The following is a 144,179-nucleotide window of genomic DNA, read 5'->3' on the forward strand; positions in this document are numbered from 1 at the left end:
TTGCTCTTGTACATTTTATAACTTTTTACTCTTGCTAAGTCTAATAAATAAAAATATAGACGGAAAGATACTGAAATAATCATCTTGGACTCCGAAACAGCACTTGTTTTGTCAGACTGGATAGCCAACTAAAAGGAGCAATTAATTTTCATACAACCACCCTTTCCTACCTATTTCCAGTGTAAGCAGCATTTTTCCCCCATCAGAAATATCTCCTTAATTCCTTTCATTAAAAGGTGTGTGGTGTACAATGGAAATAGTGCTATATTTATAAGATTTAGTGCAAGTATAAAGAAAAGAAAAATAGACTAATGTTGACTTCTTAATATTAAACCTCCTGCCATAATGACTAATTTACTGACTAAAATAGACTAAAAGTCTATGCACCTGTTCCTGATGGCTTAGGAGTATGGATTTGCACATGTGGTGTTCTTGGATGAATTCTGTCATCCTTGAATCCCTGATACAGATTCCTCATCAGAGAGAGACTTTAAGAATTGATTGCTCCGTCAACTATCTTCTCTTTCTTATCCCTTTCACTTCAATTTGATTCCTAGTAATGAACTAATACTTAATTCTCCTTCTGGAATCACTTGAGATAACTAAGCTGAGAGCAAGAAATTTACTAACCAACTAAAAGCTTCAAAAACAGACTCCAACGAGAAACTGCTGAGCTTGAATTAATATGCAAACTAGATACCATTAACTTGGGTTTGAATAGAGACTGGGAGTGGCTGGGTCATGACACATATTGAATCTATTTCCCTATGTTAAGTATCCTCACACCTTCTTGTCAGCTGTCTAAATGGGCCATCTTGATTATCACTACAAAAGTTATTTTCTCCTGATGATAATAGCGCATCTTAACTAATTAGCCTCTCACAGTTTGTATGGCAACTTCCAACTTATCTGTACGTATATATATATATCTTCTTACTATATCTTTCTTTCTATGCATCCGATGAAGTGGGCTGTAGCCCGCGAAAGCTTATGCTCTAACATATTTGTTAGTCTCTAAGGTGCCACAAGTACTCCTGTTCTTTTTGCGGATACAGACTAACACGGCTGCTACTCTGAAACCTGTAAAGATGTACTGCATATTTTATGTGATTTCAGGTCTTTCCTTCCTTTTTACCCATTCAGTAGTGTCTTAGGGTAAACAAAGGGATAACAATCCAGGGAAAGAGTTGGGTGAGAAAGTTCTTCTGTTAGTTTATCTTTCTGGCTTTTATCTGACAGTTTGAGTTTTGGCAACTAGGGAAATGGCAGAAAGAAGTTTAAGCCTTTGCATAAATAAGGAAGGGAAATATTAGTGGTAAAGCAGTCCCATTAAATAAGCCCTCAGTCCTGCAAGGTGCCAAGTACTCTCAACTTCTACTGACTTCAGTGGGAGTCAGCACTTTGTAGGGACTGAGCCCCAAATTAGAAGGGAAACCCAATGCAATTATTCTACAATGGATGAGCTACTGAACTGCAAATACCTTTCTGTCATTGCAGAATGAGATGTCATACCAGCACTGAAGAGTTTCAAGTAACACATTGAATTTATTTTTAGAATAGTTTTCATTACATTTTTGATGGGTTTCCTTCAGGTGCTCCTTTAAATCTATGGATATCTTCTTCCAACAGCCTGTGGTTAGGTCCTCTAACCAGTTTCCAGTCTGAGGCAGAGTTCACAGTCAAGTAGGAGTCCATAAGGCTGCATATTGATCACTTTACTAAAGTCCAAATATACATTACTTCTATTGTTTTTCTTCAGCCTACTGAATGAGTACCTTGATAAAAATACCAATTGATTTTGTTTGGCATGGCTTATTGCTCGTATGATTGCTATTTGCTACCTATGGTTTTGTTATCTAGCTACTGAAAGATCATGGTACAGTTACTCAGCAGTGTAAATGGGTGGCACTCCAAAGAAGTCAATGGAGTGATGCCTGTTTACACTAGTTCAACATCTGGCCCAATTTTTTCTAGAGAATGGCTTATACTTACTAGATAGTAATTGCCAGGATAATTGTTTTTGCTGCTTTGAAGACTGACGCTTTATTTGCTTTTCTCCAGTTCTGCAGTTCTCCAGGTAACTATCAGCAATCCAATAAATTTATTAGCTAATTCCCTGGACCTGTTGGTTTGTATATACTTTCCCCAAAATTTTCTTATAGTTTATTTTAAAAGGCAGTTGTACTGACAGGATCTCAGGATCCTAATGGTCTATACCACTTTGTTCTTTGTTTTGCCTGTATTTCACATACAATAACAGCTTAGGCATTTTTGCATCATCCTTGATTTTTGTCTCCCTCCTCATTGACGAGGCCTCTTTCTCGCTAATAGTTCTTTTCCCAAGAAACTTTACTATGTATTGGTGATGATCTATTTGGAAGACTACTGACTTTTGTTCGGTTTCAGAGTAGACTAAAAGTCCCAGAAATGAAATATCTCTATCTGATGCCATGCAACCTTTTATATCAATGCACAACTTTATCAAAAGAGAAAATGAAGCACTGTAGCTAATACAACATGGTATAACTAATACAACTTTTTTTTAAAAAAAAATAGCAGGTGGTACCACCCGTACCCATCCCTTTCTAATTCAAACAGTCCGCCCCATCGTTGTTGGAAGGGTGGTTAAGTTGACACTGGCTCATCCTGCAGAAAAGTGGAAGTAGTGGCTCTATCCCAAATGCTGAGTCTGAAATTGGAGAAAGGATTATTATTAGTGCCAGAGAATACATTGTTTTCTGAGAAACAATTGTCTGAATCCCCAAATAAATCTGGATTTGATATTGGCAAGCTATCAACTACAAGCCTAAACACTAGCGTACCAGATATGTGCAGCTGCATATGTCTCACTCCAGATCCATTGCATTTTCCTTTCCTAACTCCATCTACAGTACAAATACAGCCAGGGCTGGGGATCTGGTTACAACCCCGTTGACCCCTCATGGTAAAAGCACAGTTCAAGCTGCTTAATATACTATTATTTGTATTGATGTAGCACATAGGCACCCTAGTCAGGAACCAGGACCCCATTGTGCCAACCACTGTAAAAACACATTTTAAAAAGATGATCCCTGCCCCAAAGAGCTTGTACATTTACACTGATGCAACCACCACAGTGGCACTGAAGGCACATCAAGGTACTGAAACTTGCAGCGTATGGAGAACGCTAACTGTGAATCATGCTCAAGCCTTTTGTATCTCCAATAACTCAACTCAGTTCACTTGTAACTGTCCAAATCTTTTGCATTGGATTGGAAAATAATAAAGGTCCTGTCTACCCTGCAGGATGGAACTGTACTTTGACCATATCAGGGGACAACTATATTGTAACTCAGTCCCCAAAAGAGTTTAGTTTGTACTTACCAGAGATTCATAGTGTGCATTGAGAAGAGAATCAGGAGAGAAAGATGTGTGGTGATGGTGATGGCAAAGAGCATAAATAAAGCAAAATATTATTGGACAATGATGCCATTAAGAACAGTTAATAAAGCACGATTGTAACATATACCACGACTCGTACTTCCTGCATGCTAACCTTTGTTCTATAAGCATATAAAGGAGGCATTGTATGTCTTACTAATGCAAATATAGAGTATGGTCCAACTGTGAAACACAATTGTTTAACGTCATTTTCATCCACACTCAACATAGCTACAAATCCAAGTCCTTTAAAGGAATAACTGTGGGGAATTAGGGTTATTCTTGTGAACAAGTATTTCAGGATCAAATGCCACATTGTTGTAATTACTATTCTAGCTATATGTTCTGCACTCTACAAGTCACACAAATAGACAGAATCCCTGCCCCAAAGAGCATAGTCCTGAAATAGTCCTATAACCAAATTAGTAGGATATTCCATAGCAAGATGCTGGTAGCATGACTGTGGCAGTTTTAAGATCCCTCTCAACACTTGGGATGCTGATGCTGATGTGGAAAATAAACCGTGCTGGCTACAACTATTTTCAAAAAATGACCAGCAAATGCAAGTGTGCAGAATCCTACTAGATCACCACCTAAACATGCTATAGCAAAGATGGTTCCATTCCCAGTGTGGAATGGGCAATCTGATAGCTTTATTCATGTTTAAGGGTACCTTGCATCATGAATAGTCCCACTGAAGTCAATGTGGAATAAAAAGATACTTCTCAATGTAAGCAAGACTATCACAATCTATCCCTAAAGAAATATAAGGGTAGAGAGCCTGCTTTAATAAAAAAAAAAATAAGGCCAGGTCTTTTTCCTTCTTTTTCCCTCCCAGGACCAATTAATAAACATATTTTTTAATCCAAGTGATCTTTTCTCTCCTACCCTTGATGGTATAATGGTGGTGCTGAAAGCTAATGAGAACATTTTGCACAAGGCTATCATTTTGGGGTAATTTCTTCAGGTATTCACTGAGCACTTGACCTACACTTTAACCTGCCAGGTTGTTTAACCTAATACCTCCAGCTCTTTAAGTCACATTCATGATTATTCTGGGATGTGGGATATTACAGCTGCAGTACAACTGTAATTACGGAGTAATTATATATAATCTACAAAGAGCAGAGAGGGAGAAGACACAAGACTTGACTCTTCTACAGAAAGCACCCTGCATTATATGGACATTATTGGGACCTAACACTACTTGCCTAGGTTTGAAATGGTTAAAATTGTCCTTCATAAAGTAATGTACTCTTCAGCTATTAAGAGTCATTTTGTTATTATATGTATTCCAGTCTCAAAGGAAGAAAAGGCTGATAGTCATGGTTGTGTAAGGCCTGATATAAGATCCTGTTTCTAAATTCCTTTTAGAGGCCTAGAAAACCTTCAAGAAAATGAACACTGTACTCTGCTGTATCTTAATGGATCAAAGGGGCATGCAATTTGTGTAAAACATCTATGTATGTGGCAAAGTACCAGTGCATACCGTGTAAAAGTCCTTCTAATAGGGAAGTGAGAGGACCTAAATCCTATGGCAACTGACAGCAGAAACTTTATATTCTGTTTCTAGAACATATATTCAGATTGTCTGGTGTGAAACAGAATTCATGTTTCACATGTGGAGTAACTAATCTCAGTTCAGTGGTGACAGGTGCAAACCTTCTGGCTCTGCACTGCACGGTCATTATGAAATGGCACTACAGCCAGGTTTGTACTGATGAGAGGATCTTTTTTGCATTTCTCACTAAGCAATTGATATTGTGAATCTCAGCCTCATGAGAATTCCGTATAGGTTATCACCTAACATATTTATGGACTGAAGTTTTTCAAAACCAACATCCAGGTTCATTCAGTGTTTAATTGGTGCTTAGTCCTGGTGAGAAGCTTTATAAATATTTGTAAAGTTTGGTGTGTCATAAATATAAAGGGAAGGGTAAACCCCTTTGAAATCCCTCCTGGCCAGGGGAAAGCTCCTCTCACCTGTAAAGGGTTAAGAAGCTAAAGGTAACCTCGCTGGCACCTGACCAAAATGACCAATGAGGAGACAAGATACTTTCAAAAGCTGGGAGGAAGGAGAGAAACAAAGGGTCTGTGTCTGTCTGTAGTCGTCTTGGCCAGGGACAGAACAGGAATGGAGTCTTAGAACTTTTAGTAAGTAATCTAGCTAGGTATGTGTTAGATTATGATTTCTTTAAATGGCTGAGAAAAGAATTGTGCTGAATAGAATAACTATTTCTGTCTGTGTATCTTTTTTGTAACTTAAGGTTTTGCCTAGAGGGGTTCTCTATGTTTTTGAATCTAATTACCCTGTAAGATATCTACCATCCTGATTTTACAGGGGGGATTTCTTTATTTCTATTTACTTCTATTTTTTATTAAAAGTCTTCTTGTAAAACACTGAATGCTTTTTCATTGTTCTCAGATCCAAGGGTTTGGGTCTGTGGTCACCTATGCAAATTGGTGAGGCTTTTATTCCAACATTCCCCAGGAAAGGGGGGGTGCAAGTGTTGGGAGGATTGTTCATTGTTCTTAAGATCCAAGGGTCTGGGTCTGTAGTCACCTAGGCAAATTGGTGAGGCTTTTTACCAAACCTTGTCCAGGAAGTGGGGTGCAAGGTTTTGGGAAGTATTTTGGGGGGAAGGACGCGTCCAAACAGCTCTTCCCCAGTAACCAGTATTAGTTTGGTGGTGGTAGCGGCCAGTCCAAGGTGTAATATTTTGTACCTTGGGGAAGTTTTGACCTAAGCTGGTAAAGATAAGCTTAGGAGGTTTTTCATGCAGGTCCCCACATCTGTACCCTAGAGTTCAGAGTGGGGGAGGAACCGTGACATGGTGTCTAGAATCTTGCAGGAAAAACTCACTAAAGGTAGGGCTGAAAACAAGGAAGAAGTATTTCCTTTTCACCTGCACTGCATGTACATAGTTTCCTATTGGCCTAAAGTAGATAGGCAGGTTATGTTATATTTTCATTTCAGTGTTAGCCTTCTCTTGTTGCTAATGTGAGTTACGTAACTTAGTTGCAATGCATTGTTCAATAAATATATACCAACTCATGATGGCAAATGAAAGACATAAATCTGTAGGCATTATTTTGGGATTTTAGTTACTAGAAGTTAATTGATGGATATTAAACAACATCACAGCTATAGGAAGAGGTAAGACCCAGAGGTAAGAGGTAAGACTGATTTAGGCCCCAGGCCTGCCAACACAAAAATGAGACCCTTAGCACCTATCCAGAAGACATAGTCAAATGATCATAATGGGCCCAAATCTAGTCCAACCATAAAGCCCAAGTAACTAAAGTGTGTGCTGGGAATATCCTAGGGGACTAAGGAAGTGCAAATTGCAGCTCCCTTGCTCCAGCTGAAGTGAATCTAGCCCAATCGCTTACATCATTATTGTACATCGTAGATCAGGAAATATATTGGAAATGAGGAAAACGCATAATCCAAAGGAAAAATACAGTTTGCACATTCATATTTTAAGGCCATACATTATGATCCCAGAAGAGGACATTATTATTAGAACTGGTCAAAATTATTTTGAAAAAACAAACAAACAAAAAAACAGTGCAATCAAGAAATGTTGTTTCAAAGAAAGCAAAGGTTTTCAAAAAAAGTTTTGATTTCTTTGAAATTCACCATTTTTCAATAAAATTTCAGATGAAAAATTGGTATAATTTTGTTAATCTTTACTCCAACAATTTTGATTTTTAATTTTGCAAAAAACAATTATTTTGCCACTCAAACTTGTGATTGTGGCTGAGTTTTGCCATCTTTTTGTGTAGAATTCTATGATTAGATGAGCATATCCATGAATAAGGAGAAACCATGTGAGTGGCTTCATTGTCAGAGTTAACTGTTGCTCTGTTTTGTGATGGAGTTTGAGTCTAGTCTGGAATAATTTATGTGAATGACCACCTGCTAATGAGGTTCCTTGTAGAGCTCCTGGGTGTTCCTCCCACATCCCAATCTTGGGGGAGGGGGAGCAGATTGTGAGCTGGCATTTATCTCACTGATCTTTGAAATTTGCAGCTTCTTGTCCTTCCTTTTAGGATTATGTCTTTCTGTCTGTGGCCTAGTGACAACCCATCCTTCCCTTCTCCTGCTCACTGAAACACTGAAAAATTAACTAAACTAACCCTAAACTTCTGCTTCTGAGTCAGAAATTGGAATAATTTCCAAAAAAAATTTGAGATCTTTTCACTGTGAATCGAAAATATAGATTTTTTTTTCCTTTTGACAGTTTTTGATTGAAAACTGACAGAGTTTTATGTGCTTGACAGGGCATTTCCAAATTTTGATATTTTGTTCTGTTTTTAACTGAAAATGATTTCGGAAATTTCTCATGAAATTGATGATTTGGTTGTTTTGAGCCGCTCTACTTTTTATATTCAATTCCTTTTTTTTTTTAAACTAAAATGCTCCATTATATCTAAGGCACCTTTGGAAATTTGAAATCAATTTACTTTCTCCACCACTTTCATATTACACTGTGCCTGCTTTTGTTCAGCAAGAGTGAACATTGAGAATTCACCCCCTTTATGACCCAGCACATGAACCAGGTGGGTAGCGTATGCATCCAAAAGGAGTTAATGATGGGCATGGTGAGGGCAGACAGAATTATTTCAGCTGGCACTCCCCAGAAGAACTTCCATTTGGCTCAGCTTGCATTTCACTATACCCTGCACAATGCAGATGGTGGTTTAAAAACCACAGTTTGTTCCTTTGTCTTTTTGTGTTTGGCAACAACTCCTTATTTCCTTATCATTTGGATTCAGTGTTCATCTAAGTAATAAGCTAATACTCCTGGCATGAGTCAAATGTAGTAGAAGCAGGATATATGCAAGCTTCCTAACACACCTGTGCAATACACAGCATCTCAGTCCCTTCTTCAGCTGTTTCTTGCTTGACTAGTACAAAACAGCAGAGACACTCATAAATCCAATTCAGGGCTTCCTGAAGAGAGAATTCACTGCTCAGCCCTTTGCTTACCTACTAGGTACTTCTTTGACCCTCCTTTCCATCAGTATCTGAGCATGTCACATACAATAACTTTGTCATCACAACTGTGCTATGAAGTAGGAGGGGCTCAAGGGCCAGGCAGGATGGTCCCACTGGCTGGAGGTGGCCCGCGAGCCGTAGTTTGCCCACCTCTGCTCTATACAGTGCCTGTGTAACCCACACATCTTTGGAGTGTGGTGATCTTTCCCATCTAGTGGCACCGAGACCACTTAGAGAGAGTTAAAATGAGTCTGCTCTACAGCCTTAGCTGAGAGCCAATTGGCTTTTAGCTTATGTGGTAGAGACTTATGCACTAAGCTCCAGAGGTCCCAGGTTCAATCCCGCCCGCTGACGAGCGGGGTCTGTTGGTGTTACACCTGCCACCTTGTGTCACAATTCAAGACAGGCCATTATCTGAGTAATTACTGGAAGCTGAGCATGAGTGGATCTCAGACTCTCTTGTTACGTATGTACCTACTAGAGAATAAATCCTCTCCCCAAAGTTCATCTTGAATAAAATTGCTGGGCCCCGCCATATTGCCTAATAGTTTTAAGGAGTTCAGTGCTGTGAGCAAAGGCATGTCTGCAAGAAATAGAGTACAGGGAAAAGGCTGGAAATGGAGGGGAGGTTTAGGTTATGCAGCTGCAGAACCTGAAGGAAAGCACAGTACTTCTCACAAAAATGTCAATATCCTTACATTAATAGGAAGAAAGCAGAGTTAGACAAAAAGTTTTGCAGTTCTTTTTTTTTTTTGGGGGGGGGGGTGAAATGGAGATGAAGTGGTGCATGAGTGAAAGAAAGGAAGCTGCACAGACAATTACAGTGACTCATCTAATGCCTGTGGCAGTGGACAGCCATTGTAACGGTCAGTTGACTGCCTTATAGGCTGAGTTGGGAGTTGCTCTGATGTCAATGTGGGCCTCTACTGGGTGTAAACTCTAGAACGAGAGAAAAATAGAACCATAGAAAATTACTTTTTGACCATTTCTAAAAGTGCTCTTTAGACATCAGCAATTCTGCATTTTCTTTTTCTTCTGCTATTAACATCCACCTCCACCACTGTGTATTGACTACATCCACTCTTACAAATGCAATCTTGCCACATAAGCAAAATAAAACAAAGTAAAATTCTGTTTTCTGTGTTCATTTTTGTGAATTTTGATGAACCTGTTACATTTTGAAAGACCAGCAAAAATGCATCAATAGCCAATTTCACTTGCACTTCAAAATTTACTACAGAATAGCAGTAGCTTTAATATTTTGTGTCCCCCAAATGGTAGCAAGTGCAACCTTAGATACTTTATTGTATCACTATTGATTATTATGATTGTGAGCATTCTTCCAAATGGACGTGAAACTAAAAAATGATCATTGCATAGATCCACTCATTTCTATTTTCCAAGAAAAAAAGAAAAAGCATTTCTACCATGAATCACCAGCTGAGCAGTGTTCTAATTGATCTAAAATGTTCTATTATTGCATTTTGATAGCATAAGAAGCACTTTGACCTTAAAGGGAAGGTGTTTCCATTTCATTCTCAATTAATTTAAAGCAGATTCCTGATTCTTAAACTGTTTTTGACCTAATTATTAGAGCTGAGTGAGAATTAGAGTTGAGCAAGGAATGGTTTTCCTCTCATAGAAGAATTTTTGATACTTTAAAAAAAAAATTCCATTCCAAATAGGGAGGCAAAGTCAATCTCAAACTTTTTTGAACTAATAATCTGAACAAAAATTGGATGAGGCTAATAGAAACATTTCATTTGGTTTGGGTTTTTAAGTATAAATTAATTAAAACACAAAACTTTTTGTTTAGAAAAATATCAAAATGGGAGCTGACAACTTCAATCCTGATTCCAAAAATCTGGGGGAAAAGCAATTCATTGAAACTGAACTTATTCCACAAACAGTTTTGGTTTCAACAAATTAGTATTTTCCAATTAAATGAAAAACTGTTTTGTCCGAAAATTCCTGATGATCTGATTGACACCTACTCTTGGTCAATGAAAAACATTCAGAAAACTCCCTTCTGAGTTGCAGCAGAGAACAAAATAGTTTATAACAAACTCTAATGATTGATTCCACTGGTTGAGTGTAAAAACATTTTATACACTAAGAACGTCTAACTATGTGATTTGAGAGTTCATTTTCCATTGGGAAGCTTAAAAGGCCTATGAAATATTTTGAGAACAGGCTGAATTTCCTTTGAGAGTTTACATTAATAAGTGCCTTCAAATATGCATTACATTACAAGGACTTTTAAACCCCATGGTTAATTTAATAATAATAATGCAGAATTGGAGTAAAATGTGCAAAATCAGAACTAAAAAAAAATAAATCCGAATGTGGAATAGAAAGAAACAATAACAGGAGAAAATGGATGTAGATTACAACTATTTAATTCCAAAAGAACTTCTGCCTTAAGAAGACTAATCTTCTTACATACATGTCTAAATAATTAAACAGAAGGTGCTTTCCAGGGCTTTAATGATGCATTTCACTTTGGTTCACAAGGCAATTGAAACTGCCATAGTGTACAATAGAAAAAGGAATTGTGGTCCATAAAAAAAATCCTTGAAACACTGCTTAATGTTCATGTCATCAGTTAAATTAAATGTGACAGGATCAGTAAGTCTGGAGACTTTCAGAACTAGTGAGATTGCCTTGAAGTATTTTGTCTCCTAAGAATCTGTTTGGCTCCATTTGCCAAGGAAGGTGACTCCATGTTAATCCTGCTGGCTCTTTAACAAGAAGTTTCAAACTAGGTATTGTCCAGCCAAGGAAAGGAATGCCTCTCTTTAGGCTGTTGGGCTGCTTTGTCAAACGGTCTAATTACAATGAAGGGAGCACCACAATCTTAAAGAGGCAGGGAGAGTTGAAAGAGTAAATGACCTGTTTGGGGATCTTATGTAAGGTTAAAAAGTATGCCCTTTGAAAGTGTTTCAAGTTGAGAGTTGCCTTACACACACAGAGAGACAATTGTGGTGAGGGGGAGGGAAGGGGAACATATTTTGGTCACAATGGAGATTTTCATTTGAGATAATAAATTGGTTCTCACTAGTTTGTTATATGACTTAGCATTAATATTAGTTATTTGTTTTATAACACCCAAATAGTACTAGACACTTCTATTTTGATGTATATAAACTATTATAAGTGCCTATCACAAGCTCAGGGCTCATTTACATTTATTATTGCTATTATTTGAATTACAGTAGCGCCTATCGGGATCAACCAAGATCATGGCCCAATTGTGGCCATCATAGCACAAATGCACCATAAGAGCTAGGCTTGGCCCTTAAAAGCTCAGCGTATGTCTAGGTCCCTGATTCTGCAATTTACTGAGCATGAGCCCATCACTGTGAAAATGTGGAGCCCCACCACCTTCAACAGAGATCTACATGAGTGCAGGAAATTGCAAGATCAGGGCCTAAATAGTAAAGAGACATACACTAACTACCCAAGCAGAAAATTACAAATTGAAGCACAGAGAAGTTAAGTCACACAGGCTCTGTGGCAGAGCTGGGAACTGACCCTAGATCTTTGGAGTTGCAATCACAAGATCATCCTGCCTCCCATAACTTAACTCACAACAGTACCTATAATGTACATGGACATCGTATAATAGTAATTTAATGAATAATTATGATAATATACTGTACAACCTCATTTTAAAACTAGAATTTATCACCCATCTACCATCATAATAAAATCCATCCACGTGTCGACATGCCCAAAAGTTTGAAAAAAGTGAACGTTTGTCAGGTTCATCTCTACTGCAACTCTACTGATACTGCACTGAATCAATGGAATTACACAACTGATTAATTTAGTCTACTACATGATTTTCACAGCATAGATGTCAAAAAAAACAAAAATCAAATAGCCACATAAAAAAATTCCCCATGCCATTCATTCTGTTCATCCTGTAAAATAAAAAAAAACAATAACTTTTGTTTCATGGATTTTTCATTTTTCCATGAAAGTCAAATGAATGACACAGTATTAAAGACGATACTTCAGAGAAATGCCCTATGATTCTGCAATAATTTATTCATTTAACCATTTATTTTGTTTTGTTGCTAATTAGCCTCTCACAGTTTATATGGCAACATCCAACTTATCTGTATGTGTATATATATATATATATATATATATATATATATATCTTCTTACTATATGTTCCATTCTATGCGTCCTATGAAGTGGGCTGTAGCCCTCGAAAGCTTATGCTCTAATAAATTTGTTAGTTTCTAAGGTGCCACAAGAACTCCTGTTCTTTTTACAGTCTAAGCTCCTTATTTCTCCCCATTCATTGTATAGGGAGCCTAGGTGCCTAACTCAGGCTTTGTGAATTGTAGTGTGCGCCTTTGATTTTCTAAGCATCTAAAACTTAGGTGTTGCAACACTCAACATCACAACACCTAACTTAATGACAGGTTTCAGAGTAACAGCCGTGTTAGTCTGTATTCGCAAAAAGAAAAGGAGTACTTGTGGCACCTTAGAGACTAACCAATTTATTTGAGCATAAGCTTTCGTGAGCTACAGCTGCATCTGATGAAGTGAGCTGTAGCTCACGAAAGCTTATGCTCAAATAAATTGGTTAGTCTCTAAGGTGCCACAAGTCCTCCTTTTCTTTTTGCGAACACCTAACTTGTGAATCCGGGCCCAGGTGACCACAATGGACTGTTTTTCTGCCAAGTAACAAGAGGAAGGGACTTTCTCCTTAGTCCAGTTACTTGTTGAATAAAGTTGCAGCCATTATTTAAACCAGGTAGAAAAGTGGTGGTGGAGGGTGGTGGTGGGGGGGGGTGTTCCTTGGTCACCAATTCTCATTAACAGCATTGAGGTATTCATACCATCAAAGTAGTTTTCATTATGTTTTAATCTTTCATACAAAACTTGTCCCTTCTCATCAGTTATGTGTTCCCTCTGCTAAAAAGAACTCGTAGAAGATATCAATATAAGCATTTCTTGACAGTGTGTTAAAAAGGAGATGTTTGCAAGTTAGACTAAACTGTTTGTGGAATAAGGTAGAAGCTTATATCACAAACACCTAAACAAGAGAGCAATCTGAGACACTTTTGGTGAATTCCAGAACTCCCATTGGTCTTAATTAGAACAACTGAAAGAAACTGTTAATTTCAATCAGCTGGTGAAAAGAACTGCTGTTGCAGTCAGTCACGATGCCCTTGGAGTTCAGCTTTCAAGTTTAAAAGCAATAGATTCCTTTACACTGAAGTATCTTTTTTCTCTAAATTATTAGCATTAATATAGTATATATCAATTATCTATTATTTAGGGTATCTTGAGTTCCTCCTCAAATCACATTTATATGGTATGGATAGCCCAGCTCATGTATTAAAGTTTTTAAGTGTTTATTTCCAGATAGAAATGTATTAATATTATGTAACAGCATAAACAAATACACAATTGAATTTAATAATACAAATATTTACAGGAAATATATGTACACAATTTTTTAGGAAATCAGATGACTGACAATTAACTGGTATTAGACATCAAATTCTTTAAGTACCATGGGGTCTGAAGAAATAATTGGAGACACTTTGATGCCTAAAATTAAAGTAACCACAATCCTTTAGGAAACATCCTATCTTTTTTTTCATATGATCTCTTAATATTCCAGGAAATTCTGGTGTTCGAAAAGATATGTGCCAGTTTTTTTCATTTTATCAATTAAAACATTTGGCTTTGCTTATAACTAATAATTTTTTGTTCAAGACGTATTGCTGTATGGAGAAGAATTTGCTAGGTGTTTACCAGGAACAAGCATGCATGTTCAGTGTAATGGACAATCTTCAGAATAAATAGAGAGAGGTCCAATCAGCATATAATCTTTTTATACTGTTCTTTTGCTGAGTGTTAATGATTCTTGTTCAAATGTTTCATGAGCAATTCATTCAGAACACTAATCTATTAGTAAAAATTCTCCACTCCAAGAAATATGTGTGTTGCTTTTGAAGGGAAAGCAAGCTGGGGTGACACCAGCACATACTTTTAAAAAAATGGATTTTTTTTTCTTTTGAATGATTACTTTGAGACCCCATAAAAATATTGTCACAAAAAAGTCCTGGTTTTATTTTGAAATTATGGTCACCTTCCCTTGGATTTCTATAATATTTAACTAAGGAATCTTACATTCTTTCATAAAGTTGATTTATTCTCTATTAGTATAGGTTTCAGAGTAACAGCCGTGTTAGTCTGTATTCGCAAAAAGAAAAGGAGTACTTGTGGCACCTTAGAGACTAACCAATTTATTTGAGCATAAGCTTTCGTGAGCTGGAGCTCATGAAAGCTTACACTCAAATAAATTTCAGCATAAGCTTTTGTGAGCTACAATTCACTTCACGAAAGCTTATGCTCAAATAAATTGGTTAGTCTCTAAGGTGCCACAAGTACTCCTTTTCTTTTTGCGAATACAGACTAACACGGCTGCTACTCTGAAACCTCAAATAAATTTGTTAGTCTCTAAGGTGCGACAAGTACTCCTTTTCTATTAGTATAGTGGCCAGTGAGATTACTATCATTTACTTTATTTGTTAGTATGATGGTAATGCCTAGGAGTCCTGGTCATGGACCAGTACCCTATTTTGTTAGGCACTGTACAAACACAAAACAAATAAGCAGATTAGTATTAAAAAACAGAGTGGTATGAAAATATCTTCTTTACATCACTCATTAGGCCCACGTCAGATTTCATCATGATAAATCTGGCACCTTGAGCGAGATGAGATAGATTACAATATGTAATTAGAACCTTTTTATAACATGGAATATATGTGGAATATAGCAAAACATATGAAATATATATGTATATCATTATACAGTAATGCATAAAATGTATCAGATGCCAGATATATAGGGGCAAATTCTGGCTATCACTCTAGATAAAAGGATTGCTATGCATGTTACCTTCCTTCCCCCAGTAGTTCTTATCTGCATATTTGGCCCCTGTACATGCAGAATGCTGCAGAGCACTTTCAGCTAATTGCTACAGATCATCTACCCAAAAACCCATGCTCTGGAGAGAAGGAAGGCCACCTTTTGACTGTAAATAATGTACACACTGGATCATTCTCTCCTACAGTAAATCCTGTGGGTAGGGCTCTTTAAGAATCTCTTCAAGGAGAACTTCCCCACATTGTCCTATTAAAGAGGGGGAGGGTTGGCACCCCCTCTGTATAAAGCCTCTAAACCTGCTGGATCCTGGGGCAACCTATGTAGTGCAGGATCATCCATACAGAGGTGTCTTGATATCAACTCGGCCTCCACTAACCTCTTCCTAGTTGTATAGATTCATTGGGACCAGACTGTCAGAGATACCCTATAGGCTTGATGACCTGTCAGAAAGCTCAATGAAAAAGATTACATAGCTGCAGGCTGTATTATGCTCTGATAACCAGAGAGGTAAGTGTATATACTCTGGTCCTGCCCACCCTCTCCTCTGTCTGGCTCTCCTAATAGAAACATCCTTTCCCAGCACAAATCTAGAACCCTTGAAAGAAAGCACCATGGGATCTAGAAAATGGGAGGCTGACACTGAGGCACTGAGTTCTCTTTTTCATGGTAGGAATGTGACTGTGTGTGTGGATTTGGGGGGGGGGGCATTATCAGTCTTCTGTTTCTATCATATGAGGGGAGCCTGGATTGTCTTAAGTATTTATAAAAGGTTAATGAATGTCACAAATTACTCATAATTGATGTGATTTTTTTCCCAAATTGTTCTCAACTTTACTCCTGGGGGGAATTCTGTGCCACTGCGCAATGCAGAATTTTGCAGAAATTAATGTTGTGCGTGCAGAATTTCCTTCCCCCCTCAGAAATGGGCTGCAATGCTGCTGGACCCAGCAGAGCCAAGCTCACACATAGAAGACACTGCCGGGGGAGGAGAGGGAACTAAAGGGTTCCTGACAATTGCAGTTTCCAGCACACCCTGAGGGAAGGAGAACTCTGTACAAGCCTGGGACTGAGCATCAGGCTATTTCTCATTCTCAATCCCTGGGCTCGGGGGGCAGGGGGTATCTGGGCAAGGAGAGACCCTGCAGCTGGGCTCTGGGAGGAGGGGGTGTTGGTATCTGGGCAAGGGGGAACCCACGGCTGGGCTTGGGGTTTGTGGTTTTGGGTGTATTGGCTCGGGGGGATGCAGCTGGGATCTTGTGGGGAGGGGTTGTGGATATCTGAACTCCCAGCTGGGCTCTGGGTAGTGAAGGGGACAGAGAAACAGGAACTGGATTGTCATGGGGTTTCTTTAACTCTCTACTCCTGGGGTGGGGGTGGGGGATTTTGTGTGTCTGTATTGTTACAGACATAATTGCTGACAGGTATTTTGAAATAAATTACCAAAATAATTGAAACTGGTGTGATTATGTAGTGTTATTTTGATAAATAAAATTTGCAGAATTTTAAAATATTGTGCAGAGCATTTTTAATTTTTTGACACAGAATGCCCCTAACTTGGCCTCCAGTGTTAGGTCCCTAACTAAAAAGAAACAGACCCTGAATAGCTTAGAATGCTGAGACATGCCCCTTATAGAGTTTCCTCGGAAGAAATTGTCAGAGGAGTATTTGCTCCTCCTCACCATGGAAGAAGCAGAAATTTGGCCTCAAGACAGGAAATCCATAAGTGAACCTTGTTCTTTCACACTAGTCCCAGGCCCTTCACCCTTGAATACCTCATAAAGAGAGTTTCCCCAGCCCAGAGGAGGATATGTAGAATGGTCAATGTAGCCCTAAGCTCTTCTGAAGTGTGACTGGTAGAGTCCACAGCCCTTCCCTGGCTACATCATTCCATATGCACATATATCTAAGCCTTCTCTCCATGGGTCTAACATCTTGTATCTCAACAGCTAGTAAAAGAGTGACCAGAACAGCAGTTGGAGCATGATTTTTACCTAGTCCGCTAGAAGGAATAAAATGGAAAAGAAGCAAGAAGGGAAATAAAGAAATGAAGCTGCCTGAAATGTCTCATTTGGAAGCATAAGTGCTTGAAATGTTTTTACAAGGACATCCTTGTTCCCAAAGCAAAAAAAATCCTAAATGCTGCTAAGTAGGAATCACTCCCCCTTCATCCCACATCTTTCCCCTCAGTAAATGAAGACAGGATGAACATCTAAAATTACTAATTGGTTTACTGATCAGTTGTACTTTGTTCGATTGATTTGCAATTAATTCTGGTTTGTGGTGCATAGAAGAGGAAGGTTGGCGCCAACCTTCGAGGCAGCTGATACTCAATACCCACCAAGAGAGCTGCGGGTCGGAATATCAATAATCTGTTTTGAGGCAGCTCCTAAAGGTACTGAGACTGTCTTCTGCATTGGTCAGAGCCCCAAGGAATAGAAAGAAATCCATGCTTTTATTAAAACATATATTTCACTGAGGTCAGACATTTTTCAAATAAGATTTGGAAATTGTAACTCTACACTTAATGCATATCTAATACCATCCTGATTACAATGAATGTGAAAGCCTCAGTCATCATTATTAATAGTGCTATTTGTTCATACAGTGCCATTAAGTTCTCAGGAACCCTTACAAACAAACCTTATTTTTTAAAAGTGACTAGTTCCTTAACTGGGAAACTGACAAACTAAGGCCCTGATCCTGCAAAGACTTGTGTTTAACTTTAGCAGAATAATCCCACTGAGTTCAGGAGGGGGAAATGACAATGAGAACAGTAAAATATTTTGTGATATGCTCAATAGTTGAATTGGCTCATGGGGGCTTGGCAATCTACAGGTCGCTGCATCGCATGTGCCAATATTTAAGCTCCCTTTTAAATAAACATGCCTCTAGCCCTAGTGATTGTGAAGTAAACCTTCCAAAGATTACCTAAGTCTGCAGATGGCCTGAAACAGTAATTGTAAGGAAGATGGGAATCCCCCGCTATCCGTTTCAAGGGGTTGCTTACTCTGAAACTGAACCATGACAATTTAAACATCTGCATCAGGCATTATTTCTTGCACTGCTAATCAAAGCACACAGGACAATAGAGGACTGATCATATTATGACTATCTGTTGTAAGTGGCATCTCATTTTGGCATCAGAAGTGGCAGAGTATGAGTGACACCTTTTCGTAATATTGAGAATGGCTTGTAAGTTTGGGACACTTAGGGCCAAATTCAGACTTGGTAGAAGCAAGTGCAATCCAGTTTATTTAAAATGAGTTGTGCCATGTAGTATATACCAAGTCAAAAATTGGTAGGTGAAGTCTACTGCTGTGTTGTATCTGTGTTAAATCTACATGTAAATTCAGGCAGGATCTACATGAACAGCAAATATTATAATATGATCATAATATGCCAAGTGTGATATAGCAATAAAAATGACTTTGTCTAAAATGTGTTGGGATAGTTTATTTAGAGCTTCAGTACTGGGTGGAAGTTTTAAATATATATGGAATTAAAATGATCAGTTTTGCCTCTTTGTGAGTTCCACCAGCAAAAACTCCGCCTGCATTGTTATGAGCTGGATCCATTTCCTGTTTAAGGCAATGGAAAGATCGGAATGAGAGTTGGATCAGGCCCTATACAAGAAGGTACAGATGCAGAGGGAGAGAGAGCATGTCTAAGTGCAGAACTGGGAGTCCAGAACGCCTGTAGAAATAAGGAAAACAAATAGTAGAAGAAGCAGTGCACATTTACCATTATTTCTTTTTCTTATTCATTACATCACTTTAGGTATTAAATGTGGCATTAGGTGTTTATTTTAATATTATTACATTATTATTTCATTTTACTGTCATCTGATAGATGAAAGAGCTATTTAAAAATATTCCATAGGTGGCTGTAATGCTTCCTGGTAACATTTCTTAGATTTCTGAAAAATCACTCCAAACAAATAATTGCATTCCTCTGCTGTGACTTTGTAGCCTGTTTATTTGTTTCTATTATTAACGTGTAGTGGGTATTCTGTGACTTGCTGAATAATTTTTCTTCCTTGTAGAGAATTTTTCTTAAAACAGATTTTCTCCTCCTTGTGTATTTAGTTGAAACCTTTTGTCTTTAAAACATGTCCTCGTTATCTTCCTGATGATTTTCCACGGATCTTGGTTACTTGCTTATAAACCAGACAATTTAGTGTTAATTTTCTGAAATCAAATTTTCATCCTGCCTTGCAGCATTCAGATATAAGACTCAAGTGACATCTCTAATAACGACATCTCAAATTGAGTGCATTATAAATTAGGAAAGCATGTTTGACCCATTCTAATTGCAGTGCAGATACATTTTAATGTATGCAAAGCTTAATCTTAAATCTCAGGATTTCATTTCAATACATTTGGTAGCCAGACATATTAACACCAGACCATCATCTATTTCTACTCAGAAAAGTACATCTAATTTTTTATCCAGTAGTTGAAGACGCATTGCAGACATGTTTGTGTAACCTAAAAAGTAATGAAATAGGGGAAATAATGAATGGCCTTCATTGAGAACGTTTGAGCCTCTAATAAATAAAACACCTGATTAAGACTATAGAAGAGTTGTGATAAGGAAAACTGACCTCAGGCTCCATGCTATTTAAGATTTGAGCTTTTCACTGTAAATGTGATCTTGTTTCAGACTGTCAATGAATCTCAAACTGCATGCTAGTAGCTGCATTAGAGATACTGTAATAGTTGCAGCTCATTCCCGTGAGAAAGGCGAGCAAGGTTTAGTGACTCCAGTGTAAGAGAGCTATCTGTCACAGGTGTCAGTTTATCTGATTGAGACCCTTTAGCTGCTGGTATACCTGCTCTATTCTCTATACTAAGACCTTTTGCATCTACTAGCTGCCAGAGAGGGTGGGAGTGGGGACCCTTCCTCTGCTGAAATGGCATAAAAATGTCTGTGGCTCTTTGTCTCAACAGCTAAACAGGAAGTTTAATTGGCTGACATCTGAACTTTAAAAGAATCTGAATTCTTATGGGATATGTTTTTTTTTATTTTGTTTCATAATCCATCCAGCACTTCACATGTTTCATGTGTCATTAGCCCTGTATTCTGTCAGCCTGTCTAAGCAATCTATAGATCTGGTGTCTGATACAGAGAAAAGAGCTGTACATTTTTATTGTTCACAGTCAGAGTTTTGGTGATCATTTTGATTAGGAAAACAATAGTGAGCTACAAGGGAATAGGTATCAGATATTTCCAAAGGATCATACTTTGAAATTAACAAAACGGTTTTGTGGATTTTAGTCCACTTTTAGTCCACTTGTGGATCAAGTTTTGTGGATTTTAGTCCACTTTGTTTGTTTTTTTAAATGTATCAAGGATTTAATTATAAAATGGAAGCATGTGCTTTCCTTGAAAGAAACCCAAGATCGAGATCATACAATGCTTGGATTGCTGATTGAAGTGACCTTCAATAAAAGAAAATATAGGAGAGACTCCAGGACAGATTCTCACTTGAAATAAATGGGTGTGGTTCCTTTGCCTCATTGAAACCATGTTGATTTATAAGAGCTTCGGAGTCTTGCCATACACCAGCATCTCTTGCCAATCTTTGAGTTCAGAAAGTAACACAATTTTCTTCTGGTGGAATATTATGAACCTGCCTGGTTGTATGGGTGGCAAATGAGAGGCAATAAAACAGAACAAAAACCGTACTAAAGAATGAAACTGATGTGGGCTGTTCAAGGCATTATCTACATTCTTTGTGATTGTGTGTGTAAAATGTGTGGATTTACCACCTCTTTGTAATGTATTTACTCAGGGAAGTTCTGTACATATAAATCTGTTTTTCAATAAGAACCTGCATTTTTCACCCTATTCTCAAGCTGAGTTCACTGAGGTAAAGAGGGGTCAAATGACTCGCCCAGTGTTGTATGATGAGTCATTGAGTGAACCAAGAGAATCTCGGATCCTCCTTGCCCCTAGCCTTTTATATCACTAGGCCACAAGGGGTTTCATATGTTTCCCTTTCAACTGCCTTTAAATCTAAACCGCTAGATTGAATCTTCTTTCATTAAATCCATTCAAACCATGCAAATAAACATAACATTGGAATTGTTTTGTTCATATATTTAGACCAATTTCTTTTGTTTTCCTTTATATAACTCTTTTTAATTAGGGTGGTTTTTTTTGATGGAATCCATAAATCAGCATTCTGATCAGATGCTGTAATGAAGCCCTACTAAAGGCAGTCAGTATTGCCACTGGCAGGAAGTAGCTTTCTTTCTTCTGGGACCTGATTCATGTTGCTCCCGTTTTCTGCTGGTGTATCTTCAACGGGTTCAAATCAATAGCAATAAATCAGTTCACAGGATCAGCTCCTTAACTGCTGTAAATCAGCATTGCTCCAATGACTTCAAATAGAGCTATGCTGATTTACCCCAGCTGAGCATCTGACCTATAATGTTTAGACAAGCCTACTGTACATGCTGCTAGGCCTAGATCAGCCTAGATGAGTAGGTAGTCAGAGGCTCTGGTATGAGGGTTACACTTTTTCAAAGCAAAAAGCAGCTTTGCTTTTGCATGAAAATCACAAAAATATAAATTTCTGACAGATTTGGTCCCATTTATTTCTTTTCCACACACACAAGCAGCTCTTTCTTTTTAGCTGCTCTTGTGAGGTACATCTGCTGCAGATACAACACCCAGTTGCAGTGTGGGAGACTGGTAGGTTCAAAATAAATCCCTTAAAACACATTTATGCATTTTGTATTCAAAATGCAGAAGCAAGAAACCAAACGTAAGAGAAAAAAAATAGTGCCATGAGTCAAACTGTATTCCTTCTGCATGTTACAAATTAGGCAACAATTTGGCAGAGATTTAAGCATAGGCTTAATTTATGTGCTGTGTGTACTTCCATTGAAGTCAAAGATACTAAATGTAGTGTATAAAATATTAGCATATACTTAGTCTTTTCCAAGTTGGAATAGTAGATTTCAAGCTTCTTAGAGATTCTTATCTGTTCTGTGAAGTGTTTGATATAGTTTTGTGTGCTGAAAATAAATGTTGGGATTTATAAAAAAGCATAATCGAATGAGGGGCCCAACTTCCTTGGGTCCTTGAAATTCCCAACCTTAGTACATAAAAACAAAAATAATAATGTTTTATGCTACAGATTCAGCCCACTGTATTGGCCTCACACAATACAGGTGGAAGTTTGACAAGTCAGTGAACACAGAATTTTCCCAAAGTATCGCAGTTCTAGAAACATCTATACTAAATAATTTTGGGGGAGGTTTTCAAAGGCATAAAATGGAATTACGTACTCAAATGCCTTTGACTTTCAATGGAATTAGGGTGTCTTTTGTGCCGTTGAAATCTCTGTCCTTTTTCTAATTCACTGTGAATTGGGTTGCAATGTAAAGTATGTGAGGACATATACATTAAAACCCCCTTTATGGGTTTGTTGTGCGCTTCATTTAAGATATACCTATATTTCCCCCATCAATGTATTTCATCTTTTGTATCTAGTAAATATAAAACTGGGTTTAAAGGTACAAATAGTGGCAAATAAAGCAGGACACAAAGATTAGCTCCCAATAGCTATTAAGAGTTGCACTATCTTTAGTGACCGCTTACTGTGTAAATGATTGCAAATTTTGAGAAACAGTTTTCAGTTTACCTAGCTCAGCAAAAACCCTAGAGCCAGTGCTGACCCTACACAATGTTAATTTTTAGGCAAATTGTGATTCAATATTTATCTGATAGCAGAGCAAGCAGGACACGTTTGGTGCACGCTGACAAAAATGTACAAGAGTCAGAGATCATTTGACTGATGGAATTGTTTTTATTTGATAGCTGTAGCCTTGCTTAGCCAGGGTCCAATACTAATGTGGGCTACAGAGGCCTTAGCCTCTTAGTACCTCTCCAGAAACACAGTGTGTGAACACATTTTACTTAAAACTGGACCAAATTCTCCTAGCCAGGTAATTAAAATGAATAACAGATGAAGGAAAAGGCAAAGAAAAATTGGCATTAAAAAAAAGTGCTAACTCCCTTCTTCAACAAAACTTTCAAACATGCTTAACTTTAAGGGTGCACTTAAATCACATTAAGAATAGGAGTATTTGTGGCACCTTAGAGACTAACAAATTTATTTGAGCATAAACTTTCGTGGGCTAAAACCCACTTCATTGGACAGTCTCTATGTAAAAGAATAAATGGACACAAATCAGACGTCAAGAATTATAATGTTCAAAAACCAGTCAGAGAACACTTCAATCTCTCTGGTCACTCGATTACAGACCTAAAAGTCGCAATATTATAACAAAAAAAACTTTGAAAACAGACTCCAACAGGAGACTGCTGAATTGGAATTAATTTGCAAACTGGACACCATTACATTAGGCTTGAATAAAGACTGGGAGTGCATGTGTCATTACACAAAGTAAAACTATTTCCCCATGTTTATTTTTCCCCCTACTGTTCCTCACACGTTCTTGTCAACTGCTGGAAATGGCCCATCTTGATTATCACTACAAAAGGTTTTTTTTCTCTCCTGCTGGTAATAGCTCATCTTAACAGATCACTCTCGTGATAGTGTGCATGCATTGTTTCATGTTCTCCATGTATATAAAATCGTCCTACTGTATCTTACACTGCATGCGTCCGGTTTGGCCAATGCACATGGCACAGGAGCATTGACTTTCAGATAAAGTATAGGATGCTTAAGTGCTGTGCTGAATCAGGTCACAAGGCCCAATCCTGTAGTCTGATTGAGGAAGACAGAGACAACTCGGTAAAATTCTCTGCGTGGGCGCAGGAATCAACATTCATAGATACTTGGTCAAAAACATTCCCCCTTTTTTGTTTTTGGAAAATACCTTTTCAACCAAATTTTCATTTGAAAATATGTCTCATAAAATGAAAATATCTTTTTTTTTAATTGTTTTGGTAGAAAAACCTCACTTTCTTCCACTTTATTGGAGTCTTCTTTCTCCACCCCCATCCCTGCAGGGGGAAAAAGTTAAAAAGTGAACAAAAGGTAGGTGTGTTTGTGTTGGGGGTGGAGGGGTTCCCTCACTGAAATGAAGCAATACATATTCGTTTAACATTTTCATTTCCTCTGAAATTTTTCATGAAACGCACTTTCTTTCTTTTCTTTTTTTATCCACTGTATTCACACACCTAATTGGAAAACTGGGAGCAAAATGGACATAACATTAAATAAAAGGAACAATAGGAAAATAGACAAAGAAAAGATAGAGCAATCACTGTGTATCTAAATTCCATTGTGCTTTATTCAAAAAGGTCCATATATGTATCAAAAGTTGTTTCAGGATTCATTAAACATTTTAGCAATACATGTTTTAAAGTCTGAATTCTTCTAGAAGTCCAGTATAAAAACCGTAAACACCAAACAAAACAAATCTAGGAAATCTCTTAGTAACTATGGAGAGATAAGGCAGACCCTCCAAGGTATTCTTTTTATTTCTGACAAACACTGAATACTTAATTCCTAAAAAAAAGTCATCATTATTCAGTATTAAAATAGGATGTATTCTTATCATCATTTACATTTCAAACTGTATAGTAGGTGACCCATCCCATAATCCATATTTCTTGGAAATATGGAAATAGAATTTTAAGATTGTATGAAATTTTCATTTCACCATTTTTCATATCTGTATCTATACATTTTATAAATTGAAATGTATAATGACTGGAAAACAAATTGCCTGATTGAAGTCATCAATTGCGGCTGTCTTGTACAGATTTACTGTTCAGGGCTCTAGTGACCTGTCTAATGACCCTAAACCTTAGTGTCAGAAGTTCTCTCTAATCCTTAACTATCCGTGTCTAATAAATCCACAAGCCAGTAAAAGGGCTCTATTTTCTCTATTGATACCAGTATGGATTTATTTATTCTAAATTAATCACCAGAGACACTTCATTGAAAAATACCCCTGGAAAGTGATTCGTTAAAACCAAGGTGTCATCTTTAAACAAATCTCTGGAAATCCTGTCATCAGAAGTAATTTACTATATATCTTTTTTATTTTATTGGGGCTCTTTTTTCTTTTACATTATAGCAAACATTTCTGTTTACCATCTTTTACATTATAAGTAAATATTGTACCTGCTTTTGCATCCAATTAATGGGATAAGATCTTGGGGAGATATTCCAGAATTTGTAAAGTGTTTATATTTCCAGACATTAGGTAGGGGTTAAATGAGGTTAAAGAATGAAAGTATGTATCAGTAACTTAAGGTTCAAAAATATTAAGTGTATTCTAATTATTCCAAAACTAAACATTATTAATGTAGGTTATTCAGAATTAGTTATACTTAAATAAATCCACATGGAAATGCACGGTTAAGGCACCCAACCAGCTTTAACTCTTCTCTCTATTAATACCAGGAAATAACCATTCTATGATTATGGCATTTTAGTGTTGGTGGTCCCAGGTTTGAGGAACCTGATTTTTAAAGACGTATTAGATTGTTTTCATATATTTTCCTTTCATGGCAGCATTATAGGACAGAGTTAAGGTTGTTTGGATGACAATGTATGATTGCCTTTGAACTACAATTAAAATAAATTCTTTTTATTATTCCTAAAAATATTTTTTTCAACCAAAGTTTCCTTGTTGCTGGGCAGTTTAACAAATTAATATCCCACTTTCTGGATATCTGAGAAATCAAAAGGCCACTTCTGCACAAAAAGTAGAAATCACACTTGTGCACTTTCATCCTGGAAGTCACAGATAGAGGGTGAATGTGTCCTTTTGATGTCATTGGATCTATTGGACCAAACAGTGTTTGGAGTCAGGAACTCCTCAGTTCAAGTCCTGTTTTGCCACTAAATAGCTCTAATGAAATCCTTACCTCTCTCAAATTCACGCCTATGTAAAGGTCCAACACAAGGCCTAGCCACCTCTAGAAACACACTTAAACTCTCAGAATATGGCTATAGTGGGATGTAGCCCTTGTGAATTTCATTCTACTTACATTGTCACAACACAACACAGATCTGAAGCAAGCAATTGCTCCCCTGGGAAAACCAAAGTTCAGAGAGAGTGACTTGCCCATGAGTCAAATTGTATAGCCTTTGTGTCTCATTTTAGCCATGTGTAAAACAGGGCAATGATAGAACCCAAAGAGGTGTTATACAAACATTAATTATGAATCATACTATATAAATATAAAGTATTAGGTCAGCTAATGGTAGAGGGCAGAGTACAACACAGGGTATTCTATTCTCACTCTTTATGTGAGTAACTCACGTTGACTCCTGTGAGGAACAAAATAGGCCCTAAGAATTCCTAGCTTCTAGCTCCATGCTCTGTCCATTATGGAATGCTGTCTCCATAGCTAAGAGCATGTAAAGTCAGTAATATGCTATTCTGTAGTGATGGATAACTGAAAGACAGGAGTAATTATGATAAACAGTAGTATGCACAGTTTTGAAAGAAGCTTAAGCTGTATGAATTCAGGAAACTTTTTTTTAAGGAAATAGAGTATGAATGCAAGGTTTGAGTCTTGGTAACTTTTAATGTGTATTTTATAGACACAAAATATCATGTTAGAGAAAATGTGCATTAAAAGATTGGATTGCACATATACCCAACCCCAGAAAACAACCAGAAATTCTCTTTCTAATCCAGAAGTGAAAAGAGAAAAATATTACTGAACATTAAAAAAAGGGGTAAAAACTATTTAATTTGCCATTGATTTCCATCCTTTTTTAAGAGATATTTGGCATTTCCAATAACAGGGAGTATAGTTGAGAAGTAGTAACTTGGTTCAGTGGATAGGGCACAGGACTCGTACTTAGGAGACCTTGGGTGACATCCTGCCCTATTAAAATCAGTGTGAGTTTTGCCATTGACTTCAATAGACCAGAATTTCACCCTGGGTTCTACTCACATCTCTTCCTCTTAGGTGAGCCTCTCTTCCCTTCCCATATTTTCTCGGTCTTGTCTATTTAGATTGGTTTCAGAGTAACAGCCGTGTTAGTCTGTATTTGCAAAAAGAAAAGGAGTACTTGTGGCACCTTAGAGACTAACCAATTTATTTGAGCATAAGCTTTCGTGAGCAGCTCATGAAAGCTTATGCTCAAATAAATTGGTTAGTCTCTAAGGTGGCACAAGTACTCCTTTTCTATTTAGATTGTAAATTCTTCATACAGTCATACATTCCAAGGCCAAAAGGGACCACTGTGATCATACAGTCTGACCTCCTGTGCCACGCAGGCCTTAGAATTTCCCCAAAATAATTCCTAGAGCAGATCTTTTAGAAAAAAAATCCAATCTTGATTTTAAAAATGGTCAGTAATGGAGAATCCACGACAAACCTTGATAAATTTTTCCAATGGTTAGTTACCATCACCCTTAAAAAATAATACCGTATTTCCGCTCTGAATTTGATTAGCTTCAATGTCCAGACATTGGATTATTTATTATACCTGTCTCTGATAGATTGAAGAGCCCATTATTAAATATTTGTTCCCCATGTAGATACTTATAGACTGAAATCAAGTCACCCCTTAATCTTCTCTTTGTTAAGCTAAATAGATTGAGATCTTTGAGTTGATCACAATAAGTCAACTTTTCTAATCCTTTCATCATTCTCATGGATCGTCTCTGAATCCTCTGCAATTTATCAGCATCGTTCCTGAATCATGGGTACCAGAACTGGACACAGTATTTCATCAGCAGTCACACCAGTGCTTAATATAGAGATCAAAAAACCGCTTTGCTCCTACTCAAGATTTCCCCGTTTATGCATCCCAGATTGCATTTGCCCTTCTGGCTGCTGTGTCACACCAGGAGCTTATGTTCAGTTGATTATCTGCTTTGACACCCAAATCTTTTTCAGACTCACTGCTTCCCAGGATAGAGTGCCTCATTCCATAAGTGTGGCCTATATTCTTTGTTCCTAGATGTATACATTTACATTTAGGCATATTAATACTCGTATTCTTGCTTGTGCCCAGTTTAGCAAGCAGTCCAGATCACTCTGAGTCACTGACTTGTCCTTTTCATTGTTTACCACTCCCTCAATTTTGTGTCATCTGCAAACTTGGTCAGTGATTATTTTGTTTTCTTCCAGAGTAAAATAAAGTAGGGCCAAGACCCAATCCCAGAGGGACCCCGCTTGAATCACACAGCTCAGTGATGATTCCCCATTTACAATTACATTTTGAGACCTATCAGTTAGCCAGTTTTTAATCCATTCAGTGTATGCCATGTTAATTTTATATCAGTGTAATTTTTTAATCCAAATGTTTCACAGAATTGTGTCTTCAGGGCAAGGATTCTCTCTTACTATGTCTTTGAACACTGCAGTATAAGATGGGGCTGAAATTTCAGTTGGGTCTTTAGGTGCCACAATAATATAAGTACTAATGGTCAGACCTACTTTTTATGGTCAAGTAGTAGTAATTAAGGGAATGTTAAAAATGAAAGCATTTTCTTTTTGTATTTCACTGTACCTACATTTCCATTCTTACTAGACCTAGTTTTTTAATCCAGAACCATTGAAGTCTAAATATAAATTTGTACTCCTCTTTAATTAACAAAATGGGGTTTAAAGTTGTAGTTAGGCAGGAAAAATGTAATGTACTTAGTGACTTTTGAATTTCATTTCCTGTGAATGACACAAGCCAGAGGTGTGAGGTCTCTCTCTGGAGTGGCTCCTCTCACTCCCAAAGTTACACAAGAACAGGAGGCAGAAGAAATTTAGCATTATTTGTCTGATTTACAGCATAATAAGGCACTTTTGAGAAGACACTTGGAGTGGTGTTGCAGCCTTGTCACCCAATTAGCGGGTCCCACCTACCACAGCTAGACTAACCCATCAGGAAGGTATCATACAAAAGTATAAAAAAGGTTATATAGTATAATCTTTCAAAAGGATACATGAAAAATATAATGAAAGGTCCATACAATGTATATGTGTATACACACACAGATGTATACTTTCAACATTTGTGTATACACACTCACACACAGGTTTATATATATATATATCTAAACATATGCATATGTTGAAAATATATGTTTTATAATCTATTTGTGAAATGGTTAGTGCGGAAATAAATCAACATTCCTTTCTATCTATGGTGAGACATTATCTCCAAGCCACATTTTAATTTCATACTTGATGCTTCAGCTCATGCCATGTTTTTAGTTAGTGATGGCCTATTAAGCTGCTAATTTATATACTGTTGTGAAGACCTCTGCAAATGCTGCTCTATAAATAATAGAGCAGTGATCCATAACCACCTTCCATATAACAGCATAGAGTCCACTGCAGCTAATATGAAAGAACTGCTGGTTGCTAGGTGCCAAAATGCTGCTTGCCTATTTAGGAACTGCTATAGTTTTGTCTCCCTGCTAAGATGACAAAAGTGTAATTAGAGCTTAATCAAGAGCTGCATTAGTGCCACAGTTTCCTGCAGCCTGACTTTTGTTGCTCACCAGCAGTTAAGTGCATCTGCCTGTATTTACCTGTTCTCTGTGGATTTAGAAAGTTATTGTCATTTACAGGGACAGCTATGGTAAGAGTTGTCAAATCATGCGGAAATCTTGACAAAATGCACATAGTTAGCAATTTCAGATTTGAGACTATTTATTTATTTATGTATTTATTTTTAACATTCCTCATATGAAAGGTTTTAATGTCCTGCCTATATTTATTTACTATACTTGGGGTAGAATTGGAGGCTCTAGGCACGGACTGTTCATAGTTTCTATTGAATTTTCACTAACATTAGACTTTTAAATAAAAACTTTGTAAGCAATGCAATCTAGATCTTTCATAAGCTTCAGCTTATTTCACAGAGCCCCTTTGTCTTGTCTAATTAGATAGAAAACTACTTCCAGAGCTTCTGAAACCTTTGTGGCACTTTAATTTGTTCCAATATTCATATATTAGTTTACATCCATTTGGATTTCTTGACACATTACACTGGATATGCCCTTCCTTACATATGACTAAGGCATATGTCATAAATATAAAGGGAAGGGTAACAACCTGTATGTATGTAGTAAAATAAAATCCCTCTTGGCCAGAGGTACAGAATCCCCTTTCCTGTAATGGGTTAATCAGTTCAATTAACCTAGTTGGCACCTGACCAGAAGACCAGTGGGGAAAGAAGATACTTTCAAATCGGGGGCGGGGTGGGGGGGAGGCTTTGTTTTGTGTTGTGTGTGTGTGTTCTCTCGGAAACAAGAGAGTGACCAAGCAAGTAATCCAGCTCCTACTGAAATGATACATTTAAACTTACAGAAATAGTAAGAAATAGCAAGGAATGCATTAGATTATCTTTTGTTTTAGCTTGTGAATTTTCCCTGTGCTAAGAGGGAGGTTTATCTCTGTTTTTTGTAACTTTGAAGTTTTGCCTAGGGGGGAACCCTCTGTGTTTTAAGTCTTATTACCCTGTAAAATTACCTTGCATCCTGATTTTACAGAGGTGCTTCTTTTACTTTTTTTCTTTCTCTTTATAATAAAGTTCTGTTTTTTAAAACTCTGATTGGGTTTTAGTGTCCTAAAACCCCAAGGGTCTGGTCTGTGCTCACCTTGTTTACCTATCTGGTTGGTAAATTATTCTCAAGCCTCCCCAGGAAAGGGGGTAAAGGGGCTTGGGGGAATATTTTGGGGAAACAGGAACTCCAAGTGGTCCTTTTCCTGAATCTTTGTCTAACTCACTTGGTGGTGGCAGCAGTACTCACCCAAGGACAAGGAAGGATTTGTGCCTTGTGGAAGTTTTTAACCTAAGCTGGTAGAAATAAGCTTAGGGGATCTTTCATTCGGGTCCCCACATCTATACCCTAGAGTTCAGAGTGGGGAGGGAACCCTGACAGCATATAAAGCAGGAACTATGGGCTGAATCACTCCATCACATAGTAAAAACACAGGAGAGTGCCACAGGGAAATAAATACACTTCCCCTCCAGGATCCTTTCTCAGGTTTGTTCCCCATTCTGTCAGGTCATCCATCAAGTTTGAGTATCATACTAGCTAGGTGTGAATTGTCTCTCTCTCTAGTGGCTGGTCCTAATGAGTAAGAGTTTACTTTTACTAGCATCTAAGAGTATGTGTACATATAATCACAGAGTGTGATTGCAGTTTATGTGATTACCCAAATTAACTTTAATGTAGGTAGCTCAGATACCAAAGCAGCAGCAACATAGACTTCACTGTGGGCCACCTAAGTAATCACCCAGAGTTCCAGATGGTCTTATATAGCCCATGCAAAAGCCGATGCTGCTGCAGCTTCACTGCTCCATATACGTGAGAGTGCTCATCTATCTCATAAACTAATGGATTACAGTGTTGCATTACAAAGACAAGTGTTTTGACAGGGTAACTAACAGAAAAAGTATGGTGAAATCACTGACTTCTCTCTATTTATTCTTTTATATTTAAAATGGTGAATGGGTTTCCTTTGAATTTAGAATGGGATTTTTTTAATTCTATGATTCAGGGTAAATTTACATACTCAACAAGATAATTTTTCAATGGGGGTAAAGGGTTTTAGTGTATAATTTGTTTAAAAGTACAGCTGGTTGAAAAACAAAATTTCCATACTGCAGGACATTCCGATACTCCAAAATCTGTTCTTATCTTGAGTGGGGATGAAAAGTCACAAGTTCTGAAAGTGTTTGGTTTGGAAATGTCAAAACATTTCAATCAATGTGAAACATTTCTGTGTTCCCGAATCAAAATGTTTTATTTTGAATCACTTTGATATTAATCTGCATGTGTCTGAGTCACTTAGGTGCCTCATGGGAGTTGTATTTTGATTACCCCATGCTCCAATTTTCCCTGTGGGTGAGGTTCCTTGGCCAGGCTATGGTTTTTGTGGAACTCCCACGATCCACTATGGCAGCTGATCCAGAGGGGAGAGATGAGGTGCTCAGATACTACAATGACAAGCACAGTGTAGGAACCTGCATAAAGTACAATCGAATATGTGGACGAAGCACATAAACTACAATCCCCAAGTGGCACTGTGGCAGCTCAGGCAGAAACAGATTAAAGATGGTCTGATACGAAACTAAAATTTCAATTTGGTTCACGGACTGAAATGTTTTAATTTGGGGCAAGCTGATCTGACACAAACATTTCATTTTGATTTTTCTGACAGAAAAATATAATTTTTTTGGAAAAATCTGTGAAAAAATCCAATTTTGCAGAACCTAGACTTCGCATCAAAAAACATTTAAAATGAAAAATCTCCAGTGGTAAAGAACTCCTAGCCCAGGTGTGTTTCAGACTGGAATAAATGTGTATTGCTCATTTACAATGTTTTTAATGGCAACACTGTGAGTCTTAACTTAAGTTCGGAGAAGCAGAACAGTCTACTGAGTGAGGCACTGGGTTGTAAAATAGAAGGTCTGGGTTCCCTTCCCAGTTCTGCCACTGCTTGGCTGTGTGATCTTGGGAAAGTCACTTCTCCTCTGCGTGTCCTTGTTACACTCTGTATATCTTGTAAGTTGCTTGGGAAGGGGATTTTCTCATATGTGATAATACAGTGCCTAGTACCATGGGGACCTTGATCTGATTTGGGTCCTCTAGGCACTGCTGAAATATAAATACTAATGAGTATAAGGCTGCCTAAATGATGTCTCCACTATACAGGAGCATTTTTCTCCTTGAAATAATATGACTACAGTATACCTGTGTGATCCCTACCACAGAAAATCATCTGTCTCTCATTCTCTGAATAAGGATTGAATGAAATCCCAGATAACCCCCCCCCCCAATTTTAGTTCTCAATGCCACTATATTCTAGTAATGAAAAGCAACCTATGTGTGTGTGTTATAATTACTGATGCAGAAATTCATTAACAGGCATTGACTCCAACTATACTGAAATGGAGGTGGAGAGGGCGAGTTCTGTGCATTGCCCACGATTAAACACTTCTTCAGTTCACCAAAGCAGAACTAACTCTCTTTCCACTTTGAAAGTGATCTATATTTTTTTCCAGGTGGACAAGGGGAGGGGGAGAGCAAGGAGCTGATGACTCAACAGAGAAAAATATAGGGTGACTGTTCTACAATGAATCAACTAAAAGATATACTGTTAAACAGAGGGGCTCTACCTGGGTCGGCCTCTGTGTTCTTGCTACTTAAGGTAGCTTTTAATACTTGTAATAGGTTTTATGAAGGAAGTTGTGTTAAAAAAGATTGTATTATGCTGAGAAAGAACACTCCTCAGCTCCTTAGTCATCTGTCATAGCAGGTATACTAATCTGTAAAAAAAATTATCACAGTCTAATAGACAAGCAAAACCACTTTCTCATCCAAATGTTTAAAGTCTTAAATATAATCCAATATGCCCTGATCCAAAATCCATCAAAGTAAACATGGGTCTTTCCATTGGCTTCAATGTGCTTTGGATCACGCTTTGACAAAGGCTGTAGTTTCTGGCTGAAATACATTCACATTACCTTTGGATATGCAAAAAGAAAAGGAGGACTTATGGCACCTTAGAGACTAACCAATTTATTTGAGCATAAGCTTTCGTGAGCTACAGCTCACTTCATTGGATGCTCACGAAAGCTTATGCTCAAATAAATTTGTTAGTCTCTAAGGTGCCACAAGTCCTCCTTTTCTTTTTGCAGATACAAACTAACACGGCTGCTACTCTGAAACCTTTGGCTATGTAGTTACTAGAGTGTTGGTGATGGGGGTGGGGGGTGAGAGGGGGGATCCAATCAGCAAAGCATCTAAGTGCATGCTTAAATCCATCTCAGTTTGGGAAAGCACTTAAACATGTATTTAATTTAAAGCATGTGCATACATTCCACTGAAGTTAGTTAATTTGGGTTAAGATCTGAATTATTTGCAATGGGCATCATTGGTGAGGAAAAAGAACTGATTTTATCTCTGGTTCTATCCCAGACCCATAGAGTACCCTTTGCTAACGGGTCTGTGTAACTTTCAGGGCGGCGGGGGAGGGGGGGAGTGTGTGATTTCTTTTTATTAATCCATCGAAGTCTGGCGAAGGTTACACTGCCACAATTGTCTTACTCGGTAAGACACCCAGTGTTTGGCTGGGTTAAAGCACCCCCAGTCTACCACTGCTTTTTGCTTGCCACAGAATATTCTGAACGTCTAGTCTACCGTGTTTAATTATGTACAAATTATGTGCACTCACTCTTGATCTTTTCCTATTCTATATGAATTCTAACATTTTTTGTATTCCTGCTAGGGTTTTATCTGAAATGATCACAGAGAGACTTTTAAACGAGAAAGAGATCCTGGCAAAATATTCATTGTGTCTATGGCTATTCTTCGCAGCCAAGAAATGGCATACTTTCCCCAGCACTCCAGATCTTTTTTTCATTTGCTGAAGTAGAGGTTTGACATTTAAATCATAGAGCTCTTATCGGAGTTTTGAATTCCCATGTATCTTATAGAGTATGTTGCCCATTTGTACCCAAATGTTTTCTGGAGGAATGACTTTTCAGAGTCTGGAAAATTTATGCAACCATTTCAGATTTGGCATAATTTTCTTTAAATACAGATGCTTTCCCGAAGTCCTGGATTTCTTTAGAAACTAATTTCAGGGAAATATTCATTTCTACATGCTCTGCTCCATCTCTCACCTGCCACTCCCAGGCTTCGGTGTATCTCGTACATGGAAGCAGCAAAACAGCAGAGAAAATACAGTGGCAAAATTCAGTGGTGTGAAAATTAAGATCCCGATTCTCATCTTACTCTTATTGGCAGTACACAATTTAACTCCACTGAATCAAAAGGAGTTACTCCTGATCTACACTGGGGTAAGTGGGAGCAGAATCAAGCTCTAAACATTTCTCAGTTTCAACATTCAATGATATGTATAGCCAAACTTCCTTATTGTGAATCAACTGGAAAATTCCAATTGCAATCTAGATTAAAAAATATTTTGGATTAACCAGTTTATAAAACAGTAAAAAACTATTTTAACTGATTGTCTATGACAGTGATTTCTCACTATGGATGATCTATTCAGACACAACTGTATTTTAACCTTTGGGGATATTATGAAGCTAGTGCATAATATAAGGGTTCCTTATCAAGCCAGCCAGACAGCAGGGCTCTGAGCAACTGGAGAGCTGACCAGGGAGCCAGGCAGCCCAGAGATATGGGCATCCCATTAGCCCAAATAGCCAAGGATTGCAGGGAGCCAGGCATCTCAATAAGCCATTTAACCTGGGATCAAGGGAAGCTGGGCAGTCTGGAGGTCCATCTTTCAAGTGGCTGCCAGGTAGCCAACATTTTCCATTTTGGTTCTTTCAAAATTGATTTTTCAGAATTTCTTTCCATGGAAAATGTAGTTTCTTACTTTTTGTCCCAGTTCAGGATATTTTTTTTCCTGAAACCTCAAACTTTTTTTGCAGAACAGAAATTCCATTTTCTGACCCACCCTAGTTATTATTTAAAATTTACGGATGGGCAAACTAAGACAGAACAATGATGTGAGTTACCCACTGTTTGTGAGAAGGTAAGTCAGTGGCAGAGCTGAGAAAAGAACTCTGGGATACTCCCTCCTAGCCACCTGCCCCTGCTGACTCCATCTCTCCTGTTGACATTTTTCATGTAATGACTCCTGACTGATTCAGTGAGTTTTGAGTCACTTTCTCAACAGGAAAGAAGTGACATTAGAAGGATAGTTTCAAAAGTAGGTGCATTTTCTGAGTAACAGCATGCAGGCTTTAATCAGGAGACACTAATCAAATGGGACCTTGTGTGGGCTCGCTAAGAGGCTAGGTCTGGTATAGCATAAAGAATGTGCGGTGCTTCCCCCATGAGCGTAGAAAACTTTACAGGGAAACCCAGAGGAATCCACTTACACTAATGGGAGCAATACTTACAGTCTAATGAGGCAATAAAACACATTGTGGACAATAAAACCCTGAAGGTGGACAGCCCACCCTGAATGGCTTTATTTAAACAAACAAGGAGCTAGAAATTGACTGTAGGAAATGATACATAATGCTGGATAAGCAACTCGAATGCAAATAGAGTAATAATAGAAAAACCCTACAATCCAACCTTCCTTCCAAACTGATCCCCTTTATGCAAAGACAAACTCACAGCCCACATTAGGATTACTGGGTACTCAACTATAAGGACCTGTTTTTACAGACAGAAATATTGTTTGCAGTGTGGTTGTGGTAAGTGTGTTGGTCCCAGGATATTAGAAAGACAAGGAGGGTAAGGTAATACCTTTCATTGGACCAACTTCTATTGGTGGAAGAGACAAGATTTTGAGCTACACTGAGCTCTTCTTCCAGTCTGGAAAAAATATTACCTGACCCACCTTGTACAGAAATACTGGCAGGCATGTAGATAGGGACTCTAATGGTGGGGTAGGAGAGGAGAAATGTTGGGATGGAGATCTCTCAGGAATCACTTATTTCCAGTATAAAGGTGAACAAGCTGCAAATTGTGGTATATGGCTTTCTGGAGTCAATCATAGTTTATTTCCCCTTTGCTGGGAGCAGGAACCCTGGTCTTTCTGAGGCAAAGGCAAAATCAGGCAGCTAAGGCTTTCTCCGCTCTTGGTCTTTTACTTAACTTTTTCCCTTAAGTCCTCACAGTCTGTACACAGTTTCGTAGGTCTTTTGTAAGTCAACACCAGGGATGGGAGTTTGCAGAGAATATGCTGAGACTTCTCTTCCCCATACAGCTCCCTATTTAACTCTCCATATCTTCAGTGCTGCCTCTCCTCAGCCTCCTGGTCACCTTCCCATTATTTCTAGTGAGAAAGCTTTGGAGACAACATTTGTCCCAGAGTCACTGTTACAAATTGAAGTGTATTCACAATGGCTCTGCATTGAATGACTTGTAGGCCTCAAAAATTAATGGTAAATTCCAAAATGTTATATTATCCATCCATCCTGTTATATATCTCTTTTGCCTATTCAAGCTGAGTCTCACAATGGACTCTCAAGGCCAGAACATTCCTCCAGTTTTTTTTTTTAAATGGAAGTGATGAAAATCTACAGATATAGTGCAATTTTTATGTCAGCCCCACTTTTATTTTTTATTTTTCTATTCCTGTATGGAACAGGCTCCTATTTTAGCCAGAAAAAATCATACCTTTCTTGAGTAAATTACCTTGTAAAAAAGAAGAGCGGGATCACATTACAGGGAAAAAATGGTCTGTGTACTGAAAGTAGTTTTGTGAACCCCAAAACACTGTTTGTGTGGTGTGCCAAACCTCAAAGTCCATGGGGCTCATCTGATGATTCTCTAATTTTTAGTACCATGTTTTTAAAACTTCATCATAACACAGTAGCTGACAACACACATTTTCCAGTGTAATAAGTTTGTATGTAAAAGACAAGAAAAATAATAAAAGAAAATATTCAGTGAGTTATACACAAGTCCAAATAGGTTGTACTGTCAGATTTGAAAGAGTAGAAGAATTTTTAAAAATTGATTCTGTATTGAAATAGAATAGACGTTACTCAGGGTAAGGAAGAACCTATGTAGACCTCTGGCAGTCACTTAGATCCAAAAGGCAGCTGCACCCGCAGATGAGCAATATTTTTCAATACAATTCCCTTGATTGCAGCTAATCTGATTTGGACTGCTGTGTACATGTATGTGTATCTCATCTTACATAAGGGTTGATGCCTTTGGTGGCTGAATTAGGTTGAACTACAAAAGACAAAATAGCTAATAAGTAAGAAACATTATCAAAATTTTAAATCCACAATTGTACTCTATTTGCACAAACCCCTTGCTTTGATGAAAATTGTTTATTGCATGGCTAAGTTCTTATCCAGGAGGCATCTTCTGGGCTTTGAAGATTTTACCATGTAGTCTTAGAAATAAGAAATTGAGCAAATTGCTGTGCTTTTCTGTAATTTTGTAAAACAGGGTGTTTCAAGATAAATTATACTAGCGGACGGTATCTGTCTTGTACCACAAAACACATGTAGAATACCTGTAATTTAGTCATTTCAAGGAATGTATGAAAAAGGTAATAAACACAAACACAGCCATCCTAGTTTGCAGACATGCAGACTTCACAAGTTAGAAAGGTCTCAGGCTTACTAAATATCAAAGATGGGATCTGTTCTGCACACCAAACTACCTAAAATTGCCTTCAGATTTAAGGCACAATTTATTTCAAATGGCATAAAGTTGTAGCTGGCAGCACTAGTGCACACAGACACAAATACTGGATGCATGTATGTGTCTTTGCCTCAGTGGCTGAGCTAGAAATATAACCTATCTCTGAGTTATAGATATAGATGTGCTTGGGTCTACTGTAGAAACATATTTAGATATAATACACAAAATAAAATAGGCACATAGTCTTGATTTCAATGCCAGCGTTGTGTTTCTTAATAAATACTTGTAATGTCCTCTTCCATAAAATACTCTCTCCTATTCTATTTTGGAATGTTATATGTTTGATGTAGTTTTCTATAATGTTTTACTCCTTTTTTCCTATTCAGGAAGCACTTCCTGTGTGCTTTCATTGCTAATATTTTATAAAAGCACAAAATTAAGATGATGGTATTATCTCTTTCTGTACACCAAAACCAGTAACAAGAGGGAAAAGGTGATTTGGGCAGGAAGAAGAATGGTAAACTTTAAATAGCCTGTTAATGCACTGAATTTTATGAGACAGTATTTATTCCCTTGAACTCCTGCCACCCTGAAACATGAACATGTTTCCAGGAAGGACCTTTTCAGAATGGATGGAGATACTTAACATTTTATTGCCATTTTTCCATTTTACTAATATGTTCTAACACTCTGATGTTAAATTCCACATGATGGTTGAAAAAAAATGTTTTTTTTTCCACAGTGGTTATAATACAATGGCATGATTTCATACTCTTTTAATGTCTGTTTGCAGAGCTTCCCAATGTCTCCCCAAAGCTTCTTTTATATCTATATCTATGTTTGTCTTCAAAAACACTCCCACAATGGGAATTAGGCACACAGGTGTTTAGTGGGATTTTCAAAAGAGCCTATCTGCATCTTTAATCATTTTAATTTTAAAATCTGGCCCTTCGCCTTTCACAATATCAACCCTGCAACTCTACATTTACAGCTGTATAACTGAGAACAGAATTTGACCTACTGACTTTAAAGAGACTTTCAATATCTTAATAAGTGACTGAAAAATGTGTTTGAATTCATTAAAAACTGACCCAAACATTTGCTAAAAACTCAGACTGAGCATGAGTCTGTTCTGATATTTCAAAAAGTTTTGTATTTTGTGGGATTAAACAATTGTGGTAAATGAAACAGTCAACCATATGACTATACTTTCAAGATGAAAGTACAAGTGTATAACAAACAGCACAGAAGTAGCAGAAAGTAGGACATTTAATAAAGCTCAGGTTTCAGAGTAGCAGCCGTGTTAGTCTGTATTCACAAAAAGAAAAGGAGTACTTGTGGCACCCTAGAGACTAATCAAAAGCTTATGCTCAAATAAATTGATTAGTCTCTAAGGTGCCACAGGTACTCCTTTTCTTTTTAATAAAGCTCAGTTTTGCAAAACAGTACATTGACAGGACCTGTACGCCGCACAGTGTATGTACTGTGGCCTTCTCATCATCATCTGAATTAAACAGTTGTTCGATCTGAAGGTAAGTAGAAGCAGCAGTTGTGACAGCAATATTCCCGTATGGTCTTTATCAGCCAGGTACCAGGGAGATATAGGAATGAATACACACGAGGGTCGTGAGCCCCACAGAAATGCCTGCAAAGACGGAATAGTTTCCCTTGGGTGGAGACCCCACTCATGGAACATATACAGACTTCAGGCAGGCACAAAATTATAGTATGCCCAATTAACCTGTCACTATGGAGGTTGGTAATTGTCTTTTTGAACAGAGAAATCCCTGACACCTGTGAATTTTCCTGTATCTCTGTTAACCTATGGGCTTGGTAGCTTCTTTTCTATCTACTTCTTTGTACCAGTGCTGCAGTGCAACTCTGCTGATTGCTATTTCTGGGAACGCAGAGCTGCTTCAGGTACAGGAATCTAGAAATGACATTTCAGTACTGAGTGTGCTGAATCACTGGCAGTAATATGTCATTTCCAGAAGCACTACCTCTAACAGACATTTTGTCGGGGCAGATCAGTGGGTTGGAGGCTAAAAGCAGATTACTCATGGGTAGAAGCAGATAATGAACATTTTTATTGCGAACACATCTCTTTTTAAAAGCTGTTATTCTCAAGGATTATTTCAATGACCCCAGTTGTGATTTTGATTTTATGAAATGAAATTGTAATACTGTACACGCCCACAATTGATTGTCCATGTGGTCAGTATTAACAGATGCAGTTTATTATTCTCTCAGCTGCTAGGCTTCTCTGAATAAGATAGTGATTTCATTTTAAATTGCCCATCCTAATGTCTGAAATTCACAATCTAATTGGCATTAAATGTGGTTCATAATCCTGACACATTCAGACAACTAGTCAAAAGAGAATTAAAATATAAAACAATAAGCATGCTGTCATTTAAATGTCTATTGGTCTCATGGTAAAAGGTAGTTGATTTGACATAAGATGATTTAGGCTGTTGACATGTCTTTTTTTAAATATAATTTTTCTTTACAGAACAAATAGAAGGTTCCCTGATTTAAAATAAAAATAATGTACCAGATAATTTGGGATTGTCTTAATTACAGACAAATTTCTCTTTCATTGGACCGTCCATTGGTTGAATGAGATTTAGCGTATGGAACTCTTCCCTTTAGCTCACTGTGGAACCAATGTTCTCGCATGATGTTAGGATGTTGGTTCCCAGATTGTTGGCCAAATTCTAACGTGAGTGGTTTACTTTCCATTTACCTAAATTTCCCCTGTGGTTTCATTTGCTATTCACTTCACTTTTTGTAAAACTCTTGAATAATACAGCAGTGCTCAAAATGCGGAGAGCCAGGCCTAATCCCTACTTCTCACTGCTGGTGTTTGAGAAAACGAGAAAGAGTTTACAAAAAGTTGGAGCATCCCATCACTTTTGGAAAGTCATCCCATTATTACTGCCACCCCCAGGAGGACTAACTGTTTTTATTTGCTGTTAAACAGCTGTCTTGTTCCACTCCAAATAGTTGGACTTTTGTGGCTGGTGAAGTAATTTCTGTACAGAGTAGGCACTCTCAGTGATTGGGCATTTACCACCCACAGTAGTTATATGTATTTCTATGTATTTCCCTTCAAAATATTGGAAATAGTGCAAATATAGCCAAACAATTTTATTTTAAAATATCAATGTAAATTTTCACCCAGCTCTAATTATAAATACCAGTGTAAAAGGTAAATAAATGTCTTGGGGAAGAGGGGATAAATATCCACTTATACCAAAACTTAAGGCCTAATGGACTCCTGTGTCAACCACTAATGAAAGCAAGGAACACCTTTCACGTTGCTCAAGCACCTGCACAGACTCTGTCTCAATACTGCTCAATTCCAGGCTCTCTGTATCCACTCATGTTCAAGTAACATCTTTTAGTTACAAAAGCTTTGACTACTTAGATGCTTCTTCAACAATCACATGGCCTGTTTTGTTCTCTGCTGACCTGAGTACCACACTTTGGTGGGCTGGCAGGAGTTTCCCCTAGTTTCTTGTGCCTCCTTGTCTATTCTATCTTTGCAACAGTTTAATCCAGCTGTTGTCAGTGACCACCCCTCTGCCCAAGACCACAATGTTGACTTGAATATCTGAATTGCTCACTTGTTGATAGAACTTCTTTTTAAGTTGGGAATGTTTACAGTTTTTGAAAGATGAAATATCACCTGCTTTGCCCTCCTTTCTCTTCTTCTCATTTGTATTGGTATTCTCAGACTGGCAGATTGTCCTGACTGCAACCTGTTAATGGCCATTTCCCAGATCAGACCAAATATTGCTTCTCTACCACTGCTACAGTATCCCTAAGAGACCGACCCACTGTGGAGCCTAAGAACTATGCTACTGTTCTTAGGCTCCAATCTGATATTGAATCTCAGGTTGGAGGACTACACCACCACCATCACCTACAAGGTCACTTATAACTGTATGCAAGGACGTATTAGGTACAAGCTGATTCATGTAAAATCAGTTCTATCGTATTTCCAAGCAAATTCTTCTAGTCCAGCTGAACTGGATGTGTGGGGAGGAAAGGGGGTGTCAGGTCCCATACTCACTAAGCAATTCAACAGTCTTTTTTTTAAAAAAAAGTCAAATACTATCACTACCCCTTACTGTTCTGGTTGCTCATACCATATGTCCATAAGTACACCAAAATTTATGCATCATGCACTTCATTGCCTAGTTTAAGTAATCATAACAGCAATTATCTGCCTCATAATTAAATGTCTTTTAAACAGTGCTTAGCTATAATTAGTTCAGCTGACAGCCTACTGCACAGGTGAATATACAGTAGGGCACTATTTGGTTTTGTTTATTCATCACAGATTTTGACATACTAGTCTCACATGGACACTGTTTCATTTTGTTTGCAACAATAAGTATTTGATCTTCCGAGTCATAATGGTACTGGTCTCATTTTGAATAAAAAATATCATTAAGGACCAGACTGTGACTCCCTTACTCATACTGGTGAACAATCATGGAGACTACTCATGTGAGTAACTGTTCACTTAGCTAAGATGTACACATTCTGGCCCTATGGTAGTGAGCTATGACAGATATTTGCTTTCCCAATCTAGCGAAGTACAGGAACAAATTTCATTGTACATTAAAAATGGCCATGTAATAAATCTTTTCCCCTTCATTTTAGATCCATGTTCTTTTTCTATAGTGATTTTTTTAAAACAAAATAATATGTATTTTCTAGCTAAAGGGAGGCTGCTATTTTACTAGGGAGGGAAAAGTAAATGATTTCAAAGTTTGATTGTCAGAAGGGAGAGGGCGCCCATTATACGATAGGCAACATTTTCAAATGTGGGTGCCAAAGGTTAGGTTCCTAAATCTATATTTAGTCACCCAAATGAAAGCTATTATTTTGGTGCCTAAATGTGGATTTAGGAAGAGGATCATTTTTTTTGTCCCCTAAACTCATGGTTAGGAACTTAAATAGGGCTCTGATCCAGGAAAGCACTTAAGTATGTGCATAATTTTAAGCTCATGAGTAGTCCCACTGGCTCCAAGAAGACATAGGAGTATGAGATGTGACTAGCAGCTGGGAAAGGCAAAGGAGAAGAGCAGTCAGAATGCATTTGTCTTTGACAAAAGGATGGAGGCCTTCAGGTATAAACAAGGACAACCTGGTGGATAGAAAGAGGCATAGTTTTCTTGGGAAAGTGATGCCAAGTATGAGTAACGCTGGTACATAAACCCAATCAGGCTGGTTCTAAAGACTCTTACTGATCCCTCAAAATGGAAATAGTATAGTTTCACAGATTTCCACAGGATCCTGGAGGCCCTGCAAACCCACTGACATGAATGGCAAGTTTGGATCCTTAGTGGATAAAGGGTCAGGTAATAATACAAATAGCTGAAAAGTTCAGATTAATCTTGTTAGGATTTGGATATGACTTAGGGACCAAAACCTTCAGGCCTTACTCAGTCCTTAGTTGCTAAGGATGTTAGCCCAAACTCTGTCTTGTCCAAAATTGCTGAGGCCCTAAAATGTGTGTAGTGGTGAGCAAACCTGTTTGTTGTTGAGGCTTTTAGTGTGCAGTTCCAGTCATACCTCTTCTTCACTCTTACGCACACTCCTTACATGGAAGTCATGAGCATTTAACTAAATTATTCTTCCCTTACTGTCTGCAGCATGTGCTCAGTGCACTGGGGTATTTTACATAAGTTATAACTAGGGATGGGCCCAAACTGGATCACCAAAACTATATTACCTTTTCCCACCAAGCTAGGTGGGGTTATGGATATGGCTCTTGACCCAAAACCTAGGAAAAGTGTTGTGAGGAGGCCCGAGGGACATTTCTGGATCCAGTTTGGGTTCAGATGGAGGAAATGGGTAAGAGTACTGCTGTGATGTATTATCTCCCCTCAGATTTATATTGAACAAGCAGGCCCTGAAAAAGGAACTGTATAAGAGTGCAGGGAGAGTCCCCTATGTTTATATGTCTGGATCAGACCCTGAGTTAGTAGTAACTAATTTCCTAAATGCCCATTAATTTCACTGGGAATTGGATAAGGATCTTGACACATGGGTATTTCTAGACTATGAAAAGTTCCCAGTTTAAACATTGGTCAATAAATACATAGCAACATCATTTTCAAATTTATAAGTACCATAGTATCCTTTAGGGTCAGTGACAATGTGCCTTCCAGATTTTAGAAGGGCATGTAATTTAAAGAGCCATTTTAGCAGGTAATATGAGCAATAACAGGTCCTCTATAAAATTATTGGAAATGTCTTTCTCTCTCTCGCTCTGTTTTTCACTATGATTAGGGATCGGTAAAGCTGTGTGGACCAAATCAGAACCAACCCAAAGCTCAGTACATCTTTCACACTGTACCCAAACATTTTAGAGGTTGAGAAAGGTCTAATTTGTTTTCACTGTCTTCCCTTTCTTGACCCCCTACTCTATCTTATGTTTGGTGTGTGGTCTGATAGCCTCTCTGCTCGGTTTTCCTGCATTTGGGATCAACACTCCCTGACTGGCACAAGGGCATGCAAACTGAACCCATCTTCACCAGAAAGAGCAGTTATTCTCAGGCTGGATTTCATCCCCGGTTTGCATTGTTTGCACCACTGCCATCCAAAGAGTTAAAGTACAGCTCGGGGGTCCATAATAGCCTAGTTAGCTGAGGCTACTGTGGGATATGCTGAATCACTATATTCTTGGTCATCTTAGCTGGGCCCCTTCCCGGCCAGTGCTGTCCTGGCCAGTTTTCATCTGCAAGTCCTGCAGTAGAGCAAATGCCTTGTATGGCTGAAACCCCTTTTCTGTGTGGATTTTTCATTATTGAGGATCTCTATTCTTGGTTAAGCCAGATCCACTGGTATATTCCAGGACTGAATCAAGCCTGTCATCTTAAAACTTGCACAGTCTCCGGGTAGCATGCTGTATACATTCATGCGCCATTACTGTACAAGCATTGGACATAAGAAACTACCATAATAATGAAGGACAGGAGGACCCTGTTGCTGCCATATCTGATCCAGAGGAAAGGTGTATTAGAGTTTTTCTTCAAGTATATTTTCATCATTTCCCTTTCAGATTGATTATATTTCTAAAGGTAAAAATAAGAGGTGATTAAAATAATATAGCACCATAGTGATTATTTTTTCATCTCAGGAGCTATTTAAAAATCTAATTTATGTTACAATGTCTTTTTTAAAAAAGAAGAGGAGTACTTGTGGCACCTTAGAGACAAACCAATTTATTTGAGTATAAGCTTAGAGACTAACAAATGTATCTGAGCATAAGCTTTCGTGAGCTACAGCTCAAATAAATTGGTTCGTCTCTAAGGTGCCACAAGTACTCCTTTTCTTTTTGCGAATATAGACTAACGCGGCTGCTACTCTAAAAAATGTCTTTTTTAAGTTACTGGAGCAGTTGTAATACATGATGGTAATAGAGATGTAACTTAACATACCTTCTGCAGCTTTTATCTTCAGAGACCTTTATCTTGCAGATGAAATAGGGACACCACATAGGCCAAAGAAGTATTCTGGATGGTGCGAGGAGGGCTGTGAAGTCTCCCCTAAGGATGACAATGGCTGGTCCAAAGACTTCTCTTGATGGCTGGTGCAGAAGGGATTCATCCCCCATTGAAGATCTATCCCAACTGGCTGTAGATTGGAGTGTAGAACCTTTTCTGAAGATATAGATGTCCTACATTTAAAAGCCAGAGGGAATGTTTTGATAACTTAGTCTAACTTCCTGCATAACACAGAATAGAATTTCATCAAGTGGTTCTTGCATTTATCAAGTGATTTGTGGAAAACTATAGCATATGTTTTAAGATGACAAATCTTGATTCAAAGACTGCAAGTGGTGGAAAATTTACTGCATCCCTTTAGTATCTGTTCCAATGGTTAACTCTCATTGTTAAAAACTTGCACATTATTTCCAATTTGAACATTGCTGACTTCAACTTCCAGCCAGTAGGTCTTGTTGTGCCTTTGTCTGCTAAATTAAAGTATTCACTAGTGTCAGATATCTTTTGCTGGCGAGAGTGGTTAACATCACCATCTGCTACAGTTGCAGGAGAAGCAGTGACTAGATAAAGAGTTAAGCAGATCAGGGAGCCTTATAAGATTTAGCGGTTTGGATAAATAGTATCCAAACTTTAACATGCTTATGCAAACTACTGAGCATTTTGCAGTTTCCCAACACTAATCAATTGTCAAATATTTTTTAACCAGAATAAAAGTTGCATCTACAAATATTGTTTGAAAATTTAATTTTTGCATCTATATTTGCAATCCCACCTCTTTTTGTGCACAGCTGATAGACCCGGTTAAATAATGCACAGTTGGTACCTGTATGAATTATTCTTCTTCTTGAATATGCACCATGCAGTTAATTCCAGGATATCAGTTGAAAAATACTGCTCAAGTGTATGTTTTCAGTCATGTAACATTTTGAATAGCTAATCCCGCACATTTAAGTTCAGAGATAATTTTACACCCAATTTATAGACTTCTGAAACTACATGCTTACAATGGAAATGCTAGCAGACGGTTAATTTTAGTGCCATGAGCGGCACTGCAATTAATTCAGGCAAATTTGCACAAGTAAACAACACCAGATGAGCAGATGTTTAGTGAAGACTTGCAGTGTTGGTCCTGTATAATAGACTCATTTTCGGTTCTCCGTCTCAGTTCTCTGAGTCTCTGAAGATAAAAGCTGCAGAAGGTATGTTAAGTTACATCTCTGTTATCATCATGTATTACAACTGCTCCAGTAACTTAAAAAAGACATTGTAACATAAATTAGATATTTAAATAGCTCCTGAGATGAAAAAATAATCACTATGGTGTTTTATTATTTTAATCACCTCTTATTTTTACCTTTAGAAATATAACCAATCTGGAAGGGAAATGATGAAATGGCAGCAATCAAGTCCAGTCTTCTTCTTTCAGTAGGAGTTGCTTCTGTAGTAAGAGTAGGACAGCTTTATTTGGACGTTATTATGAAAAGAAGTTAAGTTTTAATTCTATCTTTTGAAAAATCAAAACATGTCTAAGTAGAGGTGGTAACTTGAGGTTTCTCTAATTTTGGAAATCAGTTTTTTGGATGTGCAAAGACTAGTTCAAGTTCACAAACTATTTTTCTGTAAATTTAACCCATGTTTTTTTTTTCAAGCGTTGTTCACTCAAAAAAAAAAAGTTGTTGTTTTTTTCTAGCCACAGAGAATTTCCTACAATATATTAGTGACAAAAGACAACTAACAGAGAAAGCTGCCTTATATATGGCTTGAAAGACTGGCTTTATTTTTTCATTCAAAATTTTCTGCCCACAATCTGATCCTTTTTACTCATTGCTTTTCTGCAACTCCACCCCATCTCACCCCCATCTGCCCACTCCAGTCTCACCCTATTATTTTCACTGGATTTCTCTGTCTCCACTGCATCTTTGTTTTTTTTCCCCCCTTCTCCACTTCAGTCTTTCCTTTGCAGATTGTGAATCCGGCAATCAAGATTGATATGAATTTTTTCCAAGCCATGATGTTGCAATAGGTTTGAAATTAGGCAAAATTAATTTTCAGCTCCCTACATTTAATTGTTGTTCATGGCCTTCATATTTTGCAATGACTTACAATACTGTGCATCATTATGCAAGTCCCACTACAACTTAAACTTTTGCTATTAAATTATTCATTTATATGAAATTTTTAAGCGAGATCATAACTACAGCTGGAGTAATAATGCTCAATTTCCCCCACAAATAATACTTAAAATTTATTAATTAATTGACTCTGGCCATTTTTGTCCCTTGTGCTTGCTTTCCACAAATATTTAAGTAGCCATCTTTAATGGGTACAAAAGTTCACAAAAAGAGAATTTTAAAGTCCCCTGCTCAAAGATTTGTGAAAAGCCCTTTTGTAAATTTACTTTTGCTAGTTAGTGTTCACACTAGAAGTGCATACATGATCAGCAAAAGCAATATCACTTGATTTATCTGACAAATCACAACTACCCAAATACAGTTCACATGCCAATTATTGAAAATTGCTTCCTGAGGAAACTGCTTGCAAAAAATAAACAGAATGAATAAAATTTGCAAACTAAGTTATCAAATAATTTTTAATGAGAAACCTGAGGAAATTGCTATCTGCTTGTGGTTATTTGATAAGCAAATAAAAGAATAAGGGCCAGTGCAGGGTAAACAGATGTTGTTCCAATAACTTCAGTTGGAGCTATGCTGACTTACACCAGCTGAGGATCTGGCCCTAAATTTCTTGAATATCGATTTGTTTTTGAGTTATTTGTTCCACTCTTATCAATGGTATTTTTTTTTCAAACTTAACTTAAACTGAACATAATATAGCATAGGAGCAAAGAAAGCACAGTTAAATGGGGTTGCCAGCTTGAAAGCAGAATTAGTGAGTGAGGGTGATACAACATTAAAAAAAATCCCCCAAAATTATACTGCACAGAATAAACATTTTGTTAATGGAAAGTCACATTTCCCTATAGTATTTATGTTGTTTTGAAGCATAAATACATCAAAAACATAGCCTTTACTGCCCCAAACAAACTGTTTGTAATCAACTACTTAGGACTAACACCTGCTCCTTTTATTCTTGAGATGAAAAACATGTCCTTATTGGCAGGGACCCCAGTGCAGCAAAGTACTTACGCATGTGTATAAGTCCTATTGGCTTCAGCTGGACTTACAGACGTGCTTAAGACCAAGTGCATGCTTAAGTGAATTGCTGAACTGGGCCAGGAATAAGACCAGCCAGAATTTGCCCTTTAGGGTTAGTCAGCTTCAACTACTGCTGAAGTTGGGCTAACTCAGCAACCTTATACCATGCTAACATGAAACTAAATAAAACATTTAGCAAAACAAAGGGTTTCATGATGGGCAAAGACAGACCAGGCAAGTGTGGGAGGTGAGTACTTTTAGACTAAGCTTTTGGGGGCGAGGGACTGTGCTATCTTTTTTATTGTACTGTTTCTAGCACTTTTTGGATGCTTCTTCTTATTTGTATTGTGGTAGCACCAGAGGGCCTCAGTCAGAGACCAGGGCCACACAGCACTAGATTCGGTGCAAACGTTTAACAAAAGGATGGTCCTCGCCCCTCAGAACATACACTGTTTCTACTACTAATATGCTTTTTGTCAAGTGTTTTGTTACATGTGCATATTTAGATGTACTATCTCGTAGAACATACGTAGCACCCACCATATAAGAGATCATTTTTGTAGTACTTACTATATCTGGCCCTTTATCTTGCCAAAATATTTTACAAATATTAACCAATTATACATGTCCTTTAATGTAGTTAGCCAAAATAAAGAGTCAAAGGTCCCTGTGACTGCTCACTGCCAAGACTCCAAATGCTTACTGTAATTTAAAGGAATAATTGTAAATGTGAATCTAACACTACCATTTGTCTAAAAGTTTAATCAGACTTTCCATTCAAGGATTATCAGGGGTTTCAGGATCATTTGGATAGATGCTAGGACCACTTAGCTTTTCCTTAGCCCCCATGAAGGTCTAAAACTACCAAGAATAAAGTTGAAGGACACAAGATAAAAAGCTTGAAATGCATATGAATCAATGTAACAGCAACATGGAGACATATTGATGCAGGCAATGCCTTTTTAGCAGCTATAACTTCCTGGACACTACAGTGCTAATAACCGATGGTCACATAAACACCACCCTATACCGGAAACCTACTGACCGCTATACTTACCTACATGCCTACAACTTTCATCCAGATCACATCACACGATCCATTGTCTACAGCCAAGCTCTACGATACAATCGCATTTGCTCCAACCCCTCAAACAGAGACAAACACCTACAAGATCTCTATCAAGAGTTCTTACAACTACAATACCCACCCGCTGAAGTGAAGACACAGATTGACAGAGCCAGAAGAGTACCCAGAAGTCACCTACTACAGGACAGGCCCAAGAAAGAAAGTAGCAGAACGCCACTTGCCATCACCTTCAGCCCCCAACTAAAACCTCTCCAGCGCATCATCAAGGATCTACAATCTACCTGAAAGATGATCCATCACTCTCACAGATCTTGGGAGACAGGCCAGTCCTTGCTTACAGACAGTCCCCCAACCTGAAGCAAATACTCACCAGCAACCACACACCAAAAACCAGGAACCTCTCCTTGCAACAAAGCCTGTTGCCAACTGTGTCCACATATCTATTCAGGGGACACCATCATAGGGCCTAATCACATCAGCCACACTAGCAGAGGCTCATTCACCTGCACATCTACCAATGTGATATATGCCATCATGTGCAGAAATGTCCCTCTGCCATGTACATTGGTCAAACTGGACAGTCTCTACGTAAAAGAATAAATGGACACAAATCAGACGTCAAGAATTATAACATTCAAAAACCAGTTGGAGAACACTTCAGTCTCTCTGGTCACTCCATTACAGACCTAAAAGTTGCAATATTACAACAACAAAAAAATCAAAAACAGACTCCAACAAGAGACTGCTGAACTGGAATTAATTTGCAAACTGGACACCATTACATTAGGCTTGAATAAAGACTGGGAGTGGATGTATCATTACACAAAGTAAAACTATTTCCCCATGTTTATTTCTCTCCCTTCTCCCTCCTCCCCCCACTGTTCCTCAGAAGTTCTTGTCAACTGGTGGAAATGGCCCATCTTGATTATCACTAAAAAAGGGTTTTTTTCTCTTCTGCTGGTAATAGCTCACCTTCACTGACCACTCTCGTTATAGTGTGCATGGTAACACCCATTGTTTCATGTTCTCTGTGTATATAAAATTGTCCTACTGTATTTTCCGCTGCATGGATCCAATGAAGTGGGCTGTAGCCCACGAAAGCTTATGCTCAAATAAATTTGTTAGTCTCTAAGGTGCCACAAGTACTCCTGTTCTTTTTGTGGATATAGACTAACACGGCTGCTACTCTGAAACCTAAGAAAAAGTTGTGTTTTATTGGACTGAACAACTTCCCTATATATAAATAATTTTACCACCTATTTGCAGACTTTTATGTGTGCTAGATATTATTTTATTCTTTGATCCAGTTTGGAAACTCATTTTTCTTTCTTAGATTGACCATTTTAGCTAGGCTCTACAAGTGTACTAGTAGAGGCTTTGTTCATATCATCTTTATATCTTATCCTCAGAAGATACACCATGATCTTGTAGCTTCTTGTGAGAGAATGTACTCACTCTTGTAACTTGCCTGGACAGGAACTCAAAGAGAGGATATTGCACCCATATCCCTCCAGAGAGTGGGAACGGGCAGGTTGGAGAGTCAGGAGCTGGTATAGGGACTATCATAGAACTGGAAGGGACCTTGAGAGATCATCTTGTCCCAGTCCCCTGCACTCAAAGCAGGACCAAGTATTATCTAGACCATCCCTGACAGGAGTTTGTCCAACCTGCTCTTAAAAATCCCCAGTGATGGAGATTCTACAACCTCCCTAGGCAATTTATTCCAGTGCTTAACCACTCTGACAGTTAGGAAGTTTTTCCTAATGTCCAACCTAAACCACCCTTGCTGCAATTTAAGCCCACTGCTTCTTGTCCTATCCTCAGAGGTTAAGAAGAACCATTTTTCTTCCTCCTTGTAACTATGAGGCTCTTGGGACACACACCAGCATCAGGACAGCAATCCTGTGGCTGGGAGGGAAACGCAGCAGCACAAGCCTGAGCAAGGAGCTGAGGCTGCTGGACAAAGTGGCCCAGCTCAGCCAGGATCTTGGTACAGCCTTGCAGAGGTGCCAGCTTGGTACAGCCTTGCAGAGGTGCTCAACATCTTCTGGAGCACCTCTGCTTGCTGGACATTGACTCGGAGCTCATCACCATCTTCAACACCAGCATCATCTGTATGAAAGGTCCAACCTCCTAGTCTATTGAGAGGCTGAGGGAGATGGTTAAGTCTGAGATGAACAGTGCATACTTGAACTTCTCACACAAGTGACCACCATACCTCTGTCTTTATCATTTAGTCTAGCTGTGGATATTTATTTCCATGGTAAAATGTACATGTTTACCTTGTCATGTTAGTCAGTTGCAGAATGGCTTTTTATAGCATATTTTTATTCTAAGGCTCAAGTTGCCACCACATCAAAGAACTAGAAGAAGATTTGGCTCCTTTGCACATCTTGAGGCTAAGTACCCACACACAGGCTTCCATAGTGCTCCCGGGTCTCCATAGCACAGCATGGTTCTTAATTTCCCTGTCACTGCCACACCAAAATTTTAGTCCAGAGGGTTTGTGTTGGGAGAACAGGTGTCTATGAATGTTAACAGTGATAGCATTAACTTATGCCTGGAATCGCCAGTGTTGTCTGTAAGTAAAGCTGAGAAGGTGGTTATGATGTTACAGAGAGCAGCCATCTCAGGACCCACACCTTTCCACTTGTGGGATGCTACACTGTAGAGCATCCGCTGACGGAATTTTGTGGAATTGGGAGGACAAGGGTTAGTGCTACACAGCTGGTGTCTCCTCCTTTCCTTCTCTCTCACCAAGCATCGATACCACATATGTACTTAGTTGGAAACTCTAAAGAGGGGATGATTGAACCCCAAGTCACCAGCCTCTATTGCTGTGTAATATGTACAGTGAACTTTAATGAGCATCTCAGCATTAAAAAATATGGTGTTCTATAGAGATGCAGCAGAACTGCATTCTAAAGTATTTCTACACAATTTGTATTCTGAATTGATTATTTTGAACTAAAGAGTTCAAATAAAATTTAATTAAAAGGAATAAATAATAATTAGTAATTATTTGGAACACCAACGCAAATGGTGCTTTCTGAATTTATGCCAGTTATCAAATGAGAATAAAACATATTTTAGAATTTTTTAAAATGTGAATAATGTGACTTTAACTGGTCATGAATAAATTTAGGCTGGAAAATAGAAGGAGGTTTCTAACCATAAAACGATTGAGGTTCTGGACCAGTCTTCCAAAAGGAGTAATGGGAAACAAACATCCCAACTAGTTTTAAGATGGAGCTTGATAAGTTTATGAACTGGACTATATGACCTAGTAGTATATGAGAGCAGGGGACTGGACTTCATGACCCAGGAGGTCACTTCCCAGTCCTACGTCCTAATTTCTTTTCCAAATTCTTCTCTTTATTAGAATAACAAAGGGTTTTTTCCCCCTTCCTTAAACATTAAGGATTCTTGCACAAACTAGTGTAACATCACCCCCTACTGTTCAACACTGATACCAGAATTAAACAGCAGATGTATATTCAGCATATCAACATACCATTACGTGAGTACTGTCTGCACGACAGATTTGGAAGAATGGATTTCACTGTTGTAGTTCTAATCACATATTCAATAAACCATTTTCAATTAAATCAGTTTACTCATTATCTAATTTAGTTGATTGCTAGGATTTCTGGATAACTTAAACTAGCAAAATAGCTAACATAGTCTGTGTTCTGTCATTTTAACTTTCCATAATGAATTAATACAATATTTAATTTGTAAATAAATACATTTGCATTTTAGGTCAGACTTATTATTCACATTATTTATTTTTATTTTAATCTGCATCCTCTCTGCTTGTCTATCAGTAGCATGACTTTGAACAACATCCATTTTATAATTAAGTACTGGCAGGGGAAATATTATTCTAAATTGATTTGAGTTTATAAAAAGGAAAGGATTTTGCTCAGTTACATGTGCCTTATGAACCCATCCCAAAGTATATTTTCAGACTTCTACACTGACATTTTCTAACACAAGTGCTAAAAGTTCGGTACCAATGGGTCAGATGCTCACTTTGGTTAGTACCTTGCTTCCTGAGTTGCCCCAGTGAATTGTGCTGTGATGACTAATTATATCGTAGGCCCAGTTTTTAAAGGTACATGGCCATTGCTGCATTCAGGATCACAATGCCTAACTGATTTAGGAGCCTAAATCTCATTTTCAAAAGTGATCGTCTTGTAGGAGCCTAATCCATCAATTTTGAAAATGAGATTTAGGTTCCTAAATCAGCCAGGCATTGCAGTGTTGAGCACAGCAATGTCTAAATACCTTTAAAAATCTGTCTTTGCATGAGTATAATTTTAAAGTTTTGAAAATATCATGTTTTTGACTGAAAATTAGCATTATTTTAATTAGTAAAGTTAAAAAAAACAATATTTTGCAGGGTTTTGGCAAATTGCAAAGAAATGCCAAAATCTCAGATGTCAAGGCCTTAAGTTCTTATTGTGTTTTGCACAGCCTGGTTAATGTGAGTGTTATCATTTCCCCATTGTTTTATGAAGCCCAAATTGAAATCTCAAAGACTGGGAGAACTAATTTACTTGTTTCAGAGTAGCAGCCGTGTTACTCTGTATCCGCAAAAAGAACAGGAGTACTTGTGGCACCTTAGAGACTAACAAATTTATTTGAGCATAAGCTTTCGTGGGCTACAGCCCACTTCATCGGATGCATGAAGTGGAAAATACAGTAGGACGATTTTATATACACAGAGAACATGAAACAATGCGTGTTACCATGCACACTATAATGAGAGTGGTCAGTTAAGGTGAGCTATTACCAGCAAAAGAGAAAAAAACCTTTTTTAGTGATAATCAAGATGGGCCATTTCCACCAGTTGACAAGAACTTCTGAGGAACAGTGGGGGGAGGGGGGACGGGGAGGGGATATAAACATGGGGAAATAGTTTTACTTTGTGTAATGATACATCCACTCCCAGTCTTTATTCAAGCCTAATTTAATGGTGTCCAGTTTGCAAATTAATTCCAGTTCAGCAGTCTCTTGTTGGAGTCTGTTTTTTAATTTTTTTGTTGTAATATTGCAACTTTTAGGTCTGTAATGGAGTGACCAGAGCCAACTGTTTTTTGCATGTTATAATTCTTGACCTCTGATTTGTGTCCATTTATTCTTTTACGTAGAGACTGTCTGGTTTGGCCAATGTACACGGCAGAGGGGCATTTCTGGCACATGATGGCCTATATCACATTGATAGATGTGCAGGTGAACGAGCCTCTGCTAGTGTGGCTGATGTGATTAGGCCCTATGATGGTGTCCCCTGAATAGATATGTGGACACAGTTGGCAACGGGCTTTGTTGCAAGGAGAGGTTCCTGGGTTAGTGGTTTTGTTGTGTGGTGTGTTGTTGCTGGTGAGTATTTGCTTCAGGTTGGGGGACTGTCTGTAAGCAAGGACTGGCCTGTCTCCTAAGATCTGTGAGAGTGATGAGTCGTCCTTCAGGATAGGTTGTAGATCCTTGATGATGCGCTGGAGAGGTTTTAGTTGGGGGCTGAAGGTGATGGCTAGTAGCGTTCTGTTATTTTCTTTGTTGGGCCTGTCTGTAGTAGGTAACTTCTGGGTACTCTTCTGGCTCTGTCACTCTGTTTCTTCGCTTCAGCAGGTGGGTATTGTAGTTGTAAGAACGCTTGATAGAGATCTTGTAGGTGTTTGTCTCTGTCTGAGGGGTTGGAGCAAATGCGACTGTATCGTAGAGCTTGGCTGTAGACAATGGATCGTGTGGTGTGGTCTGGAGGCATGTAGGTAGTCATAGCAGTCAGTAGGTTTCCGGTATAGGGTGGTGTTTATGTGACCATCGCCTATTAGCACCATAGTGTCCAGGAAGTGGATTTCTTGTGTGGATTGGTTCAGGCTGAGGTTGATGGTGGGATAGAAATTGTTGAAATCATGGTGGTATTCCTCAAGGGCTTCTTTTCCATGGGTCCAGATGATGAAGATGTCATCAATGTAGCGCAAGTAGAGTAGGGGCATTAGGGGACGAGAGCTGAGGAAGCGTTGTTCTAAGTCAGCCATAAAAATGTTGGCATACTGTGGGGCCATGCAGGTACCCATAGCAGTGCTGCTGATTTGAAGGTATACATTGTCCCCAAATGTGAAATAGTTATGGGTGAGGACAAAGTCACAAAGTTCAGCCACCAGCTTTGCCGTGACATTATTGGGGATACTGTTCCTGACGGCTTGTAGTCCATCTTTGTGCAGAATGTTGGTGTAGACTGCTTCTATATCCATAGTGGCCAGATTGGTGTTTTCAGGAAGATCACCGATGGATTGTAGTTTCCTCAGGAAGTCAGTGGTGTCTCGAAGATAGCTGGGAGTGCTGGTAGTGTCTACATAGCCAGACAATCCTACTGTCAGGGTGCCAATTCCTGAGATGATGGGGCGTCCAGGATTTCCAGGTTTATGGATCTTGGGTAGCAGATAGAATACCCCTGGTCGGGGTTCCAGGGGTGTGTCTGTGCTGATTTGTTCTTGTGCTTTTTCGGAGAGTTTCTTGAGCAAATGCTGTAGTTTCTTTTGGTAACCCTCAGTGGGATCAGAGGGTAATGGCTTGTAGAAAGTTGTGTTGGAGAGCTGCCTAGCTGCCTCTTGTTCATATTCCGACCTATTCATGATGACGACAGCACCTCCTTCGTCAGCCTTTTTGATTATGATGTCAGAGTTGTTTCTGAGGCTGTGGATGGCATTGTGTTCTGCACGGTTGAGGTTATGGGGCAAGCGATGCTACTTTTCCACAATTTCAGCCTGTGCATGTCGGCAGAAGCACTCTATGTAGAAGTCCAGTCTGTTGTTTCGACTTTCAGGAGGAGTCCTACCCAGAATCCTTCTTTTTGTAGTCTTGGTAGAAAGGTCTCTGTGGGTTAGTATGTTGTTCAGAGGTGTGTTGGAAATATTCCTTGAGTCGGAGACGTCGAAAATAGGATTCTAGGTCACCACAGAACTGTATCATGTTCATGGGGGTGGAGGGGCAGAAGGAGAGGCCCCGAGATAGGACAGATTCTTCTGTAGGATCTACAACCTATCCTGAAGGATGACCCATCACTCTCACAGATCTTGGGAGACAGGCTAGTCCTTGCTTACAGACAGCCCCCCATCCTGAAGCAAATACTCACCAGCAACCACACACCACACAACAAAACCATTAACCCAGAAACCTCTCCTTGCAACAAAGCCCGTTGCCAACTGTGTCCACATATCTATTCAGGGGACACCATCATAGGGCCTAATCACAGCAGCCACACTAGCAGAGGCTCGTTCACCAGCACATCTACCAATGTGATATGTGCCAGCAATGCCCCTCTGCCATGTACATTGACCAAACCAGACAGTCTCTACGTAAAAGAATAAATGGACACAAATCAGATGTTAAGAATTACAACGTTCAAAAACCAGTCGGAGAACACTTCAATCTTTTTGGTCACTCCATTACAGACCTAAAAGTGGCAATTCTTCAACAAAAAAACTTCAAAAACAGACTCCAACGAGAGACTGTTGAATTGGAATTAATTTGCAAACTGGATACAATTAACTTAGGCTTGAATAAAGACTGGGAGTGGATATGTCATTACACAAAGTAAAACTATTTTCCCATGTTTATTTCCTACTCTCTCCTCCCCCTCTGTTCCTGAGACATTCTTGTCAACTGCTGGAAATGGCCCATCTTGATTATCACTAAAAAAGGTTTCCCCCCACCCCAGCTCTCCTGCTGGTAATAGCTCACCTTACCTAATCACTCTTGTTACAGTGTGTGTGGTAACACCCATTGTTTCATGTTCTCTGTGTATATAAACCTGCCCACTGTATTTTCCACTGAATTCATCCGATGAAGTGAGCTGTAGCTCACGAAAGCTTATGCTCAAATAAATTTGTTAGTCTCTAAGGTGCCACAAGTCCTCCTTTTCTTTTTAATTTAATTCTGTTTGGGAAACTGTTTTTCTAATCAAGTAGCCTCTTTTTTCTTCCTCTGAGGCCAGTAGACTCTTAACTCTGACCAATGGTCCTGTTTACTAGTCAAATGGGGAATCTTTTTAAAAAACAAACAACAGAAAGCTTCTTCTGCGTGTGGGGATTAATAATGGAATCATGCCTTTCAAATGCTCCTCAGTTGGAGGGAAATTTCTTATTTTCATGCCAAAGTTACCTATATGCTATACATATGTGGTGTCCTCTCATCTTTATAGCTGGAGATTCTTTACATCAGAAATAAAGAATCATGAAGCTGAGTTTATGGAAAGAATGATTCACATGAAAGAAATGAATCCCACGGCATTAAAAATTTCCTACATCCATAGCTCAAGCTACGCTTTCAACAACAGCAAAAGAGGAGGCCCTGTGTTAATGATGAAGGAGGTCAGAGGGACTGACCAGCAGCAGCAGAGTTATGAAGAATGTCCCTTGAAACTCAGCAGTTGGATGATAGAATGTGAGAGGATGAAAGAAAAGAATGCTCTGGAGAAAGAAGGAAGGTAACAACATCAGCTGAAGAGTTGGGTCGGGTGCATGTAAGAGTTCTGATCCCAATCCTATTTTCCAGCAGACAGTGTGAATAGCAGCCATCAGGTGTCCATTCCCTAGACTGGTATCACACAGTAGCTCCCAGGATGCTTAGCTCTATTACAGATAGGAAGTCATGGCTGTTTGCTATCCTCTGCCCTGGACTACACTTTTTCTGCTGCCAGGAAGCCCTCTGCACCCATGGAAGACAGCAAGATTTGACCCTATATGAAAGGTAAAAAATGAAACAGGAAATCTATGACCAAAAATATAAACACACCTTAGGATTCAGACAGTGTGTTTAAGCTTCTCTGTTAAGATTGTGAAACATACCAACAACAGGAAAAGTACAGTTAAATGGGAAAGACTAACCTATAATGCTTTAAGGTCCTGATCCAAAGTTCCCTGAAGTCAATTGAAAGGCTGTCAAGGTTCCTCCCCCACTCTGAACTCTAGGGTACAGATGTGGGGACCTGCATGAAAAACCTCCTAAGCTTATCTTTACCAGCTTAGGTCAAAACTTCCCCAAGGTACAAAATATTACCCCTTGGACAGGCCGCTACCACCACCAAACTAATACTGGTTACTGGGGAAGAGCTGTTTGGACGCGTCCTTCCCCCCAAAATACTTCCCAAAACCTTGCACCCCACTTCCTGGACAAGGTTTGGTAAAAAGCCTCACCAATTTGCATAGGTGACCACAAACCCAAACCCTTGGATCTGAGAACAATGAAAAAGCATTCAGTGTTTTACAAGAAGACTTTTAATAAAAAATAGAAGTAAATAGAAATAAAGAAATCCCCCCTGTAAAATCAGGATGGTATATATCTTACAGGGTAATTAGATTCAAAAACATAGAGAACCCCTCTAGGCAAAACCTTAAGTTACAAAAAAGATACACAGACAGAAATAGTTATTCTATTCAGCACAATTCTTTTCTCAGCCATTTAAAGAAATCATAATCTAACACATACGTAGCTAGATTACTTACTAAAAGTTCTAAGACTCCATTCCTGTTCTGTCCCCGGCCAAGACGACTACAGACAGACCCTTTGTTTCTCTCCCTCCTCCCAGCTTTTGAAAGTATCTTGTCTCCTCATTGGTCATTTTGGTCAGGTGCCAGCGAGGTTACCTTTAGCTTCTTAACCCTTTACAGGTGAGAGGAGCTTTCCCCTGGCCAGGAGGGATTTCAAAGGGGTTTACCCTTCCCTTTATATTTATGACACGCCCCCCAAATCTCAGCTAGGGTGAAACACTGGCTGGGATTTCTTCCTGGAGCTCTAGGAAAACAGAGTTAATAAGACACATGCATCTCTAAATATACTACCAAGTACATAAAGACTAACAATATTTTCCACATCTCAAGGACGATTTTAACCAGTTGATTCTGGGAAACTTTCACGGGAGAGTGCATCAGCCACTTTGTTAGAAGTTCCTGAGATGTGTTGGATGTCGAAATCAAAATCTTGGAGAGCTAAACTCCACCGAAGAAGTTTTTTGTTAGTTTCTTTGACGGTGTGAAGCCACTTTAGTGCAGCATGGTCGGTTTGCAGGTGGAAACGCCGTCCCCAAACATATGGGCGTAGCTTTTCCAGAGCGTAGACAATGGCATAACATTCTTTTTCAGTGACTGACCAGTTGCTTTCCCTCTCAGACAGTTTTTTGCTGAGAAACACTACAGGGTGGAATTCTTGATCAGGTCCTTTCTGCATTAAAACTGCTCCCACACCACGCTCGGACGCATCTGTGGTTACTAGGAACGGTTTGTCAAAGTCTGGGGCCCTTAGTACAGGGTCAGACATGAGTGTCGCTTTAAGCTTGTTAAAGGCCTTCTGACACTTTCCGGTCCACTGAACAGCATTTGGCTGTTTCTTTTTGGTTAGGTCTGTCAGTGGGGCAGCGATTTGGCTGTAGTGCGGTACAAATCGTCTGTAATAACCGGCCAAGCCTAAGAAGGATTGAACCTGTTTCTTTGACTTTGGGACAGGCCACTTTTGGATAGCATCCACTTTGGCCTGTAGGGGGCTGATAGTTCCTTGACCCACCTGGTGTCCAAGGTAAGTCACTCTGTTTAGGCCTATTTGACACTTCTTAGCCTTAACAGTTAGTCCTGCCTCCCTTATGCGCTCAAGGACTTTTTGTAGATGTTCCAGGTGGTCTGCCCAGGAATCCGAAATATGGCCACATCGTCAAGGTAGGAGACTGCATATTCTCCTAATCCCGCTAGGAGACCATCTACAAGTCTTTGGAAAGTGGCGGGTGCATTTCGCAGCCCGAAAGGGAGTACATTAAATTCATACAGCCCGAGATGTGTGATGAAGGCTGACCTTTCCTTGGCAGATTCATCTAGCGGTACCTGCCAGTACCCCTTGGTTAAGTCCAAGGTAGAGATGAACTGGGCCCTTCCCAGTTTCTCTAATAGTTCATCTGTGCGTGGCATGGGATAGTTGTCTGGGCGAGTTACAGCATTTAGCTTACGGTAGTCCACGCAAAAACGTATTTCCCCATCTGGTTTGGGAACTAGAACCACTGGAGATGCCCATGCACTTTCAGAGGGGCGGATTACACCCATCTGTAACATATCCTGGATCTCCCGTTCTATAGCAGTTTTAGCTTGAGGAGACACCCGGTAAGGGTGGACCCTAATTGGGTGAGCATTACCTGTGTCAATGGAGTGGTATGCCCGTTCAGTCAGTCCTGGGGTGGCTGAGAACGTTGGCGCGTAGCTAGTGCACAGCTCCTGGATCTGCTGTCGCTGCATACGCCCAAGGGTCATGGAGAGGTTCACCTCTTCCACACCACCAGCACATTTCCCTTCGTAGTAGACACCTTCAGGCCACTCAGCGTCGTCTCCTCCCTGGGCTGTAAACTGACAAACCTTTAATTCTCTGGAATAAAAGGGCTTTAGAGAATTAATATGATACACCTTAGGCTTTCGGTTGGAGGTGGGGAATGCTATGAGATAATTAACAGCTCCCAGGCGCTCCTGGACCACGAATGGCCCTTCCCACGATGCTTCCATTTTATGGGCCTGGAGCGCCTTTAAGACCATGACCTGGTCTCCTACTTTGAAGGAACGCTCTCTGGCATGTTTATCATACCAGGCTTTTTGCTCTTTTTGAGCATCCTGTAAGTTTTCTCTAGCAAGGGCTAAAGAGGTTCGGAGGGTGGTTTGTAGGTTGGTTACAAAGTCCAGAATGTTAGTTCCTGGAGAAGGTGTAAATCCCTCCCATTGCTGCTTCACCAACTGCAATGGCCCCTTAACCTCACGGCCATATACAAGTTCAAATGGGGAAAACCCTAAACTGGGATGTGGTACAGCTCTGTAGGCAAAGAGCAACTGCTGCAATACTAGGTCCCAATCATTGGAGTGCTCATTTACGAATTTACGTATCATGGCCCCCAAAGTTCCATTAAACTTCTCCACCATGCCATTTGTTTGATGATGGTAAGGAGTGGCAACCAAGTGATTTACCCCATGAGCTTCCCAAAGGTTTTCCATAGTTCCTGCCAGGAAATTAGTCCCTGCATCTGTGAGGATGTCGGAGGGCCAACCTACCCTGGCAAAAATGTCTGCTAGTGCCTGGCACACACTTTTAGCCCTGGTGTTGCTTAGAGCTACTGCTTCCGGCCATCGGGTGGCAAAATCCATGAAAGTCAGTATGTACTGCTTTCCTCTGGGTGTCTTTTTCGGAAAAGGACCCAGAATATACACAACTACTCGCTGAAATGGAACTTCAATGATGGGGAGTGGCTGGAGAGGAGCTTTGACCTGGTCTTGGGGTTTTCCCACTCTTTGGCACACCTCACAAGACTGGACATAGGTAGAAACATCCTTGCCCATTCCCTCCCAGTGGAATGACCCCCCCAAACGGTCTTTGGTCCTGTTCACCCCAGCATGGCCACTAGGGTGATCATGGGCTAAGCTCAAGAGCTTGGCCCGGTATTTAGTTGGAACTACCAACTGTCTCTGAGGATGCCAGTCTTCCTGGTGTCCCCCAGAAAGAGTTTCCTTGTATAAAAGTCCTCTTTCTACAACAAACCTGGATCGATTAGAAGAGCTGAGAGGCGGTGGGTTGCTCCGTGCCGCCGTCCAAGCTCTCTGAAGGCTTTCATCTGCTTCCTGTTCGGTCTGGAACTGTTCCCTTGATGCTGGAGACATCAGTTCCTCATGGGATTGTGGACCTAGGCTTGGTCCCTCTGGAAGCGATATAGGGGATGGAGCTGTTTCTGTTGACTGTGAACCGCTCTCCGCTGGTGCACTATGTTGGGATTCAGGCTCCGGCTGAGCCTCTTGTGTAGGGTTATCGGCTGCTGCCAGTTCAGGTTCGGTGGGGCCCTCTGGTGTTGAGGTTGCAAGTACTGGATTCAGTGCTGACACGGGGTCTGGTGTTGGTTGTTTGGCTGGTTCCGGTTCTGGGACTGGTTCCGTCTGGGTCTCTGGGACTGGATCCACTACTGCTGTTGCAGACATTGGCCTGGGGTCCAGGTCCATCACCTCTGACTGGGTCCTGATAGAAGTTTCCGGAACAGAGCTAGGCCTCACGGCTTGTTTAGCCTGGTTGCGGGTGACCATTCCCACCCTCTTGGCCTGCTTCACATGATTGGCCAAGTCTTCCCCCAACAGCATGGGGATGGGATAATCATCATAGACTGCAAAAGTCCACATTCCTGACCAGCCCTTGTACTGGACAGGCAACTTGGCTGTAGGCAAATTGAAAGAGTTGGACTTGAAGGGTTGAATCGTCACTTGGATCTCTGGGTTGATTAAATTGGGGTCCACTAAGGAAGCATGGATAGCTGACACTTGTGCTCCGGTGTCCCTCCACGCGGTGACCTTCTTCCCACCCACACTCACAGTTTCCCTCCGCTCCAAGGGTATCTGGGAGGTATCTGGGCCTGTGGACCTCTGGTGTGATTCCGGTGCAATGAACTGTAATCTGTTGGGGTTCTTGGGGCAGTTGGCCTTTACATGCCCCAGCTCGTTACACTTAAAACATCGTCCAGCTGACGGGTCACTGGGGCGAGGAGGGTTGCTGGAGAACGGGGTGGTGGGACGATAAGGGGTCTGGAGGGTTCTTTGGGAGGTAGGTGGGGCTTTGGGCGGCCCCCGGTAATAGGGTGTGGTCTGGGGTGGTCCCTTCTGGTCTCCGCTCCAACGGCGACCAGTTTTCTTCTTCTCTGCCACCTCCACCCATCTGGCTCCAATCTCTCCTGCCTCAATTACAGTTTTGGGTTTCCCATCTAGGATGTATCTTTCTATTTCCTCAGGAACACCCTCTAAGAATTGTTCCATTTGCATTAGGAAGGGCAAATTTACTGGAGAGTCAACACTTGCTCCTGATATCCAGGCATCCCAATGTTTTACAATGTGGTAGGCATGTCGGGTAAATGACATGTCTGGTTTCCACCTTAGGGCTCTGAACCTCCGACGAGACTGCTCGGGTGTTATCCCCATTCTGACTCTCGCCTTGGATTTAAACAGTTCATACTTGTTCATGTGTTCTTTAGGCATTTCAGCTGCCACCTCAGCTAAGGGTCCACTGAGCTGCGGCCTCAGCTCTACCATGTATTGGTCAGTAGAGATGTTGTACCCAAGGCAGGCCCTTTCGAAGTTTTCTAAGAAGGCCTCAGTATCATCACCTGCCTTGTAGGTGGGGAACTTTCTGGGATGGGAAGTGGTACCTGGAGAAGGATTGCTAGGGTTTGTTGGTATATTCTGCTGGGCCTTTATCCTCTCCATCTCCTCCACATGCTTCCTCTCTTTTTCCCTCTCCTCCTCCACATGCTTCCTTGCCTCCATTTCCCTCTTGTGGGCAGCCTCTTGGTGTTGTTCTGCCTCCCTTTCTTGTTCCTTCTTCAGCTGCATGAGTTCTATCTGTCTTTCATGTTCCCTTTGTTTTTCCTCAGCCTGAAATTTGGCTAATTCCAGCTGTAGTCGAGCTGAGGATTTGGCCATTCTAACCTCTCTGTTTTTAACTAACTTTACACCCGAGGTTTAGAAATAAACAAACAAAACTTGGCTGTAAAATTTTGCTGTGCTGGAATAGAATACCTATTCTCTGATAGTGATTGTCAGCCTACAGAAAAAGACAATTCCCTTGTCTCTGCTCTGGGCCCAAATTAAAGCAAAAACCCTCCAACTACTTGGAAACCTGCTTACCCAGCCCAAAGAAGAAAAAAATTTCTTTTCAAACCTGTGCTCCTTGTAAAACAAAAAAAAAAAAAATCAAAATCCTAAAAAAAACCCTGCCACTTTTGTCTCCAGGCAAATGGGTAGAGCACACACCCCCTATTTACTTTTAAAATCTGTATTTCTAGTTCAAAAAATCTCAACTGGATCTCAAAATGATTTCAGGTTAATCCCACCACTGTGCCACCGTGTCAAGGTTCCTCCCCCACTCTGAACTCTAGGGTACAGATGTGGGGACCTGCATGAAAAACCTCCTAAGCTTATCTTTACCAGCTTAGGTCAAAACTTCCCCAAGGTACAAAATATTACCCCTTGGACAGGCCGCTACCACCACCAAACTAATACTGGTTACTGGGGAAGAGCTGTTTGGACGCGTCCTTCCCCCCAAAATACTTCCCAAAACCTTGCACCCCACTTCCTGGACAAGGTTTGGTAAAAAGCCTCACCAATTTGCATAGGTGACCACAAACCGAAACCCTTGGATCTGAGAACAATGAAAAAGCATTCAGTGTTTTACAAGAAGACTTTTAATAAAAAATAGAAGTAAATAGAAATAAAGAAATCCCCCCTGTAAAATCAGGATGGTATATATCTTACAGGGTAATTAGATTCAAAAACATAGAGAACCCCTCTAGGCAAAACCTTAAGTTACAAAAAAGATACACAGACAGAAATAGTTATTCTATTCAGCACAATTCTTTTCTCAGCCATTTAAAGAAATCATAATCTAACACATACGTAGCTAGATTACTTACTAAAAGTTCTAAGACTCCATTCCTGTTCTGTCCCCGGCCAAGACGACTACAGACAGACCCTTTGTTTCTCTCCCTCCTCCCAGCTTTTGAAAGTATCTTGTCTCCTCATTGGTCATTTTGGTCAGGTGCCAGCGAGGTTACCTTTAGCTTCTTAACCCTTTACAGGTGAGAGGAGCTTTCCCCTGGCCAGGAGGGATTTCAAAGGGGTTTACCCTTCCCTTTATATTTATGACAGGCTCCCATTGACTTCAGTGGTCATTGTATCAGGACCTAAGAACACAATTAGTGTGGTGCTCCACTGTACCTCATTGGTGGAGGACACTGTGTGGTATTTCAGTATTTCATTTAAGACCAGATTTTCAAGTGCTCAGCACCGCATCACTACGGCTAGATCTTCCAAAGAGCTGAGCTCTCATTTTAGGAACCAGAATGGTCAAATTTTCTGAAGAGCTCAGAATCCAATGTGTCAAGATCTTTACAAAAAAAATCTGAGTGCTTATGTTAGTGGTCAAACAGGAGCAGAGCTCTCTTTGAAAACTTGGTCCTAATGGTGACCACTGATCTCTTGAAAATTTTGCCTTTAAACAGGACCGTCCATAGGTTTGGTCAGTGTGTGCCCCAAGGCTCATATTTCTTTTTTACTCCATGTCCTTGCTTGTTTGGATGTAAACCGTGTTACAGTGGTATGGTAGCGCCAGCATGGTTTCAAGTTGCATCCTGACATCCGTTGAGAGGTTGACCTTTAAAATCCTTTGAAATTGGGTGTGCGTTAGGAAGGTGCAGGTTAGCGTTAACGATCCAGATTTGGAGTCATTTTAGCCAGGGAGCCCTGAGAAAAATAGTAATTTTAAAAAATTTCTAGGTTGCTTAGAGCTAGAGATAAAACTAATGGTGTAATGTGGGTCACAATAACCTCAGTCTGTCAAGTTTTATCCAAGGTAGTGCATGGCACCCACCATATCTTTGGAGAACTCAAATTGAGAATGATAGTTAAGAAAATGTACATTTTATGCAGTGTACATGCACCAATACAGAAAACCAGCTAGAAGGTTTCTGTTCCTGCAATTTTAGATGCTTTAAAGCTTGACTCGTGTAAGTGCTCTAAAATCCAAATGGTTACTCAGATTGCTTTGAAATTTGGTGTGTCCCACTGGGAATTGTTGATGATCCAAGTTTGGGGTCCACTGACCAAGAGTCAGAGGCTCCTCCAAAAAACTGGTTTCCTTCTGCAGTCTTGTACTGTTAAACTGAGAGGTACTAATGACTTCAATGAATCACAGACCTTGGTGAGACTCATGGCTGTGAAGTCGCCTTTCAGTTGACATTATTAAGGATAAATTAATGACAAACTAGTTTTTGTGTGAGTGGCTGTACGGTGCTACTATTTGAGTCATGGATGGCAACTTTTGGGGGGGGGCGAATGTAATCAAAGTATTTGGAGGAAAATGAGACACATGAATACTTCCTGGGAGGAGAGGGCTATTAGGCGGTGGAAGTGTGGGGAGTTAGGGTTTTAGAGCTGCAATGAGAGGAAGGGGGCTAAATGATGAGCGGGATAGGGAGGGGACAGAGGTTGGGAGCTCAGGTCAGGGAGGCATGACTCCCCCAGCTCTGCCAGCACACCCCAACCCATTCACAAAGCCCACACCCATCCACCAATGCACTTAGACTGTGAGCTCCTTGGGGCTGAGATGGTCTCTATTATAGTGGTGCAGCAGTGCCCCTATAATTAAGGTTTCAGAGTAGCAGCCGTGTTAGTCTGTATTCACAAAAAGAAAAGGAGGACTTGTGGCACCTTAGAGACTAACAAATTTATTTGAGCATAAGCTTTCGTGAGCTACAGCTCACTTCATCGGATGCATCGGATGCCCTATAATTAAGGTTGCGTCATGTCTCTGTTTAAAGGTTGACTTTTCTAAGTCCCCTACAATTGATATGCTTAGTTGGATTCCTCTGAAATTTGTTGTGCTTTAAGAGGGTGCAGAGTAGGGTCAGTGATCCAAATTTAGGGTCAGTGAGCTAGAGGTTGCAGTGACAGAAGCCCAGGAAGAAGGGGAACATTAAATAGCCATTTTTCAAAAAAATTCTCAGTGGTTTTTTTTTTGTGCAGAGCTAGAGATCAAATTATTGTGACAATGGGGTCAAAGTAGTCTCAATTGGTCAATTTTTATCCAAGTTAGTTCATGTCAGCCACTAAGTTCTGGGGGAGAGCATTCTAAATGTTATTTAAGAACATATTCACTTCTTATCTGGCATAGATGTGAAGTCCAGAAAAAGATTATTGTGCATGTGCTGGTAAAGAAAAATGTGAAATGTTTTATATGCAACCACTTTATGCTTGCCTGGGTAGTTCAAGAGAATGTGCTAACGCCATTGCATTACCCTGCCACTGATGTTTCTAGTCTGAACATTTGTCCACCTGTGCAATAAAGATTTACTAAAACATGTTGCTTGCTACAAGTTGTGTTATTATTATTATTCTGTTTTTATTGTATGGGGCGGACTACTGTGAACACACCAAAATAGTCAGAAGCCACTCTATCCAATGTTTTTGTCATATCTGGTGGATAGGATCCAGAGGCAAACGACTCTGGTTGGGGCGGAGAGGGGGGGAAGAAGTGGCTAGAAGACAGGGACCAAGAGGCATTGTAGCTCCACAGGGGGGTGAGGATGGGTGGCAGGTAAGCCTTGAATTGGTTGTTTGAGAAAATCTGTATTTACAAGCTCCTGGGAGAGACGCCGGGGGAATGGCTATTTCCTGATCCTGGAGACACGACTGTGCTGTTTCCGAAGATACACAGTACTGAGATTTGGAACTGACAATGCAGGTAACTTGATTTCTGAGGGAAGAGATGTGCACTGTCAGGCTTGCCAGTTCAGGGATTCCTGGATCATGACGTTGCTGAACAGCCAGGCATATACCATAACATGGTGATTGCTGACTTAGGCACAGAGAAGCGGCCTGTCCTGGCATCATATTTTGCATATGCTACAGGATCTAACCAGTGATTTAAGAAGTTGTGATCTACTGGACATTGTGGTGATACCTCACATAGCATGCTTTATATGCTATATCACAGTTATATACAGATGAGGAATATGGGGGTTATAAGACGTTCCTCCAAGGTATAGAATGTCACAATGATAATAGTTCCATTGAAGTCAGCGTGACTACTCATATTGGTAAGTGTCTGCCAACATAAGTAAAGGCTCTGCAAACTGGCCTAATATAGGAACCCATTTCTGCCATCAAATATGCGGTGGAATCAATTAAAATTGTCACTTAGGGCTGAAAAAACCCCTACAATCTGATAAACTCAGCTGTTTTAGCAGGAAGAAACCCAGATGCTTTTATTTTCTCCCATTGAGTTATTATACTGGGATGCCATCTGCTTCGAAAGATATCAGGCTTTTGATGCTGAAGAACATCCCTTTAACTTCTAGCTTCTCTTGTTGGGAGTCTGAGTTAGGATGATCCATATGATTCACAGGCAAAGGACAAGAATAGCTATAGTCGAGTCTCACGATTTCACAATATTTTGCACAAAAGGTTTACTGTCTTTCAACACAGACTTCCTTCTGTTTCACTGATGCAGTTTATTCCCACACTGAGTCAGGTCAGTGAAATTAGTGTACACAAAAGAGAATACTGAAGCTTTAGTCTGCCACTTTATTACTTAAAATAAACGAAGCTCTAATAAATTATTGTCAAGTTCAAAAAGAATTGCATTTATTCCTTTATGACCTTTTGTCAAACTGTGTATCATTCTGTTTCCAGTACATGAACCACCTGTACAGACAAGCCTTTTTACAGTCCTTATACATTTGGACCAATATAATTCAATAACCATTTCAAAGCACAGTTAGAGATTTCCCACTCTGTGGTGGTGACCTTAATAAAAAGTAAAAGAAAAATTCTGATGAGTTGGCACAGTGATTCCAATGTTTACAATAGGAGTATTTACTCTTTCAGAAAAGATATGTATTTGTACATTGCATTATGGATATGGTCATCAAAACTGATTATGGTTATGAAAAGAAAAGAGGATTGAAAAAAATTATAAGAAGGTCATTTTTAAAGACATTGGAAGCAATACAATAGTAGCTGTCATCTAGGAGTAAGTACTCAGCTGCTGTAAATGGTCCATGGGCTTATGACCATTCATATGGTCATATGAATCTTTAGCGCATATGGCACATCAATATCTTGCGATACCAGGTACAACAGTGCATGAGAACGCCTGTTCTCACTTTTAGGCGGCACTGTAAACAAGACGTGGGCAGCATTATCTCCTGCAAATGTAAACAAACTTGTTTGTCTTAGCAATTGGCTGAACAAGAAGTAGGACTGAATGGAGTTCCAGGCTCTAAAATTTTACATTGTTTTATTTTTGAATGTAGTTACTTTTTGTACCTAATTCTACATTTGTACGTCCAACTGTCATGATAAAGAGATTGTACTAAAGTACTTGTATTAAGTGAATTGAAAAATACGATTTCTTTTTGTTTTATTACAATGCAAATACTTGTAATCAAAAATAAATATAAAGTGAGCACTGTACACTTTGTATTTTGTGTTCTAATTGAAATAAATATATTTGAAAATGTAGAAAACATCCATAAAATATTTAAGTATTCTATTATTTTTTAATCGCTTGACAGCCCTATTTGTGAATCATTACAAAGAAACTTCATTAGAAATTTTCCTGTGAATGCATTTTTGAGGGGTGTCTCCATTTTAGGGCTTTAATATTTAATTGTTTTAATGGTACCCCAACACATTGCTAAAATCCTTTACCCTGAATAATTCATTTTATTTTTTGGATTATATTCCATCAGACCATGCTAGGACTTCAGGATTGGTAGGTATATCTGGATATGGGTGCAACTCTCTTCTTGAGGATTTAGGAAAGAACCAAATTTAAAAGTGTGTTTGAATTTGGTGCTAAATATGTAACAGATCCAACAGTACACATACTCCTGCATTTGATAATAGCAACTGCAGTAACATCATGCACTGAGTAGTTCCATTGACTTTAAGTCTTTGCAAGATCAGGGTCTACTTGAAGAAGTTTATCATAATTATTTGACAAAAGGGTGTTTCTTATAATTATATTTTAACATGTTTCAAGGAGCACCTAGAATAAAGGGTCAGAGCTCTCATTTATAAGTATATATAAATCAAAATGAATGAACAGAGTATCTTCTGTACCAAAGGTGAGCAATAGAAAAGATTGGCAATGAACTTTCTTTCCTCCTAATAAATGATAAAAGCTTCTTTTGGTGTGATGTATCAATTTTCAAAAATACACAGCTTGGCTGTGTGCAAAAAACATTCAGTTACACATGCGGAACATGTAACTGTGTACAATAGCCCTTTTATTCAAGCCCGTAGATATTTTGCATGCATAATTATTTGTTTGCACTCACTGGCACACATTGTGTAACAGTGTAGGTGCCTGTGTTTGAAAAATTGGCCGTATATGTTCTCATATTTGAGTATTGATCTTCTGACCATTCTTCTGAATGATACTCAGGAAGAAAAGCTTAATGGATTTTAAGCTTTTAAGACTTCTGTCCCTCAGTCATCATTGCAAGCCTGAAAACAGTATTCTCAAAATTAAGTTCAAGTCCAAATAAATACAGCAAATGATACCACCGAATTGGGGAAAATAAGACAGGTGATGCCTGTGGAATTGCAGACACATTAGGTAACATATTCACAGGTAGGTGACTGTGTCATGATCTGCCTTGGGGTGCACGTACTGTGTCTTTGTCTCTGTGTCTGAGTAACCAGAGGCTGGATTAGTGTATGTAGTTTGGGGGGTTAGGAGGGAGGAAGAGGGGAGAGAGGAAAGACCAAGAAGCTGGAAAATAATTATTATGAACCTGCTTTCCTCCACCAAAAGTGTCCATGGGACACTAAAATAGACTCAGAGGTGACTCAGTGTCTGCACATCTGGTTCACATAAAGATCCAAAAGTCTGGATGCATATCAAAACTTCTAAGCTATGGAGAATGGTGTTAGAGGTCCTTACCCTCTACTTTCAGCCTGAATGCAGGTACTACATAAAAAAACAGTTCAGAGGAAAATATAAATGAAATATTTGCTTTGAACCTCCAAAAATGTTCCTGGCTAGCTTACTAAAAAGCAGATATATGTAGACAGGATCTTCATTAATTTTTCTTTGTGCAGATTTGTAATCACATCTTGACTAAGGTATAAATTTCCTGTCCATTCAAATGGGAATGTTTCCAGAGTGAGTGTTTTGATGCTCTTAATGATTCTATTTCACTGTATTTGTCTTAGGCCTTTTGGGTCTCAACCAAACCCACTAATCCTTATCCAAACCAAATTATTACACTGAACAAACAACAAGGAACACTTTGGTTAAACACATAGAGAGATTGCTTTATGCAGGTGATGGAAAAATAAAACAAATAATCAGAGTCACAAAGCATGAAGAAATATCTTATGATTCTAACAGTTAAACCAACTCAGCAAAACAGCTTGCTTTAAATCCATTTGATTTAACATCTCATAAAAATCTTTTCTTGTATTTTCAGTTTGCTATTTTTCTAGCACTTCACACAATTTGGGAAATGTTAAGTATTAATAGCCTTGGGATGAAGAGATAATGAAGATCTGGAATTGATTTGTAGACAAATCCAAAAAAATAGTTAGATTAAGTATATATGTGAGTATGTGTATAAATAAACAAGCCTAAATAAAAGCCACCAGTAGTAACTATACATTCATATTATACCCATCTTATTTGTTATAAACAAAATGGAGTGAGCCACAGACGCCAGGTTTCAGTTTTGTAAAATTTCAGTGCTTGAGGCTCTGACTTGCAACACCAGAACAAGAGGAGTTTCTGATCTGAGTCCATTATCTGAACTTACAAAGCTCAGAGTGTGGAGTGTTCAAATAAAATATTTTGGTTTTGGCCTAAGTAAAAACCTCTATAAAGGGATAGTCAAAAGTAGGTTTGGTTTTGTAAAACCTTAAGCAGGTTTAAGTACAAGTATTTGAAATCTTGTTTTATTAATAATTTTTTATTATTATTAGCAGTGGTATTCAAGGAAAATAGCCTGTCCTAACAAGTTTACAATCTTAGGACCAGATCCTGCAATATGATACAAGTGGGTGGACCGCTGCATCTCTTCAGAGCCCCATTGACTTCAAGACTGGGGCCTAAGAAGGAAATGATGTTAATGGTTGCAATAAAATGAGGGATGCAATAAAAATATGTACAATTGTTTATATATATTTATATATATAAAACACAGAGAGAGAGAGGAAAACTGGACTTTGGTCATATGTATATTTAAATTCTAGAGCTGCATGAAACGTTTCAGTCAAACTTTGAATTAAAAGTGGCCTTTTTTGGGACATGAAAATATGCACAGATTTTTCATCTTTTCAAACTTTCTGTATGTTTGAAAAACTAGAACCTAACTTTTATTAAGTTTCGTTTTGAATTTTTTAAAGTGACTATGAATATAACCAATATCTGCAGATGCAAAATACTGTTACAGACTGACAAATTATAATGAAATCTTCTTGAAACACCTATTCCCCCCACCCCAGATATTTCACTGCAGTTGAAATAGGCTGACAAAAGAAAATTTGGATGAAAACTTCTTATCTTTATGTGTTAAGCAGTTCATTTTTTAGCTCCCAAATACAGCTTCAAAAAGGTCTTCTCTGTCATAGATAAACTCACAGGATGATAAAGCCTGGTATTTATGCTTTATTTGTTGTAATATCATTTAATAGCCCACTATTCATCATTTCCTGCCTCATAACTTTTTGCAGCTTCTTCCAACTATCTGATTCCATGCAGTATTTGAAAGGCAAGATGAGATAAAACACATGCATGGACTGTCAGCTAGGTGGGACCACCATCCACGCAATCAAATAGCACCCAAACTGTTTATAGTGATCATCATTAGTCAGGAGGTAATCTTTCATGATAGAGTATTGTTCATGGTACCTGCCAAAACATATACCAGTGCTGTGTTAGCCTAACAAGGCACCTGCTCTTGTTACAGTATAGAAAATAACACTTTTAAAAATGGACGTGAATGTGGGAGGAGGGGACGAGAACTTTGACAAAAAGCAGATCTACAATAACAGGCCTTCAAAGTGTTCTTTTGTACTTTTAAAAAATGACACGAAGCAACAGCAAACCTGAATCTTTTTGGTAATCTTTGGTTTTAGAACTATATAACCTTTAAGGTCTTTTAGAATACATTTAGATAGCTTGTGTGGTATTGAATCTCCTCTGTAAATAGGATTTTACATTCATTTGGGAAATCTCCCTGCTGGATAAAAATAAGATACCACATAGTAGAAGACAGGTCATCCTACTTGTGCATCTGTTGGGATCAAACCTGAATGGACAGTGAGAGACATATAGGGCAGGAGGGGTCCAGAGCCTGTCTCTTTAACTTTATAAATAAGGCCTTGCCTATACCAGCAAAATTGCACCCATGTAGCTAAATTGATTTAAAATTGATCTAATTAAACCATTGGAAATCCTTAATATAGACACTTTTACATTGGCTTAACACTGCTTTTCCTGATATAAAAGGTGTAACTTTTCCATAAATATTTATTTTTATTTAACATTTCTGGATACATTCCAGAAATACCATGTGATCAGGACAAAATACTATTTTTGTTATGTTTGCATATTTTAGGATGTGTTGTGTCTTGAGACCGCAAGTCTTACACACATGGAAGAAACTATTTTTAAAAAGTGGAATTTTGCTCTTTGACTAACTAGTTAATTTACAACAAGTGTAGTAGTAAAGTTCAGATTTAGGAAGCAGGAAATATACACTTTGTTTTTACTGGTGAAAAGTGTGTACTATTCATAGATTTGAAAGGCCATATGGGACCATTATGATCATCTAGTCTGACTTCCTGCGTACAACTTGCCAGAGGTTCAGCTGTGATTCCTGCCCCTATACCAACAACTTGTTGTTGAAATAGAAAGACATGCAATCTTGTTTAAGACTACAAATTATGGAGGCTTTACCGTATCCCTTGGTAATGTGTTCCAATTTATGTTTATTTTATTCACTATTAAAAATTTGCACTTATGTAGTTTGAATTTTGCAGATTTTAACTTCTAGCCATTGTGTCTTGTTATGTCCGTCTTCTAGATTAAAAAGTCCTCTAGCATAATATATTTTCTCCCTGCACAAGTAATTATACACGAAAAAACCCTATATTATAAAAATGTTAAGGTTGCAAAGTCAGGCTCTCAAAAGTTAGGAGGTGCCAGAATTATTATTGCCTAAGCAACTTAATTTGGCCTCCTTTGCATTTGCATTATGATCAAGTCATTACCTACATCACATACGAGTCACACAGGCCCCTCATTAAGTGCACAGAATGGATACTGCTCAATGAATGAGCAGCTATCTAATATTTCATTTTATTCTCATTTTTCAGTGTGTGGCCCCATGTCTGATTTATTGCTTACTATTCAAACCCTGCTCTGAATACAGAATTAATTTCCTCATGAGCTTTTTCATGCTGCTTATCATATCTGAGTACTCCACACACTAATTGATTTATGTTCACAACACACCTGTGAGGTGAGGAGATGGTATTTATCCTCATTTTACCTCTGGGGAACTGAGGTAGGGAAATTAAGGTCAAAAGTGTCCACTATTTTGGAACCCAATTTGAGACACCCAGGGCCTGATTTTTTCAGAGTACTTAGCATTTAGTAGTACTTTATATGGTAATACTCAACTCACACTGACTTCAGATACAGCTTTGAGTGCTCAGCTCCATGTGTCTCAAACTGGGCACTTATAAGATGAGACTCAAACAGCTAGTCACATGTGAAAAGCTTGGTTTGAGTGATCTGACTAGCATCACATAGGCTCTGTATGGCACAAACAGGTCTAGAATCCAATTCTCAAGGGTGGCATTCAGCTGCCTTAAGCACAAGACCATCCTTTCTCTTCCTGCAATTCCCATCCTCATTCTGCAGCAAGTGAGGAGATGGTTGTCTTTAGAATCCCTGCCTTCACTACACAACCCTGATTCATCCTTAGAACACAGTCCATCTTGTGTATTGAATGAGCAGGAGTCCTATGGGAAAAAATAGTGTCTGTTTATGTAATTAAACCTATATCATAATGCATACACAAGGAATTGCTGAATGTTGGCATAGAGGCCTTTTAACACTGCAGTTGACCCAATATGTGCCTGATATTTGGGAAAGCTAAGAGTTTATAAAGTTGCAATCCACTTTAAAATCTATCTCTGTGTATGTGTTTCATTTTCCTATGTGTCCTGACTGATATGTATCTGATTTTAAGAAACTGTCTTGTCAAAATCTTAGTCTTTAAAAAATTATATATGGGCCAAACTTGAACATCCTAACCACACCTCATTATTTTAATAATGATGGGACATATGTACTATTCAGTAGTATTTGAATAAAATGTGGCTTCTTTCAGTGAAGAGATTTTTCCAGTCCTAATTTTTATCTTAATGCCAGAGAGAAACACTGATTTCCTGTGGCACTTTCCTAATGTATAAATGACACAGCTTATACAAGATAAACTTAGGGAACATGGCTATGCAGTCTAGGCAAAAAACCCCAACAGCAACAAAATAACACTCTAAATCTAATAAGAAAATGAACATTTTAGGCAAGGAATGGTAAGGAAGCATAAAAATGTCACTTTTCTACTACTCTGCGTGAGATCAATATTAAGTATTGTAATTTATCATGGAACCTGGTAACCATAAAATGTATTTCACTACGGTACAATGCAGCAGAAGTCTGATATTTTTCCCCACATCCACAAAGATCCATGCCCAATTCAAATCTGGAGAGTTAGGTCAATTATTGAGGACTTTATTATTGAACCCAAATGACAGATGAAAGGTGGGTTGAAGAGAGAAAACTAAATACTTGTTATACTTTCCATGTACCTTTTTTTCTCCCTTTTATTCCCCCTTATTGTCAAGTCCTAAACTTAGCTGATTGATTGCAGGAGTTGCAGCAGATTGCTCTTGAGACTGTATTTGAATAGTAGCCTTACAGACCATACATTTATTTTTTCTGTGACTACTGGGTCACCACTGAACTCTTTAGTCTGGGTTTACTATCTATGAGCTCTTCTAGTAGCTGGCCCTTTAAATTAGGGAGGGAAAGCAGCTGCAGCCTGGTGTCAATTTTGCATCTGACTGCTGCATGCTGGACCTCATTCCCTTCCAGCTGGAATTTCTGGTTCCTATTATGTTTCCCTTTTATTTTATATCTGAGGAAGTTTCACATGCTCACAAATAAACACTTTTCTCATTCAAGGCCTGATTGTATCTTGGCACCACTGGGATCCTAGCTGCCAGCACTAGGATCATATACATACATGCACACAGCCTCTTTACTGGGCCCTGAGAACAGTGCTGAGAGCGGGTAGCATGGTACCCAAAGGACCACCCACAAACACATCCCCAGGCCACTCTGCTTTTTTGCCCTCCTGTAGGTACTAGCAGTGCTGATATATGGTGAAGAACTGATTAGAGCCTGTGACAAATGGTTTGCTTTCGACAGGAGAGCCTCACCTCCATCCACCACACTTACTATGAAGTTGGGAATAACTAACTGTGTGGGGAAATAGTTCAAAAATAAAATTGAACATTTCTCAGAGGGGAAACCTGTCTCTCAAAACACATAACATCTGTGTCCTGCTGCACCAACCATTTGTAGCACGGGAGGTGCTGGTGTATACTTTCCTACCTACTAACATTGCTAGCACCCAAAGGAAGGCGGACTGGAGAATTCTAGTGGCGTACAGCATGAGCACCCAGCTCTCAATATTAGGATTCTATATTGATGTCATGATTACAATTATTTTCTTTTGGACTTCTCTCTGGTAAATATTTTTGGCCAGATTCTAGTCACTGTACTCATGCAAACAGACCAAATTGAAGTCTGAGAGACCTTTTCCATAAGAGATCCCTTTCTCTGCTTTGCAAAATCTCTCTTTGAGTCTATACTAGTTAAAACTTGTGCTGGTTGCTATCTCCTGGCAACTGGCAGAGATAAAAGCCCACATTTTCCAAAGCAGACGCATATTTTGATGTCAATGAGAACTGGGAATGTGGATGCTTAATAGACCTGTTCCACAAAGAGTGTCTGATGTCTTCATTGGCTTCCCACTTGCTTCTGGGTGCAATTCTTATGATTTAGAATTAAGATTCAGGATATTGATTCAGGTCTATAACGCCCCATCTGATCAAGTACTTAAGGAACCACCACCCTTCCTGTGCACGATTAGAAATGCTGAGAATAATTGGGATTCTTTTACCATCAAAGATTTAAGCATTTGGGCACAGAAGTCACAGTGGCATCAGTGGAGGTCCCTTCCTCTGGAATTAATTTTCTCTGATGGTTGGACAAAGCCTGAATCTGTATACCTTCAGGGCACAGCGTAAAGCTTATCAATTTACTCCAGCTTTTGCCAGAAGGCATAGTGGTGGAGGAAATGTGTTTAATTTATCCTTCAGGAATCTCTTTAAGGCTATTGGTCAATGTGTGGGTTTTTTGTGTGTTTAAATTATGTAACTACTTCCAGAGAATGCTTGATGGGTACATTCTATAAATGTAAATACAATACATGAATACATAGGATACTTATATCATCTGATTTCAGTTACACCAGTAGAAACTGGGAGCAATTCCACAGATGTCAATGCACATACTTTGGATTGACATTGATATTGAGACCAGAACCTTTCCTCTATATAGAAAACAACTGAACGTCAGTGTACTATTGAAATATGCAGCTGCCTGTTGGCTCTGACATATCGGCAATGAAACTTGAGGGAGAATTTTGGGTAGGCAGTGAATACTGAAGTTCTGCTTAGGCCCACCAAATTAGCATTTCAGATATAACCATATCATATTTTAAGGCTTATGGTCCTGAACTACTTCAGCAAGCCACAATAATTTGTTGAAAACAAGGGGGCAAGGAGGGAATAAGCCCTTAAAGTCGAAAATATTGGTTTGCTGCTCTACAGACAAAAAAACAAACAACAAAAGCTACTCACTTGATGGGTTTCTCTCCTTCTCTGCATAGATAAATAGATCCCTAGATTAAAAACAACTCAGACCTTAATGCCAGAGGGCTACAGGTTTTGTAGCGTCTTTTCACTTACAAACTGAAATGCAAAACAGAAGATCTTAAACAGTGGTAAAATAGAAATTCCTCTTACAGCATCTGTAAGCTACAAATGAAAGTAACTTGTAACTTATCCTCCTGTGCTTTTGAGAGGAGAAAAAAAAGCTCAATTTTATGGCCAAAAACTTCAAAGAACAAAAATGCTTCATGAAAGGTCTAATACACTTTCTAAACTACTGGGGATAACTTAAAAGATTAAGTTTTATGGTACTTGGATGATTAAAAGAAAACCAGCAAGTATTGTAACAAGCATGATTTTTTAAAACCAAAACTAGCTCGGAAACTACTGTACAATATAGATTAGAATAGGTGAGCCTCATGGACTTTGATTTCACTGTCCAATTGTTTTAGGTTCACAAATAAGTGTATTTGTTACTTTCCCTGTAATTTAACCTCATTCTTTTTTCAAGGATGAGGCATTTCTTAGGCAGAGCAAGGCTGGCACAAATGAATGCCTTATATAATACAGAATAGCCTTCCCCTTGCCCCCCACCAGAATTACTCTTTCTGCTCTGTATCGTCATAACCTTTTTTGTAACTGTTTTTCACTCCGCACATATCAGAGCTCTATTTATCATCCTATCTCTTCAATGCATTTTAAGCTGTCTCTACCTCTCTGCTCTTGTTTTTCTCCCAAACTCTCATAAGTAAGGTGTGAACCCAATAATGATGGTGTCAAACCTTCTACTCCCCTATGATAAAGTGGGTATGAAATTTTATTGCAAAACAGGAATGCCTTGAGAATTTAAATTTAACATGTTGGTCCTGTCACTATCTCAAGCTATGATCTTGAGACTTATTCTGCACACATGGCCTGCTATGCTATGCAGATCCCTAATGAACAGGACTCCTACATAGATGAAGGGGTCTAGCTCTTTACTAAAGAGCTGAAACTTGCAGGATTAGGGTGTCATGTTAGATGTAATACTATATGTAAAATAAACTTCCATCTCTCAAACCACATGCAATTTTTATTTAAAATACTATTTGAAAAGAGTTCAGTCCATTTCCCCCCAAAAACACTTTTATAATTGCTATTTATAAATGCACCCTTTTTGAGGTTGGGGTTATTTTGTTATAATAATGTAAAATATGTTTGATTTCTGTTGCAATCTTATATTGTAAGGCTGCAATCTGTAAATGAGAGTAATATAATTGTTGTGTATAAAAAGGATCTGCTCTTTATAATCCTCTTGAATGAAAGTTATTTGGTATGCAGGTTTTGTAAACTCTGCAATATCAGTTTAAAGGGATTGGAAAAACTCCACAGAGAACTTAGAGTGCTCAGCACCTCAAATATTTATAGTGAACAAGTCCAAAATCAGCTTCCCAAACTTCTAAAAATAAATAGCTTTCTGTACTGGGGCCCTGATCCAAAGCTCACTGAGGTCAATGGGAATCTTTTCTCTGACTTCAGTGGGCTTTGGATAAGTCCCTAGGAGCTCAGTCCTGCTCACCATTTAGCACTTTACACCTCAGATCAATGGGAGGTAGAGGCACTCAGTACCTTCACAATTTGCTGAGCATCTTTCAGGATCAAAGTTTCAGTCACACATTGACAAATGACTAGACCAAATCTGGAGTTTCTCCACACCCTGGGGTTTACAGAAAAGAGATTCCAGAAAGTTAGAAGGCATTTCAAAATGCGAAAGCCCATCTTAAAAGGTGCCTTTTCTGACTCCATCAAACTCTTCAAAAATTCTCCTCTGCCAAGAGAATATGCAAATATTACAGACAGACATTATTTTGGAAGTCAGATATGTGGTCAGAACTGGACCAGCTAGAAACCTGTCTTCAACCCACAAAACTGTGGGGGCAGATCCTTAGCTCATGTAAGTATGATGCTACTCTGGCGCTATAAGGATAAATAGAAGCATTGTTATCACGTTATATGATGTAATGCTGGAGTTATTTTATTTCAACAGTTGTGTAAACAAACAGATATCACTTCATGTTCATTATTACTGAATGTATAAAATAAGCATCTTTCACTGCTCATGCAGTTCCCAAACAAAGCAAAATAGTTTTTTAAAAAACACACATTTTTCCCCTCTCAGGTGGCTTCAGACAGTTCCTGACCTAGGAGAGACCTTTTCATGCTCTTTCCCAGATTTAGAGTGTAATTGGTTTGAATGAGTTAACTGGTTTGGTTAAAATAAGAAACAGCCCAAATATTTCTTGACGTTCAAAAATGTTTAACTTATGATTTTCTTTTTAGCTGCATCTATAATCATGACTGGCTCTCTATTATGAGCTGTCAGCAATAATGATAATACCATCCAGCTCTTATATAGCACTTTTCATCAGCAGATCTCAAAGCAATTTGCAAATGAGGTCAGAATCATTACCCACATTTTAGAGATGGGGAAACTGAAGAACAAGGAGGGGAAGTGACTTTCCCAAGGTCACCCAACACGCCAGAGATCTCCTGAGTCCCAGTCCAGGGCTCTATCCACTAGATCTATAGTAGCACAGGCTAATCTCTGATAATCCTCTTCTGGGATGCCAGCCCTAAACACAGATGAATGGGTGCTTAAACAAAAGCCGAGCAGCAATACAGTAGGCAGGAGGCTAAAAGAGTTAAAAAGAGCTTCTGGTGGCACTAATGGCTCCCTCATATCTACGTCAAGAACGGGCAGCTCTTACATGGCAGTGCCTTCCCCAAAACACCCTACTCTAAATTGTCAGAGTGGGTACTTCCCAGTGCAACCAATATGCTTCCACGAAACCATCAGATTTATTGGCATCACTCCAAAAATCGTCTTGGTGAATATCCTGCATTCCCCCACGAACTAAAAGAGAAGGTAGGCAATTAAAAAAAAATCTCATATATATATATATATATATTCCAGTTCTGCCACAGCAAGGATTAAAACTCTGCACCTGGTGATACATCACTGGAAACTCTCAGTAACTCTTCCTTTTCAGGCTATTGTATGTGCTTCTATTGTGCTTCAACACTGTGAAACCAGCACCACAGCTGGTATCGCAGAATAGTAATGAATTTGTACAATAGCCCCCTAATATTAGTTCTGACAGCTGGTAGTGCAGGAATGCCATGGTTATAGTTCCTTTTCAGCATATTTCAGCAGTTATAACGATCAGCTAGTTATTAAGAGCTGTAATACACACAGAAACACCTGCAGTAAGATGACAGAGGTCATATAAATTACTTAGATGGATGGGTTTGTAAGTGTCATGGGCTTAGTCCCTCCACAGCACCCCCTTGGTATGGGAGGGGTCCTGTACTCACTCAGCCCCTTATTGTCTGGGTCCACACAGTCCATCATACAGGTGCAGGGGTAGAAACTCGGCCCTTTGGCTGGGTTCCACTGGGGTTTACCCCTTTTAGGATTCAGGAGAAAGGCAACAAAGAAAAGGAAAAACAAATAGGCCCAAATATGCCCAGGCCTCTGTCACAGGGCAGAGCTTCTCCCCAGCTTCCAAGCATACACTGCCACCCTCACTCTCCTTTAGAAAGTTTACAGTCCAAACATAAGCAAATAAAACAAACAGTCCCTTAACACACCTTTTGTCCTAGGGTTTCACATAGGGTGACCAGACGTCCCAGTATTAGGGGCTTTGTCTTATATAGTCAACAATACCCTGCCCCCAAAGAAATTTCCCAATTTTTCACACTTACTATCTGGTCACCCTAGTTTCACAGCATCCCCTCCCAGGTGTCTCTGCTGGTTCTGGTGATCCTGCTTCTTGAAGCTTCCCAGTCCCAGCCAGCTCTGCTCCCTTTCTGGAACACCAGCCCCAGGGCTAGCTTCCCAGGCACCTGACCCCTCCCTCCAGGGATCCCCCACAGGAGTTAGCACCATTCCTCTGTAGCTCCATTCCCCAGGCACAATGGACTCTGATGACTCCTCCCCTTCCTGCCCTCTGACAGGCCTTTATAGTTGCATCGGGCCTACTTGGTCTGACAGGGAGCTGGGCCTGGTCTACTCACAGGGATCAGCTCCGCTGTGGCAGTCTCCCTTCTTCAGAGAATCTCTGGCTAGCTGCAGTCTGGCCTAATGTCTTCAGGCAAGGTTCCAGAAAATGTCTTGAGTCAATCAGTTGGGGATCCAGCACACCTTTTCCTGAGGAGGTTCAGACCATCTGTAGTCATATGAACAGGTTTTCTCTTCAACCAGGCTCCTCCCCAGGTACTGATGATGAGAGGTCTGTCCTCCTCATAGAGCTGCCACCCTTAGGACACTCACCCAGCTTCCAGTCATCCACACCCAGGCAGTCATCAGTATATGGGAGACTTCCCTCCAGCTGCAGGAATCTACCTTTCCAGGACTCTCACAGTTATTAAAAGTAGCCAAAGAAATACAACATACTAACTAATACAAGCCAGCAACCAATCTTTCTTCTGGCACGGGGCCTCCAGCAAATTGTAATACAGTTCAGCATCCTCAGACAAGTCACTCACAGGAGTTCTAAAGCAGACATTCAAGGTCTGGCGCACCTTCACCTCCGGAAACTCAAACTGGCTGTGGTCACATAGGCAGACTTTTTCCTCAGCTATGCTCCACTCCAGGAGCTGAGGATGAGAGGTCTGTTCTGCTCACTACTGACTTGGGCCTTCACCCTTTTAAGGTCATTCCTCCAGCCCCACACCAGGTGTGGTGAAGAAGGGCTGCACGAGCAGCATGTCCGGTCTAATGTTTGTATACCTGACTACAGTAAGGAAAAACAAAATATATCAAAATAAAATGCTGGTTTTCACAGTTATTTGCTAATTTCCATATCAGATGTCAAATTGATTTTATTAGTAGTAATAATAACTAGATAGAGATCTTGTTTCTCTGAATACCAATATTCATTGGCCTGAAGGGCAAATATTGATCTAGGTAAAGCCAAGGCCAATATTATCTTCAAGGAACAATGGGCTTTTCTAATCTCCCATCAGTTTTATATTAGTGTAGTTATGTTGACTTCAATAGATTTACTCCTGATCTACAGTGGTGGGAGTGAAATCAGAATCAGGCCCAGTAAATCTTGATATTCACTGAAACAAGAAGCTAATATATTTATTGGTACATGAATGTCAAATGCTTGGTCAAAAATACCTTGAAATCTCTCCATTGTGACCAGAACTCCATCAGCTCCAGATGAACTATACTGTCTTGCCAGCTGCTGAGCATCTGACCACTTTTCTCTGTTTCTGATGATCCAGTCAAGAAGCAGAACTCTGGTTATGCTAGTTCCAGACCTCCTGGTTCATGCATATAATAATAATACGATTATTAATTTGGTAATTTTCCTGTTATATTATTTGCCCTTTATATTATAGATGAATTTATAATTGTGATATAAGAAAAACTAAGGGAGATGCAGGTCATTTCACACTGTTGTTGTTTAAGAGAAGGTAGGTAACAAAATAGCATATTAAAATGAAATCTCTGTGTGTACGGTACCTTATAGTGTGAGATGAGGAGGCTTGGTGGGGAAAAGAGCACAGACTGGGGCAAAGAGATGGTTGATGGGACTAGAAGACAAAAGGATGTAACGAGATGGCTAAGGGGCAGTGAGGATGAAAATGGTAAAGGATAAAACTCATAGGACTGGTGGGAAATGGGAAAGAAATTGAGGAAAAGGATAAAAGAGAGAGGACAAATTCCAGGTCCTTTTAACGTTTAGAGTTCCAACCATGTGTGTAGAAGGGGATTGCCTACTTTATTTTACACAAACAAATGGAAAATAGAAATGAAAAATAAATCCAGTGTTGGTTTTATTGCAATGTTATACTTTTATGTGTTAGATGGAAAGATGAGTGAATAAGGGGCCTGGGTTTTTGGGTGCAAGTTCAGTGTTTTAACATGACATAATTTGCCAATGACGAGGTGTTTGAGAATTCCAAATAATAAGTAAGCTTCCTCAGCTTTGGTTGCTTGCTTGGAATTTTGCCTAAAATTTTGATCTAAAATGTGTGAAATTGTATGTGGTATTTCAAACATTTCAGGGGAAGACCTCACACCCAGAATCTCCTCATTTAATTTTTTTTGACTTCTCACCTTTGTTAACCTAGTTATATGAGCGTGCGTACTCTTTGGCCATGTCTACACTACCCGGATCGGCGGGTAGTGATCGATGTATCGGAGATCGATTTATTGCGTCTAGTGTAGACACAATAAATCGATCCCCAATCGCTCTGTTGTCGACTCCGGAACTCCACCATGGCGAGAGGCGGAAGCGGAGTCGATGGGGGAGCGGCAACCATCGATCCTGCGCCGCGAGGACGCGAAGTAAGTGATTCTAAGTCGATCTAAGATACGTCGACTTCAGCTACACTATTCTCGTAGCTGAAGTTCCGTATCTTAGATCGATTCCCCTCCTCCCCCCCAGTGTAGTGGTTTCTCCCCCCTCCCTTAGTCTCCCCCCTCCCTTAGTCCTAATGTCAACATGTACATTTTTACTTGTTAGAATGTGTGTATCTTTCTTTGTCCTCTGTAGAATCACCAATTGTGCTGGGATATGGACATTATCTTTTCCTCCCAACCTTTAGTGTTAAATATAGGTGACTACTATTCAGGATTAGGAATACCCTGATTTAATCAGTTTGTGAAGTGTCTTGACAAAGCCACATTCTCTTTCATACATTGCAGATGTTTTGTGTCTATTTGATTAGGCAATTGATTCAGCCCTTAATGCCTTAAGAAGAGTATTAATGTCTAAGGTGTTTGCCACTCTACTGAAGGCAAAGGAATGGGATGGGGCATCTTTTGTATGTTAGTCTTTAGAAATAAATATTCAAGGGTGGTGACTGCCCATTGACTTTACCAGTTGGACAGGGATAAAGAACAAGTCATCTGAAGACATTTTATTCTTTTCATCCCATAACCCTCTAAATCCTGGTCGAGTGCACTGTGATTCACAGCACAGCAGGACTTTCTCTGCTGTAATTCATGTTATATATAGCAGCTGTATATAGTGAAGGTTACTGGGCAAGCTTGGTTTTGCGAGAAGCCACTGGCACAGGTGAATAAGCAAGACATAGAGGATGCAGAGCCCCTTTTTTCCCTAAACATACTATTAATTGGACTTATTTAAGGGATCTTTCAAAAGGTGGGAGGTAGAGCAACATGTACACCTGGGAGTGTTGTGATTTTATACTAGACCTGTCACTGTTTGTTGCTTTCTGTGTGAACTAATGACTTGAAAGAGAATGGCCACAAAGATGAAAGCCCTAAGAGGACTGCTTCTATCACAGCTACTGAATAAAAGTTTGAGAGATGTATATATTGATCTGTGATTTGCTGGAATAATTATAATACACATATTTCCTTTTAAAATATAAATTTAATACTCCCTGTGATGCTGGCAGGCCAATTGCCAGCTTTTGCCAAGATTGCATGCATTAGCTAAGAACTGACAAACTCATAGCTGGAGGCCAGACCAGTTCTCTTATATATTAGTGTTGCTCAAAATAGATATTAGTATTATAAGAATTTATGTAGTCTTTAGACTGTATAGAATGTTTGTAGGTTGCTGTATGCATTAATCTTATTTATAATGTCTATATTCATGCTACAAAGATATAAAGTTTTCCTTTATAACTTTGAAAATGTTTGCTCTAAACTCGTGAACTCAGGTGAAAAGAGTGTCGTCCCCCCACCCATCCAGAAGAACTGTCAAAATCAGATGGGCCATCAAGCAACATCCAGAGGCTACCTCTCGGTCCGCCCTGCAAGGCATTGTGAATAGACAGGTCACTACAACTCTGTCACTTTTAGGAATTAGATTGCAATTTTTTATCATTTTTGTATAGATGTTTGCTTGTTGTAACCTGTAAATAGCTCTCATTTCTTTTACCTAGTTAATAAACATTTAAATAGTTTATTACAGTATTGACCATAGGCATTGTCTTTGGTGTAAGATCTAGAGTACTGATTGATCTGGGGTCCCTTGGGACTGGAAGCAACCAGAATAGTTTGTGATTTTTTGTGTAAGTGACCACTTATCACTAAGTCCAGCTTGCCTGGATGGCAAGATAGACTGAAGAGCCCTATGGGATTGTCTGTGACTTCATGGTAAACCTCTTACAGTGATCCAGGAGTTCACATTTGTCACTGGTTTGGTGAAATCTAATGATAAGAATTATAGAACATGCCACCAGTTTGGGGTGTCTGCCTGGTTTTTCACAGTTTGCCCTGAGTCGTGAGGTACTCCAGACAGCGTGACACTCCCCACAAAAATGTTCAGTTTAATATATTTATAATGTTTCATGTATTTACTTTCAAAAAGGACTATTCCTTGCCAGCCAGGCTTGAAAAGCAGCAAACTTATCTCAGACATTTAGATATCCTATTGGCATGAATGTGAGGGGGCTGCTGTCAGGGCTTTCTTTGTGAAGGGCCCATAAGGGCTCCCCTTGGTCCAAAGTAGTCTGAATCTGGTGACCTACAGGGCATGTTGCAGAGATCATCTCCCCCACATTTTAAAATGGAGGTGGGGAGAGGTTTTATAAGGCTAGAGTATGTTCAAGGAAGCTTTAAATTGCTTGGCTTCCTGGCAATTGGTTTCTTAAATTGTACTACAACACTTAAGATCACCTTGATTGGTCCATCAGCTGTCACAGAGAGAGCACCAATTACAACACGTCATTTGCATTGTTCTAGCCAGTTCTTCAGCCACCTGCTGGGTAGGCTGTCAGTGGTACCGGACACCTGATCGGCATAGCGACCACAGCTCAGAACCCTTGAGCGATCCAACAGCCTCAGCCTCCCAAGTAGCTGGGATTACAGGCACATGCCACTGCGCCTGACGCAACATTTAAGATATATATTTTTAATTATGTTAGGGCACCTTGAGTATATGGAGAGTATTCCTTTTTAGCATTTCTATAAATCTAATCAATTATATTTTAGATTGTTTCCGTTAGTTCACTGGGCTTAAAAAAAATGTCAATACCCAAGTGCACTCTGATCCAGAGAACTGAGCGAAGCATTTTGTTAGATTCCTGTGGTAGGTACAGTATCTATCTTTCAGTCAGCAAAAAATTTACTGATTTCTTGCTTTAGTTACTTTCTAGTTTTAAAAAGATGTCAAGTTGAACTAGTTACTGTTGTGTTAAATTTCACCTTAACTTTTTTTCAGGTATCACAAGAACATATGGTTGGCACTTCTTCTGACACCCATGCTACCCTTCTGCTGAGCAGCAACAGATGTCCAGGGTCTTGCAGGTTGACTTCCTAGGGGAGGAGAAAAATCTGTGCTGCATAGCACTCAGGAATTAACTTTGTTCAGACATCATGCCAGAGAGCAAACCTTCCTGTTGCTTGTGATGTACTATTAATAATAATATTTATGATTATTTGTATTACCATAGTGCTTAGGAGCCCTATTCATGCACCAGAGCCCCACTGTGCTAGGTATTGTATAAACACTGAACAAAAAGACAGTCTCTGGCCTGAAGATCTTACGTTCTAAATAAACAAGACAGGCCTTTCCCCCATTCCCCGTGGCTAACACACAAGCAGAGTGAACTATATGATGGCAGCAAATATCATCTTAGTTCTATGATTTTACATTTATTTAGTTAGCTTGGTGGGTTCATTTAGGAGACAATATGCTAAAGGAAAGGGAGAGGGAACATTGAAGGGAAGAGTGGGAGGGGCAGAACAGGGTAAGAGCCAGAGGAGGTGCAGAGACTATGGGGTGGGGAGTGGGGAAGTTTGGAGTGAACAGCCAATCAGCACAGAGAAAGTCCAGTTAAAACTAAAATTCTCTGAATGTCCAAAAGTCCCTGATTTGGCTGCTTCTGTCCTTACCAGCTGGATTCTCTGGCTGGGTTCTCTTGACAGCTTTCTCCCAAGCCTACTTTGCGGGGTAAGAGGAGACATCACTTGGGTCCTAGTGCCCCATGGGGATGTTGGAAGGAGAAACTGCCTCTACACAGCCTCATGCATAGCCCAAATACTAATAACCCAGCATGCCTTCCCAAGACTGAACATTTGCTTGCATGCTTAAAAAAATAAAGAATTTGTAACAGCGCCATCTGGTGACACCTGCCACAACAAAATTCTTTTTTTTTTTTAATGTCAGGCACATCTACAAATATACCAGGTTCCTTAAGGTCCCAATCCTTCAAAGACTTATGCATGTTCTTAACTTTATGTACTATGAGAAGTGAAAATGAAATCCATGGCACTATTCACAGTTAAGTGTATACACAAGTCTTTGTAAGGCTGGGCGCTGAGAAGGTGCCCAGAGCACCTTCAATACCATGGATCCAGATTTCATATGTTACGCAGTGTAAGGCAATGGGAATTACTCAGACTTATACTTGTGTAAATGAAATCAGAATCTGGCCCAGCTTCTCAGATTTTCATGATCAGGTAAAAATACATCTCAATATTGTATAACATTGCCTTATCACAAAATCTACAATGTAACATTGCAGACCTAAATGCTGATGAAGCTTTCAGCTCTCTAGAGAGCAGAGGTGGCAGAAATGTCTTGAATTTTGACTTTTTGAAAAAAAATCAGAGAAAACCTTTTTTAAAAAATGGTAAAACTCCCCCTTGTTTTTTCAGGACCACTTCTACTGAAGATTGAGTTGATAAATGGATAGAGCTGTATATTGCACATTACCTGTCTATTCTTCAGCCGTATTTTTTCCACATAGAATTATAGGACAACAGAGACCATAAAAACTGAAAATAAATTAAAAAACAAACACTAAATTATTCATGGCTATTTTAAGGAAGCCAAAGTGGTTTTTTCAGTTTGTAACAGAGATAATAAAATTAGTAGAAGAATCTTAGTTGAAAAGCAGAACATGACATCAGCATACACTATTTGCAAAATTCAAAAATATTTTTGAGTTAATTTGGAAACTAGAAAAGTCATACTTTTTCCATGTGGATTATTCTCTTGTTAACCAAGCTCAAATTTATCATGTTAGCTGACCGTTGAGTTACCCCAAAAATGTCAAAGAGTTTGGCAAGTAATGTTTAGGGTCAACAATGGCTAAACTCATTGCCATGGAAACAAAGTAATTCTTTTAATCCTTTTCATAATACATTCTCAATGGAGAAATATAATCATAGCATAGTGAAAGTTAATACATGCCACAAAACAAAACTACATCTGACAGGCTGAATAACATACTTATTTACAATAAGCATCTTTAAAATATCCTTCGCAGTTCATTAGCTTCATGGGATTAAGAATGAACCCTACATAGATTTAGCCACGAGTCCCTCTCTTCAGGATATTGTAACAGGTATGAAACCCCTTTCAGGCCATATGGTGACAGAGGGCAGCATTCTTTCCCAGGGGCCTTGTCAGACTTAGCCACAATCTATTGTCGGGCGCTGTTGGGTGAAAGCTGATACTCACTTAGTTTAGCTGAACAGAAGTCCCCTTGAAGATACTATCAAGAGTACAAAGATCACACCAACTGCCTTGCATTTAAGTCAGTCTGTCACATGTTTCTCTTCACATATGTGCTTATCATACTATAAATCTGATGCTATATTCCTTTCCTTTTAAATCATATAGTGTATTAGCAGAGGGGCATGAGTTCTCCAAGTGAATATGAATTTGAAACTGGGAATGTGCTAAGTATATTGATAAGCAGTTATTTTCTTTTTGTACATACGCAAAGAATTTAGCACATATCCATATTACTTTTGTATAAGACTATGTTGGGAGCGAATAGCTACTATTTTTAAAAGTGATTTTAGACTGAACATACCCTGATACAATATTCTTGACTGTAGATTCTAATCTATCACTGAAGCATGTGTTCACCATATACACTGTTAATAAGTACCATTCATTCAAGATGATCACAATTTTCACTGCTTGTCACAGTGTCCCCTCAGGCTTTCTCCCTCTTGAGCCTGCGCCCTGTGTCTAGGCTGGTATAATAAAGAATCTTCCACGCCTTCTTTTGTTGGATCACCTTTATTTACAGTGTTCATGCAGTTCCCAGATCTCCCAACAGCTAGTGCCCCACAGACCCTCCCCAGGGTCTCCTGGCTTTTGAGGCTTCCTTCTTTGGTAAGGAGACAGCAATACCACCCTCCTGTGTCCTCCCAGGCTAGCCTCCTCTTTGAGGTTTGCCCAGGGCTTCTATAGCCTTCTTGTGCCTCAGCCCAGCTGTCAGCACTAAGATCAGCATGTTCCTCTGAGCCAGCCCTCATTAGGGCTTGCAGCTGGGCTCCCTGCTGAATACCTGTGTCTCCACCCCGGCCTCCTGGCCAGAGAGCAGGCTGCAGCCAGTATTTTGGCAGGGCCTTAAAGGGGTTTACCCCTGCCCTGCCACACCCCTCCTTAATTTACATTGCTTTCTTCAATGGAGTTCTCATTTGTCTCCAGGAGAGATGTTGCTGGCCATTCTAAAGCATTTAGTCTCAGATACATAAAAGTGCATAAGCACCTTCTTAGCTTTATGTATGTGTTATAGCCCATTGATTTTAGTGGGTCAGGATCAAATGCTTAGTGCCTTTCACAAGCCTCAGAACTATAAAATATGTCCAGACACTGAGCCAAATTTTGGTATCAAATGAATTCATTTCACCAATAGATGAAATATTACTATGACACCAGCAACACTACATAGAAAGTTAGGACGAATGCTTTATCTAGCTAAAATAAGTCAGGATTTCAATTAATCAGAAAGTCATTATCAAAACTGTAATTGACTAGGATACTGTAGCAGATGCCTCTGCTCTTGCAAAAAGTACTATGTGATCATTAATGTGTGTAAAATGGCCTCATCTTTGGAACTCATTGACCTGAAAGACCCATGTGTTTTCCTCAGTTGTGAGGTACTGGGAAAGCTCTGATTGGAGACATTAAATATGTGTTTGTTATATTACTATTGTTTCTTCTTCAATAAGTTACCGGAGCAGTCTACTGCATGGTGGTTTATTTAAGAACTGTCAAAAAGCAAGGGATTTTGGCTCCTTTTTAATGGACATAAATATAGGTCTATATAAGTGAGCAAGACCAGAGATTTAGATGTCATCCAGAAGAGAGCATATTCAATCCCATAGCGTCCCCCAGCAGTACCATACATGGAAAGTGATTCAGCTCTGTTTCAAAAGTATGTGTCACCCACTGATTCACTAACACCGCTCTTTTTAACATCTTGCTTTTTCCATGAAGAACTCCAACTGAAGGACTGACCAGACCTGGTCTTTATTTTACTTTCTCAAACAAGAGCTCATCTTTCAATGGTTCAGCATTAGGCTTTCATATCATTGTTTTATATTGAAACCATGTGTATTTGAGTATGAGTTCTCTTCTTCTCTGATCTACCTGATCTTCCCAAGAAGATATAATCATATGTTCACTAAGTCAAGCTCTGGTGCCATGGAAATTATTGAGATTTTACACCTTGGCATTATGACTTCTCTTCAAGATCACATAGGAGGAGGAGGAGAAGATGAAATAGGAGGAGACGTTGGGCTAAGAGGGTGACATTCTGTTGTTTTAAACCTCTGTTTTTATAATTTAGCCACATTGTCAAGAATATGCATGAAAAACACAGGAAAGGTAAGTGGATTTATATGTAAATATGAAACTTAAAAGAGAGTTCCCTTTGTGTCTGATCCTTTTCAAAGTGATGCTAAATTACGAACCACAAATAATTTTTTCTATTCATTAAATACCGGAAGCTGAATAATATGTTAATCATATTTTATAATGCTATCATTTAATGCCATCTAACATCATAGTTTAGCTGTTTAACCCAATGGGTTAAATTAATCCCTCTATGGAGTAACACCAGAATGGTTTTAACCCAAAATGACCAGTAAAATGTAAAAGTGAAGCACTGTGTTTTGCAGACTCAGATTTTAATTAACAGGATAAATATTGGGAAATTGGACACATGGCAGGTTTTTCAATTTAGGAGTTAAATTCAGCCCTTTTACAAGAGTGCAAAGCAGATTATCAAAACAATCCATTGCTCCACCAATAAAACCTCCTTAAAACACCTATACAATTTGTCACTCACAGAAAATTGGGTTCAGAGTTTGTTACTTCAGTCTCTGTAGCCTTGCAGTTAATTGGTGTTTATGAAAAAACCTGCCACCTAATTTCTGTTACTCATTTATTTAAAATAGGTAAAGGACAATGAAGAGACAAGGCATATGTTTTTTTTTAGAACAACATGTATATGCTGTCAACAACTGAGTTCAAATGAAACCATAAACATGGCCAGGTTGCTAAAACTCCAGTGAGTAGGTAATTTAATCTGTGTCAAGCTATAATGCTATGCAAGGGTTCCTAATAGTATGGATAGTTGAGTGAAACGGACATTGAGCAGACCCCAGAGAATTAATCCATTGTAGTTTATTTCTCTCAGTTACTGCTTTCAATAGGGCTAAAATGTATACTCTTTAGTGGCTCTGTATTTCAGTACTGATGTCCTAGTTTCCTCTACAATTGTCTCAATTTACAGTGTATTGAAAATAAGAAATATTTCTGTTAGGTTTTTGACCCAAACCCATTATAAAATGGGGGGGAGGGGAGGTAGACACATATGGTGGAAATGCGATGCACAGCAAATAAAAGGAATACAGAAGACATACAGTACTTGAGTTCCACTGTAGATAATTACTTCAGTTTGCCTAGCAGCATATGGCATAATGTGAATGATACAGCAGTTGCATTTATTGAAAACTGACAGTGTACTACTACTTGTATTCTGTGGAATTTTTAACTACTTTTGGTAATATGCTCTAGTTGAATATTAAGATCAATATTTGATTGGACTTGGGTAGTGTTGATCATATTTATAGATGACTGTGGGATTTAGGGATAGTGCATTATTGACAACTATGTTATGTGGTAAGAAACACACATTAAAGGCAAAATGTGCTCACATTTATAGACCTGTGTGTAAGTCTGGAGTAACTCCACTGGAGTTCAGTAGAGTTACTTTAGTTTTACATAGGAATATGATAATGGAGATCAAAATGTGGCATGAAAGAGAATTTCAACAGCTATAGTGGTAGTCTATCCAAGGTGAGCATTAACAAAGAGGTCAGATTCTGGGTGTCCTGTGCGTAACAGAGGACCTTTAATAAGAATCTAAATAAAGGTTCAGGTTATGGTGCACTGGAGGAATAGACTATGCCTTTCTCCCAGTGCACTCATACAGGGGGCCACTTTAGGCCCTGATCCTGTAATTTTATATTAGCGTGTGAAACCATGTCAACATGGAGTCCCATTAAATGAGACTCCAAGTTGGTGTGTATCTGTCTGATTAGATCACATTGCAACACTCAGGACTTCTCAAAAGCTATAGAGCACAATGCAGTGTTGCCAACTCTTGCAATTATTTACTTGACAATATTGCACCAAATCTTTGCATCTGGGGGCACCACTTCCACATTTTGTCATTGTTTTACTTTAGTTTGCTTTGAGATATTTGTAAAATAGTTTTGCTTTGCCAGGGGGCAGAGGTGAAAGTAAGCCGGTATGGTATGGTATGGGGGATTGGCAAGAGCCTGTACACAGCCGCCATACCGGCAGGGGGCAGCTTCCCCAGGCGGGCAATTTAAAAGGGTCCTGGGCTCCCGGCAGTAGCCGGAGCCTCTGGCCCTTTAAATCACCGCCAGAGCCCCACTGATGAAGCCCTGGGGTAGCGGCAGCTGCTGAGAGCCCCGGGGCTCCGGCGACAATTTATAGGGCCTGGGGCTCCTGGCTGCCAGAGCCCTGGGATAGTGGAAGCGATTTAAAGGGCCTGGGGATTTAAAGGCCTCACCCCTTCCGCCTGAGGCCCAGCCCCTTCTGCCCAAGGGGACACCCCTCGACATGCCTGCTCAGGACCCCAGCCCTACGTACTGATAAGTCCCTTAAGTTACTTTCACCCCTGCCAGGGGGGCAGGCAGGGGTGGCATGCTGAAAACATTTCCATTCTGTGCAGCAAAACACCTTAGGCCTGTCCTGATCATTTCCCACACTCTTATAGGCATTTTACCTTACATTATGCCACTCCGCCCCCACCCCCCATGCTCCCTTGCAACATCATCCTAAAGCTACTGCCAGTCTAGCCCTCAGTGTTTATCCAAGCCTAAACAGATATCCAGAATTTGTGAAAGCCACCTACGACTACTGGTAGTTACCCATCACTAATTGGTAATGTATTTCATCCTTTCATGGAAACATTCTTTTATCAGGAATTCTTCTGAAAGAAGAGTTCTACTTTGCATTCAAATAACATCTAAGGCCAGTCAAAAAAAAAATCTTAATATTCTGCTACTAAAAGTATTTCAAAATAGTGCATAATACAAAAATAAATATTCTTGTGATTTTGAATACATGTAGCCACTCTATCATTTTAATAAAACCATATGCTTCTATCTGAACTGAAGTAATTAAGTTATCATACTTTAGTACACCTCAGATCTGCTAATTCATCAGCCATTTGTATAATTTTACATTTTTAATTCATTTGACATATTGTCTCTCAGATTAATGGCCTTCATTGTATCTTCTGGAATGTTCATCAGAACTAAACAGTTAGGATTTAGTTAATTGGTCACTAAATAAAATTATTGTTTCTTACACACACACACACACGCAGTTTTAAGAGGTTTCTCAAACAGTAAAAGATTGGAATCTTAAGAAGGCACCTGACACTGGAAACCCAAGAATATACACAGCACACATTCTTTAATCATGCACTAAGCTGAAAGGGAGCTGGTGAACAATTCTCCATTCAAATGGAAATTAAAAGTCCATTTAGCTGTCTTCCACACCCATCTAATCAGAATATTAATATCTATTTTAATTATCTAATAATAAAATCATGCTATAACTTTAGTACTGCAACATTTGATATAGTCTTTTGCAAACATTAGGCCAGATCTTCTCTCTGCAGTACTGAATTTCCAATTAATGCAGCAGAGGACAGGGGCATATCACTGCACATCAGGAAGTCCGTAACGGTTCCTGATTCTCTACCCAGCCCTCCCCCGAGCGTAGGTTAGAGCATCCTCCAAGCTGCTCTAAAATTTGTCAGCTGGCAACTGCCCCTAAATGACTTTCCACCAGAAGAAGATAGTGTGCACTATGCTTCAGCCATGCCTCTACCCTGTGGTCCCTGGAGTCAAGATGGCACAACAGTGAGTCATGTTGTGTCTCTGTCCCCTTGATGGGTAGTCCCAGCAAGCTAGACAGCATCCATCATCCTTTCTTTCACCTTATCATGCTCTTCCTCCCTCTCTCTAAGAAATGCAGGCCCCAATAATTTCTTCAGACCCTGTTTCTGTTTACCAAAGTTAAGCCATTTATTCAGGGAACACAGCCATGTGATTTATGTGACCAATCACACAGCATGACTACTGACTTCCAAATATCAAATACTGTATGGTGTATTCATTATGGAAACCTGTGAAAAACACGTAACCCTAAATATAACCCTGAACCTGCACTAACGAAGTCTGTGAGCTTTGTCATTGACTTCAGTGGGGGAAGAATTTGGCCCTCTCTTTCTAAATACTAAAAGCCAAACAATAACAAATAACTAACAAATTCAGGAAAATCACAATCAGTTCATGGACTGCTTGTGAACTGAAAAGGGGCCAAATCCAATCAATAAAGTGTTCACATTAAATAATTCAACCATCTCTACTCATTATATCTGGCAAAATTAATTATTTAGTTTGCACATCCCTGGTGGACACTCCCTCATCTAAATCTTCAATCTTTGGGGCTTTTGAAATATCATTTAGATCAATTAAGTGAAGTGGTCTCAGAAGAAGTGTCATATAGCTAAGACAGGAGACATATTAAAAAATACACTGATCACACAGTGATGAGAAGATAAATAGGATATTTCATTCCAGACATTATAAACTTGCAGCTCCCCTGGATCCTCAATTTTGGTCCTCAAAACTCAGAAACTGATTAGAAGGATATGATAATTCAGGAAATTAAGGAACACATGCAGGCTACTGTCACAGCAGGCATTTCTTCCAATAGAGCAACTGGCACAGCTGGTCTTCCAAGTCCAAGTACTGGCACAGCACTAGGTCCCACTTCAAAATCATGCCTCAGTACATCAAGCAGTTCACACACTCCAGTCCGGGAAAAACATAAATATATTAAAACATTTTGAATAAAATGTATTGTTTCTATATCTATTCAAGAGTGTGACGGTTGCTGCAGCAGACCACTATCTACAACAATGCTTTTTAGACATACCACAAGCTGTTCATTTGATTATTGAAGACATTTAGGGACACATTTAGTCAAATCAAGCTGACATAGTCCCTGTAGTTTGAGCCATGAATACTTAAAGGTTGTTCAGACATAAGGGTTATAACTTGTAAGGAGAGATAAAAAGTTATTATGTTAGGAATGATTATGTGGATGTCTGTGTTAAGTCTCTGAGCATGCCAAGTGTGAACTAAACGTCTGACTCAACCAGCTCTTGAAATAGTTAATGAAAGTGTTGTGCCTTCTGGCCAAGCAACAGTCTTCTTGAGTGCTATTAAACATTACATAACTTACACAAGATCCTGGCTTATACCAGAGAAAGTAGAATATGCTGAATATTACCCCACCATAGGTGTTTATATTAACTTTGAAATGATGAACAGATTAAGGCCTTGGCATACTTTAGTACTTCGAAAAAAAAAGATGCCTTGAAATCTCTAACAGAACTAAATACATTAATTGATTTTATCACCACACTAATGACATTAAGGAAGTTAATAACCTAACATGATGCTGAAGTTGGATGGAAAGTGTAACATCTTCTGACAGAGAAAAATTAGACTTTGCATATTGTTGGCTGGGTTGATTCTTAAATCCTTGCATTTACAGCTTTCATTAAAAGGTTTACTGTATGCTTTTAAACAGTGCTACATGAATAACTCAGACTAAATACTCTGTTTGGGTTTACACTTCAAAGAAAAGTAAATCTATTCTAAAAAACGTATTTGTGGAACTTTCCCTAGTACTATTATTGTTGTTGTTGTAGGCTAGATTGTGTCTTGGACTGTGTGATCATTTGGGAAATCTATCTATCTATATACAACTTATTATTTCTGTTTAATATTGGGTACTACCCCTGTCTGTGTCAGAATACAAACTCCATTTTGAATGTGGGCATTTGTCTTCTCCACTATATGTTGCCTCCATATATATAAAACCCACAGAAGGTGATAGGAAAAAATCTTGCATCTGACACAGGTATCAATGGAGAGTCATTTAACTTTGATAACAGTCCATTCAAATGGCACATCCTTGGACAAAGAAATGGCTGCCACCTAAGGCAAACCAGTTTTTCAAATCTGAACTCCAGAGGGGAGGTAACTAAGCAATGGATCACCAAGTAGGGGACTTTAACCACCTGATGAGGTTGATCAGGGAGTCACCTGGCAAAGGGGAACTCAGAGGGACTCTCAGAGATAAAACATGCTTGGACAGTTAAAGTCTGTGTGTCAGTTTGCAACCACTGTCACATCACTGAAGAGTGAGTGTAAACCCGGAGTGTCCACATAGTTAAAGGTCTGTGAAAGGATGTGCTACAGCAATGTCTGAGGGGTCAGCACTAGTTCACGGAGGTCTGGGGAAGCTGGATTGAGAAGCTCTATTTCCATGTCCAACTGTGAGAGACTTTACAAAACCATGGCACTGCTGCATGCCCAAGCAAGAGATTAAGAGTAGACCAGAATAAACAATTGCTTTTTCAGTCTGGTGGCCAAACCAAAAACATCAAGAAAAAAACCTGTTTCATGTAGACGAAAACAGACAATTTTCTGTTTCTTACTAAAATATAACCCCCCGAAAATATATTGTGTCAAACTAAACATTTTGTTTGACTTGAAACAAAGTTTATTTTATTTTGTTTTGTTTTGCTTTGTTTCTTCTTATTTTATTATTATTATTTTATTATTATTATTTTTGTTTTGCCTCCCTTATTTTATGTTTGGGGTTTTTTTTAAAGAAATCTAACTAAATTTCTAACCCAGAAGTCACTTTGAAATGAAAAAAGACAAACCATTTCATTTAGAAATTGTCTAAAGGAAGCATTTAAACTCTTTTGATTTTTTTTTTCAGCAAAAAATATTCTTCAAATTCAACCCAAATTCACAAATAGTTTTGTTCAACCACAAACTGCATTTTTCATGAATAAACTATTTATCTGAAGAAAGTTCCCCCCAGCTCTAATTAAAGGAGAATCAGAAACTTCCGTTCACCTCAGCACTGGCTACCTAGACGTTTGATTCATAGATGTTAAGACCAGATGGAACCATTATGATCATCTAGTCCAACCTCCTGCATGACACAGGACAGAGAATATCACCCAATAATTTCTGCACCAAGCACACAGTTTCAGTTTGAACTATATTACATCTTTTAGAAAGATATCCAGTCTTCACTTAGAATGCAAAAGATGGAGACTCAACTACAGTCCTTTCATCAATGTGCTATACATTTGCTTTCACCTCCCTCAGAGCAGGTGGTGGGGTGTGGGAAGGGAATAAGTGGAGTACGTACTGCCAGCACAAGGTGGGTGGTGTCATAATTTTCCACTGACATAGACCAACAGCAAATTATTTGTGTCTTCCCCGTTCCCATAGCATGGGGAAAGAATAGTCTACATTGGCTTCCCATAGAATTTCAAATTAAGTTCAAGATCTTGGTACATATCTTCAAGGTTCTCCATGGCCTGGGCCCAGGATACCTAAAATATCACTTTAAGTTTTAGGATAAAGTCCATTTCATCTCTGAAAGTTTTAATCCTGAAGAAATATTTCCAGCTTTAAATCACAGTTCCTCATGAATGTTCTCCGAAAGGTACATAACAAAAGTTTTGACTTCATATGCTCAGAATCATTTATTGAAATTACACAAATTGACACATTAATCTATTTTAATTCTATTAATCTCCATTTGCACTTTCTGAGAATATAGGTGTATTCAGGCTGAGACTTTCCCATGAACTAAGATTTAATGAGATCAGTGCAATAAAATAAATTGAGTTTTGTGACTGTAAAAAATACCTTTTATCTTTGCATATATCTAAAATGTCCTCTCAAGCAGAGGTGAGCAAATAATGAATTATTTGGTTTGGGGGTCAAACGCAGCAAAAAAAAAAAAAATCTGGTTCAAATTGAACCAAAAACCAATTTTATCACAAATTTTCATTGAGTCAGAAAAACTTGAAAAAAATTCATTTCAAGTCCACCCAAAACACTTCTTTTCAGTTTTTTATCGTTCCCAACATTTTTTGGTTGACTCAAACTGATTTTTTTTTGTTTTAGTTTTTATTTTCATTTTGATTTGATTGTTTTGGGTGTTTTTCACTTTTTATACATATGTGTTTTGTTTTGTTTTTAAACGGCTAAATTTGAAAACAAAATGCTGTTTTGAAACAAAAAGTTAAAACATTTTGATGTTTTCAAACCTTAACATTTCCAAATGGTCAAAATGAAGTTTTTCATCTTTTTTAAACTTGTTTTATATTTTTATTTTATTTTCGGTGCAGTGCTTGTGGTGACCCAAAATTACCAATTTTTTCAGGAGCTGAACAAATGAATTTTTGGCTGAATTTCTATTTGTCAAAAAAAAATCACTCAGATCTACTCACAGATAAATGGTTAACATATTTATAATAAATCCCCTCATCCCCTTTTCCCCATAGTTAATCATTCTAATGAAATTAAACCATGCCTTTTAAAACCTTGCCCATCATGATAATCATATACGCAAAGAGTTTACAATCTTAGGCCTTGTCTACACTACGGGGGTAAGTCGACATAAGTTATGCAACTCCAGCTATATGACTAATGTAGCTGGAATCGACGTAGCTTAGGTCGACTTACTGCAGTGTCTATGTAACTCACAGACCCCCTGCTGGGTGTGGTGTTCTGTCCCATCTAGTGGCACTGAGACCACTTAGAGAGCAATTAATGAGTCTGCTCTACAGCCTTAGCTAACAGCCAGGTGGCTTTTACCTCATGCTGTAGAGGCTCATGTACTAAGCTCCGGAGGTCCCTGTTTCGATCCTGCCCACCGGTGACTGGGGTCTGTCGGTGTTACATCTACACCGCGCTGGGTCAACAGGAAACACTCTTCCATTGATTTACCTTACACTTCTCATTCCAGTGAAGTCAACAGGATAGCAATCTACAGTAGATTTATCAGGTCTTCAGTAGTCCACTAAATCGACCCCTGGTACATCGATTGCCGCAGCGTCAATCTTCGGTAAGTGTAGACATGCCCTTGGACCTCTATCTTGCAATGAAGTCTACCAACATTGTAGGATCAGGGCCTGAGGCTGCAATCCAGCAATGATATTATTCATGCAAAAGGATCTTTATACCCATGGGAATCCCTCTGCAGAATCAGTATTTAACACAGAAAAATATAGTACATAAACTAATAGTTGAAAAAAAAGGGGACAGTAATTGTTACTAGAGGGATCAATACAGGCATCATTAAAGAGCTTATTTTAGGAGAAGAGTGAGGAAAACATTCATTATTTCTGTTTCACAGAACTGGTCAACATTTTTGTGACATTTTCCTCCCACAAAATATTGCCTATTTCTAAGACAATTATTTTCATGAAAACCTGTTGATACTTAAAATCTGTCTTTTCCACATTATTTTTCTGTAATTTTGACCAATCTTTTTATCAACATAATTCTATTTTTTTCTTAAATTGTAATTTGTTTAAAAAAACTGGTGTTCAGTAAAGACAACACATTTTTGGTAAGCCAAGTTTCAACAATGATTTTGAAAACAAAAAATTAATAATTTTTTTATTAAAATTCCAGCCAGAGAAAAAGTCAAGCTCTTAGAAATGTTACAGAACAAGAAGCAGGAACATTTGGACATGGCCTGGACATGCAAAGCAAGAGACAGGGAAGAATAAAAGATGACTTCCATGCTGTGTGCTTGAGTGACAGCAGGGATAAGTGCTGCTGTCACCAATAACAGCGTTTGGGAGGGAGGACCAAAGCAAATTCTCAGTCCACCTGAGCTCTGATTGATCACAGCTGAGAAGGGGGACCATAGGGAAGTGATTGAAGCTCATTGATCTTGAGTCACCCAGCCTTAATGCAAGTTAGAACTGCAGAGGACTTACTCCTACAGAGACTGGCCACATAGCAATGCATTGGTTTGCCACAGTTCCATACTCATCCTTGCCAGCAGATTGCCCCAACACACTCCTCCACTCCAGTATGCCAGAGGTGAAGAAGCATCTTTATAGGAGCCTCCTCCTTCGTCTTTCCATTGGCAGAAAATTCACCTTCCCAGAGGTAATTCTCCCCTGCCATCTTTGGGTGCTCTAAATCCACTTTTTACCTCTTACTTGGCATACAGTGGATGTCAGAGAATTCAGCCTTAGGAGTTCAATTTTAGCCATGTTAAGTTTCACTTGACAATGAAATATCCAGGGGGAAATGCAATACAGAGAGGCTGAGATATGGGACTAAATACAGGAAGACAGGTGAAGAGTGAAAACTATTAGGAGTTGTAAGGAGAAAGGATATAGAGAAAAATACAAAGCAAACTTTTTGAACTACGCTAAGAGGTTCTCTTTAGAAGGGAAAGGATGGTTATTATTATATAATGGATTAGTTTATTTTTCCTTTAAATAGACCTTCCAGTGTGGGCTTTTAAAGATTCCTGGGCTTCAGGCATCATATGTATGATGTGTCACACTTTAATATGTCGGTGCATTTGAAAAGGCACAATGGGTCTTGCTCTGAAGGGTGCTGTGCCCCTACAGTTAGACCTACAATAGTGCAGTAATTAGTGTGATTTTCTTACCTTGTTATTGTTTAGGCACTTGGTGCTGAATGGAATTTTATAGAGGAGAAATGTTTTATCTGGCTCTGCTGTTAATATAAAACATGAAGTTAGGGAATAGCTTTGCCTTTCTCTTGAAAATCATGTGAGCTTGAAGGAAAAATGTTTATTATTTTTAAATTTCTAGTCAAGCAAATAACAGGGCAAGTGGGATATGATTTTTACTAAAAATGGTTTGGCAGGGAATCCATCACCCCGAAATTCAGATGCTGTGTATTTAGATAATGTGACATATCACCAATTGTGACTAAGCCTTGCTCAGAGGAACTTTATAGGATATAACTGTGTCACAAAGGTATGTTCCAATTATGCTAATCATTGTGCCCTGACATTCAGAGAAGTCACTCTATATTCATCAGCAGCAAGAGAAGTGTCAGAACAGCATGCCCCTACTTGGCTACTTCCTTAATAGCATACTGGCTTCTGTCACAAACTGAGTGTCCTGTTCCCATGCAGTTTGACTAATTTTACTGGTCCTATAATTATTTTGTCATTGTGATGGCTGAAGGGTGCTCTACAAAGAGCCTAGGGGTTTTTCTTTTTTTCATAGTGTTGGTGGTGACTGGGAGCACTTAGAGGCAGATATTCTAATTGTTTTATACATTTTGCCAAATAAGAACATAAAATACATGAGGAAAAGGACCAGCAAAATAGAAATCACTAGAAACTTCAGTATAGTAGGCTGTCTGTATAACTACTTTCTGTACAATGGAGAGAGGAGGGGGAAAATAGAAGCAAAATGTAGATTATTAGCCGGAATTTATAGAGTAGGCTATCTTTATATATGATCTTATATAATATTAGAATGAACCTGTTAATTTCCCTTTTGGAAAGTTCCATAGGACTTAAAATTATAAGCTTTCTTAAGGTTTCTGTGCCACTCCCTATGAAATTTAGTAGAAAATTACATCTCTGCTGCAAAAGTCTATAGGATGATTCAAACAACCAATAGAAAGACATCATTATATATTACACACTATAGCCAGGATTTGCAAAAATGGCTAGTGATTTTGAGAGCTTCTGTTTTTGGATGCCCAGCTTATGATATACTTTAAAGAGGCCTGATTTTCATATAGTGCTGGATACTCACCCCCCCACTACAATCACGCACTTTCAAAGTGTTTGGAGTTGGATGCTCCAAATCACTAGTAGCTTTTCTTTTAATAAAAAGAAAAGGAGTACTTGTGGCACCTTAGAGACTAACAAATTTATTTGAGCATAAGCTTTCGTGAGCTACAGTTCACTTCATCGGATGCATTCCGAAGAAGTGAGCTGTGTTAGGATATAGATATTCAGGCCTGTCTGTAAAGGCCTATACTCTAAGAATTTAGGTGTATTCTTATCACTTCGCTAGTTTTAGAGGTATAAAACAAAGAATCAAAATCACTGTCTGCCGGTGTAAGGTCCTTCTCTCACTGTGACAGTCTGAGGCCCTGTGCTTAGGCTAAGACCTTTGGCTAAGCAGCAGAGGCAGCCATAAGCTGGGAAGCGACCGGTCACCTCCTCACATTCCAAACTAGTCTCATTGAAAGGTGCTACTGGGCTGTTAGGAATACAATCCTGTCCTAATAGTGCCTATCGCCTTCAGAGAAAGGGGAGTGCCTAGAAGATGTAAAAGGAAACTGAGTCTGATAGCATCCTGTCTGGCAAGAACTCACTTACCAATAGCTGGGATGTGAAATCCTCACTTCTGTATTGTTTTGTCATTATAGTTCCCACTTTGCTATTGTCTGTATAATCTCCATCTGGTTCTGTGATTGTTCCTGTCTGCTGTATAATTAATTTTGCTGGGTGTAAACTAATTAAGGTGATGGGATATAATTGGTTACATAATCATGTTACAATATGTTAGGATTGGTTAGTTAAATTTCAGGAAAATGATTGGTTATGGTATAGCTAAGCAGTTTTACTATATAGTCTGCAATCAATCAGGAAGTGGGGGGGGAGAATTGGAATCATGCTTTGCTAAAGGGGGAACAGGGAATGGCGGTGGGGAAATTGGAATAATGTTTTGCTAAAGGGGAAATGGGAACAGGGAATGGGGGTAGGGAAATTGGAATCATGTCTGGCTAAGGGCAGGAATGGGAACAGGGACACAGGTGTAAGGCTCTGTGGTGTCAGAGCTGGGAAGGGGGACACCAAGGAAGGAAACTGGAATCATGCTTGCTGGAAGTTCACCCCAATAAACATTAAATTGTTTGCACCTTTGGACTTTGGGTATTGTTGCTCTCTGTTCATGCGAGAAGGACCAGGGCAGTAAGTGGGTGAAGGAATAAGCCTCCTAACAGCTTGGTGCCGTGACTCGGATGCATCGCATCGGATAGGTGAGTGGCACCCTGTAAGTCCCCCTCCCCAACAGTCCACACAGCTGCTTGGAGGGGGTATAGTGAACTCTTGTGATGGTAGTTGCAGGTTCTGGCAAGCCAGGGTAAAGGATTTTTTGGATAAATGGATAAGGAAGAATCAGGTGCAGGGGTCACCCTGGGATGAGATTAAAAAGGAAATGGAGGAAGTGTTAGGGGATCTAGAGGGATGGGGGGGTGACTGAGGAGCCCACACTCCTTGGTATATGGGTAGTGGAAGAAGGGCCCTGCCCATGGGGCCTGGATGCCTTCCAGGAAAAGGAGGCACTTCCGTCTGCTTGTGAGATGTTTGAAGTAAGGGCAGCATTATGGGAAACTGCCAGTAATCTTTCAAGTTTGGTGCTGCTTCACAAAGGGCTGCTGAAGGGTTGTAAATTAGTTAGGGGTGGTTAAAGATGATTTGGCACAACAGGGTTTAAAGTCAAAAGCAGAGTTAACAGGCTACCTTTAGAGACTGGAGCTGGGACTTGGTCCAGGGGGAGTAGAGAGAAAGAAGGGTAAGGAAAAAAAATTTCAAAGTGCAAAATGGCAGGGTTTGCAGGAGCAGGTAACAACCCCCACTCTTCTCCCAGAGCCAGAATGAGAACCTGGGGATAAGGGTTCCCAACTGTTTCAACCCAGGGAGCCTACTCTTGGCTCAGAGCTAATTATGTCCTTTTCCGCTTTTCCTTCTTCTTTTCCTCAGTTTACTTAATTTGCTGCTGGTAGCCTCTACTTTAAACTGACCTGACAGACTTAATTGGTTTCTTTCCACCTCTCCCCCTGCCTTTCCACAATCTTTTGTTTTTCTGAAGTTTTAATGGAGGGTACTTTGGATACTTATGTGAGATGTTTTTGGTTATTTTGGACAAAGTATGAGGGAGGTCTGCTGTATTCCACTGGAATTTTTGGAGTAAAAGATCCATGGGCATCCATGGAGACAAATGTTTTACTGCCTCTTTGAACAGTCTCAAGGTAAACGGCACAGGTTAAGGCAGCTGTATGGCAATAATTGTACTTGGCGGCTAAGTTGTTACAGACAAATTGCACTACCTTAAAGAACTAAATGTAGGAGTAAGTAATTTAAAGAAGTGAGTGAAAAGTTACAAATAGCTTTTGCAAAAATTTATAATACAGGGTTTGCAGGAAAGTAAACATTTGGGAGTTGTGGAAATGGTAAAAGGTAATAGTTGTGGTGTTACAAGAAGGAAGTTTTTGTTTAATGATAAAACCCAGTTATATAAATATAACCGTATGTGCAACTCTGTGCAGTCACATTGGATGGAAGCTTGGTAATTAAATTATCCCAGAGGGTCAGGTAGAGTGGCTATGAGCACCACTATGCTTCTGTCCCCAGAAGCCTTTACAGCTATTCTGAGGGAAAATGGGCCCTTTTCCCAGAGAAATAGTCTATAAGGGACTGCTGCAGTCAGCAGGCGGAGAGAGAATCTGATCAAAATTATTTGACTATTGGGTAATGTAATCAAAATCACTAAAGTATGTAAGGGGTTTCTGTTGGAACTTAACTTGGCTGCCCCTGGTTGTGTCCAGCTGTACAAGATGGAAGTGTAATCGGGGTACAGTTGTGTAAAAAAGAGTAATCACGGTGCAAGGGATGTTAGGCAACAAAGAATTGTGTGTGTGTGTGTGTGTGTATACAGTGCTAAAATCTGAAGCTGTGTCTCAGCTATTACCTGAGAATAAACTTAAAGCTTGGTACAGCAGAGAAACTATTGCAACCATATAATGAGCTTAGACTACTTTCTAATGCATATTTTGGACTAAGTGTGAAGTGCTTCACAAATTTGTTGCTTAAATAGGGTCTGGTGCATAATTTCTGGTGTATGTGTATGGAAGAGACGGAGAGACAGGACCAAATATGAACTACAGAGCAAATCCTGTGCACCTCCCCCAAACATCCCTGTACAACAGGGTGGGATTAGACCCTGAAGACACACCTCAGAAAAGTGTAGAGGCTGTGGCTGCTCTGTGAAAAGTCTCCTAATCCTGCTCTCCCTCTCCACAACAGAACAGTATGGTACTGCTTTTGCTGGATTTAGGGCCCAAACGAATTTCCTTACTGCCTCCCAGGGCATGGCAATGAGGGGAGGTAAAAAGCCCCAAGTGACACACCAAAAGGTCATGTTAGTTTCCTCGGTATCCTTTGTGGTGCTATGAAAGCATTCAGATCAATATGACAGAGTAGCAGCCGTATTAGTCTGTATTCGCAAAAAGAAAAGGAGTACTTGTGGCACCTTAGAGTGCTGATGGTCTCTAAGGTGCCACAAGTACTCCTTTTCTTTTTATCAATATGACTGTATCCAGTCATTGTTCACCCAGAAAATAATTTATTTGTGGACCAATTTAGGATTCTATTCAATACAGGAAATCAACCATCAAGATAAATAATAAAAATACACCAAAATTATGTTAATCCTCTACTTACTCATCTGTACTAGAGATTTAAGTGGAAATTTAATATGGATATTGCTGGAGGCTGAACAGGAGCCAAACTAATTCTGTAAAAGTGCTCTATCTACATATTAACTACTGTAACTGCCTAGAGATGAAATCCTATTTACTTTACCCCACAGACATCTGAGGGGATTCTGTTTCCCAATCTTTTCATATTATCATGTGTGGTTTTGTTCTTGCCTAACCTGATGTTTTGAATGATGATCCACTCAGTCAAATTTCAGAAGTCCTTAGCTGAAAATATTTTAGAGAAATTGGATTTTAATTTTACATCACTCAATAGTTTGCCTATTTAATTATGAATTTCAGCACAGGAAATAAGTAACTTCTAATTAAACCAGCTGTCTTCAATACCATAATGGTTTCTCATGATTTTAAATCAAACAGGGTTCTGAAATGCTGGATGGTGATATTGTTCCTCATGATGTAGTTTAGAGACACAATACAGCATCTGAGGCTAAAATTCATATAAATGATATTTACGCCTGTCAATTAATCGCAGTTAACTTACGCGATTAACTCAAAAAAAATTAATCGCGATTAAAAAAATTAATCATGATTAATCGCACTTATAACAATAGAATACCGATTGAAATTTATTAAATATTTTTGGATGTTTTTCTCCATTTTCAATATTGATTTCAATTACAACACAGAATACAAAGTGCACAGTGCTTACTTTCTATTATTTTTATTACAAATATATGCACTATAAAAATGATAAAAGAAATAGTATTTTTCAATTCACCTCATACAAGTACTGAAGTGCACTCTCTTTAGTGTGAAAGTGTAACTTACAAATGTGGATTTTTTTTGGTTACAGAACTGCACTCAAAAACAAAACAGTGTAAAACTTTAGAGCTTACAAGTCCACTCAGTCCTACTTCTTATTCTGCCAAGAGCTAAGACAAACAAGTTTGTTTACCTTGATGGGAGATACTGCTGCCTGCTTCTTATTTACGTCACCTGAAAGTGAGAACAGGCATTCGCATAGCACGTTTGTAGCCGGCATTGCAAGGTATTCACATGCCAGATATGCTAAACATTAGTATGCCCCTTCATGCTTTCGCCACCATTCCAGAGAACATGCTTCCGTGTCGACGATGCTCATTTAAAAAAAAATGTTAATTAAATTTGTGACTGAACCCTTGGGGGAGAATTATTTGTCCCCTGCTCTGTTTTACCTGCATACTGCATATATTTCATTGTATAGAAGTCTTGGATGATGACCCAGCACATATTCGTTTTAAGAACACTTTCACAGCAGATTTGGCAAAACGCAAAGAAGGTACTGATATGAGATTTCTAAAAATAGCTATAGCACTTGACCCAAGGTTTAAAACTCTAAAGTGCCGTCCAAAATCTGTGAGGAACGAGGCTTGGAGCATACTTTCAGAAGTCTTAAAAGAGCAACACTCTGATACGGAAACTACAGAACCTGAACCACCCAAAAAGAAAATCAACCTTCTGCTGGTGGCATCTGACTCAGAGGATGAATCTTCTACTTATTCATCTGTACTAACGGAAGTTACTAGATTGCAGGCTCTGGTTCTCATGGGAGACTTTAATCACCCTGATATCTGCTGGGAGAGCAATACAGCACAGACAATCCAGGAAGTTTTTGGAAAGCGTAGGGGACAATTTCCTGGTGCAAGGGCTGGAGGAACCAACTAGGGGTAGAGCTCTTCCTGACCTGCTGCTCACAAACCGGGAAGAATTAGTAGAGGAAGCTAAAGTGGATGGGAACCTGGGAGGCACTGACCATGAGATGGTCGAGTTCAGGATCCTGACATAGGGAAGAAAGGAGAGCAGCAGAATACGGACCCTGGACTTCAGAAAAGCAGACTTTGACAACCTCAGGGAACTGATGGGCAGGATCCCCTGGGAGAATAACATGAGGGGGAAAGGAGTCCAGGAGAGCTGGCTGTATTTTAAAGAATTCTTATTGAGGTTACAGGGACAAACCATCCCGATGTGTAGAAAGAATAGTAAATATGGCAGGGGACCAGCTTGGCTTAACAGTGAAATCCTTGCTGATCTTAAACACAAAAAAGAAGCTTACAAGAAGTGGAAGATTGGACAAATGACCAGGGAAGAATATAAAAATATTGCTGAGGCATACAGGAGTGAAATCAGGAAGGGCAAATCACATTTGGAGTTGCAGCTAGCAAGAGATGTTAAGAGTAACCAGAAGGGTTTCTTCAGGTATGTTAGCAACAAGAAGAAAGTCAAGGAAAGTGTGGGCCCCTTACTGAATGAGGGAGGCAACCTAGTGACAGAAGATGTGGAAAAAGCTAATGTACTCAATGCTTTTTTTGCCTCTGTCTTCACAAACAAGGTCAGCTCCCACACTACTGCACTGGGCAGCACAGCATGGGGAGGAGGTGACCAGCCCTCTGTGGAGAAAGAAGTGGTTTGGGACTATTTAGAAAAGCTGGACGAGCACAAGTCCATGGGGCCGGATGCACTGCATCCGAGAGTGCTAAAGGAGTTGGCGGATGTGATTGCAGAGCCATTGGCCATTATCTCTGAAAAATCATGGAGATCGTGGGAGGTCCCGGATGACTGGAAAAAGGCTAATGTAGTGCCCATCTTTAAAAAAGGGAAGGAGGAGGATCCGGGGAACTACAGGCCAGCCAGTCTCACCTCAGTCCCTGAAAAAATCATGGAGCAGGTCCTCAAGGAATCAATTCTGAAGCACTTAGAGTATACAGCATTTTTATATATATAAAATAAGCTTAAGCTTTGAATTAAAAATACAAAGAAACTGATACTAGAATGGCTCTTCATGCTGAAAAAACAGGAAACTTTCATGCACTATTTCCAGCTCCCAAAATTTTATCACAGGTCTTATATTTGGTATCTTATAGCTCCAGCTCCTGGAGTCATTTGATTATGTGAGAAGCTCAGCTTTCATTTCAGAAATACATTTCTGGCCCACTTAGTTGCAGGTCAAAACTTAAAAATGCAAACACGTAAGGCTCAAAAAGCACAAGGCAAATAAAAACAACCCAACATTTACAATATTTTAAAATGTCATGATTTTTATGTCAGCCTCATTGTTTTGGATCTCATTTATGTTTTTTGAATGTCTGGTACTCAAAATACTTTGCAAAGCAGTTTGTTACTCAAAGGACAGGTAGCATTCTATTAGCTCAGACTGTATCTGTTAACTTTTCTTCCCAAGTAGTCAGGAAGGACAACATGCGTCACAGAATTTGTGCTGATGCATTCACCTAAGAAGCTTAACAAGCAACAAAATAATAGTGTGTCTTCAGTCTCTTTCTTAATTTAAATGATCCTTGTAGTGCAACTCATAAACTTGGGAAAAAAGTCTTCTAGCTGAAGATGTAACAATGCCATAGCCTTTATCAGATCTATGCTAAACAGAGTCTTGCAAAAATAATGTCCTTGCATACACTGCTTATGGATTTCTATGTTTCCATGCTATTTTTCGCTTCATTTGATTATATTGTGACATAACTCAGAAATGTCAAGATTTTAAAATATTATTTTATTCAAAATATATTGAATATTTAACATCACAAACATAAATAAAATACACACATCCAATTGTATTTGGCAGGAAATATGCAATTTGACTTGAAAAATCAATTTTAATCTTGGTCCAGATTCTTATCTCATTTCTACCTTGTACAGGAGATAAGAATATGAGTCTTTATTGGGTTTGTAAAAGAGGGTCCACAACTCCTCCATTCCCAACCAACTGTATTGGCTCCTATTACATTTTATGATCCTGTTCAGAACTGTCCATTCTGACAGGGACAATTTCTGTATAATGTAATTATTAATAATAATTTATTGCATTTTGTCTTTTGTTCCCCCTCTTGTAAAAATTGTATTCAGGAGAGGAAATGAAAATGAGATCAAGAAGCTCAGCACAACAAGAAGATTCAAACTAAAGGTGGGCCCAAGCTTCACATTTTGGATCTTGACCTAAACTTCAATTCCACTCCCATCAAAATTTCACGGGTGTTTGGAATGAGTGGGAGGGGAAAGTTGTACTCCTCTCTAATTAAAACATATGCATTACTGCAATATGAGAAATGTAACTGAGCATTATATATCATAAGGCTTTTAATATTTCAGAAATTGTGCTCAAGAATAGGAGTCTGACTGCTGAGGATTCAAAATTTCTACATGGGTACAAAAGAACTTTGGGCTATAGAGCCTTTCACCTGTAGGTCACCAGTTCAAATCCAGCTCCCATTGTAGTGAATATATTTTATGATGTTTGAATTATGTGTTGATTATGCTGTGCATTTCAACAATTATTGAAAAGGGGTAGTGTGATGGGCTGTTCATGCCACACTAGCCTAAGAAGAGGTTAATGAGGCTGCAAAGGAACCAGTGAACTGGATAGGCCACAGCTGAGGGGAATTAGGTGGTCTAAGTAACCCCTGAATGATAATGGAGCCCAGCTGAGAAGAAACAGCCAGGGCTAGTATAAAGCCAGAAGGCTGCAATAAAGAAACCTTTAGTCAGTCCCTGGACATTAAAGAAAAGAACCAACCAACAAATGGGATAGGGAGTAGGATAAAGCTCAGGGAAATGGCAGCTAGGTTTAAGATGGTGCAAGCCTTGCCTGCTGATTAGACAGTACCTGAGCTGGAACCCAGGGTAAAGGGGCTCCCCTGACACCAACTGGGGGAAGTGTTACTGTTGGGGCAATGAATGTGAAGACTGTCTGAGACGGTTTGTACCGAAAGACTTTGATGCCCTGGAAAGGGGTAAATGCATAGTGACCTGGCTGGAGAGCCAAGTCACAAAGAGACAGCATCCTGAGTTGTGCAGTGGGATAGGGAGGCAGCATGAATGAGCTACAGAAGAAGCATCAGACCTGTCAGGTGCTAGTCCCAGAGCAGTGAGTGGACCCATGACAGTTGGAATCCAGTGTTGCTATTAGTGTTTTGATAAACAGGATACCAAGGTATTGTAGGCTGTCTGTCTCCACTCTGGACCATCCACAACACTCTCAAAATTATGTTCCTTACCCAATGTTCTGGGCACCTCTCTCTTGCTTTACACTGGCATCTCCTCTTCTGTATGAAATTCAGAATTCTTCTTTCTACTTTCAAGTTGCTATGGTACCTAATTCCTACCTATAGCTTTACCATTATTTCCTTCTACAGCCTCTGCTTCCTCAGCCTTTTGGAGCCTGCTCTTTGTCTGCTTCTATCTTTTTGCATGCTACCTCATACTATGTCTGGAAGAGCCTCTCAGTTAGTGTACCTAAAGCTCATTAAACCCACACGTGCTATGATTAATTCCACCTACACTAATCAGCTGTCTTTGTTACATTATACTGCATTAAGCCAGGTTCTGCCTTTTTGACTGTAAGCTTCTCAGGTTAGGGAACCCGCTATTTGTTTTAAGAACTCTGTATACTAATGACACCTTTATAAATAATACATAGGAATGCAAAATGAACTTGTAGTCTCAGATTCACAGGGGAGAAAACAGACAAATAGAATAATTTGGATAGAGGTGGTCTATAGGAACCTGTACTTGGTCTGGGGGGACTGTATATCCACATACAATATACTGCCCTAGGTGCTATTAAATAATCAATATTTATCATTACATTACCTCACAAAAACTACCACTGCAGGACAGCTATGGTTAGCAATAACTGGCACACTTCTTGGCAGCATTAACAGACAGGTCAGGGCTAAAAGGCTTAGTCCAACAAAGAACTTAAGTACATGCTTCAGTTTAAGCCCCTGAGGAGTCCCATTGATTTCAGTTGAACTCCTCAGATGCTTAAAGCTGAGCATGTTGCTTCAGTGCATCACTGAACTGGGGCCAGACAGTTCAGCAACTTGCAGGGCTAATTAAACTCTTTGGGGGATATGGTTATATCTTTGCTTCTGTCTGGATGCACCCTTGGGGGAACATATATTTTCCTTTTTCTCCTATAGTAAGGGATGGCCATGAATATCTGTCAGTCTCTATGCAAGTACTTGGCTTTGCATTCTCTCAGCGATACCAACTGAATATTTTCTTGACACTATGAGGTGGCCAGTCTGAGGTTTCTGTGGTGTATGACAAACTGCATTAAAATTACAAACGATCCCTCTATGTTATAAGGGTTTTCCCGGTCCTGATTGCAGAGTAGGGAGTCTGTAGGGAAGTGTGTCATGTAGGTCTTATGCAGTCAGTCTGCAAAGAGCCAACCTAGAGCAAGGTGGGGTAAGTTGTGCCCCTCTGCCTTAAGGAGCAAGCCTGCTTTCTTTCTCTCTGTTTTTGGTTCTTGTGTATTAAGGTTTTGGATCTCAGGAAATAAACTGTTACATTTCAATCTTCTAGAAAAATAACTTAAGGAATACTCACTTCTTGGTTTGTATGCTGTGAAGATAAGCGTTCTAGACCTTGTTGTTTAAGGTTGAACACAGGAAATAAAACCGCAGCCCCATTTCCATTTACAAGTGAATTTTTTTAGTATTTGCTCTAAAGGACATCAAAGCAATGAATATAAGGGAAAGGATTCAGTTAATTAAATATTCCATATATCTGCAAGATGTGTACGTCCAGATCACTGCATCATCCACATCATAGGCACTGCCAATGTAGCATTTACTGGAGTCCTTATTCTTCCTGGGACTTTCCCCATTTATGCATTTTATTCTTATTAATGTTAAGAATAATTTGGATGGGGACGTTATATAGGGGGCCAATGCTTGGTCAGGGTGGCTGCATGTGTATATGCACATACAATACACAGTACATGAGGTATTATTAAATAATAATTATATACACATGCTAAAGTAGGAGAATATTTGTCTTACGCAAAAATTTGTTCTGAGGTTGCATCCATAAATTCAGTAGTAATGGGGTTCTTCAGTCCCCCGCATGGTATGAAGCGGAGTCAAAAGTTTTTGATTGGCTGAGCTGACTCTCTAGATAACTCCTCCCATTGAAGAGTCCTTCCTGAGGGTCACTTCCAAAGATGATGATAATAGTATCTGAATGAAAAACTCTTTCAAAATATATTAACAATAAGAGATGAAATTGCCCAACACTAAGAAGTAGTAACTGTCCACCCTCGGTGGGCGGGGGGGGGGGTGGGCGGGGAGAACCATAACAGGTTGTTGCCCTACAGATTTTGTTCATATGGTACACTGGACCTGTCTGCACATGAAGCTGGCATTGCCCTCATGGAAAGGGGTTTAATCTTGAATAGAAGCGTTTTCCCCTTGACATTATGTGCCTCAGAAACTCCCCACCTAATATCCTGCTAAGGAGGACCTGGAAACCTTCAGTTCATTAGCCCTGTGGTACATTAGAATAAACAAAGCAGAGGTTTTTCTGAAGGGCTTTGTTCTCTTAACATGGATCTTAATTGCCCTCTGTTAATTTAAGGTGTGTCATCCCCTTTTTTTGGATTATCTGGATTTGAGCAAAAGAAGGGGAGCAACATTTCCTGGGACCGGTTGAAGAAAGAATTTCTTAGGAATGAATGAAGTCTGTCTGTAGTACAGCCTGTCATTATGGAGAAAACAGCTTCGAGGGAGGAGAATTCTGAGACCCTTAGTGCAGCTGTTATGGCCACTAAAAAAAATCAGGACATATAGGAACACTTCAGAAAGGAGTTCAAAAAGTGGAACCAAGAATGCATTCAATACTATGGAAAGATCCCATAGGGCTACCCTGTGAATAGGCAGAAATCTGATTAGGGGAATAGCTTTGAACAATTTTTTGACATGAGGGTGATGGAAGGAGGGAGATTGACTGTCAGCTGCCAGAACTGATATTACTGAGATGATGTGTGTGTTGTACTGTAGCCCCATAGACAGACCTGCCAGTAAGAATTCTAGAAGCAATCTGACAGAAGCTGCTCCTGCAGTGTATCATCTTGATGTGCACCAGGAATCAAATCTCCATATTATTGTATACCAAGACTCAGTGGAAAACATTTTGGAATTCAGTAAGGTTGATTTCACATCTTTGGATTATCTTAGTTTACTTCAATGTAAACTCTCAATAACCAGGCAGTCAGCTTCAGAGATAGAACAGATGGCCCTGATATAGTAGATATGGTGTGGGTAGTGGGGAAGTTGCAGACATCTCCACAATGTCTGAAAATGAGGGACTTTCGGCCAGTGCGGTGCAATCAGTATGACTGTATCCTGTTGTCTGCATGTGTTTTGGGTAGTGCATGTTACCACAGGGAAAAAGGAGACAATGTACATAGCAGAACCCTTTGCCATATCTAGGAGAAGGCATCTATTCCCCATGCCTGATAATCTCTCCTCCTGGCATAGCAGTTGTTCATTTTGGGAGTTGGAGGAGTTATCTGGAGAGTCAGCCCAGCAAATCAAAATCATCTGACTCTGCCTCATACAGTATGGGGGACTGAAGAACCGCATCACTACTAAAATTATGGACCCCCGCCAGTACCCCCACAATGAAAAGTGACATGTACAATGTTGTTTGCTATTTCCCAACCTAAATATAGATATACTGCAATTAATACAATACAGTGAAATACTGCAGTGTAATAGATGACATTTTAAATGTCATCCATTCTACATGTGGATCATGCCTATGTAAACGGGGGAATAGTCCCGCTATTGTGGGGAACTTTCCTGACTTCTGCACTACCCCAGTGAAGTGGGTTAGCAAAAGGATCTGAGTCCTCATTCCCACTTCCTTTACCCAGTGGCCTCCCTGCCCTCGAGGACTCCCCTTCCACTCTCCTGTCTGGCAGAGTCCTCGTAACCCCAATAAGGCTGGGCCCAGCATTCCTGGGGGGCTCAACCCCCAACCCTACTGTGGTCACCTAGGACAGGGGCTAGGGTGTCCCCCTCCGGGATGCTCTCTCTGCACAGGGCACTTCTTCGACCCACTGACCATTACATACAATTTAAAGCAAATGCAAGTTATTTAATCAACAATTAATTTTAAAAAGAACAAGGAAAAATGGGAAAGGTTAAAGGAAACACATCACCCCGCTCTGTGGCAGGGAACATCACAAACGTCTCTGGAACGTCCGGGCAGTTCACAGTTTGTTCCTGTCAAGGTTCCTCCCCCACTCTGAACGCTAGGGTACAGATGTGGGGACCTGCATGAAAACCTCCTAAGCTTATCTTTACCAGCTTAGGTCAAAACTTCCCCAAGGTACAAAATATTTCACCCTTTGTCCTTGGATTGGCCGCTACCACCACCAAACAAATACTGGTTACTGGGGAAGAGCTGTTTGGAAACATCTTTCCCCCCAAATACTTCCCAAAACCTTGCACCCCACTTCCTGGACAAGGTTTGGTAAAAAGCCTCACCAATTTGCATAGGTGACCACAAACCCAAACCCTTGGATCTGAAAACAATGAAAAAGCATTCAGTTTTCTTACAAGAATACTTTTAATAGAAATAGGAGTAAATAGAAGTAAAGAAATCCCCTCTGTAAAATCAGGATGGTAGATATCTTACAGGGTAATTAGATTCAAAACATAGAGAATCCCTCTAGGCAAAACCTTAAGTTACAAAAAAGGTACACAGATAGAAATAGTTATTCTATTCAGCACAATTCTTTTCTCAGCCATTTAAAGAAATCATAATTAACACATACCTAGCTAGATTACTTACTAAAAGTTCTAAGACTCCATTCCTGTTCTGTCCCCGACAAAAGCAGCATATAGACAGACACAGAGACTTTGTTTCTCTCCCTCCTCCCAGCTTTTGAAAGTATCTTGTCTCCTCATTGGTCATTTTGGTCAGGTGCCAGCGAGGTTACCTTTAGCTTCTTAACCCTTTACAGGTGAGAGGAGTTTTCCTCTGGCCAGGAGGGATTTTAAAGGGGTTTACCCTTCCCTTTATATTTATGACAGTTCCTTGTAAGTCCCAGGCTGCCTTCTCAGGCCCTGGCTGTGCTGCAGGGATGCTGTGGGTTGGACACTTGCTCTGGTGGTGGCCACACGCTTTCAGGCTCTAAGTGATAGGACCCTTCTTCCTAATGTCGCCCCCGCCCTGTTGGGGTTATGATCCAAGCCTGGCCTGCAGAGCCTCTTGGTTAAGACGTCTCCCTGTGCTGGGCCCGCTGCCCAGGGTCCCCCTTGCTCTCCCCAAATGCTCACGACACCCAGCTCCGGACTGCTCCAGCCCCAGCTCCACTGCTCTGTCTCTGCACTGCTGCTGCTGCTCTGCCTCCAACTCCCTGGGCTGCTTCTTTGGCCCCTCTGCCTCTGGTTGCTACAGCTCTGCTCCCAGGACAGGTCTGCTCTGCAGGCTGCTTCTATGACTCTGCTCCCAGCACTGACCTGCTTCGTGGGCTGCTTTTCTGGCCCCTCTGGCTCTGATTGCTGCAGCTCTGCTCCCAAGGCAAGTCTGCTCTCTCTGGATCTGGTACAGCTCTGCTCCCCAGCTCAGCTTGCACCCCTGCTTTCTCCTTAGCTCAGCCCCACTCTGTCTGACCCAGCCAATTCCAGCTCACACAGAGGACGGGACCTCCCTGGTCGCCTGACTCCCTGATTAGCCTGCTTGCCCTGTCATTCAGGCTGACCTGGAGCATTGGCCTCTCCCCATTGTTCCTGGGGACTATCAGTGTCAGGGTCCTGATTTTTCCATAGATTCTTCCCCTTTTAGTATTGGGAGCTAGCCAACCAAAACACCCCCACTGAATGTTAGTAAGGGGGAAACAGTCTCCTGACACCTACTTTCCTTCTGGTCACACTTGTTCCCAATTTAGCAATGCTCAACACAGACCTGCAGAACAGTCTCTCTATCACTTTCCAAGGAACGCATTGTTAGGATACAGATATTCAGGCCTGCCTGTAAAGGCCTATACTTTAAGAATGTAGGTATATGTTTATCATTTAGCTAGTAATAGAGGTATACAAGAAAGAATCTGTGTAAGGGCCTTCTCTCACTGTGACAGTCTGAGGCCCTGTTCTTAGGCCAATGCCTTTGGCTAAGCAGCAGAGGCAGCCATAAGCTGGGAAGCGACCGGTCACCTCCTCACATTCCAAACTAGTCAATATGGGGCTGTTAGGAAGGTGATCCGATCTATCACCTCCAGAGAAAGGGAAGAGCCTAGAAGATGTAAAAGGAAATTTAGGTTGATAGTTTTCTGTCTGGTAAGAATTCACTTGTCAATAGACACAGCTGGGAAACCTTAAGTCTTTATAGATGTAGTTGTGAAATCCTCACTTCTGTATTGTTTTGTCATTATAGTTCCCACTTTACTATTGTTTGTTTGCATGGTCTCTGTCTGGTTGTATGATTGTTTTTGTCCACTGTATAATTAATTTTGCTGGATGTAAACTAATTAAGGTGGTGGGATATAATTGGTTAGCTAATCATGTTACAATATGTTAGGATTTGTTAGGTAAATTTCAGTAGAATGGTTAAGGTATAGCTAAGAATATTACTATATAAATTAGGGGCAAACAGGAAGTAAGTTGGGATTCGAAAATAAGGAAAAAAGAACTTGGATTTAAGCTTGCTGGAAGTTCACTCCAATAAACATCGAATTGTTTGCACCTTCGGACTTCGGCTATTGTTGCTCTCTGTTCATGCGAGAAGGACCAAGGAAGTGGGAGAGTGAAGAAATACACTAACATGCATAATTAGAGCAATCAACTTCTGCTGTGTACTCCTGCTGCTGCCTTCAAGATTATGGCAAGCACATGTGTGCATCATCAACCAGAGACTGCCTGGCTCTTGGAATTGTTTGGGTTTTTTTTTTTTTTTTTAGAATTTCTATGATTGTTGAAGACACATTTAAGACCAAAATCATAACCACATTATGATCATGGCCAGCTGCCTGCTGACGCATTTTCTATGGTTGTCAAAGACACCTTTAAGAAAGACCAAGAGAGAGAAACCTCACAATACATTTTTTACATACAAGAGATTTTAGTGGGGGAGGGGAGTGGTGGGGAGGTTGTTAACTTAGGGGCAGACTGCTTCCATAATAAAGCCTCAAACTACAGTATTCCATGATCTGTCTCATTTAGTTTTTAGAACAAATTTTCTCTCCTACAATTATTTTCACTAATGCAGTATCTGTCTGGGGGAGATTTTCAAAGGTGCAAGGGGCAGTTAGGTACCCACAACCCACTGAAAGTCAAATTGACACCCATTCATTCTTTTGAAAATGTCCTTAGACAATTTAACACTTCAAAAACAATCAGGATGTTATAACGCTAATCCAGTTTCAAACTATTTTAAATCTTGGTTCAGTCTTGCATAAATGTGCTGAATTTGTTTTAATATTAAAATCCCAGTATGTGCTGCTGTAGAGATATTGTCCAAAAAAAGGCTCAAGAACTTTCAGCATACGCTGCACTGATGATAGCAGGTTGTCCAGGTGACAGGTTTGTTACAATTAAATGAATCCCAGAATAAGTTCCAGTTTCAATCTCAGAAGCAAAAGTAATCAGCCAATCATGTTACATATCCTACTGCGATCCACAGAGTCTTTGTGTCCGTCACAGCTCTCAATTAATTACACAGGCTTTCTCTTTAGTGCAAGCTGTAGAAACTCCTCCATTGGCGCTCTGGAGTTCTCCAATTCAATTGCAACTGTAAGTGAAGTTAGCAGCCTTTATGTAGTTGAACCCAACATTGGGCTGATTGAGGAAGGAGGAGCCTTGCTGTCATATGGGCTTCAAGGTCTGAGGAGATGTCTCGCTCTTGTCGGCGATGACCCAGATGGAGAGGCTAATGTAGGAGCTGAAGGGGGCTTTGGATCCTTCTCGAGAGACAGGTCAGACACCCTGTTCAGAAACATCCTGTAACAGGCTTACCTCAAAGCAGATAATTGTTGTTGTATCTTGAGAGATCAGTTGCATCTGCAGTTGGCCAGTTTCTCCTAAATTCAACCACACCATCTGATTTGTACAATTATTCCTAATCATCATGTTGGATCACTCTGAATGCATTTATTACTTTTACTTACTCTGATGCTTTGATACTGCAAGCCCTTGCACAGAGCATTGGAGGGGTGTACAAGGCTGTGTATTCCAGCAGAACAACAAGAGGAGGTATATGGGCAGCATAAATCAGATTAAATGTCAGATGTAGTTGAGTGGTAATAAACCCCATGAGTACTTGCTTCCTTACTTGTGTGTACAGGATAAAAAAAATGATGGAATTTTGGCACAGAGCATGGATAAGTCTGAAGGGACCTGAGCTTAAGCAGGAACTTAATCATGCTAATGAGTTTCTTAGTGGTCTGTTCCCTTCTATAGCCTTACTTGAGCTACTAGGCAGGATTAACTTGATAGTTGGACAGCAGCATTCTTGTGAATGTTCCCTGTCCCATTCATTACATATTTTTATTTTGCATTTATATCTACAATGCTCTGAATCTGCACTGGGTAGAACCAAGCCCTAGCAAACTGATTCATGATGATTCCAGGATTCATGTTAGGTACATTTACACTCAAGCTTCAAGGCTAGTTGTGAAGGTATTAGAATTTGTCACTGGGTATCGATCTGTAAAAACAGGTTTAGGTTCAGTTTAGTTCAAGGTCTGACTGAAGTTTTTCTACAGTGCTTACTTTATCTGAACGAGCCAACCCTGCAGTTTTGGTTAGAGTCTAACCATTAGACACACAATCATTCATTTAACGGTCACATAACAATAAGCAATGCAACCTACTGTTTGCCAGGAATATATTTATTCTAGAAATGTTAGCTATTTAGAGACACAATTATAAGATAATTTACTATATTATAATAGCCTTTATTCCTACTGGCCTTCTCATGTGTCATCCATATGCATAGCTATCCACCAACTGGCACAGTCTCTTTCATACAGACTTTCTTTAATTCACATAATTTCACCCCAAGATGTACATCTGCTGTTTACTTATTTTGAAGTTGAGTTGTGTATATAACTTATTTACATGATCAACTGAATGTGGTATTCTTCTGGGGGCTGGGAAGGAAAAAAAACACAATAGTTGTGGGAAAAGTGTGCTTGAGATTAATTTACCATGAATAAATGCTTCAGCCTCTACAGATGTCTAACATGCTGTAGAATACCTAGAAAGGTTGCAAGATCTAGCAGCGCATTTTGATTGCAGTGAACTGTATGAAGTATTTTTGATGGCATTGAGTGGGTTAACTTTCAACAGCTTTCCAACTAAGTCAATTGATGATTGACAGAAAGATAATTGAATGTAGAATTCAAGTCCTATTGTTTTTTGTGGAATACTATCTAAAACAAATCTCCAATTTGCCTAAGGTGTCCTGATATTAACTGTTTGTGAGCACAGAAAACTCTTCAGTAACTGTTTCAGAACGCAATAGTTCTTGAAAGATAAAAAGTACTAGATTGCTTTTGTAGCTTAATGCTCTTGTCTGTTTTCTATGTACTGAACCTTGAAATTTCTGTCTTTGGAGACAGCAGCCAGGTTGCTCTCATCCAAATTCAGATCCAGACTGCCCGAACTTGAGGTGAATTGTGGTGAGTCACATCAGGGGTTACAGACCAATTTAGATATAGCCCTTTTGAAGAGGCCTGCCCCCACGCAAGCTGCAGGGATGAAATTCTGACTCTGTTGAAGTCAATGGCAAATTTTCCATAAGCCTTAATAGGTCCAGAATTTCACCCCACACTTGCCTTTTCATTTGGTTTTTGTTTGCCTGAAGGTGCCACAATGTGAAGAGATTTATACTTTGAAAAGAAAAGTAAGTAAAGCTTTTATGACAACATACACCGACCTATATAAGAGCAGGGACATATTAAATCATAGTCACAATAGACACATGCTCTGGCTACCAGAATCATGTGGTGGTGATTTCAAAATCTGAGCTTTTATGTAAAACAAAAAATTATATTTCTAGCTTTCATGGATTTAAAGAAAACTTGAAAATGTTATCCAAATGTAACCCATTTAGTGATGTCTACCTGATGTCTTCTGTCTGCAGACAGCCTCCAGCAGAAGGGCAAGCAAATTACAGCTAGGGAGGAAGTAGATTCACACCTACCACTCAAACAGATCAGGCCCTTTGCTCTGGGGGTGGATATCTACCACAGTTCTGGGGGTGCACAGTGGGTGGGGAATCCTAACACTGCCAGAACTCTAGAGGTGGCACCCTGTTGCTGGCTTGTGCAGATCCTACCACTGCTGGCACTGGAGAAAGCCATCAGTCTAACCCTGCTGGAGTGATAACTGTGGGAACCCGAGCTTGCATTTATTCACTCCTGTGTAGGAGGTTTTTTTTTAGTGCTGAAATAGACATGCCAGGTAACTGGATTTTATTGTATTTGCACATACAAATTACCATCTGACAGTATTTGACCAAATTATTTTTTTCTCCCATACCATGAATCTAAATTGAATGCATAATTTAGTACTTCTTTTCAGAACAAATAGCCTGGAAAAATTTTATGCACAATTGATGATAATTTGAGTGTGCAACCCATGCTTGGAGATTATTAACTTATTCTTCTATCTAAAGTCTTTGTGCACATTCAAAATGTGCTTTCCAAAAATTGTTGAAGTACACGACACCAAAACACCACCCTCAATAATTTTAACCCCAATGATAGCTTGTCATTGAAAGCTGAAACATGAACAGTTCCAAACATCTAATGCTACATATGAAAGGTAATGCAGAAATTCCAGGAAATAGACAAGCAGCATGAACACCAAATTGCTACACACTGTAGGCAACTGAGAATGAAATGCAGGGAGAGATCACAATCAGCCTGTTGTAGAGTGAATATTATATAAAGTACTGAATTTACAGTTCAATTGCACACTGAATTTTAAGAAAGGTGAAACTAACTTATTACTGTGAAGGGTTGTAATTTATTTTGTAAGTATTCGAATTTTGGTAATATTAATTACTTTCCTATATAAAAAGTTCAGATAAAGAACTTATCCTACAAGTAACGGAAACTATATTGTATGTAAATTATTTGTTACATATGTAACTGGCTACTGTGGCATTACCTGATTACACATATGTAGTTAATTGCATATAGTTATTCAGTAAGATAACCAAACCATCAATGACCTTTTTCTCTCTAGTCTCCATATGATATTATTGAAAGTTCAAACATACTATTCATAGAAATGTGTATTTAATGCAAATATTATTAGATATGATTTATTTAGTACCACAGATGTGTGTATATGCTTCACAGCTATAGAATGCATGTTTCTTGGTTACCCAGTTTCGCACATAAGGAGGCACATATATTTTAGGCTAACATCTAGCAGGTAACATTTGAAAATGGATACCCCATAATGGTAGCTTAAAATATATATATATATATACACACACACACACACAAGCAGCCCATAGTGATGTAAATGGATTAATAGATGCATGTTTATCAGGAAAACAGATTAAATTTTTATACCAGACTGTTTCCCTGAATTCAGTTGACACCTGCAAAAATATAATATATGGGGATATTGATGGAAGCTAAACTACAAGTGTGCACAGAGATGAAAAGAGGCCCCTTATAAGGAACAAAATTATTTAAACAGTCCTGTTTTCCTGTGAGAGCAAAAGCATCATACCATTCTCTTAATTAAAATCTTTAAGATGAAGCGGATTTTGCAGTGGAAGGAAAAGATGCAAGAAGTTATTTTATGAAATTGTTTAGAATTGTTTTCTGCATGCTAAACAGGAAAATACATATAATAGCATGAAGCCTTGTTAAACAAATAACTGATAAATCAATGAAACTGCTAAAAGAATAAATTCTCTATGAACCAAGGATATGTATTTAATAGTACAGTTTTGCAGAGTATGTATTTCAGCACTGATGCATTACATAAGAGGATTTGACAAGGTTACAATTTGTATTAATAATGGAAATTCTTTACAAGAATTAACCTTCTATAAAGACTATAAAGAATGATAGATATTCAAATATTCTCAAATGAGTATTTGAATTGAAAATTCCTATTCATTCTTGCCCCCCAACAGAACTTCCATCCTGCATTCCAATGTGTCATACACACAATTGAATTCTTAACAGCTGCCATTCAAAGGAGCTGTACAAGACCATTTGAAAGTAATATTTTGCTCTGTGTGACATCTCATTTTTTCCCCTCAGAAATCATAATTTTTTTACACACCTAGTAGTCTTCTTAACAGGAAACCAGCTCCGCCTGTCATTTTGATTGGGGAGGAACCTTGTTTTCCAGGTCACTGGCTTGAATCCTGGAGACAAGATATTCATGAGGGACCTGTGTGGGGAATTTACATCTCAGTGCAGAGTTTTCCTCTCCATTTGTCATCATGCCAGGTCAGTGAGCTGCTCTCTTGTCAGAGGGAAGATAATGCCTGCTGCATTGCCTCCTGCTTATTACGCACTCAGTGCATCTGACCTTCTTGTGAGACCCCCAAAGCATTCTGATTTTTGGCATCCCTCATATCCTAACTCAAGCCCCATTTTAAAATGAACCCTGCAATCTAAAATGTGACTTTGGAAAACACTACTTTTTTCAACTACTTCTGTCATTGTTAGATTTCTAGCACTATGGAGAATTTTATTTTATTTTATTTATTTTATTTTCATTATTCTATAAGAGTACACCATCCACTTACTCACAGTTTGGGAGAAAAACAGATTATTATTTGTTAATCACTAACACTGTCTTTATCAAATAATCACTAGAACTAATAAATAACCAGTATTTCCAATTATTGATCTATTTTTACTATCTCTACTGTAGTTTAGAAAAGACAATGGCAAACATTTTGTTTGAGCAAACTAATATTTGAGAAACATACACATCAGGTATTCTTTAGGATTGTATCAACTATTATGTCATTACAAACTCATTAAATGTACAGCATATAGAATGGTAACAGCTGTTCTGTACTTCGTTCTTTAAGGGCCTGATTCAATGCCAATTGAAGACCATGGAAAGATTCCCTTTGACTCCAATTGGTTTTAAAAGTGGCCCTTAGTTCATAAAGAATATCCATATATCATGTGAATTGGTATACATATTACAGCAATCCTGCATTATAGGATTGAAGGTTGTGTGAGCACTTTTAGATTACAAAATCATGTTTATATGCTGCAAAAATTGATTCTAGACTTAAGTGTCTACACTACATGAAAGAGATCTGTGATTGGAAGGGGTTTATCTGTGTAAACATGCAATAATTCTGTTCATGGGGTTGTTCTTGGAGTGAAACTAAATAAGATGTTCCCTAGTTTGGGATTCTTGTTGATATGTTTGATCAATAAAAATGTTCCAATTAGCTATAAGTGTTTAAGACAAAAAATAAAAGTTTTCCTGCAAAAATATTTATGAAATTATTTTCAGCCATCATTAGCTTTTATAAATCAGGAGTAGTGGTTGGTTGGTTTGCTTTTTGCTTTTTATTTTATTTTCTAATTTTATGATGAAATCTTCATGGCCATATTGCTTATAAGGTAATTAACAACTGTAGTTTCATTCATTGGAAAATATAACGCTTTAACATTCCTGTTGATATCATGTCTCCACTGTAACAGCAACACAATTAGCAACTGACACTTTAGCAGTATAGTGCCATGAAATGGGAATTCACAAGGGAAAAAAATCATTTTTCCCCTATTTGGGGTATTTGTTTTGCATATAATGGCCAATAGGATAAACATATAGATGAGGCAAAGAAGAAAATCTTAAGCTCTTGGAGTTTTCAAGGGTAAAGCCTGTGCCCAAGTATTTGGTATGGAAATGCAGGGTTGGAAGAATCTTAGTGAGTTGGAGGTTGTGCAAAACAAATGTTTAAGGGGAATGTTTAGCTCCCAAAATTATATCCCAGCTGCCTTACTTAAGGCAGAGGTAAGGTAATGTGCTATAAAAGCTTTGGATTTTGGCTGAAATATTAAATTATTGGCTTTGTATTCAGCATATGATTTGGCAGCACCTTCCAAGGTTATGTCTGAAAGAACAACTCAACAAGATACACCCTTTAAAGTTCTCTTGGCTTTTGCAAGTTCACCATTCCCTCCATACTTTGGGCTTTTCCAAACCTGACATGATAATGGATGTAGGCAAAAGTGTGGAAACCTTAAATAATTTCAGAGCAGAAGATACCTGCAAACAATGGAATATGGCAGTTCATATAACAAATGTCTCCTTGGCTTTCTCATTTAAAGAATATCCATAGTTATGAGAAATATTTGGATATTTTGAACAACAGTATGTTAAGAAGGGCCTTCACAATCTCCGTTTCCAAAATATGCAGACAGCGTATTTCAGTGATGCCCAAACTTTTTCATAGTCACCCTCCCTCACTGGGGCCAGGGCTGGGAGTAGTGTTGCCAGGTGTCCGGATTTCAACCGGAACACCCAGTTGAAAAAAGGGACCCTGGTGGCTCCAGTTAGCACTGCTGACTGAGCCATTAAAAGTCCAGTCAGTGGTGAAGCAGGGCTAAGGCAGGCTTCCTATCTGGTTCTGCATGGCTCCCCGGAAGCAGCGACATGTTCCTCGGCTCCTAGGCAGAGGCGTGACCAGGGGTGCTCTGCGTGCTGCCCCTGCTTGCAGGTACTGGCCCAGCAGCTCCCATTGGCCGTGGTTCTGGGTGGGGGCAGCGCACAGAGCTGCCTGGTCACGCCTCCACCTAGGAGCTGAGGGGCTGGTCACTGGTTCCTGGGAGCCACCCAATCCTATAATGCAGTATGCATCTGGCTGGTGTCCACACCCTTCACCCCCTCCTTCACCCCAACCCTCTGCCCCAGCCTGGTGAAAATGAGCAAGTGAGTGAGGGTGGGGAAGAGTGAGTGATGGAGGGAGGGAGGATGGAGTGATTGGGGTGCCAAGGCCCCAGGGAAGGGGCAAAGCCTCGGGGCGGGGAAATGGCAGAACCTCAGGCAAGGGTGTTCAGTTTTGTTTGATTAGATGTTAAAGATGTAACTGATTTTTATGAAAGGGTTAATCTTGAGTTTTTCGTTTGTTTTTAAAATATCTGTTTTTGTAGTTGTCTATAATTTATTGTATTATTCATAATGGCCTATGGCTTGGACGCTCGATTATTAAACTTCTAAAGTTAAGCACATAAAAACATGTACTTGGTTTATACCTGTGTTTGTGTGTGTTCTACATATAGTATGGGGGCCTGATTCTATTATCACACCATTTTTATACCAATATTAGTAACTCCTGTTGTTAGGACTAGTAATTTACACTAGGTCTACACAACGCAAGAGAATTTAATTCTTTTGTAGGAGAATCATGCCTTATAAAAAAGCTATGTTATAATATAAGGTTCCAAAATCATAAATATTGTGCAAACATTTAAACAATAATTGAGACAATTTCAGTTAGTAGACACTACGCCTAGGAGAATGTAGATTTCTGTCTTCCACACACATACTGAAGCCTCTAATTTCCATAGTATAAGAATAATGGTTCTCCTCATCTTATATACTATCATGTAACTCCTACTGTCTGGGAGACCTGTAAGAAGTAAGTCCTAGGCCATTGCATGTCAGTGTGTGCTAGGAATGGAAAATGGTCCTGGTAACAAGTGAGACTTCTTTCTAACTTTTCAGAATTGCTCACACAGGAACCCAGAGCTCACCAACGGTTGCCTTTCCTTCTCAGAAACCCTTTGAAAATGGCTTCTCTGATCCTCCTGGGCACATGGAGTAGTCTTAGCTAAGTGTGGGACCAAAAGAAATACTCTATTTCAATCATAGGATTTCCATTATGTTATCAAGTGAGACCATGAGGTCTGTCCCCATGTTTGTAAAGTGCTGTACTGTTTCTATTCTGCTGGCTGGTGTGTTCTAGCCAAGGCTCTGCCTGTTGCCTTGATCCAGCCCACCACATGGCCTTGCCCTAAATAAATTAGAAATGTGGGGTGAGCAGGAGTGAGGGAAATAAGCAGAGCCTTGGCTGCAGTGCACCAGCTGGCAGAGCAGAGATGGCATGGAAGGGGAAGTTTTTTGCTACTAGCGTACAGCAGTGACAGATTCTGGAGCAAAGGGGATTATGAAAGGGGATTACGAAAGTGCGGTGATGGAGCAGCCACTGCAGTCCCTAATATATTGCTCTTTCCATTCTCAGGAATAAACAGGCCAACACAGCAGTTCCTTTGAAGCTGTAGTGGGTCTGGCCTTAGATCTGGCTATTGACTTCAGTGAGTAAAAACTGACTGAAAAAACCTCAGGATTTGATTTATAGTTAGTTTGTATGGAGAACTGTGATTTATGTATCAATGTAGTTTATGTATTTGTAGTTTTAAAAACAGATCAAAGAGTGTGACTTTTTGGAATCATAACAAAAATATGTAAAAGAGGGGATGAGATTACATCTGTGTGAGTCTCTCCAGTAGAAAACCTTCAGCTAAATGAATATCTGTAGGAGGGAATATTTTATGCGGGGGGAGAGAGGGGGAGAGGAAAAAAATATAAAAAGCATCTGTTTAACCTATTCTCTATTGTTCTTTCCATCTGTATGTATTTTCTTGAACCACAGCATGTGACTGACCACAAAAAACAGGCCCAATATTTCATTACAGCGAATGTCCAACAGTACATGAAAGGAGAGTGAGGTACACGCAGCACTGTCTCTAAACTTATTTGTGCCCTGTGAGTGCATAAACCCAAATAGTCCAGTATTTGTATTTCCAGAGTGCGTATGTGTCTCCCTTTGGACTGAGCCAGTGTCTAATGTATAAGAAATAAGTAGGAAAAGTAGCTGTCAAGTGTTCATTGCTTTCTGCTGTTTTATAATTATTTAAAAAGAACCTGGATAACTTAATCAAGGTATTTCCTCTTGGCTCCCTAGTATACATCAGGCTGCCTGAGGAGATGATTGACATCCTAAGGTGTCCACAGCATAATCAGTCTTAAGAGCATCTGATATTAAGATTCTGGCTAATGATAATCAAATAAACAAAACAATAGAAAGATTTAGTGATTTCAAAAAAAGATACAATGCCACATGAGCTTTAAATACAGCATGCAGGCAGGTTTTCTATTCTGCCAGCATCACTTATTGTGATAGATGATTTATAGCAGATTACTTGTTTGTTCTGTGATTCTTTAAAGAAAATGATTAATTAACCCCCACCAATGAAAAGCAAGTTTAACAGTGATCACTAAGATTTGTAGCAGACTAATATTGGTGTCAGGATGAAACACTTCTTCACCATTGTGCATCTTTACCTTACCCCTCTTTAATCTATCATTCTGTAGCAACCATCATTTACATTCCTCACTGTTGCAAGCACATTGGTCCCCTTCTTAAATCCTTTGATTGGCTTTCCCCTCACTTTTTGCATCCAAGTCAAGCTTCTGATCCTTATTTGTGTAACTCAGCTTCTACGTACAAGCTTGAATTACTAATCCCTAATTACTCTCTGCCCTCATCCGCTAGCTGGCTTCAGTCTATAAACAGAAGGGTGCAATGCCTGACATCCACTTTATAAAGCATTGCCTCATTAAGTTCTCATTTTATAAAGTTCGAATCAGGGGTAGCAGCTTTCCATGTACTGGACTGATATCCTTGATTACATGCACCTGTTCATGAGTGTGTGCACACTTAAAGTTGCACAAGATGTACAGAGGATGTTTATAGGACCATTGTCTCATTCCTGGTGTAGGGGCACCACAGCCTACTTCAATTCTGATATTTGCTTTAAGATGCCAAGATGCCCAAAATACCTCATTTTCCAATGTTGACTAATTTGGTATTATCAAAACCAGTTTGCATAAGAGCATCTTAGACACTTCCCAAAGAGAGCTATGTCCATGCGAGACTTCAGCTTGCCAGTCCCAGCAGTTTTGACTGTAGAGCTTTTCAAGAAAAGGTAGCAAGAACTATTTTGTAATGGGCAAACTGCTCCCCGTCCCCACTCTCCTCTAACTAAAAAATGGCTGAACCACTGGGTTCAGTTAAATAAGTTTCAAGCCAAATTCACCAAGCCTGGAAAACTTCAGCATCAACTTAAAACAGGAGTTTAGAATGAAAATACATAGGAAATCTTAACTTATAACTGTCTTTAGCATTACATGAGAACAGCCACAGTGGGTCAGACAGATGGTTCATTTAGCCCAGTATCCTGTCTTCTGACAGCAGCTAGTGCTTCAGAGGGAATGAACAGAACAGGGGAATTATTGAGTGATCCATCACCTGTCCAGTGCCAGCTCCTGGTAGTTGGAGGTTTAGGAATAACCAGAGCATGCAATTACATCCTTGACCATCTTGGCTAATAGCCATTGATGACCAGTTATTCCCTTTCTCCACACCATTCATGATTTTATAGCCCTATATCATATTCCTTCCCCTTAGTAGTCTTTCCTAAAATCAACAGTCATCTTTTTAATCTCTTCTCATATGGAAGCTGTTCCATAACTTTGCTCATTTTTGTTGCTCTTCTTTTCACCTTTTCTAATTCTAATATCTTTTTTGAGATGGGGTGACCATAATGGCTAATGTAGTGCTAATGACCAAAAGGCTAATGTAGTGCCAATCTTTAAAAAAGGGAAGAAGGAGGATCCTGGGAACTACAGGCCAGTCAGCCTCACCTCAGTCCCTGGAAAAATCATGGAGCAGGTCCTCAAAGAATCAATCCTGAAGCACTTGCATGAGATGAAAGTGATCAGGAACAGCCAGCATGGATTCACCAAGGGAAGGTCATGCCTGACTAATCTAATTGCCTTTTATGATGAGATTACTGGTTCTGTGGATGAAGGGAAAGCAGTGGATGTATTGTTTCTTGACTTTAGCAAAGCTTTTGACACAGTCTCCCACAGTATTCTTGTCAGCAAGTTAAGGAAGTATGGGCTGGATGAATGCACTATAAGGTGGGTAGAAAGCTGGCTAGATTGTCGGGCTCAACGGGTAGTGATCAATGGCTCCATGTCTAGTTGGCAGCCGGTATCAAGTGGAGTGCCCCAAGGGTCGGTCCTGGGGCCGGTTTTGTTCAATATCTTCATAAATGATCTGGAGGATGGTGTGGATTGCACTCTCAGCAAATTTGCGGATGATACTAAACTGGGAGGAGTGGTAGATACGCTGGAGGGGAGGGATAGGATACAGAAGGACCTAGACAAATTGGAGGATTGGGCCAAAAGAAATCTGATGAGGTTCAATAAGGATAAGTGCAGGGTCCTGCACTTAGGATGGAAGAATCCAATGCACCGCTACAGACTAGGGACCGAATGGCTAGGCAGCAGTTCTGCGGAAAAGGACCTAGGGGTGACAGTGGACGAGAAGCTGGATATGAGTCAGCAGTGTGCCCTTGTTGCCAAGAAGGCCAATGGCATTTTGGGATGTATAAGTAGGGGCATAGCGAGCAGATCGAGGGACGTGATCGTTCCCCTCTATTCGACATTGGTGAGGCCTCATCTGGAGTACTGTGTCCAGTTTTGGGCCCCACACTACAAGAAGGATGTGGATAAATTGGAGAGAGTCCAGCGAAGGGCAACAAAAATGATTAGGGGTCTAGAACACATGACTTATGAGGAGAGGCTGAGGGAGCTGGGATTGTTTAGCCTGCAGAAGAGAAGAATGAGGGGGGATTTGATAGCTGCTTTCAACTACCTGAAAGGGGGTTCCAAAGAGGATGGCTCTAGACTGTTCTCAGTGGTAGCAGATGACAGAACGAGGAGTAATGGTCTCAAGTTGCAGTGGGGGAGGTTTAGATTGGATATTAGGAAAAACTTTTTCACTAAGAGGGTGGTGAAACACTGGAATGCGTTACCTAGGGAGGTGGTAGAATCTCCTTCCTTAGAGGTTTTTAAGGTCAGGCTTGACAAAGCCCTGGCTGGGATGATTTAACTGGGAATTGGTCCTGCTTCGAGCAGGGGGTTGGACTAGATGACCTTCAGGGGTCCCTTCCAACCCTGATATTCTATGATTCTATGATTCTATAATGGTGCATACATTACAGGTGTGGACATACCATGGATTTATATAGTTGGATTATGATATTTTCTGTATTATCCAGAAGTACATGTAATAATCTTTTGTAGGATCCAGCATTGCCTGATACAGAAGACAGGCTACAAGTTTTGATGCAATAAGGGTCTGTTGCGGTATGCATTGCAGTTCCTATGTTCCCACGAATGGTACCCTTGATAACAGGGAACGAGAATAGTTAGGCATGAGAGTTGTGAAAGAACTTCGGACGATAGGGTTGAGGTGGTGTTACTTACTGGAAGTGAGTAAGCATGTAAACTTCTTATGAGGCTTCAGAAGAAAAGAGAATTTGCCCGCTGGGCTGGTTTTCCCAAGGTCTCCAAGCTAACACTTAAAAGAGGCAAACGCTTCAACAGACCTTGGAGTACATCATTGATACAGTACAACTTCTGTGAAAGTGCTTTTTACAGTAAAGGTAAGGACCAAGGGAGTTTCAAATGAAATTATCCTGTAGAAGTGATAAGAAAAGAAGATCTCCCTTGAGGTCTGACCAGACCATATTATGCCTAATGTGTTTCAGAAGGTATGTTCAGCCAGTGTAATTGTACTGAGTATAGTGTGTACGGACGTTATTTCCCCTTGTCTGTTTGAAGCTTTTAGGACTTTTAAAAAGCACTAAAATCACACAGGGCTCTATCCTGCCCCTAGGCACACACACGCATTGACACACATCTTGGAAAAGCCACTACTGCACAGTGTCTGACTTTTATATGACACAAGGCTACACATCAGCACACATCTGAGGTAAGATCCACAGTGTTCCCACTTCTACCTAACCAAGAGCAAAGAACCAATCACATCCCTTCTTGATAGCAAAAGTGTGCTTCAGAGCTCCAGCACTGCATTACAGAACTCCAATATCCAGTCAGGTTCCCAGGGACTTGCTTCAGCAGAGTTTTCCTTAATATGTTCTCCCTAATGCATTTAGATCACTCACCAGGTTCCCTCCCTAAGCCCAACACACACTAATTCCTGGTAGAGGGGCTTCCTTGAGGTCTTTCTGAGAGACTTACTGAAGAAGAATGCTAGCCACCAAACTCATCATACCAATAAATGGCCAACATTTAATAAATGGCCAAGCAGGACAACAACATTGATTTAAACTGTATTGTAAGCACTGTTGTATCTATCTGATATGACCCACAAGGAAGGAAAAAATTCATTGGTCTCAAATGCTATCCTCATCTTAAAGAATACTGAAATATCTGTATTATCTTGACAACTCTGGAGCGTAAAGTCTGTTATTTTCCCAGGACAAGCAGCAGCAGTGAAGAAAGTTGTTGCATTCTGTCCTAATAACGTGCCACGGTTCAGAAAGATTCACTTCTAGGAGTGAGATGTTACTTCACTCTCCAGACCCATTGAGTCCTTGGCTTTTCAGCTGAGCCTGCATGCTACTTAGGGTGCCAGTGTCCATGATAGATGCATTGATACATCCAAAAGCCAAAGGAAATGACTATTCATTTCACAAGGTCAACTCAATAGTCATCAAATGGTTACCACTTTTGATCACTACCAATATCCAGAATTGAACCATGACCAAGAAGTGAACACCAGACCCTGAAACAGTCTGTCCTCCCAAATAACAGGCTGTTTTAACAGACCTATTCTAGGGACTGTTACTTAAGCTTGTGAAAGTTCTGAAAAATCCATTTTCCAGTGAGTGTGGGTTTTAGACAGTGTGATGTGGTGTTCACCCCCACACAGGAGTGGAAGGGGTTAATGGAGGCCAGATGGACCAATTAACCTACTGGATTGGAGGCTGAGAAAGCCCTAATTAGAGAAACAGGCTCAATTGTGCTGGATGACCGGGGCCTGTAAAAGCCAGATAGGGGCCTGCTGGGAAAGGCTGCAGAAAGGCAGTCACTCCCTGGAAAGAGGGAGGAGGGTTGCTGGAGCTGGTACACCCAGAGAGAAGTGAACCAGAGGTAGGAAGCAGTCCAGGGATGGAGCAGTGAGGGTACAGAGAAGAAGCCCAGAACTGCTGCACTGAGGGTCCCTGGACTGGAACCTGGAGAAGGGGGCAGGCACAGGTTCCCCTATGAGCCACTGGGAGAGTGGCACTGAGGCAGTGAATGGGAAGACTGCCTAGGACTGGTGATGGACTGTCCCCCAGAAATGACAGGTTTCAGAGTAGTGGCCATGTTAGTCTGTATCCGCAAAAAGAAAAGGAGGACTTGTGGCACCTTAGAGACTAACAAATTTATTTGAGCATAAACTTTCGTGCACAGGTGCTCCTTTTCTTTTTGTCCCCCAGAAAGGGGAACATTTAGTGACCTCATTGGAGAGCTGAGTCATGAAGAGGATGCTGTGGTTACTGAGTCAGAGAGGGGCTGCAGACAGGCTAGAGACAGAGTGACTGTGTGCAAACCACAGATGGGCGTGTCGATCTTGAGCTAATCCCCAGAGTGACCAGGAGGAGATCCCAGACCAGTGGTGAGTGGTACACCCCATACAGAGAGCTTAGCAGCAGAGAGTGATTTTAGTGAATGTCTCCCTGAAGGAGGCACACAATGTATAGTAAAGTGTGGTACAATAACACATAGGTGTGGCAATATTGTTTAAGCCAATGGGATATACAGGGGATGTCCATCTCGGGATCAGGCCCTATGAAACCAGCAGCAACAGAAAATACTCCACTGGGGATCTGCAACCTTTTGAACACATGATTTTATTTTGGGGGGCCCTTTTACTTTTATTTTAACCTTTCATCAATACAAATTATGAGTGTCCTTTGGAGATTGTTCTGTCATCACAGTAAAGGTTAAACAGTGTATTCAGCCTAGAATAAGTCTGAACACAAGCCATACATTGGCATTTTGTTTGTGAAATGTGGTTTTTCGTGTGAGAGATCTCTCCTTTTTACTGAGTCAGAGTGCTGTCACAGGCAAATCAGATTCAGCAGTTCTCTCCAGAGTATTGTGTCCTCAATGACAGCACATCTGTGCACAAGCCCACTTTAAGGCTTTTGTATCTTCATTCTACAGTTCATTCTAAATTTTCTCTTTTTAAGGTGCCACATAGCAAATACCACTCCCGGTTCAGTACAAAGCCACAAACAAGCCAGGAAAACCTTTTACTTTACTTCGATACTCATTTAGAGTTTGGTTCAAAGCCCATTGGCATCCGATGAAGTGAGCTGGAGCTCACGAAAGCTTATGCTCAAATAAATTGGTTAGTCTCTAAGGTGCCGCAAGTCCTCCTTTTCTTTTTGCGGATACAGACTAACACGGCTGCTACTCTGAAACCAAAAGAGAGACAGTTCCTTTTGAGGGAATCCTTATTTTTTGGCTCTTCCACATTATAGCTGGCCATAACAAAGCATGACAGTGAAGTGAGGGTGAAGACGTAATACTTGCATACCTGTTTACTGAACAGTAAACCAGCAGATGTATCACCAGCTACCTCATCCTCCAAGTTTGGGCCCTCTCATTCAAGACCACCAATGTCGGTTTCCTCTGCTTTTATTAAAAATGTGAGCAATCAAATGCTAACTCTCCTCATCTACGTCCACAGCCTGATCAATGAAACATGAGGAGAAAGGGTGTAAGAGGGCCATTAAACCCAGCCCTGGAGCCCGCAGAAGGAAAAAGGTGAAGTTCCACAATGGACCACTTAGTCTTGATAGTTCTTCTGGATGGGCAATTTTCCTGCCTAGAATCACAAGTTCAGAGCAGACATTTTTACAATTATAAAGCAAAAGTTACATATTACCTCACTATGGGATACAGATGGTGTAAGATGAATGCATATGACAACTTACATGCATTTCATAGAGTCTAAACATATTCTTACAAGTTCAACACCGATCTTGAAAAATATTAACAAAAAGGTGAGCTGGTCTGGTTTCCAGCTATGAATTTGTCAGTGCTCATCTGGCAAGAGCTGGCACCTGGCATCACAGAAATCATCTTTCTTTCTTTGAACCCATAAGAGAACTGCATGTTATCAAAGCCTTTATATACCAGAATGAGAGAATGTAATAAAGGAGATATTTAGAACATACATTGACATACAGGAGGTGAAAATTTTTAACCAATAACTTATCCCAGGCACATTCAGAAAGTTAAGGATTAATGCAAACATTATCTCACACCGTTCCCTTCTGAGGCTTAGTTACATATATGCAAATGGAGTTCTGGGTCCCCCCTAAAATGGACTGTACTAACACCCCCAGGATTTAGGAATTTTTATTTGGGTTTTGAGAAATGCTAGTGTCTCCACCTGTAATTCCATAGACTGAACAATTAAACTAACTTCATTCTTTCAGCTTCTGATGGAACAATCTATCATTTCTAAGTGAACATTATTAGGTGAAAAATGATGCTGCAATGACAGTGAGTAATTTTTTTTTCTTCTGTGCTTCTTTGTCCTAGCAAGAAAACAAGAACAACTTCCCCATACCATTTTCAAGTGGCTTTTAAAGCTCTTTAGACAACTAAACATATTAATGATTTGCTATTTATAAGTTGTGCCTATTGAAAGACTAGCAGGCTAAATAAAGAGAATAGAATGCAAGATCTGCTCTGGCAAGAACGTGACTCTCCCATGCCTCTTGTAGCTGTATGCATTTATGCATTTTTAATGTGCCTCTTTTCTTTCATGATTAGGCTTGTCAGAATTAGAGCTCTGAGATCTCTAATAACTGGGTGAGTTAGTGACATTTTTAAAAAAGAAAATGTTTTCTGTGTTCATAGGAAAATCAGAATTCCATTAGAGCAAATGGAGGAGCTGCTAAGAAAATGAACTCCACTGTGATATATTTGCTCTGTCCTTGCATTTTTTTGTTCCCGAACTACTGAAGTCCCACTGTCCAATAAAGGCTTTCAATACACACAAAAACATAAGCAGATTTCTAGCTTCCTAGTCATTTTAAGCCAAATTATTACTTAGCGATACCTTTGTCAGCATCTCTAAGGACCTGATCCAATTCACACTGAGATAAATGGGAGTCTTTCCATTGACTGCAATGGGCATTGGATCACTCCAATGAGCCTAGGACAACTTACTATCTGGAGTTTCTATTTCTAGGTAACAACTCACTGAATTTCTGTCCAAACTACTGAAAAATAGATTTTCAAGGTTGATGTAGCTTGGATTGCGTCATGGGATTATGACTCGTCATTACTTCCAACATGAGCTGATGCTTTAAAGGCAGAATTTTAGGGTTGGTCTAAAATTTTCCATTGACATTTTTTGACTGAAAATAAGGAGTTTGAGTAAACTTTTTTCCAAGAAAGTGTCTGCTTTGCATGAAAAGTATTGATTTTTTTCCATTGAAAAACTGAATGCACAAAAAAGGAAATGTTTAGTTTTGGACATTGCCTCATATTTCTCTTCTTTTGGGACTGGGCTTCCTGACTGGATAGTTCTTCTGGATGGGCGGGGAACCACTTTTCCTGCCTAGATTCACAAGTTCAGAGCAGGCATTTTTACAATTATAAAGCAAAAGTTACATATTACCTTACAGCATGGGTTACAAACTCTATAAGTAAGCTGAATGCATGCAGCAACTTACATGCATTTCACATCCCAAAGTGTGCCATGGCCAGGGATTTCCATGATGCACTGCCCCCCCAAAATGGTACATAGTACCTGTGATGGGGTGTACAAACCCTATAGCAGGCAAAAGGGGATTAAAGAGCAGTTTTGGGCTCAGGCATCCCTGCTTCACCATGCCTGCAAGGTATGCTAATCTTAGTGGAGGAGCTTGAAAAGGGTACAGTTCAGTTCAAAAGGCCCAGCTTGGGTAGAGGGACAGACCTGTTCTCCTCAGTGCCCAGAAAGGAGAGTAGCAGAGAGCAAGATGCCTTTGGTTGCCTGTGAGACCAGAGTAGTAGGAAAAATAGCTGGAGGACCCTACTAGGACAGAGAAGCTGTTGCCACTCTTTATTTCTGTTAATTTAGTTTCCTTTCCAATGCTGCCTTAAGAACTGGGACTAGGAGTTTGACCGGGAGACTGCCCACGCCCTCCCCCACCCCCGCCCTGCTGAGAATACAAGCCCCCTGAGAAGACTGGCTGATATAGGAAGTAGCCCTGGAAAGAAGCAAGAGGTCTGACTGGGGCCCTGGACTGGAATCCAGATTTGAGGGAGGGGCTAGGTACCCCTTCAGCCTAACTGGGAAGACTTGCAGGAAGACCACAGATACAAGTGTTCAGAAAGATTACTGGGACTGGACCAGGGACATCGACCTGGTGTGAGGTCCTGGGATTACTGGGTGAAAATCCTGGTTTGCCCTAAAAGGGTCAAACCAGTGGCTGAGTCACAAGGCAAAAGGGGACCAGCTGGACCTCAAACGTGACACACTGTTCACTTTGCCACAGTACCTCATAGCTGATATACTCCCACCAGGGAGCCAGACCTGTAAAAGAGAATAGTAACAATGCACCCAAACTACAACTTCCATGAGGCACCTGGATGGCATATCCTAGCCAGACTAGTCTGGCTTTTGATTTTTCATCAATCCACATTTTCCACAGGAAAAAACGTTCTGCCCAGCTGTACAAAATTTGACCCTTACGAATTCTGATGCGTTCTGACATTGTATAGACGTTGAAGATGAGATAACCCTCTTTAGGAGTTAATATCTGAACAAGTATTTAATCATGTAAGGCGTTCATCACATCCAAATCTGTACATTCTAACAGGTGGAGTTAATGTGCGATGAAGGACTCCAATGCATTGTGGAATGTTGTGTAAATAGTTCTATGAACAATTTTTGATGCCTGTATAACGTTGGATTACATTATTCTTCCTACTGTGTTGAAGAAAAGATAGAGGACCTGAGTTTCAAAAGAGCTGAGCTTGCACAACTCCAGATGAAGTGAAGGAACATTATGGGTGCTCAGCAATGCACAACTCATAACTGTGAAAAAATATCTGCCTTAATGCTTGTAAAACCCAAACACAAGCTATTAAGCAATTTAAAGAAGGAAGAAAGAGCAATTATAATATTTTCATGTGTTCAAAACCAAATCATGGCAGAAAATGTGGCAGAAAAATGGGTTTGAGAGGACAGTGGGCTAGTATACAAGTTAGCTTACAAAGCTGGCATTTATTCTTATTTCATTTGTATTCGTCTATCTAACATACTCAGGTATGATAGTTTGGGGGATGGGGTTTGTAGTGATAAAGTTGTGTTTTTTTTTTCCTTAGACTTCTGAAGAACACAGGCAGCTATTTCAAGTTTCATTAAGTATAAATGGGGATAATTTTTCTCTATTTGGGAAACTGGAGAAAATTTTTTAACCTTTAATGGAAAGCCCATGTTTCTTATGTTTGAGAAGACGATTAGCAGACATTGTAGTGGGGACAAAGTAGGGTCTTGGTCACTGGGAAAAGAAGCAAGTTTCCAATTGTTGGAGGATTGATTCAAGATAGACATCACCTGCCTCCTGCTGGGGAAACCCTCCCTCCCTCCAGACAGCTTACTGAAAGTACCCTACCTTCCCCCACTGCTGGGTACCACTCTGTTGCTCATGCTAAGAAATGGTAGGTACAAATCAATACACAGAAATAGCAAGACTGAGGTTGAGAGTCTAGTATGGAGGTCATTCACCAGAAGGTCAAGTAAGGTGCTAGCAGTGTGGGGCTGTTGTCACTCTCTGGGCGGGAGGGGTCTTTCAGGGCTTGTCTGGATCAGATTGAGGGAGAAGCTAGATACAAGGTGAATCTATAGTGAGAGAAAATAGGGAGGAAGAAAGAAGGTAAAAATTTCAGAGAAACTGTGTAGGACTCTTCAGATGCTGCATGTAGGATATATTTTGACCTGCATACTTTAGGTATGTACTATATATATAGGTTAAGCAAATGAGAAGAACTGATGCTAATTTCCATACAAAATGTTAAACTGGCAAGTCATACAGACTGCAAGCACATCGAGGGAAGTGATTATTCCCCTCTATTTGGCACTGGTGTGGCCACATCTGGAGTATTGTGTCCAGTTTTGGGCCCCCCAGTACAGAAAAGATGTGGACAAATTGGAGAGAGCCCAGTGAAGGGCAACAAAAATTATTAGGGGGCTGGGGTGCATGACTTATGAGGAGAGCCTGAGGGAGCTGGGCTTATTTAGTCTGCAGAAGAGTGAGGGGGCATTTGATAGCAGCCTTTAACTGTCTGAAGCAGGGTTCCAAAGAGGATGAATCTAGACTGTTCTCAGTGGTGGCAGATGACAGAACAAGAAGCAATGGTCTCAAGTTGCAGTGGGGGAGGTCTAGGTTGGATATTAGGAAAAACTATTTCACTAGGAGAGTGGTGAAGCACTGGAATGGGTTATCTAGGGAAGTGGTGGAATCTCCATCTTTAGAAGTTTTTAAGGCCTGGCTTGACAAAGCCCTGGCTGGGATGATTTAGTTGGGATTGGTCTTGCTTTGAGCAGGGGTTTGGACTAGATGACCTCCTGAGGTCTCTTCCAACCCTAATCTTCTATGATTCTATGAAGAGGAGAACTAGAGAGATGGCTTTGCAGGCTAAGGAGAAGAGATGTGGCTTTGGGTAGGGCTTTATAATATTTAGAAAGTGAATTTACATAAGAACAGCCATACTGGGTCCATCTAGCCCAGTATCCTGTCTTCTGACAATGGCCAATGCCAGATACATCAGAGAGAATGAACAGAATGATCAATCATTGAGTGATCCATCCTCTGTCATCCACTCCCAGCTTCTGGCAATCATTGGCTATGGACACCCAGCACATGGGGTTGCGTCCATCACCATCTTGGCTAATAGCCATAGATGGCCCTATCCTCCATGAACTTATCTAATTCTTTTTTGAACCCTGTTATAGTCTTGGCCTTCACAAAACATCCTTTGGCAATGAGTTCCACAGGTTGACTGTGTATTGTATGAAAAAGTACTTAGTTTTGTTTGTTTTAAGCCTTCTGCCTATTATTTTCATTGTGTGACCCCTGATTCTTGTTTTATCTGAAGGAGAAAATAACACTTCCTTATTCACTTTCTCCACACCATTCACAATTCTATAGACTGATATTGTACCCCCCTTAGTTGTCTCTTTTCAAAGCTGAAAATCAGTCAACAATTAGGAAAGGGACAGATAAGAAGACAGTAAATATCATAATGTCACAGTATAAATCCATGGTAAGCCCACACATTGAACAGTGTGCAGTTCTGCTCACCCCATCTCCAGAAAGATATATTAGAATTGGAAAAGGTATAGAGAAGGGCATCAAAAATGGTTAAGTGTATGGAAGAGCTTGTGTGAGGAAAGTTTAAAAAGACTGATTTTCAGCTTTGAAAAGAGACAACTAAGGGGGGTACAATATCAGTCTATAGAATTGTGAATGGTGTGGAGAAAGTGAATAAGGGATATTTACTGTCTTCTTATCTGTCCCTTTCCTAATTGTTCCCAACATTCTGTTAACTTTTTTGACTGCTGCCGCACATTGAGTGGGAGTTTTCAGAGAACTATCCACAATGACTCAACGTCAGGAAAGATCTTGAACAGCTAATTTAGATCCTATTTTGTGTGTATAGTTGGGATTGTTTTCCAGGGTGCATTGCTTTTGTATTTATCAGTATTGAATTTTATTTGCCATTGTGTTGCCCAATCATCTGGTTTTGTGAGTTTATCCCACAATAAAGCCTTTCCAGATACTGGTAGCAAAGGACAGAATGTTCTATTGCCTACTGTGCAGAGACAAAGTACCCGGATTACTCTAGTTACTCTAATGTAACTAGTCTTCCTTTCCAATGGAATAGATGAGAGCAAAATTTGTTCAAGGAAGGTAGGGACAGAAAGAAGTTTGGTATTTCTGGAATGTAGGGAGCAGGAAAGAGTAAAACACAGGTTCAGTTAAACTCAAAGTGCCAAATCCTGGAGTACTGTAACTGAGCAGAGTTTGAGCTAAAATAGCATCTATCGGTTTACTGCTGTATTTGCTGTAATTATGTAAGAGTTTTTGTCTTGTTTAATTCTGTTTTAAACATAGCATTCAGCATCTTCAGCATTGTTTATTAATCAAACTTATAGGGATAAAATATGTTCTCTTTTTAACCCATTCTCTTCATCTTCTTAACTATTGCTGACAGAACAGCTGCTAATCAACAGATTTACTTATTCTGTAAGGGTTTGCATCCTGGTGCATGTACAGCAAATGATTCCACTGAAAACTGGGCTGCATTCTCCTCCTCCCCCGCCCCCATTTTCAGATCTTACTTTTTAATCTGCATTACAGCTACAACTTTCTGGCTTTCTCGTGCACAGAATAAAGTATTTGCATACATAAAATTACTTCTGTGAGATTTTTATTAATGGCAAGTGACATTGTTAAAAAAAGTGTTGATACTTTATTGCCAAAAATAATTAGTAACAATTACCATAAAATTACTACATCTCTTTCAGAAAAATTGTTGGAATTTTAATGTGAATTGACTGAGCTTCTTTGGTAGTTTTATCATTGTTTAGCATCTTTATTCCTGCTGTGATAATTTAGGAGTTGGCAGAGCTTTGTGATTCAAGATGCTTTTTTAAACTCCTTTATCTCTAAAATTTCATTTTAAGATGTTTTGTCCTTATTATAAGCTAATTATTATGGTGATTTTTGGGACAAGACAAGTGATAAAATGAGGTTATTTTAATGCCACTGCTTCTTTTTTTCTTCAAAATAACTACCGTAGTGATTAGTCAATATGAAGAACAAAACATTTCTAATATTTAATTTTAAGATAGAATAATGGTTTTTTTGTTTGTTTTTTTAAAAACCTGGCTCTAAATTACAAAATTCTGCCAGATTTTAAATGATCACAGCAGAGATAGAGATAATTCTCCTCCAGCTAACTGGGTAGTTTGGGCAATTCGCTGGAAAAATAAACACTACAACTTTGCATTAGTGAGAAGCTTCATAATCCATTATCAGTTACCTGAGCACGTCAGGTAACTTGGGGATTGGTAAATAGGCTATGAAGCCTTCAGCTATTAAGTCACAGCTCTGAATATAGTGTAAGTTGCTAGGAATAAAGAGTCATTAGTATCCAGTGACTGTTTGGTCAACTATATGAAATGAGTTGGTGGTCACAGTCCAATTCCTATTTGGCAAGAAATTACTCCTACCATTGACACTAGCTGGCACCTGTCCGCCTTATTTCACTCTGGTACATGGGTACAAATGAGGAGTAAGTCTACCTAAGTCAACTGAATTTTGCTCTTTGGTGATTTGTTGTATAACCTGTGGATGAAAATTTGCTCTTAGTTTCAACCATGTAAATCCTGCATAACTCTGAATTATGCAGGATTTACATTGAGGACATAGTCATGCCATAAAATTAGATATTGTAGCCTGCGCTGATGTTTCCTAGATCAATGAGCGGTGAATGTTACCTGTTACGTTTTGTTATATCAGAATTATATTTGTTTTCTGAATTGGTATCCCCTATGTATATCCAAGTTATTCCATTATAGTTTATGGAATTAGTCCAAATTTGTAGTGGTGTAATTGAGAACAAAATCTAATCTCCAGTGTCTAGAACTATCAAAGTGGCATCTTTCATGATCTTTAAGCTACCTTTTAAAAAGTACAAAGCAAATGGGAAACTGGATCCATCACAGAGTACACTGTACAGCAGTTGATTTTCGTCAAAATGTTGATTCTATCCTTTAAACTAGGAGTTCTGTAAGTTGAGAAACCATTTTGGCCTGCCTTGTCAATAAACAGAAACATATTTTAATAGTCTTTGAAATTATTTTTAATATTACCAAAAGAACTGCATACATTGTTGTGGTTTACTGTCATTTTGTTTTATATAAATTTGAGATTCATCCAACAAAAGGAAGTTTAGAGTTAAGGATGAAATTCTAGCAATGACTAATCCATTG

Source organism: Lepidochelys olivacea (genome assembly GCF_965140295.1).
Source record: "Lepidochelys olivacea isolate rLepOli2 genome assembly, chromosome: 5".
Lineage (NCBI taxonomy): Eukaryota > Metazoa > Chordata > Testudines > Cheloniidae > Lepidochelys > Lepidochelys olivacea.